A 132524-nucleotide genomic window follows, 5' to 3' on the forward strand; every position below is an offset into this window, starting at 1 on the left:
TTGCAATATTGAGGTGATTTTCTGTAATGTCATAAAAATTGCCAAATGTAGGAAAGATTTGTGGCTTGGTACTTTGGAGTAGAAAGACGTGCATACCCATATTAGATTCGTCAGAATGTGTACTTTCCAAAAACATATGGTTTTCTGGGGTGAACATATATTTTTGTACTTTTGCCCCTTGAAAAATGCTGTAAATGTGCTGATTTTGCAGTATTTGGAATTCCAGAACTGATAACTCATATGGGGCGTCTTCGTTCTGGGGCCCCTATACGCCACATACTTAGGTGCACCTATGCATATTGGGCATCAAACTGTTCAGCGGACCCTGGGCTTTCATATTTGGGGTGTTTATCCTTGTATATAATGATATGTGGGAGATACAATGCTGTAGATTGGACACTTTGAGGTAATTTTTAAAAAACACACATTTTTATAAAAACTGCTAATTTTAGGAAAGAATTGCAACTTGGTAGTTTGGAGTACAAATATATATTTCGAACTCGTTAGAATCTGTTCTTTCCAATAAGGGGTAGTTTTTAGGGTAAACCTTCTGTTAGTGGAATGTTTGGCCTTGAAATCAGATGTATGCAGTTTTGTGGAGCGGTGCTTTGGAAATTTGGTAGTTTACTGCTTCGGAGTTTTTGATCTATAGAAGTAAGAAATCTCCATAAAACTATATATATTTAGTATTGGCTCGTTCAGGAGACACAGAACTTTCCAAATCTGCCATGTTCTTATGCATAAAATAAATTATGCTTCTGATATATGAGTTTGTATCATGTGAAACTGGTTTTTTTTTTGGTTTTTTTTGTTTTTTATACACTTAGAAGCCCATATCTTTTTACAGGACTGGAATGACAATTTATTCGAGCATATTTTGTTTTCGTGGGTAAACTGAAAGACCCCCCAAGGAAAGTCCCCTAAAGTGGAAGAGCAAAAAATGTTTAAAAACGGTCTGGCAATAGAAGTTCCAACTTGGCCAAATTGGCTGGCAGTGAAAATTGGTTGCTCTAATAGTTTGACCGATATATGCTAAGCCACGCGGGCATTTTAACAGATATATCACATATTTAGTTTCGCAAGTGGCATAGTCTCTCAGTTTTATTTGTGTCCGTTTTGTTGGATGACAAACAGTGTTTCCTTTAACCCTTTAAGTGCCACCCCACGGAGAATCTACGTTATGCAGGAATGGCACTTGAAATGCCACAGAACGTAGGTTCTACGTTCTGCAGCATTTCAGGGTTAGGGAACGGAGGAGCGGCTTTTCAAGCCGCTTGCTCCATTGCTTTTTGTTCCCCAGCCCCGAGCCAACGAGCAGGGGCTGGGAACAAGTGGCCTCTGAGTCGCGATCGCCCAGAGGCCCCAAATGCAGCAGCAGGCACGTGCAAACTGCGTGCCCTGCTGCTTCCACTTCCTGGGCCAAAGCTCCGCCCCCCTCACAACAGATCTTCATGGGAGACACAGCATTTTCTTCCTTTAGCCCTGCTGAACGATCTGGACCCTGCAACCCCAGATTAATGCCCATCCACACACACAAACACACACTTATTTTCCCATTACACACTTACATTCACACTTACACACAATCACATACATTTTTGAGGGATGAGGAGGGTCACAAACATTCACAGCACCCCCACACGCTTGCAGACGCACACAACATGCAATTGGTCAGTTGTTCACACACATACACATTTACACTATGTTGTGTCTTCTTTTTTTTATCGCATCGTCTGCACAGAATGTTTCAAAAACGTCTGGCATTTCGCGTAACAAAATTTTAATTAGTTAATTATGGATGAACAACAAATACAGTTTAAGCACGCAAAGCTGCCGTTCTTAGGCTGACCCAGGAACATTTTATCTTTTTTCATTACCTGACTATCAGAGGGGCACAGGATATCCCTAAGTGTACGGCCTCTAGTATAGCAAAATAGAGAGCGGTTATTAAACAAGTGTCCATATTTTGAATCTTGTTGTAAAAATGGCCAATAAACTCCCAACACACTGCCATTTAGTGTATAACTTGCATTTATATTATTTTTGCCAAAGTGCATAACCTTGCATTTATCAACATTGAACCTCATTTTCCAGTTTGCTGCCCAGTTCCCAACTTAGACAAATCACTCTGCAAAGTGGCAGCATCCTCCATGGAACCTATAGTTCTGCACAATTTAGTATCATCTTCAAAAATAGAAATAGTACTTTCAATGCCCACCTCCAGGTCATTAATAAACTAGTTGAAAAGCAAGGGGCCTAGTACAGAGCCCTGCGGTACTCCACTAACAACACTGGTCCAATTAGAAAATGACCCATTTACCACCACTCTTTGTAGTCGATCTTTTAGCCAGTTCTCTATCCAGGTACAAATACTATGTTCCAGGCCAACATTCCTTAATTTAACCAGTAACCTTTTGTGTGGCACTGTATCAAATGCTTTAGCAAAGTCTAAGTAAATCACATCCACTGCCATCCCAGAATCGAGTTCTCTACTTACCTTCTCATAAAAAGAAATTAAGTTAGTCTGGCAAGATCTATTACGCATAAAACCATGCTGGCACAAACTCATAGTATTATGATTTGCTATGAAGTCCAGTATCTTATCCTTTATTAACCCTTCAAAAAGCTTTCCTACCACTGACGTCAGACTAACTGGCCTATAGTTGCTTGTTATGAATGCTGATGTTTACAACCATGAAGTTTATAGATGTAGCTGAAATTTCACTTGTAAATTTAATCGTATGATGTTTTTGGTTGGCCATCTCAATCATATTTTGAAATTCCATTTCATTTCCACCCCATATCACTAGGATATCATCCACATATTTCCAATAATTTACTATATGGGTACTGTGTACTCCTTCCATAAATAGGGATTTCTCTATAGCATGTACGAAGATATTTGCAAATGAGGGAGCAACCGCCGCCCCCATTGAGGTCCCTTGGCGTTGCCAAAAATATTCCCCCTCAAATCTGAAATAGTTTTTTTTGCAAAACCAATGTCAAACAATCAATTAGAAAGTATATGAGGTGATGTGATAGGTCAGTTTCTAGTAGTGCTTCCTCTATATATTTAATCCCCTCCTCTTGCGGTATAGAGGTATACAAGCTCTGTATGTCTATACTGCATAACAGGGCTTTATTTCATGGTAGGACTACATCCTGTAATTTGCATAATAGATCTGTCGTATCCTTAAGGCAAGTGGGAATTTAAGAGACAATAGGTTGAAGATACTTGTCTACAAATTTGGAAAGAGGTTCCAGTACAGATCCCAAAGCTGATATTATAGGGCGCACAGCTGGATCCATTAGAGCTTTATGTATCTTGGGTAACAAGTATAGGACAGGAGTGCGAGGATGTTCTGCACATAAATAGTCCTTTTCTTGTTTGGAAATTACCCCATTTAAAAATGCTTCTTGTATTATTGCATCTGCATGTCTTTTTATAACAAATACTGGATCAGATGGAATTCTCTCATAATGCTCAATAATATTTAGCTGTCTGTTGGCCTCCTCCACATATTTACATTTGTCCATCATCACTATGGCTCCGCCTTTATCGACAGGTTTTATTATAATTTTATGATTATTCTGGAGTGCCGATAGTGCTGGTTTTTCCTTGATCGTAAGATTATACTTGTTTTTTGTTGTTTGTTTATTATATGGTTTATCCCATATTTGTGAAACCTCTTTAAGTATTACATTTTCGAATGTTGCAATATGGGTCTGTTCTACTATCGGTATAAATTTACTGTTTTTACTCTTACCCTCATCATAAATCGGTGCATCCAGAAAGTGAATTTTTAATTTAAGTTTTCTTATAAATTTCAGAAATTCAATTTCCCAATTCACCAGTTGGTTCTCATAATATGGCACATATCCTAGTCCCTTATTTAATACTGATGTCTCGCATGCTGTAAGCATGTTGAAAGAAATATTAATGCATAAATTATTAACCTCCGCCTCGGTTCCTCTGCGGGTATTCCTCTCGTGGGATTGGGGACCTTGGATTTTTTGTCTGATTGTTTGCGCCGTCTCCTGTGAGCCCCGTTCCTGAAAAGGGTCTGGTGGAGATGAGGAGCTTAATTCATCGCTACTTGCAGACATCATTCCTCTTTGTGTTCTGTAGGAAGGAAACCGTGGCTGCTGGCGTTGTCTCCATTGGGGAGCTGGTAGCTTGTTCCGGGCCCTTTTTCAAGTGTGTTAAAACAGTGTATCACATACAAATTTATAGCACCACACTAAAAACTCCATCCACCAGATTCCAAGTGAGGTCATTAACCCTTTAGTCCACATTAATGACAATTCATTTAAGTTCTTATAGAGTTTAGTTCTTCTGTGATAACCAATGTAGATAGTCCAAAAGTGAATATGAAATGCAAATTTGTAACCAAACTTGGGTGATCACTAGATAAAAACAATATACAAAGGATTACAAAAGTTAAAAGCAACAATGTATCTCTATTTAATAACAAACAGGAACTGCTATGTTATGAGCCTACCTGATAATAATACTGGTGCTCCAGTATAACTTTAATGCCCTTGGTTTAATTAATCAAATTCATTTTAATTGTTTTTATCTAGTCATCCACTATCCACGCTGGGAACTTTAAAGTATTCACAATCGGAAATTTAAAGTATCCACACTGGAACTTTAAAGTATCCACGCTGGGAACTTTAAACTATCCAAACTGGGAACTTTAAAATATCCAAACTGGGAACTTTAAAGTATCCACACTGGGAACTTTAAAGTATACAAACTGGGAACTTTAAAGTATCCACACTGGGAATGGTGAAATATTCACACTGGGAACGTTACAGTATCCGCACTGGGAACGTTACAGTATGCGCACTGGGAACTTTAAAGTATACAAACTGGGAACTTTAAAGTATCCACACTGGGAACGGTAAAATATCCATTGGTTTAATTAATCAAATTAATTTTAATTGTTTTTATCTAGTCATCCACTATCCACGTATCCACGCTGGGAACTTTAAAGTATTCATAATGAGAAATTTAAAGTATCCGCACTGGGAACCTTAAAGTATCCACACTGCGTCAAAACCCAGAAGTGCCGATGCATATGTGACACTAGGTGCCGGTACATGCAGGGAGAAGATTCGGCGGGCGTCCCCGCTGCACCACCAGTGGACCACCAGGGTTTCTGCCTGGTACTGTAAGAGTAACACACGATACTCACAGAAGACAAGGCAAAACAAAATCACAAATATGTAAATCAGCAGTATTATATCTGCCTATTTATATTTAATCTAACATTGAATATTTCATCATACAATAAGTATGACACAGCCTCACTGATAAACCCTATAAATTAGCTTTTAAATGTAAATTCATTAGGTGATTTATTCTGATCCACAAACACAGGAACCTTAAATCATCGAACATATTAATCCACTCACACCTTTTACCCAATCCAACCCTCAACTGTTTTACGCCATCCAATTGGAAATGACTTTTAAAAAATGAGTAAAGGTGTAACATGAGCCTATACTGAGATCCCCAACCCACATATCCTACCTGTTACTGTTCTTTTAGGGTAACCTGCAGGCACCCATGTGTACTTGACCCAACGCAGGACCCTACCACAGCTGAATGGACCAGAGTACCATCTACAAAGTCACATTTACTTCTCAGGAGCAAAATCATTTGCATTTTAGGTTGTTAACGAACTGAAACATGGTGTGTCTGATGAACTTTAGTACAGGTATAGAATCAGTTATCTGAAAACTCATACTTGGGTTATACTTGAGCCAATATAAATTATAATTAATCCTTACACGAAGCAAAGCCAGCCTTTTGGGTTTTGTTTAAATGGGTTTCTAGTAGACTCAAGGTATGAAGATCCAAATTATGAAAAGATCCATTATCTGGCAACCCCCAGGTCCTGAGCATTCTGGATAGCAGGTCCCATACCTGTATAAGACCACTTGTGGTGTTGTTCTGTCAAGAGTAGAGTCTAGTAAGGTTGAGCATCTCCAAAAACCAAAGCTTTGGCATATAAATCATCAACAAGTAGCTATTTCTTACCACCTACGCATCTTTCATTGCATTAAACCAAAGTGTTACCTGCCTAATATATTCTGTAAGGGTACATACATGTGGTGGCTGCTGTCCAGGCTGAACAGACCATGTCTGACATTCAATATTTTGGAGATGCCATCATATGAAATCCTTATGGGAGTTGGCTTCAGCTTCCAGTTATACAGTTATAATTCCAGTTATACATGTACAGAATTAGTTAAGCATCCATTATATTTTGTGTATAACAAATGGACTTATATACTTCTAACGTGTATAATGGCCATATTTATGGCATCAAAATGCTGAATGAGGTAGAGTAGATGTAAGACAAATTCTCAATTTTCAAGAAAAAAAAAAGTAAAAAAGTTCCATTACAAGGGTCATTAAATGGTAAATCTAGTTCACGGACTTCCCGCCACAGTCCTGGGTCAGTGCACAGTCACAGTTCCAAGGTATATATAGACTAGGTGGGCAAAAGGGAGGGGTTGTGGTCTAAAGTAAGTATGCATCACTGGTGAAACGCTATTGGGGGTAGAGAAAAAATGTTGCTGAACTCATACACCATTGTTTTCTAATAACCAAAGCATTACCGGTACTAAGAAAAATGGCAACGATCTATGCCATACTATGTCAACACATCACATTTATCAAGGGGAGATCCAGTGACATCCAGTTTTTTTTTTAATTGTTTCCACTTTTATGGAAAAAAATCGAATTTTGAATTGTGAGTACATTTAGTAATTTTAAATTGTAAGTGCTACATTTAGTAGGAAAGATAACACCAAGCATGTGAAATTTAAGAAGGCTGCAAATCATTAAATGGAGGCCCATGATACCTTGGGGTTAGGTGTTGCTGACTGCCAGGGTGGGGGTCTCTTTAGTTGTTTTTTTTTAACACCATCCCCTTGGATCAAGGCAGGTATGAGAGGGGAGGAGATTAGCAGCAGGACAGAGCACCAGAGGGTAGGGGCTATGCCCAGGCTAGCAGGTTATGAAGACACAGTTAGGCTCCACTTTAGATGATCCCATCTAAAAAAAACAAATGCTCTGTAAGGCCACACATTTATTTTTATTGCTATTTTTTAGGACTCCTGTTTCTATTCCAGTCTCTTATACAAATCAATGCATGGTGTTAGGATCATTTAGACAAACTAGAGAGAGGCTGAATAAACCGCTAAAAAACTGAAAAACCAGAATCAAAATTGATATGATCAGTTGCAAGTTGTCTCAGAATATCACTCTCTACGTCATAGTAAAAGTTAATTTAAAGGCGAGCGACCGACCCCTTTCATTTAAACTTACCTGTTTTTCCCGTTCTCTTCATCAAAACGTATCGAGGTACAGACATGGATGTTCTTTCCTACGGCAAGCCCATCAACACCATATCCTTATTCATGATCTTAATACATCTCACTATTGAAATAAAAACATGGGTAAGCGTACCTTTATTATACAAAAGGATGTAGAACGGATGGAGTATGAATGGAGTCTGCATAGATTGTATGTAAAAATGCATGAACGTTGTTGAACAGGCTTCCGTAAAGAAAAACGGCTTCTGTAAAGAACAATGTGAACAATGCTCTGAAGCTTAGTCCAAAATTTAAAAGCCTTTATGGGAACATTCAACTGCAACATTAATTCTTGGCGGGTAACATACTACTATTTTTATCAAATAAATAGGACCATGCCAGTCTCACCCCAAGGTAATATTGAAAGCCAGAATTCCATAAAAGATTGCTACTATGCTCTGCCTTTCTTCAGTGAAGACTTGAGATCAGCTGTAACAAATCCTCACCCTCGTGGTCTATTGGTGGTGTGGCGGAGACGCCCGCCGCGCCGTCCTGCTCCCTCCATACCGGCTTCCTAGTGCGCGCTGGCGTGATTACGTCAGCGCGTAATGGCGCGAAATTCAAGTATTTAAAGGGACATTTTTTTCTTTTGTCATTGTCCGTGATAGGTTTTGTTCCTGGTTCCTTGTTCTGTGTGCTGAAAAGCTTTTAGTCTGTTTGATTTCTGTGTTTGACCCTGCCTGGCTGTTTGACTACTCTGATCTCTGGAACCTGACCCTTGCCTGAAACCGACCTCGATTCTGCTTAATCCTCCTGATTGACATTCTGGTTTGACCTCTGCCTGCTATTTGACTCCGATTCTGACTCATCCCATCTGATTGATTACCCGGTTTTGACCCTTGCCTGCCGATTCTAGCTATCTGCCTGCCTCGATCCGGCCAGTCTGACCACGAATCGGTCTTATCCTGTTGTACCGCGACCTTCAGCCTAACTGACTTTAACAACTGTCGTGCCCCTTTGCTTGCCAGAACTCCTCGCCTTGCTCCTCTCGAAAAGTCCAGGTGGCATCCGAGCACCCTGAGGGCTCTTCCCGAAGCCAAAGGAGGTCACACTACTGGTGAAGCCGAGACCAGGGAGCTTGGCACTAGTTCTGGTTTAGGGTGCCGACCGTGACATCAGCACTATGCCATTATATCCACTACTGAATATTAGGCTGCCTCTACCTACAGAGAGGATGGCCCCAAACTGTGCTACCAGCAGGAGCTGCGTCTCCTTCCATGAGAGAAGTACAGCAGTCCATAGGGAATCCAAGCAGGCTGTCACCTAGCACAAGTAGTAATAGCGTCTGTATCAATCTACCCACCGTGAAGTCACAGGAGAGAACCTTCTTTCTCCTTCTTCTAAATTTACCTGTGCAGTACTCTGACAAGGTCCTTACCACTGCTGTGACATATAAAATTAAAAATACATATGATATATCCACTGGTTTGATCCCGAGGAAGGCAAAAAAAAACTAGCATCAAATCAGTGTCAAGGAAAAATTCCTTCCTTGGAGTTTTGTTTATCATTGGCTGAGCTTTCAAAGTAGCAACTTCCTTTTAATACATAACATGCCTTATGGAAATGGTAGTATTTCAGCAGTGACATAAAGTTTATTGGATTAACAGAAAATATGCATCATAACAAAATTAGACAGGTGCATACATTGGGGCACCCAACAGAGATATTACATCAATACTTAATTGAGCCTCCTTTGCAAATGTAACAGCCTATAAACGCCTCCTATAGCCTTTGATGAGTGTCTGGATTCAGGATGGCAGTATTTTTGACCATTTGTCCATACAAAACACTTAAAGGGATACTGTCATGGGAAAAAACATTTTTTTCAAAATGAATCAGTTAATAGTGCTGCTCCAGCAGAATTCTGCACTGAAATCCATTTCTCAAAAGAGCAAACAGATTTTTTAATATTCATTTTTGAAATCTGACATGGGGCTAGACATATTGTCAATTTCCCAGCTGCCCCAAGTCATGTGACTTGTGCTCTGATAAACTTCAATCACTCTTTACTGCAGTAATGCAAGTTGGAGTGATATCACCCCCCTCCATTTTCCCCCCAGCAGCCAAACAAAAGAACAATGGTAAAGGTAACCAGATTACAGCTCCCTAACACAAGATAACAGCTGCCTGGTCAGTGGCGTAACTATAATACGGGGGGGGCCCGGGGGACAGAGGGGCCCGGACCAAGGGGTCTGCTGAACTGAAATTCCTTGCACACTGTGTGCGGCGACCGCCACAAGTAATTTAACGGCAGAGCGGCGGGGCGGATCGGAGGCTTTCCGAAGGGACAGGAGATGTGCGAGCGCTGAAGGAGGTCAGCGGATGCGTGTATGCGCATGCAGGTACGTGCGTGCGTGCAGCTAAGCCGGGGCCCCTGAATATTTTTTTGCAGGGGGGCCCGGTTAGCTGTAGTTACGCCGCTGTGCCTGGTAGATCTAAGAACAACACTCAATAGTAAAAACCCATGTCCCACTGAGACACATTCAGTTACATTGAGAAGGAAAAACAGCAGCCTGCCAGAAAGCATTTCTCTCCTAATGTGCAGCCACAAGTCACATGACCAGGGGCAGCTGGGAAATTGACAATATGTCTAGCCCCATGTCAGATTTCAAAATTGAATATAAAAAAATCTGTTTGCTCTTTTGAGAAATGAATTTCAGTGCAGAATTCTGCTGGAGCAGCACTATTAACTGATTCATTTTGAAAAACATTTTTTTTCCCATGACAGTATCCCTTTAACTTAAACACTTAAGTCTCACTTGACCACATCAATTTAAAGAGATTAAAGCAGCTTTAATGGTCTACTAAAAGTTTGGATTCAGATTATTTACATTTAATACAACACCCAAACTAATACTGCTAATGCTTAGGAAAGTTACACAGTACTGAATATGAAAGAAGCAGACCAATACAACATGGTTTATAGAGCTGTATTTATCTTAGCTATTCCAGTCGTTTCCCCAAGCAATTCCCTGTTACAGTAGGTGCAATTCATTTAAAATAACCATTACAAATTAGAAGCATTTGAAACAAACCCTATTTAACACAACGGTATTCACTTGCCTTTCCCTGCAAAGTATTACACAATCTATTTTGTTTGGAGAAATGCAAATGTGGAACTAAGGGTTGCTTGTATTTTCCCAAGGTGTTCTGGTGCCCCCTACTGCCCAGCATCCACTGTTTTTTATGTAACCATCAGGTTTGAGACTTCTAGTAACGTTTCCCAGGAAATGGCATTTAAATATCAACAGAATCATTATGTGCGGCTGTAGCGCATTTGATAATAAGTGTCATTTTGTTAAAATTCACAAGACTGTGTTTGCATGTTGGGTGCATTTAACACTGTTCTTTACAATAACTTGTATGTAAAATAATTTGGAAAACATTTATGACAAAACTATTAAATATTTCAATCTAATGATGGAGATGCATATTACATATTGCAAAATGTGAACAGGAGGGGACAAATTGCGGCCCGTTTTCAAATTTACACCGGCCCTCAGCCTCCATGATGAAATTAATAATAATGTTCCCCCCCACAGCACAGTGCAATCAGGAATCGGGTAGCAGTAATATTTGGGCACATTAGTGAAATGATCTGCCACTTGGTCTGTACTGCTGCCTGTGTGCTGATGGTGTTAGCAATAGACACGTACCGGCACATAGTGACGCACCACTTCACATACTTATTTAGGGCTAAAGTTGTCAATAGACGTACTAAAGTGCCAGTATAGTAAACTAAAAAAGTATTTGACAGTGGTGCGACATTACGTGCCAATAGTGTCAGCACACAGGCAGCAGTATAGACTAAGTGGCAGATCATTTCACTAATGTGCCCAAATATTGCTGCTACGGCTCCGCGATTCTTTTTTTAAATGAGTTTAATGATGTTAATGGTTCAAAGAATGTCAGGCTGAATGGTCGGCCCCCACACATTTTCACCTCACCAAATGTGGCCCTCATTGCAAAAAGTTTGGACACCCCTGGTTTAGAGCAAAGTTTTGGAGGGTTTACATGCCAGTTGCTATACAAAATATCAGATTCTTATAGTTCTCCATACCTGTATCTATCAATAGAAACACAATCCATTTACTTTACTGGGTATTGGTAACAGTGGGGATAATAGTCTCTGGGAAGGGACTGTGAGATAGCAGGTATAGTAGAGACAGATGGTGCCTATAGTAGCAGTGGGGATAATAGTCTCTGTGAAGAGACTGTGGGATAACAGGTATAGTAAGGAGAGATGGTGTCTATAGTAGCAGTGGGGATAATAGTCTCTGGGAAGGGAGTGTGACTGTGAGATAACAGGTATAGTAGGGAGATATGGTGCCTATAGTAGCAGTGGGAAAATAGTCTCTGGGAAAGGACTGTGGCTGTGGGATAGCAGGTATAGTAAGGACAAATGGCGTCTATAGTAGCAGTGGGGATAAAAGTCTCTGGGAAGGGACTGTGGGATAGCAGGTATAGTAGAGAGAGATGGTGCCTATAGTAGCAGTGGGGATAATAGTCTCTGGGAAGAAACTGTGACTGTGGCATAGCAGGTATAGTAAGGAGAGATGTTGTCTATAGTAGCAATGGAGATAATAGTTTCTGGGAAGGGACTGGCTGTGGGATATATAGTAAGAAAGAGATGCCACCTATAGTAGCAGTGGGAAAATAGTCTCTGAGAAGGGACAGTGGCTGTGGCATAGCAGGTATAGTAGGGAGAGATGGTGCCCATAGTAACAGTGGGATAATAGCCTCTGGGAAGGGAGTGTGACTGTGGAATAGCAGCAGGCTGGGACTGGCAATCTGTGGGTTCTGGCAAATGCCAGAGGGGCTGCTGTATGGTTCCATAGAAAGTTACCATATGGCAGGCTGGTAGGGGGCTGTTTGGGCTGGTAAGGGGCTGTTTGGGCCTCTGTGTACTTGGAATGGCAGGGTCTATTTTGACTCCCAGTCCAGGCCTGGATAGCAGGTATAGTAGGGAGAGATGGTAGAAAGGATTAGAAGTCAGCACTCACCCTTAGGGTATAATGGCCGGTGTGCAAGTCTTTGGTGGCCACTTCCACCTGTTCCGTAGATATAATCAGCAAGCAGACAGCACCACACGTTCGTAGTATCTTAAAAGGCCTTTATTGTAAAAGGGCTTATTCTTTGGAAAGAAATACAATAGCGACGTTTCAGGCTCACAATTGCCTTTCCTCAAGCTACTGAACTTGTTTTAGTGAACACATTTTATATCCTTTATAACAGTGCCATCTAATGGCCAATTAGTATACAAAAACACAGCTACATTTCCTTAAAATGACAATAATGGTATACAATGTTGCAACATCAGTATATGACATTGTATCAAACAAGTCCATCCTGTTAAATCACCAGGACCAATCCAAATATCTGAAACAGAAGGTATATATAAGAACAACTCTTTAAAAAAAGAATAATGAACTATACATTTGAAACAAAAATCATCGAAAGATTTTATGCAGTTCATCCTCCCTATTAAGACCAGATGGTGTAAGTGTACCTAACGTCCGTATCCACATGGCTTCCCTTTTGAGCAATTCTTTTAATCTGTCCCCCGGTCTATGCAATATTGGGACCCCATCAACCACTTGAAATTTTAGTTGCTGGACTCCATGTCCTTTCTCAATAAAATGACAGACCACAGCCTGTTCTATCTTTTTAGTTTTGATAGCGGACTTATGTTCGCGTATGCGGTCTTTAATCATGCGGGACGTCTGTCTCACATATTGCAAGCCACACAGGCACTTTATTACATGCACTACAAATGTGGAAGAACAGGTAAAGTGTCCCTTGATTTTTATGGGAATACCTTTATGTGAGGGATAAATCACCTCACCGCGCTGGCAATTAGAACAACAGTTGCACACTAAGCAAGGGAAAGTCCCATTTTTAATTGGTCTTAATAACCGCTGTGTATCCTTATTACCCCCTATATCTGATCTAACTAAACTGGAGCCCATTGTGTTATTCTTTTTAAATGCCATCATGGGCGGTGCCTTAAATTCCTGTACATGTGGAATGCCATCACTAAGGAGCCCCCAGTGTTAATTGACAATTTTAGAAATATGCGAACTTAAAGAATTGTATTTAGACACAAATTTTAGTCGACCCCCCTCTTTTTTTTGGTTTACTCAAATTCTTTTGGTCCTTTCCTGGGTCCTCCACTTGGGAACGCTGTTCCTTTAATAGCTCTAGCCGATAACCTCTCTCCTGAAATTTAGTAGTCCTCTCATCCATTCTTTTATTTAGAGTGCACTGGTCAGATACAATACGTTTTACTCTCGCAAATATAGATTTTGGTAACTATCTCTTAATATGTGGCGGATGAAATGATTTATAATGAAACATGGTATTTTTGTCAGTTGGCTTAATGTACAGATCTGACAAGAGCACTCCATCTTTCAAAATTACTGAAGTATCCAAAAAGGAAATACAGTCTGTTTGCACATTCAATGTAAACTTAATATGGGGTGATGTGGAGTTAATCTCCTCAAAGAATTTATCAAGGGTCCAACGGGGCCCTGTCCATATTGCAAAAATATCGTCAAGGAAGCGAACCCAATGCCAGCAAAAGCTTCTGAACAATTCGTTAGTGTATAGAGACATGGTGCCTATAGAAGTCGTGGAATAATAGTCTCTGGGAAGGGACAGTGACTGTGGGATAGCAGGTATAGTAGGGAGAGATGGTGCCTATAGTAGCAGTGGGAATAATAGTCTCTGTGGGATAGGGGACTGTGGTATAGCCTGTATAGTAGAGAGAGATGTTGCCTATAGTAGCAGTGGGTCAATAGCCTTTAGGAAGAGACTGCTAGACTGTGGGTTAACACTGTACAAGCACCATTTTACTGTGTAATCCCTAAACCAACCCCCTGGGTCAAGCCACCACTAAACAGCCCTGTACATTACTTTCCCACATTAGGGAAACAGAAAAGAGAAACCAAAAGAAAACTTTAAACAAAAATATTCCATGAGCCATTCCTTGTATAAAATCAAATACAATGCATACCTTAAACCACAATAAAAATCCAACAAAATTTTCAAGATTTTCAAGGTTTTCTTGCACAATAACCTGATATAGCAGCAATTCAAGATCACTGCAGCAGATTATCACACCCCCCTAGTTTTATCACATCACTTAAATGTATTCCAAAGCCATGAACAGACAAAGGTATACACAGTCCCGTTTATGGAGAACAGAAAATATCCTTTTTGGCAGGTTTTTAGGGGATAGGTCAGGCACGTTCCAAAACATTCAGCTTCTAATAAGCAAACCCTAGTTACTCCAGCACAACCATTTTTTGACATTTCCCCTAGTACAGCCATCCAGGCTTACTGCTCCAACAATCTCTTTAGTGGCAGCAATTCTGCCCCAAATATGGAGGCATACATAAAATAAGTGGCTGTCCCCAGCATTCCATGGACCTTAAAGCTCTTATACTCTTTTCAGCATTGTCTCTAACTTTGTTCCTTTATGCGAGCAAAGAAGAGGGCTACTCAATCAGAAAAAGTGCATATGGTAAAGGCAAAAATGTTTGGAATACAGCTCACAAATAAGCAGTGCCCCTTAGCAAATTGCACTTGGTTGGGTATTCAAAACTAGGGGGATATGATAACCCTAGCCACAAAGGGATACATGAACAACATTTTTCTATTTAATGAATAATTTTAGAATGACGGGCAATTTGCACCCATCATTCAACTATAAGCTGCACTGGTGGTGCAGTCTTTCTATTTCGCCAGCTAGATCCTTTAACGGAGCCACACAGGTGCACTTCTATGCAGTTGGGGATCTCACCCTATGTATTCAACCAAAGTATCAACGTTTCAGGGGTAAAATGCTCCCTTTGTCAGGACTCTACTTATAGTGGTTGAATAAATGGGGTGAGCTCGCCTACTGCATAGAAGTGCAGCTCCATTAAATTTTAGTTAAATTAACCCCCCCTCCCCGCATCTGGTTTGCTTTTTAGAACCAGTTCAGAAGCAGTCTAAAGGTGGCCATACAAGGGCCGATAAAAGCTGCCGACAGAACGAGTCAGCAGCTTATTGGCCCGTGTATGGGGCCCTGTTCGTTGATGCGGTCCCGCGATCCGACCACCCGTTAGCCATCGTTAGGCTAAGGTGGGCATATCATTTGGCGACATTGCCAAACGAGCGGATCTCTCCATGTATGGCCACCTTTATGGTACCAGTTATAGACGGGTAAAGTCACATTGGCATCCCTTGAATTCCAACTCTGCAGTCTTACCCTGGCCCAAAGCTGCAACACAGGGGAAGCTAAATATAACTTTACAGACTTGTTGTATGCTGCAACCTATAGAGTACAGGTATGGTTATCCAGAAAGTTCTTTCATCTAATTCACATTTGTTAACATTTCATTTTTCTCTGTAATAAAGTTCCAACTAACATACAATTAATAATTATTGGAAGCAAAACAATGCTATAAAGCTTAACATTCTTTTTTAGTAGACGTAAGGTATGGAAATTACAGATATGAAAAGAACCATTATCCACAAAACTCCAGATCCCAAACATTCTGAATAACATACCTGTACTTTAAGTGCACACAAATATACTGATCAGTATGTTATATGCAAATTAATTAGGTCCCAGTTAGGCAGTTCATACTAATGATGCTTAATTGTGAGTTTGACAAAATGTAAAAAAAAAAAATAAACACCTGACCTTGGGCGGCTTCAATTTCTGAAGTTTCCTCGTGAGCCAACTTCGGAAATCAAAGCACCTTGAGTGCATTGCCGCAGGCGATTTTTCATTTTAGCAGGCGGAAGGCAGTTCGGGAGATTGTCGCCCCGAAGAAGAGGAGATTTAGTCGTCAGGCGACTAAATCTCCCCGAATCTGCCCGTGTGCCCCTGCCCCAAACAGACCAAAGAACAGTGCCATTTCTGATTATAGCAGGCGGAAGGCAGTTCGGGAAAATTGTCGCCCCGAACAAGAGGTGATTAGTCGCCAGGCGACTGCCCGTGTGCCCCTGCCCTAAATGTAAAGTGTAGCGAGTCCACATTCCAAGGTTTTTGACCCCAACTGTGAGACAAACAAAGCCCTCTGTGATACAATACACATAGATGGCCCCAGGGCCCCTTGTGGAAACTGTGCACTGTCTGCAACCTATACTTCAACTAAACTGGGCATGTTCCCCAAATAGTATGCCATTGGCCCATCAGTATTAGCTGTAATTGGCACAATCACAATTTAGGGCTGGTTTGGTCACTGTAATGGCCCACCCAGAATATAATGTAATTGGCACCTCTGGATACTGCCTTTGTGGTTGCCAGAAAGAATCAAAGCCTGTTCTGCATTTACGACAGGGGCTGTTCCCTTTCTAGCTTACAAAGTTGGCTTCCGAGAATTACAAGTGGAAGATCAGACACTGCCCAGCTGTAAACAATTACAGGTGTACCCATGTTCCAGTGACCAGCAGTAACTGTGCCAACCCTGGCATTGCTTGCAGGCACAACCACTAAATGCTGGCTAGCTACCTTAGGAACCCTGGGGAACTTGTAATTGTAACAATGGATCAACAGTAATACTCATTCCCTAAAGGCATGGTGTGTGGGAGTCCTACCCCATGCCAACATCCTCTCACAGCTTTGTGTTGTTACTATACCCACCTTTTCATTAAACCTATAACCTAAGCCAGTGATCTCCAACCAGTAGCTCGCGAGCAACATGTTGCTCTCCAACCCCTTGGATGTTGCTGTCAGTGTCCTCAAAGCAGGTAGTTATTTATGAATTCCAGGCTTGGAAGCAAGTTTTATTTACATAAAAAAAGTTATTGTGCCAAGAAGAGCCTCCTGTAGACTGCTATTCCACATAGGGGCTACCAAATAACCAATTACAGCTCTTATTTGGCAACCCAAGGGACTTTTTCATGTTTGTGTTGCAACCCAACTCTTTTTACATTTGAATGTGGCTCACAGGTGAAAAAGGTTGGGGACTCCTGACCTAAGCCATCAGCAACTTATCCACCCACCTAAACCCCTTTCTTCATTCACACACACTACCTACTGTACCAGTTTCCCTTTTTTTTTATTGTGCAATAACCATTGCTATCTTAACATCGCTAGTTACCTCTTGTCACATGTCTCACTTCTTCTTCTCCCCCTATTCAGTCTCTCCAATATCAAATTCTAACTGAATGTTGAAAGTCCTGAATTCTCTATAGCAGGTTTCTTCAGGTTAAGCTATTTGTCACTGCAGTTCTCTTAATCCATCCTGCCTTCTGTATTGTTTTCCTGGCGCAGTAGCCAGTAAATATATAAAGACATCTGTGGCTAAAATAAGTCATCACAGGCAGCATTTTTGTCCTCTAGTGCTCATTTAGTAAGATGCAGAGCATAAAATCTGCAAAGCAGCCTATTGCAGTTTTATGATATAAAAATGCTTCTGGTAATGTTCCCCACAGGAACAATATCATGGCAGGGCTAGCATTAGACATTTTCTAAATGATATTACAATGGAACTGTAAATACAGTTAAATAGTTTCGGCTTTAATATTACACTTAATGTCAACAGCCATCACATTTGTTCGAGGGTATATAAATGAATGAACCTTTTTTAGTGGGAACAGATTTGATATGAAAAAATAATCTTGCTGCGGGCAAAACAAATGATTTTCAACACTTTCTATTTTCTTCAGATCTGTATAGTTTATTAGGTTTTCTTATGTTCCTGTAACAAATACTGCTGTTCATATAAATTGGCTCAAGCCTCACATTGCTTAAAATGTCTCCTTAATCACACGGATGATGTTCAGTTAGAGACCCATGTCTCCCAGTTCAAAATTCAATTAAGGACTCAGTAGTTTGCAACGGATGATCACCACCCCCATATGCACATCCATACAAAGGTAGCTTCATGGAAATTTAAGGATCAGTCCCTCTAATCTATAGTTCTTTGGAAAGTAATCCATTTGTGCTCAGGGGTAAAGAGCATGGAGAATGCAAGTGGATGTTGCAGAGGGAATTTGTGGAGATACATGGGAAAACAAGAGTCAAAATCAATGTAAAAATCACAATATTTGGCTATTTAGAGACGCCAGGTTCAAAAGCAAGAGCATGGAGGGTAAGCAAAAGCACACCCATCTGTTGTCTGCCTATTCCTTTGGACATATGGCAGAATGCAAGGCAAACTTTTAAAGGCTCTCATGTCCTGCACATCTGAATGATGCACAAGTGACTGGCACTGGTTGAAGGCAGATCACTGTTCATCAGGAGAATGCAGTTCTCTGCACTCTCATTTTAAGTGTTCATTTTACAGTGCAAAGCACAAAGTGTAAAAGACATGGCAGGTTGTGCCTGTTCTATAACACCCTGCACTGCATTGAATAAAGGACTCCTTCTGTGCCATACCACCAATATAACATCTCACCGGTCTATCATATTCCGGGGCAGAGGTGGTTGTTAAAAGTAAAAAAATATCTGGCATTATACACAAACAATGGAACATTTACTAAAGGGTGAAAATAGACACTAAGCACAGTTCGCCAAGGGGGAGTGGGTGGCTATACGACTTCATTTGTATGGGGTTTTTATTCAGGGGCATAGTTATTAAAGTTTGCAACTGAATGGCCCTAAAAATCCTTTGCAAGTAAGACATGTGCCTCTTTGATGCCTGGTATAAATGTTATATAAATAGACATGTATTCCTATGTGAACATATAGTGCCATTCTAGAATGTAAAGGTTCGACACATAAAGTAAAGTGGAGCATTACTCTGCATATGAGCTGTGGAAACCCACAGGCAAATAACTGCCAAATGCTTTGTTTTCTATGTAATCTGAAGCTCTCCATCTGTTCCGCAATCAGTTGGCAGGATTCTGTTTAACAAAACCATCGTCTTTTAATTAATAATGTATCGTTTTATGGTTCTGTTCATCGCTTATGACTCCACACATTCTTTTCCACTATTTATCAGAGTTCAACAGTACAATAACACTAGCCCAATAATTAAGCAGCAGATGTTAAACTGTATGGGTCTCATTCGACTTCTTTAAATATGGCACAGAGACTCAAACTACTATAGATGTGGCTTTTTACATTTGTTAAATCAAATCATGCAGGTCATACAAATGTGGTACCTGCCAAAAAAACATTAAGTGATAAAAGGAGCAACTGAAAAACGACCATTCGAAAAGATGCTAAGAATAGGTGATTTTATAATATACTAGAAGTTAACCTGAAGCCAGGTCACCTTTTTAAGGGAGAGTACCAATACATCTAATTTTATCTAGTCATTTCCAGAGAAGGAAGAGTAGAATATAATTTAGCACTTGAATGAAAAACAGGGGCCATTCCTGGATCTATACAGGACTATGGAATAAAAACCCATCTCAAAATAGGATTTTTGTGGCCAAATTAGTGTCCGCAGGTATTTGCAGGTGCAGATGGACAAACTTTTATAGTCCCCCCAAAAAAAATATATATATATATAGTTTTTAATTTGACTGGTACTTGACTATAAGCCAATCAGAATTTTATTGTTAACATTTTTTTAAAAGCTCCACAAATACAAGTTTCAAGTAATACCTAAAGCCATCACGTTCTGCCTATTCAATGCTGGTTTAGTTACAGCCCTTTTGGTATAATTGATACTTTATTTTGTAGACAGACAATCCATATGCGGTATTTTTAACCCTTTGCTGACCAACACCAAGAATTACCAAGGCATCCATAAGCCTAAATAGATCCTGCCTATCTTCGCCTGGATCTATTACCTGTTAGGAGAACACGTAAAAAGGCCAAATAACAGTGTCGATAGATTTGCCTTTTGATTCAGATATCAGTTTCCCATAAACAGATGGTAATTCATTTAGTGTGGCAATCACAGTAATGCATCTGAAAATTGTAATTTTGTGCGTTAACCCCAATACATAATATATCAAGATCACAAGCGATCTACATAGTGTCAGGACTGCCAGACGTACCCGACCCAGAAGTATCAGACGGCGCTGTTTACATTCCCGGCGGTCACAGTGAAGATCCAAGATGGCGGCACCCATGCTGAACACATGGCTGCAGCGTCGCTGTATGATGATGTCATCTCTGGTGCCGGGATCTCATCATAAAAGGGCGCCCAAAACACTGTGACGGCGCCCAAGAATAGGATTTGCTGCCATTAATCCTGGGTTCCTGTTTGTGTTTCTTGTATCCTGATTCCTGCTCCTGCCTTGGTTTTGACCCCCTGCCTGGACTCTTGTTATTTGATCCTGATCTGCCTGCCATTGAACTCTTGCCTGGACTTTGACCTTGATTCTGCTTAACCCTTTGGATATAGGGATGTCGCGGACTGTTCGCCCGCGAACTAATTCGCGCGAACATCGACCGTTCGCGTCCGCCGAATGTTCGCGAACGTCACGCGACGTTCGCCAATTTGGGTTCGCCTTAGCTGGTGCTTATTTTTGCCCTCTCACCCCAGAGCAGCAGATACATGGCAGCCAATCAGGAAGCTCTCCCTCCTGGACCACCCCCACACCCCCTGGACCACTCCCCTTCCATATACAAACTGAAGCCCTGCAGCGTTTTTTCATTCTGCCTGTGTGTGCTTGGAAGAGCTAGTGTAGGGAGAGAGCTGTTTAGTGATTTGAGGGACAGTTGATAGTAACTTTGCTGGCTAGTAATCTACTTGATACTGCTCTGTATTGTAGGGACAGAACTCTGCAGGGATTTGAGGGACATTTTAGGTTAGGTAGCTTTGCTGGCTAGTAATCTACCTTCTACTGCAGTGCTCTGTATGTAGCTGCTGTGGGCAGCTGTCCTGCTGCTGATCTCTCATCTGCTGACTGCTGCCTGTAACCCAATAGTCCTTGTAAGGACTGCTTTTATTTTCTTTTTTGTTTTTTTTACTTTGCTACTGTAAGAGCCCAGTGCTATTAGTCTAGCTGTGTTGGGGAGTGGGACTGGTGTGCTGCTCCTCCTAGTAGTTCACCACTACCAGCACCAACCAGAGTTAAAATTGTTACAAAGTATCTTATTTGCACCTGTTAGCTGTTCTGAGCTCTCTGCCAAAAGCTAATTAAGTTAGAAACTGTTTTTTTTCTGGCTGTTCAGTTCAGAGAAAAGAGGGACTTTCCAGTACAAAAGAGGGACAGGGGGTTGAGTGGTCAAAAGAGGGACAGTTGGGAGGTATGCAAGTGCCACCTAGCTGTGTGAGCTTTTTCACATTCTGTCTAAATAACAATAATAATTCCGTGTCCGTAAACATCACCTGAGTGATGTTTTTACAGCAGCAATAATATATTCCATACCCACTACTGTATACGTTGCCCTTGCAGGCATTGTTTGCCCAGTCTTTAACCAAGTGCCACCTAGCTGTATGAGCTTTTTCACATTCCGTGTCCAGAAACATAACCTGAGTGACGTAGTGTGATTTCTGCCCTTTACAGCACAAAACGCAGCGCTGTGTCAACAATGTATTTTTCAGATACATTTTTGCCCTTGATCCCCCTCTGGCATGCCACTGTCCAGGTCGTTGCACCCTTTAAACAACTTTAAAATCATTTTTCTGGCCAGAAATGTCTTTTCTAGCTTTTAAAATTCGCCTTCCCATTGAAGTCTATGGGGTTCGCGTCGTTCGCGAACCGTTCGCATTTTTGACGCAAGTTTGCGAATATGTTCGCGAACATTTTTTCCGCCGTTCGCTACATCCCTATTTGGATACCGCGACCTTGCTCCCTGAAGAGGGCTTCCTCCTTGATCCAGACTACCTCCCTGGAGGGAGCTCCCGGCTCCCTGACACATAGTAATACATAGCAATATGTACTGCTATATTGTATGTGGTGCAGAGTACATTAGTGCTTATTACTTTCCCCGTGCTTAATAAACTGTCAGTTTTAAGTTAAATTTGAAAGGATTTACCTTCAGTACGCATAACGTTATGCCACCCTAGTTTTCCTCTGACTGCATTTCTTCTAATCTAAACTATATGGGTTGAAATTTTTTTTTAAAAAAATGTATTTGGTGGGGCAGAAAATAGAAACAAAAGATTGGAGGCATAAAGGAGAAGCATTGGATATGTAGTAAAATGGTAAATACAACGTCATGTTATACCACTTTCTAAGTTTTGGTCTTCAGTAGAAATTTCAGGCTTATTTACCTAGGGTCCATGTTTCATTGCATTTCTTCCCTAAATTGATAGAAAATAAAAGGAATGCTTCATGTTCTTAATAAAAAGGTAAACTGAGATTGCCTACCTTTCTGCATAGAGTCGGTCAGTAAAATGGTCTTTTCTCCCGGTGTAAGAAAAATAAATGCCAATGTGTAAAAACAAAACAATATCTTTATTTCTGAGTTAAACAATATCCTAGTCCTCTCTAGCAAAAATACATTCTTTGTACCTCAACAAGTTCAATTCACTTAATAGAGTTGCACATTTGTACATTTCCATCACAATCGTTTACTAATTTGTAATGCAGCTTCATGACCTGTTTGCACAGCTGTAGGAAAACTTAAGGAACTGCACAACACCCTAATATATGCAGATGGGAGCTTACCCCTTTTATGGTGACAACCTATGTATCAACGTTTGAGGGACACAACCCTCCCTTGTGCCCACTGCCATCCTAGTCACCATCCCCGAATGTGCAGAATGTCAGGCACTGTACCCCTCACAACCCCAGCTCTGCTGCTGGATTTAAGCTGTAAGTCTCCTGCAGCAGCTGGGGGGAAGGGAATATATACTCGAGTATAAGCCGAGTTTTTCAGCATCCAAAATGTGCTGAAAAAGTCTACCTCGGCTTGTACTCGAGTCAGCGGGCAGTAGCTGAGATTGCAGTCACTTTTAATCATTCCTATACCAACAGTTCACTTGGGGAGAGACTGCAATATCCTACAATGCCCTCTGTTGGTTATATGAAAGAATAACACTGCGCCCTCTGTTGGTTATATGAAAGAATAACAGTGACTGCAAAATCACACAGTGCCATCTGTTGGTTATATGAAAGATTAACAGTGACTGCAATATCACACAGCGCCCTCTGTTGGTTATATGAAAGAACAGTGCGCCCTCTGTTGGTTATATGAAAGAATAACAGTGACTGCAATATCACACAGCACCCTCTGTTGGTTATATGAAAGATTAACAGTGACTGCAATATCACACAATGCCCTCTGTTAGTTATATGAAAGAATAACAGTGACTGCAATATCACACAGCGCCCTCTGTTGGTTATATTAAAGAATAACAGTGACTGCAATATCACACAGCGCCCTCTGTTGGTTATATTAAAGAATAACAGTGACTGCAATATTACACAGCGCCCTATGTTGGTTATACAAAAGATTAACAGTGATGGCAATATCACACAGCACCCTCTGCACATGGTAGTGGGACAGTGGGACAATGCACACAGTAATCCGTTTGGCAATTCTCTGTCACCATCAACTTTGCAAAGTCCGGTTGATCACTGGGGGGTTGCTTTGGCAGAATGTGCGCTGCTGGGAGACAGGGCTGTAGTTGTGTCTAGACTTATACTTGAGTCAATACGTTTTCCCAGTTTTCGTAGGTAAAATTAGGTACCTTGGCTTATACTCGGGTCGGCTTATACTCGAGTATATACGTTATATTATATTTTCATGTGTTAGAAAATCATGTAAAACAATGGTTTTTCCTCCCTCTAGTACAGCTATGGGACCTGTTATCCAGACAATGGATCTTATCCATAATTTGGATCCTTATATTTTAAGTCTAATAGGAAATCATTTAAAACAAATATATTTTCCTCCCAATAAGGATTAATTATCTTAGTTTGGATCATGTACAAGGTACTGTAACATTTTTGTACTCCCATACTAAAGCCCATAACAATGCCACACCACCATACATCACCTCTTTAACTACCAAGTACACCCCCAATTTAACTTTCAATTCAACTGAGCTCCTTCTCTACTCCTTACTTCCAAATACATAACGTTTTTTTTTAAACTGTTTTATTGAGTTCAATTATACATAGAGCGGGTCATCCGTGTCACACGGTACCCTGTTATCAATGGTTACATGTAATCACATAACCGGTAATGAACATTATATAAAAAAGGGAGGGGTAAAGAAGATGGGAAGACAGAGAAAGAGGAAAGAGAAAAAAAATAAATAAATAAAAGGGAGGGGAGGAGAATGAGAGAGAGGAGGTAAGGGAGGAAAAGTATTCTGTTGGCATATAATGTAAAAAAAAAAAAAAAAAAAAACATTAGTCATAAGGCGGTGGGGTATCAATATTAATACATTTAAGTTGAAGTCTGGATGTAGGAGTTACTGGTTGTCAACTGGGACAGTTCCTTTATTATGCGTGCAGGGCCTGGAAAAGTTGAGAGTCATTCTCATGAGCTAGCCATGGGAGCCATATTTTGTCATAGGCCGCCATATCATTTTTTAAGGCATAAGTGAGCTTTTCATTGGTGGCAATGCAGATTATTTTTGCCTTAAGAGATCCCAGATGTATTCCTGTTTTTTCCAATTGGCTGCTATAATGAGCTTTGCCGCCATCAAAATATGTTGACTTAATCTGTGGGCCCAGTTGGTATAGTTGTGTGGCTTTTTTCCCAATAATTGTACCATAGGATCTTTTGGGAATTTAGTGTGGAAAACTCTGGACAGAAGGTTGAGTACTGCATTCCAAAATTGTGATACAGCCTTGCAGGTCCACCATATATGCAGCAGCTTTCCTGGGTCTGAGCAGCCTCGAAAGCATTGTGGACTGCACGTAGGATATAATTTGTTCAGTCTTGTGGGGACTAGGTAAGTCCTATGGAGTAATTTAATAGATGTCTCTCTTATGGTCACACAAGTGCTCCCTTTGTGCTCTGTAAGGCGGCAGTGGGCCCATTGTTGGGTTGAAAGTGTGGTATTTAAGTCATTTTCCCATTTCAGCATATATCCCAATTTTGGGGAATGTGGCGGAGTTTGGTATAACATTTTGTAAAGTGTGCTGAGTATGCCTGGTTGTAGTGGGTTTTGTCTACAGATGGTCTCCAAGGCCGTGGACTTTAAGCTGTTGTCTTTGGCAAGTCTTACTTGTTGGTGCGCAAAGTGGGCCAACTGTGTTGACCGAAAGATCTCTAGTATGGGGGGGTCGTAGAGGTCCCGTAGTTGTTGGGGTGTTAAAGGCTAACCATGTCTAGTCAATGATCGCAGACTTAACTCCCAAATATTGTAAGCATTCTGGTTGTATCCTGAAACCAAAATTTAGTTCCAGTAACTTAACAGTATGTTTCAGCATGTTACAGGGCAGCATCTCAGACTTATCCGGTTTTATATTTAAACCAGAAACTCTAGCAAATTTTGTTAAAGAATTCAACAAGTTGGGTAGGGATTTTAGGGGGTTTATCACATGTACAAATATATCATCTGCAAACATTGAAATCTTATTCTCTCGGTCTTTAATTTTCAGGCCTTGAATAGCCATCTGGCTTCTGATGTCCCTTGCTAGTGGTTCCATTGCTAGGGCAAACAATGCTGGAGAAAGTGGGCACCCCTGCCTCGTACCTCTTCGGATATTGATAGGTCTTTGTATGTAAGTAGTTGGGAGGTTCAGGTGTGCTTTTGGGTTATGGTAGTATGTCTTAAGAGTATTCAAAAAGTTTGGGCCTATTCCTATTGTTTCTAATAGTGTAAAGAGGTATTGCAAGTTTAAGGTAATGAACGCCTTTTCAATATCGAACGCTAATAGGCTAATAGGTTTTATATTTATTTGCATGAGTTATAATGTTAAGGATCTTCCGTATATTATCAGGGGCCTGACGGGAGGGAATAAAGCATATCGGATCTTTATGGATCATGGAACTTAAAATTTTGTTTAATCTGTGTGCTAGTATGGTTGCTAATATTTTTATATCCAAATTTAAGAGTGATATTGGCTTATAGTTTTTTGGGGATAAATGGTCCTTATTTGGTTTCGGTATCACTGTTACTTTGGCTTCATTCATTTCTGGGGGTAAAGGTTGGCCAATTGTGATGTGTTTAAAAGTTTATGTAAATGAGGGATTAATTGGGTTTTAAATTTTTTATAATAAAGGGAAGAGAATCCATCAGGGCCTGGGGCTTTATTTGATTTTAGATGTTTAACTGTGTTTTCAATTTCTTGGTATGTGATATCTTCCTCCAGTACAGATTTCATCTCTTGTGTTAAAGGTGCTGGGGCATGTTTCTCAATATACATTTGTAAAGCTTTACTGTCTAATTGGTGTGGGGAGTCATATAACCGTTGATAATAAGACTGAAAGATTGAGGCAATAGCATCTGGATCAGAGGTGATGCGACCGTCTGGGTGCTTAATTTTATGGATGGAGTTTCGTTTGTTATGGGCTTTTAATAGATTCGCCAGCATTCTATCGGGTTTGTTAGCATATAGATAAAATTTGTGATTGGTCTTGCGAATGGACTGTTCGGCGGAATAGATTTGGCATGCTTTTATTTTTTGCTTAGTTTCCTCTTTAAGCCGTCTAATTTTGGGGTGGGGTGGGCTCTATTAGATTTTTCGAGGGTATCTAAGTCCTTTTCAAGGAGGGTCAATGTTTGTAAGCGTTCATGCTTTCTCTTAGCTGCATACTGGATCAGACATCCCCTAACATACGCCTTATGTGCTACCCATACCCAAGTTGGAGATGACTCAGGTGTCGAGTTCTCTTTCATAAAGTGCTTTAATTCTTGTGTTATATGATTGATGCAGTCAGAATCGGCTAATAAACTCTTGTTTAGTCTCCAGTTTGGTCGTATAGAAGAGGAGGTCTGCAAATCCAGTATTGTCATCATAAGGTCATGATCTGACCAAGTACAGTGAAGTATCTTGGAGTGCATTATCTTAGAGGCATCTTGATTGTTAATTAAAATATAGTCTATCCTGGCGTAACTATGGTGTACATGCGAAAAGTGTGTATATCCTCTTTTGTTATCATTAGCCTCTCTCCACGAGTCTGTCATGCCATGTGTGTGCAGGAGACTCTCAACCTGTTTTGTAATTTTTTTGTGTTTTGCTGTAGCGATCTGTGAGGTCCTATCTAAGGTATAGTTAAAAGATAAATTAAAGTCTCCTGCCCACACAAGTCTCGCTTTTGGGAGGTTTGCTAGCTTATTCAAAATGTTTTCAAAGAAGGGAAGTGGTAAATCATTAGGAGCATAAGTGGAGACAATAGTATAAGGTATGCCGTACAGTGTTCCCAAGAGTATGATTTATTGAGCTTGATTGTCAAGGATGGTTTTCGTGATGTTAAATGGAAACTTGTTATGCAGAAATATGGCTACTCTATGTTTACTCATTGTGGAGGAGAGAAAGAATCTAGAAAAAATGTTGTGGTAGTATTTAGGGAAGGAGGTCGAAGTAAAGTGCATTTCCTGTAAACATAATAAATGTGGTGATAGCCTATCATAAGTCTGAAATGCTGCCCGTCATTTCATTGGGGAGTTGAGACCCTGTGCGTTATGCGATATAATTTTAATTGACATTAGTAGACTTAAGAGTTATTGCAATATTGCTATTGATAACTTTGAAAATTTGTCTATCAATGTTATAATTGTATAACGTCTTGAGGGTCCCAAGTCTCCATCTCAACCCACACCATTCCCAACATTGTATATGCATTAATACAAAGTATATGATCCCCACAGCCTGGGTAAAACATAAGTACAGAATCATAGTAAGGCATAAAAGCAAAGTAAAAAATACTGAAAAGAGTATAGACATGAATATTAACTTGAAGAAATAAACTTAGTGTGTAAACACTTCAGGTGAGCGCTGTGACTTCTCTAGTCACCTCCTGATTTCGGAGGGGGAGTAGAAGAGAGGCGCTCTGTGTGGGGGGGGCAATATCCCGCATCCCCAGCAATAGATGGTGTTGAGGGGGAACATAGTCCAAAAAAGTTATTACTGTTGAAGTGGACATTAAGCATTTTAAGCCAGGGTCGGTGGGTAGATTTTGCTTACCCCCACCCTTGTACGGTAACTTTCCTAGCATCCTGTATCCTTCTTTCCTAGCATCCTAACTGAACATTTTAGGGTCTGCATTAGGCCTGGAGCAGGTGATCCGTCTTTCCCTGGGTGGGGAGTGCGATGGCTGACGTTTCTGCTGCTTGGAAGAGGGCACGACTGACCATTCCGTGTCCGCTCGAGGTGATCCTAAGGGTGGTTGATTATCCCTGTTGGAGGTGTTTGCTTCCTCTTCCAGTATTGCCAGTCCTGCCTCTGATGTATAAATTGTGTGGGTATGGCCCTTCCAGGCAAATTGTAGTGAGAACGGAAAGCCCCATTTATATTTCACCTTATGCTGCAAAAGCAATGTCGTTACAGGCTTCATTTGCCGTCTCTTCTGTAGAGTGATCGGGGCAATGTCTGCAAAAAGCTGCATATTGTGGGGTAGTGTGTCACCGCTTAATTCCCTGGCCGCTTGTAAAGCTAGGTCTCTCATCTCCACATGATGCAGTTTTAATACTATGTCTCTTGGAATATTTGGATTGCGTGGGCGGCCCAAGGCCCTGTGTATACGCTCAATATGGAGTTGTTCTTCTGAAAGGTCGGGGAGTAGTTGTTGTAGAACTCCTGCCATTAATTGCGTTATATGAGATCTGTTCCAGTTTGTCAACGCTGTCGCCTCGATGGTTAATTTGACGGGCAAAGTCTGTGACTGCTGTCCCAGTTCGGTTTTGAACAAAGTTTGAACTGCTTGCAAAGCAGCTTGGGTCTCCAGCGTAAGCGTTGGTGCCTCCGTCTCTGTCTCTTGATCTGCGATTACTGATAAAGATGGCGGCCGTGTCGTTTTTGTGGCGCGCTTGTGAAACATGGGCGGCGTGTTCAGCTGTGGTTTCTTTTTCGTGGCCAGTGGACCCATAGTCAGAATCTGTCGATTCGTTGTGTAATCCGGTATGTCCAAGCTGGATAGTAGGAACTATGTTCCTCGCTAATGTTAGCTATTTAGTGTGAAGCAGGAGCGGAGCACTCACAAACACATCCTGTCTGTTTAGCTGCGCGCATGCGACCCCATATACATAACTTTTAACACGTTGTACCCATTATCTGAAACACTAAGGCTGGTCTCCATTAGACACTCTTAGAACCTCCAGGCTTTCAAACAACCCCTTAAAACTCTTTCATCCGAGCCTATAACCTAAACCTGTGATCAACAACAATTGGCTCGTGAGCAACATGTTGCAAATGTTGGGGATCCCCATCCTAAGTAACTTGACTATCCCACCTATCCCCTTTTACTCTTTCCTCCCACACAGCAATGAGTGGTTTTGCATCACTATGCAATTGCCATTACCATTAATATCCTAACCAACAAGAACGCTGCACCCACACTGGTTACCATCACCATATACCTCATTTCATCTCAAGATTGAAGCTCTGGCAAGCAGGACCATCCCCCTGTTGTCTGCCAACAATATGCAATTGTGACTGCATCTAGTCTGGTGAAATGTTTGTCTGTATATGCAAACTTTTAGCAGTATACTCACAGACGGCACCAGCCACAGGATATTTTGGTTTAAAACGCCTTTATTGGAACATGGGCTCTGACCCAGATATTTAAGGCATTTTAAACCAAAGAATCCTGGGGCTGGAGCTGTCTGTGAGTATACTGGTTCAAGAGAACAGTGTGAGGTGGACATTGTATGACTTAATTGAAGCTAAAGCTAAATTCATGGAGCGTGCTGACTAAACTACCTGCTATGCAAACTTTTAACATAGTAACATACATAGTAAGTTAGGTTGAAAAAAAGACATGTCCATCAAGTTCAACCTTTTTACTTTTTTTAACCTGCCTATCTGCCAGTTGATTTAGAGGAAGGCAAAAAAAAAAAAACATATGAAGCCTCTCCAATTTGCCTCAGATATGGAAAAAAATTCCTTCCTGACTCCAAAATGGCAATCGGACTAGTCCTTCAATCAACTTGTACTATGAGCTATCTCCCATAACCCTGTATTCCTTCACTTGCTAAAAAAAAGCCATCCAACCCCTTCTTAAAGCTATCTAATGTATCAGCCTGTACAACTGATTCAGGGAGAGAATTCCACATCTTCACAGCTCTCACTGTAAAACAACCCCTTCCGAATATTTAGGCGGAACCTCTTTTCTTCTAATCGGAATGGGTGACCTTGTGTCAGCTGGAAAGACCTACTGGTAAATAAAGCATTAGTGAGATTATTATATGATCCCCTTATATATTTATACATAGTTATCATATCACCCCTTAAATGCCTCTTATCCAGCGTGAACATCCCCAATTTGGCCAGTCTTTCCTCATAGCTAAGATTTTCCTTACCTTTTACCAGCTTAGTTGCCCTTCTCTGTACCCTCTCTAATACAATATGTCCTGTTTGACTGATGGGGACCAAAACTGTACGGCATATTCTAGATGGGGCCTTACAAGTGCTCTATAAAGTGGAAGAATCACCGCTTCCTGCCATGACCCAATGCCCCTTTTAATACAGCTCAAGACCTTATTTGCCCTTGATGCTGCTGACTGGCATTGCTTGCTACAGCCAAGTTTATCATCTACAAGTACTCCAAGGTCCTTTTCCATAATGGATTTGCCTAATGCAGTCCCATTAAGGGTATAATATATATATGACACATCCTGGATGGAATAAATTGGGCTGGATAGTTTTGTGTCATCTGCAAACACTGATACATTACTTACAATACCCTCCCCTAAGTCATTAATGAACAAGTTAAATAAAAGTGGACCCAATACCGAGCCTTGAGGGACCCCACTAAGAACCTTACTCCAAGCAGAGAATGTACCATTAACAACCACCCTCTGTACCTGATCCTGTAGCCAGTTTCCTATCTATGTGCAAACAGCTTAGTTTAGAAAGCAGTCGTTTGTGGGGCACGGTATCAAACGCTTTGGCAAAATCCAAATAGATCACATCTACTGCCCCCCCACTGTCCAGCATCTTACTTACCGCATAAAAAGCAATCAAACTTGTCTGACATTACATATCCTTCACATAGCCATGCTGATTGCTGCTCATAATGCCATTCATTAGGACAAAATTTTGAATGTGATCCCTTAACAAGCCTTCAAATAATTTGCCCACCACAGTTGTCAAACTTACTGGCCTATAATTGCCAGGCTAAAATCGTAATCCCTTTTTAAATATTGGAATGACATCAGCTTTTCTCCAATCCATAGTTACCATACCAGATGAAAGCGAATCTGAGAATATCAGAAATAGGGGCAGGTCTAAAACTGAACTAAGCTCTCTTAGAACCCAGGGGGTGTATGCCATCAGGCCCTGGAGCCTTGTTTACATACATTTTTATTAAAGCTTTATGGATCATATCCTGAGTCAGCCACTGACTAGATTGAGCTGAGCCATCAGTGCAGCTATGACGTTAATGTATTTGTATCCCTTCAGTCATATAAACATAAACCAAAGATCTCAAAGAAATCCAAACAAGCACTATCCAGTTTCCTTTTTGTCAGCATTCCAGCTGTAAGGATTTTGAACACACAGTCCAAGGATTTGTTTTGAGCCTTAGATGTTAGTGGAAGGTCAGTTTCCCGGCTGGCTGGCTGGAAAGGACACTTTGAGGGCCATTGTGTGCTGGAAAAGTCACCAGTGGAGGAAACTGTTTAAAGCAGCATGTATTCCATGAATACATTGAATGTTAGGTCACTAAACCTGCAGGATTAATTATACCTATGGGAGGATATTGTAATGAATATCTGATCAACAGCTAACTGTTTATGGATTGGCATTGATCTCTTCTGTTGCAGTTAATCCAAATTCAGAAAATACTGATTTAGGATCCTAATGGGAGAGCAAAGGCCACCGACTTCCACTACTTCAGTAATCCTAAAACTGCGACATTTACTGTATACACTGGGGACAATTTATGTATAAATGCAGTAACCCAAAGCAACCCAAGACGTTTTTGATAGTATACTGTGAAAACAATTTGTTAAAAACATTTTGCTAATTAAAAGCAAATTTAATTCTAAGCAACATTCCACCCTTTACTGTATAAATAGCTTAATATTTTCCCTATATTCCTTAATGACATACATTTGTAGCCTTACGCAGCATCTGTTTTTAGATGGATGGGGGTTGGTGACCCCAATTTAACAGCTAGAAAAAGTCAGCAGAAAAGGGCAAATAATTCAAAAACTGAGAAAAAAATTTGAGACCAATTAAAAAATTGCTCAGAATTAGCCATTTCATAACATACTAAAATCTATATTAAAAGTAAACCACCCATTTAAAATAAAAAAATATAGCATTAAGATGCCTTATGTATGAGATATGATCCCCTTATACAGAACTTTTCATCTGTTTCCAATCCCCTTTACATTTTCTGCCTTTGTGTTTTCAGCATATTGCCAGTGTAACTGATTTCTGGTAAGTAGCAACTGGAGGACAATCTCTGCTGAAACAGAAGGGCAAGTAAACTTTATAGGAGGAAAGGATTCACAGCACCATCTGAGTGGCTTTTACAATGAACACTAGGTTAGGACATAAAATAATCAGTGCAGTTATATTGGTTTCACAAAGGACAGCAGAATTTTTTTTTACACTTTATCCTTTCTTAAAAGAAAACTTTTAAGATAGTGGCAGTGTTTTTTTATGCTACAGCACAATAGATTCCCCAAAATAGAGATAGAGCTTTCACCTGCACCCAGTCAGTCTATGAAGTTTGCACTCTCTACTGTTGCAACAATGAAATCACCTAAATATTCTAGACTGTAACCTCTGCGTGACAGAATACACAGGGGAGCAAAGCTGCCCAAACAATTCATTTTGAATGTGTATTTTTGGGGGCCACCACAATGGCTACTGCAATATGTGTATTTTTGGGGGCCACCACAATGGCTACTGCAATATCTCTATGGATAAAATACTATCTATAGACTAACATGAACTGGCATCTAGAAAACAAACAAAATAAAAAACTATACAGTCTTGGCTATATCATTCAGTTACATTTGAACAATGAATGTCTCAAACCTGTATTTTTTTCAGCAAGAATAGAATGTTTTAGGGCTTGGCTGGTGGGCCTTTAAGGATCTGGTTCTCCTATTTCAGTTACTCATTCAAATCAGAGCATGGTTGCTATGGTAATTTGGACCCTAGATACCAGGAATTTCATACTGGAGAACTGCTGCTAACAGCTAAACACCCCTAAAACCACTGATAAAAAATAATAACCAATTACAAATAATCTCATGATATGACTATCTCATATGAAACGGTAATTGGAAGGTATATTACAGCTGTAGTATACCACTGCTTACATTAAAACTTGTCTGTGGTGTTTATACAAATGGCCTGTAGGTTACATAGTTACATAGTTAAATTGGGTTGAAAAAAGACAAAAGTCCATCAAGTTCAACCCCGCCAAATGAAAACCCAGCATCCATTCACACACCCCTCCCTACTTTCACATAAATTATATAAAATATAATATAGGTGTCACTGTGCACAAGAGTTATACTGTGTACTTTGTACTAGACTGTTTTAAAGTATTAGAGCTGAAGTGTAATGGCTGCATGAACCTGCTAATAAAGCACTGTTATACTCTACTCATCCTCGGCTACCAAAACATAAATTGGCAACGAGATGTCTCTTCTACCTCTGCAGCAGCCTGCAGCTTTTCTCACAAACCTTGGTGAGCCTACCATACCTTTTTACTGCTTGGATCCATATGTTTGAAAATTACAATATTGCTGCTGACCAAGGGGAGATTTCTGCTGCTAGAAAGCTGCTTTACTTATTCACTGCCTGGGAGCAGAGGGACAGTGTATATTCTATACATTACCATTACCTGATGATACTTATGAAACTGCTCTTACTGCTATAAAGAACTTTTTTGTGCCAAGAGTAAAAGTGCTGAAAGATATAAATTCCACCAACGTTGACAACGTAATGGCAAATCCACAGAACAATTTGTAGCAGCTTTGAGAGAGCTGGTTCTTACCTGTGATTTTGGGAATCTAACAAATGAAATGCTAAGAGACCAAATAGTGGAAAAAACAAACTCACCTCGCATTAGAGAGAGACTGCTCCTAGAGCAGGATTTAACCCTTGCAAAGGCTATTACAGTTGCTAGCCAAATTGAAACAGCAGTGGCAAAGTCTAAAACTCTCAGTCAGGGAACTGCTGGGAATGTACAGATTGTGAATCCAATACTGTAGCCTAATAATGCACAGTCACAGGCAAAATACATTGCTAAGGAAAGGGATTCACCTACACTGCAACACCGTGCAGCAAATACAAATAGAAAATACTGCTTTCGCTGTGGTTCAACACAACACACTGCAAGTCATGTTATATGTCCTGTCAAAGCTAAACGGTGCCACAACTGCACAAAAGTAGGACATTTTGCTTAGATCTGCCGTAGTTCTGCTAAAGATGTTCATGAAGTCACTACTACAAATGTCACAGTATTAAGTGTTTATAAAGCTGGTACATTTATTTCAGACAAGTTTATATGCACTGTCAGTGTCAGTACTGCTTCTACTGACAAAGGACACTCCATTAACCTGATGCTTGATACAGGTTCAGCTGTTTCTATACTACCAAATGATATTTTCTTGAAATACTGTGCAAAAGATAAACTTTTTGCACCTGTCCTGTCAGTTACTTAAAGGATCCAATCCCTGTGCTTGGTTTCCTGCCAGTGACTGTACAATTTCAATCAAATATTGCAAAATGTGACTTTTACATTGTGAATAAGGGTACTGCTATACTTGGAAGGGATCTCTTTGCTGCATTAAGCCTACAATTAGTTGATAGTCTCAATACTACAGCACCAGTGCCTGCCACACAGCCAGTGTCTAAAATTTCACCACAAAGCAACACTTCACTGGGTTGTGCAAAGAACTTTGTACCCAGTTAAGTTAAGTTGAGACCAGATGTAAAACCAGTACGCCAGAAATTGAGGCCATTGCCCTAAGACTGTCTCACGGGAACTAAAGAAACTGGTAGAGCAAGGTGTGATTGAAAAATCAGAATCCTCCGAATGGGTTTCACCAATTGTTGTAACAATGAAGAAAACTGGAGGTATTCGATTGTGTGTTCATCTCCGTGAACCTAATAAAGCAGTTGTTATGGATAATCATCCCTTGCTACACATAGAGGAAATATTTTCAGAACTCCGAGGAGCAAAATTCTTTTCTACCCTGGATCTTCAGAGTGCTTATCATCAAGTATTAATGCACGAGAAAAGCAGAGACCTCACTGCATTTATCACCCATCATGGTTTGTTTCGGTTCAATCGTGTACTTTATGGACTGGCTTCAGCACTGAGTTGTTTTCAAAGACTGATGTCTTCTATAATCCATGACATACCTGAAAATGAACCTTTCCAAATGTCACTTCAGACAAACTCAGCTGTCATTTCTGGGTCATATAATTTCACAAGATGGATTACTGCCTGACCCTGACCATGTCAACGCTGTTACAGAAGCACCTACTCCATCTAATTTCCAGACCTTATGAGCTTTCTTAGGTCTTACTTCATGGTAGTCTAAGTTTATTCCCAACTATGCTTCAGTTGTGGAGCCACTTAGAGCACTACTACATCGAACTTTAAGTCTGGTGTGGTCAGAGTCTGCTCAACATAACTTTGAAATAGTGAAACAGCTAATTGTGAACAGTCCAGCACTAGCTTTATTTGATCCTGCACTACCCACTATGGTTACTACAGATGCTTCAGACTATGGCGTTGGTGCAGTTCTCACACAGATCCATGCTGATCATACAGAGAAAATCTTCACATCCAGAACACTTACAGAGGCAGAGCATAAGTATTCAACTGTTGAAAAAGAAGCTCTAGCATGTGTTTGGGCAACAGAAAAATGGAGAACCTACCTATGGGGTAGAGAATTTACCTTATGCAGCGATCATAGCCCTTTAACTAACTGCTTACAACAAAGGGACTAGGAAGAGCTGGCATGCATATAGCTAGATGGTAAGCAAGGCTACGGAATTTCAACTACAAAATGCAATACAAACCAGGTTTGAAAAATGTTACTGCTAGTTGTTTGTCACGTTTACTTTTACCTGCAGCTTCTGATACACCGGATGACAACATACATAGTAACATAGTAACATAGTAAGTTAGGTTGAAAAAAGACACACGTCCATCAAGTTCAACCTTTTTACTTTTTTTAACTTGCCTATCTGCCAGTTGCAGAGGAAGGCAAAAAACGCAATCTGAAGCCTCTCCAATTTGCCTCAGAGGGGGAAAAAATTCTTTCTGACTCCAAAATGGCAATCGGACTAGTCCCTGGATCAACTTGTACTATGAGCTATCTTCCATAACCCTGTATTCACTCACTTGCGTAAAAGCCATCCAACCCCTTCTTAAAGCTATCTAATGCATCAGCCTGTACAACTGGTTCAGGGAGAGAATTCCACATCTTCACAGCTCTCACTGTAAAAAACCCCTTCCGAATATTTAGGAGGAATCTCTTTTCTTCTAATCGGAATGGGTGACCTTGTGTCAGCTGGAAAGACCTACTGGTAAATAAATCATTAGAGAGATTATTACATGATCCCCTTATATTTTTATACATATTTATCATATCACCCCTTAAGCGCCTCTTCTCCAGCATGAACATCCACAATTTAGCCAGTCTTTCTTCATAGCTAAGATTTTCCATACCTTTTACCAGCTTAGTTGCCCTTTTCTGCACCCTCTCTAATACAATAATGTCCTGTTTGAGTGATGGGGACTAACTCTGTATGGCATATTCTAAACGGGGCCTTACCAGTGCTCTATAAAGTGGAAAAATGACCGCTTCCTCCCGTGAATCTATGCCCCTTTTAATACAGCTCAAGACCTTATTTGCCCTTGATGCTGCTGACTGGCATTGCTTGCTACAGCCAAGTTTATCATCTACAAGGACTCCAATGTCCTTTTCTATAATGGATTTGCCTAGTGCAGTCCCATTAAGGGTATAAGTAGCTTGGATATTTTTACATCCCAGGTGCATGACTTTACATTTATCAACATTGAATCTCACTTAGATGCCCAGATTGCCAGTTTGTCAAGATCCTGTTGCAAGGATTCCACATCCTGGATGGGATGTATTGAGCTGGATAGTTTTGTGTCATCTGCAAACACTGATACATGACTTACAATACCCTCCCCTAAGTCATTAATGAACAAGTTAAATAAAAGTGGACCCAATACCGAGCCCTGAGGGAACCCACTAAGAACCTTACTCCATGCAGAGAATGTCCCATTAACAACCACCCTCTGTACCTGATCCTGTAGCCAGTTTCCTATCAAATGTGCAAACAGCTTCATTAAGCCCAACAGACCTTAGTTTAGAAAGCAGTCGTTTGTGGGGCACGGTATCAAACGCTTTGGCAAAATCCAAATAGATCACATCTACTGCCCTCCCACTGTCCAGCATCTTACTTACCTTATCATTAAAAAGCAATCAAATTTGTCTGACATGACCTATCCTTCATAAAGCCACGCTGATTGCTACTCATAATGCCATTCACCAGGACAACATTTTGAATGTGATCCCTTAACAAGCATTCAAATAATTTGCCCACCACCGATAGAAGTTGTAGCATTGATTGATTTACTATCATCTACAGTTACAGCTGCTGATTTTAAGCAAGCTTGCCTCACATGTACAACTCAAGTAAAACTACGGGACATCTTACAAAGCAAATGGCCAAATGCTGAGAAGAAACTCAGACCTGATCTTCAACCTTACTACAGGATTAGACATAAACTGTCCTTAGTAGATGGCTATGTTGTCCGTGGAGCTCGCCGCTTACTAATACCAGAGACCTTGCGAGAAACGTTCATACAACTTGCCCATGAGAGTCAACAGGGAATCGTACGTACAAAACAAAGACTACGAGAACTATACTGGTGGGCAGCAATGGATGTCGATGTGGTAATTGCCATTCATTCTTGTGTTACTTGTCAGAATCATGACAAAACAGCTATCACACATACACCACCACTTCAGCCAGTACCATTTCCTGATTCAGCATGGGAAAACTTGCTATTGATATTGTGGGTCCTTTTACAGATGCTCCTATGAACTGTAGATTTGCTATAACCTTGATGGACTATTACAGTAAATGGCCTGAAATTGCATTTGTTTCTCATATAACATCAGCTACAGCAATAACATTTCTGTCTACAGTCTTCAGCAGAGAAGGTAATCCAAAGGTTAATATCAGACAACAGACCACAGTTTGTCTCATCTGAGTTTGAATTCTTTCTGAGAGAGAGAAATGATGTTGCATCGGAAATTTTCAGTGTATTACCCACAAGCAAATGGAGAAATCGAGCGATTCAACAGAAGTCTGAAAGAAGCACTACAGACAGCAAATCATACTGGGAAATCTTGGAAAATATTTACAACAGAGTTCCTACATAACTACAATCCCAATCATCTCCATCTGAATTATTATGTGGCAGACAGATGAGCACTAATTTACATGTCGCAGACATCAAACTTCCGCAAAATACTGTGCCTACAAAATCGTCTACTGCTGACATTGTCAAACGTCAACAAGCCAAATGCAAGGCTTCTACGGACAGCTTATACAAAGCTTATACAAAGGGCCTGTAGGTGTCACTGTGCACAAGAGTTATACTGTGTACATAGTACTTTCTAGACTGTTTTAAAGTATTACAGTTGAAGTGTAACTAATAAAGCACTGTTATACTCTACTCATCCTCGGCTACCAAAACATAACAGTTTCTAGTATGGCTCATCACCTCCACATAATACTTTCTGTTCTATTGTTCTTCAGTTCACCACATAAGGGACAACATACCCTATTCAAATTAGGAAAACCTGCCACTTGAAAATATCTGTCACTACCATAATTATATATATCCAACACATAAAACGATGCTACGGGGATATGGAATATATGAATATATATATATATATATATATATATATATATATATATATATATATATATATATATCCTTGCATACATTACAATACAAACCTGTCATTGCTGTCCCAGGAGAACTTTTAAGACCATATCCACATTAATGGTGGTAGCAATGGTTGGTGCCACTGCAGATATAAGAAACATTTAAGTCATGTTAAAACATACCCTTAAATCCATATGCCTCCCCCTGTGGATGATACATAATTAAAAACCTTAGGAGCCCCTAACAATTGCCATATGCTAACAAACCCCCAGAACAAACCCTACAAGGTTCCCCCAGAACAAACCCTACAAGGTTCATGGACCCTATAAGGTTCCCCCAGAACAAACCCTACAAGGTTCATGGACCATAGGGCAGGCAGAGTATGACACACACACAGGGAATATAGAACAGGCAGAGTATGACACACACAGGGAGCATAGGACAGCCAGAGTATGACACACACAGGGAGCATAGGACAGACAGAGTATGACACACATACACACACAGGGAGCATAGGACAGTCAGAATATGACACACTCACACAGGGAGCAAAGGACAGACAGAGTATGACAAACACACACAGGGAGCATAGGGCAGTCCGAGTATGGCACACACAGGGAGCATAGGACAGCCAGAGTATGACACACACACACGGAGCATAGAAAAGACAGAGTATGACACACACACAGGGAGCATAGGGCAGGCAGATTTGGATACACAGAGAGCATAGGGCAAGCAGAATACAGCAGGAGACAGGGAAACCTATCAAGACCACTCAAAGATGAAAAGTGCCCCTTCATATGAGGTGTGAAAAGGTGAACAATGTGGGCACTTTTAGTCTGGTTCTGAGGTGTGAACAGTACAGGGCTTTCGGGATATGAATAGAGAGGTCATAGTCAAACAACACAGGGTTGTGTGAAAAACATGGGGGGGATTACATGTATGAACAGCATGGGAGGATTACATGTGTGAACAATAAAGTGGGGATTACATGTGTGAACAACACAGGGGGAATAGCATTTACCAACCTATTTCCAGACCAAGAAAAATATTAAAATGTCAAAACCAGAATTTACTGAAAACTAGGCTTGAGGGGTGACATGCACTACAATACATTTTTTTGTCCTTAATGATATGTTTGGGGAAATGATAGAGCTCTACATGAGATAATTGAAAAGTACAGTAAATATTTAGAAATATAATTTAAATTGAGTATTTAAATATTTATCTTAAATATTTATATAACATACACACATATTAACATTCTTTTGGATCGTCGCTAGGGATGGGCCTCGTTTCGCCAAAAAAATGACGCCCATAGACTTGTATGGCGGCGTGCGTCAAAAAAAACAGTAAATCTTGATTAATAATTTTTATATCATATATGGTAACTAAGCAATTTTACCTTCTTGTGGGGAATCTTTCATGAGATTTTACGCAAATGTCAAAAATCTGTACTGGTTTTTACTAAAATGTATGCCTTCAAATAAAGACTACCTCTAAATTATTTTTATTTTAGAATGGCAAGAATAAGTATTTTACATATTAATTAATAACAATAAATAAATTACTATTGCAGTAATTATCTGGAAAAACAATATTATGAAAGTGCCATATTAAAGCATTGACACTGGCACACAGTTCTATTTAAACAAACAATTCTTATCTTTTATGGATTTTCTTTTTTTAATCTGTGAAGGTAGCCTAATATGAATGGCACGTAACCTTTGTGCAGTTATCAGAGCAGACCAAGCCACTTCCTGTCTGAACAGCATTTGGTAAACAAAAAGGGATTTTTTTCACAGTTCTGCAGTAATATATACAATTTAGATCACTTAAAGCAATATTGGTAGACAGTTTGTGCTTCGTTACACCACCTTCATTCATACAATAGAATGCATTACTCATTGTTGCATTACTAGGCTTACAGTATAAGATGATATATACCAACAAAGACAAGGTTAGCTAAAGCAGAACATTTAAAAGCAAACATTAGCTGCATAGACAATTACTTTAAAATCTAACATAAAACATGGCTAAAAACATTTTACTTCTAAAAAAATTACCTGTCATAAGTAATTGTTTAATTATTTACAGAAGATAAAGAATATTTTCACTGCCTGAAACAAAGTGATGTCCCTATCTCTTCAATTTAATAGTTATCATTCTAGATGTGTTTTAATCTAGAAGCCTTAAAATTGGGGCACCTGACTTACACCTGAGCTTTTTTACAGCATCGAATGACATGCTTTTCATTGAGATTAGGTTTGTATGGTAGCGTGTGACTGTAGTTTATGTACAAACTTGCATTGCTTGATGGCCATTATCAGCGGAGGTGTATTGCGAATAAAAGGTCTGTGGCTGCATGGACCTATTTAGCAAATGAACCAATCACAGGTTCATCCATTGGTATTAGCAGGCTATGAAGCCAAGGAATTTGCCATTACCATGAATGGTGACATAAAAGTGATATACCAATTTTATAAAACAAATGAAATTCACCATTATAGTGTGGCATGACAAAATGTATGCAAAATAAAATTATTGTTATTTATGGATCTATTAAAGCTGCCTATAAACACTGGGGATGCGTAACTGTGCTAGGAAAAAATCACAAAACATGTATTTCGTTGCAAGAGCAACTCTATCAAAATGATGGTTATGGAAAAATTGCCCTTGTTTCATTTAATGTATTTTCTAGGCAGTGTGGGAATGTACAAAAAAATGGGAGTTACAGGCCTGTGTAAGAAGGCATTGCTACTACCTCTGTTGCCTGAAGCAGGAAACACCTCCTACAGAGTAGTTTAAGAATAGTTGCCTTAAAGGAACAGTAACAACAAAAAAATTAAAGTGGTTTAAAGTAATGAAAATATCATGTACTGTTGCTCCTGTTATGGCACAGGTTAAATAGTGGATAACAGCAAATGCAATTGTGTTCTACAGAGCTTATTTGCTATCTGCTGTGTAACCTGAGCCTTTTCTCCTTTGAAAGGCAGCTTATTTATACAAACAATAGTAGTGTTTCTGAAGCAAACACAGCAGTTTTACCAGTGCAGGACAACGCTGTATTATATTTTTATTTTTTTAATAAATATTTTTTTGTTGTTCTGGTAATCTGAATTATTAACAGTAAAGTTGACCCAAAATACTAAAGCTTTTGTTAGAGAACTTAACTGATATATCTGCCATGGTCTTGTACTAGTAAATCCATTTTCTATAGAACTGTAGATTAATTAAACAATCAAAAATAAAAGGAAATGGAAGTTTATTACTTCAATAAAGATAAATAATGTCTCAGGATGAAAAATGGTGATACTGAATTATTAATATGCCTGGATCCTGTATTGAAAATAGTAAAAAAAAATGCTTTTTCATTCTGCTAGTCTTCAACCCATTTTTTACACCTCCTGACACCAGCTTACATTGCCTAGTTGGTTGAATTACTTATAAAGTGTCACCATTTTTCAAATTGTGATTTGATACAGCAGGCTGTAAGACAAACAGTAACAAACTTAAAATATCAATTCTCTGTCTCTATTGGAAGAATTTAAAGGCAACAATGATTTGGCAACTTGTGTGTAACACATAACTTATGTACTGTATGTATGTTCAGAAGGTGCTACAGATGGACATTTGGGCCACATGGCTTACACATGCTATAGATTGTAATGGAGCTCACACTCCATTTACTGGATGAGAGCAAGTATTAGAAATTACTACCCTGTGTCTGTATAGGAAGAAGTTGGGAACACTTTATCAGGACAACATTGTTGAGAGTGCAGTGGCTGGAATTTTTGTTTTAGAAAGGAACAAAAACAGAAGAAACAATAGAAGAACAATGAGGAAAAAAAGGACAGACCAAAGAGAAGGGAGCATGGAAAGAAAATAAAAAAATGGAAGAGCCAAATAGGAATCTGTAGGGTGAAAATTTTGAGCATCTCTATACTGTATTGCAGTTCACTGCCCAAGGTTTAACAACTTGTTGCTGAAGTTCTAATTCATTTTTGATAATAGTAATATCAATGGATCCTTCATCATTATCAATGTGACCCTGGGATCCATAAACAGTATGTCACCACAATTCATAATAGCTTTCCATCCTGGCCTAGGGCTTTGGTTTGTAGATATAATTATATACAGTATTCTTGTACAGAAACTTTTGCCTTAGTTCTGAAAAAATCAAGACATCAGCATTTTACAGAGATGTCTGCTACATAAAGAATTCAAGGTGCTTGTCCTAAAGTACTAATCCAAAAGAACATCTGGTACTTGTCATTTATACGGGATGTGGTACTTCTCAGCTTTTGCTCAAAAGGTAACACAGGATACTCACAGAAGAACAAAATCACAGATTTGTAAATTAGCTGTATTATATCTGCCTATTTATATTTAATCTACCATTGAATATTTCATCCCTGTTTTCAAATCATATACATTTTAAACTTAAAGTTTTAAATTAAATTAAAAGTACTTCACAGCCCACATATCCTACCTGCTACATTTCTTTTAGGGTAACCTGCAGGCACCCATGTGTACCCGACCCAATGCAGGACTCTACCAGAGGCTGAATGGACCAAAGTCACATGTACTTCTCAGGGGCAAAATGATTCACATTTTAGGTTAACTAACTGAAACACGGTGCATCTGATAAACTTTAATACAGGTATGGGATGCGTTATCCAGAAAACCATTATCCAGAAAGCTCCAAATGACGGAAAGGCTACCATAGACTTCATTTTATCTAAATAATCCAAATTTTTGAAAATTATTTTCTTTGTAATAATAAAATAGTACCTTATACTTGAGCCAATCTACGATATAATGAATACCTACTGGAAGCAAAACCAGCCTGTTTGGTTTTGTTTACATGATTTACATGATTTTCTAGTAGACCTAGTCCCCTAGGTTAGGTGTTGCCAGTTGGAAGGGGTAGGGTCACTTTAATTGGTTGGTATTTAACCTCATCCGCTTGGATCAAGGCAGGTATGAGATTAGCATCAGTGAAAGCACCAGAGGGTAGGGGCTATGCCCAGGCTAGCAGGTTGTGATGGTACGCTTAGGCTTGTGTGGAAACCTGTGGTATGGACCACCATGGGGCGTACTGAGAAGAGAGAAAACAGGAAGAGCAGGGAAAAGGGCTCTGGGCTTCTCCTTGGTGGATGCTCCTAAAATTTAACATGTGATGTCAACTGGGCCACATTTGGTGAAGGGGACTTAATATGCTAAGAACCCTCTAGTCTCTCTTATTTTTCCACAAGTTTTGGTGTTCATTCTGGTTACTTAATTAGTAGGATTCATTGGTTAGATGGAAATATTTGTGTTGCAGTGACAACAAATTGTGGCATAGAACATTTAAAGCAGGGCCGGGCGCCATGCTCCCCCCCCCCTCCGTGTGCATCACATGCATTGCAAATAAGGGAATAGCGACAGAGGGGAAGACATGGGAAGGAAGGGAAGAGTGGCAGAGAGGAGAGTGACAGAGGGGAGGTAAGGGGAGGGAGAGAAGAGTGACAGAGGATCGTGAAGGGGGGAGTGGCAAAGGGGAGCTTCTAGGTGTGGGCAGAAGACCCATTAACAGGTAACTACCCAACTCCTCCCTATCATTGTGCCCTAGGAAGGTGCGTCTTCTGCCTACCCCTATTTCTGGCCCTGTATTTAAAGTTCAAATCTAATCTGATTTATGTGGCCCTATCTGCTTTAGCCTAAAAGATGATGGTTTAAAATGCGTAAGTAGAAGACTGGGTGGCTACTCAGCATGTCCCTTTGACATTATTGTTGACTTCTCAAGTATGCTGTCCCATAGGGAACTCTGTGTTTATCAAGCAACTGACCACTACATATAACAAAACTAACCTTAACCACATTTACGGGCAGATTTATCAAGGGTCGAAGTGAATTCGAGGGAATTTTCGAAGTAAAAAAATTCTACATTTTAAGTAATTTTTTGGATACTTCGACTTCGAATTTACTTTGATTCAAAATAAAAATCGTTCCAATATTCGACCATTCGATAATCTAAGTACTGGCTCTTTAAAAATACTTCGACTTCAATACTTCCCCAAATTAAACCTGCCGAAGTCCTATGTTAGCCTATAGTGACCTTCTACAACCATTTTCTAAGTCTTCACAAAACGAACTAAAATCGTTTGTTCGTACGCTAAAATCGTTGAATTGTTCCATTCCAACTATTTAATCGTTCGTTAATCAAATTCGGTGAAAAATACTTCGACTTCGATATTCGAAGTTGAAGTATTTCAATTCAATGGTCCAATTTCTAAGTATGTTTTACTTCGAAATTCGACCCTTGATAAATCTGCCCCTTACATTTCATCAAATTAAATTTCAAGATGCTAGTAATGAGCTCTCTGGATGCTGGTTTTGCTGCAAGGCGGTTGCTTTCTACCCACTTCAAAGGACAAACACACAAAAAAGCTATTTTTATCCAAGTTGATTGTAAAGCCCAAACTTCAGCATTATTTTGTTTCCAATATGTCTTTAAAAAGCAGAGTTGTCAGAAATTACAGAAAACATCCCACCCCACAGCACCATACCTCCTGACCAACAAGAGACTAAGCAATGGAAAATTTTGCACATCACAAACACAGCATACCAACCACAGCGTAGACAGTCCGCCATTGAACTGTTTATAGCACAGGAAACAAGTAAAGCTTGTTCATCTTCACTTTCTGTTTTACCATTATATACCAGGACAAGCTAAGCATAGAAAACAAAGTAGTGCAACATAAATATATATATCTATAGTTTTCTTACCTCAAACAGTATCATTGCAAAAGCCATGTCCTATCACAAACTTATTCTGGTTTATAGAGTAAAGTATGAGCAATACTAGTTCATTTGTTATATAAAAAGCTATAAAAAAAAGTGACAAATCTGTGTGGGGAAAAATATAGGAACTAAGTCTTGGATTCTTATTTCTCAAGGGGAAGTCAGGAGTTTCAATCAATGGGATGGAAATTGGTTGTGAATGTGGGAGGCCCTGCCTTATTTAAAGAATAGAAACCAGGCTCCTCTTCTTCTACTATCCAAGTTTGATCCTAACAACACAGATTTGTGTGTCATTGTTCTAACAAAGGAGATTTCTGAGGACCTCCAAAATCCAGTTATTGATGTTCACCAGACTGGAAAATGTTATAAAACGAAAGAGTTTAGACTCCACCAGTCCACTACCAAGCAGGGTTGCCTTGGGCGCCTGAATGACTTGGCCAGGCACTGGGCATGGGATTGGTTATCTGGAAACCCATTATCCAGAACGCACCAAATTACAGAAATCCCATCTCCCACAGACTTCATTATAATCAAACAATCCAAATTTTCTCTGTAATAATAAAACAAATACTTGTCCTTGAGCCAAACTATTATTATTATTATTATTATTATTATTAACAACATGTATTTATATAGCGCCAACATATTTCGTAGCGCTGTGTTTATACAAATAAATCACATGAATTACATACAGAGAATATATGGAGTTGCATACATCACAATCAATACCAGTACAAAAGGTGAGGAAGGCCCTGTGCAGAAAGAGCTTACAATCTAAAGGGAAGGGAATAATACACAAGGTGTGGGAGTGGGCAAGATCAGAATTAAGTGGGTGAGAAATGTGGAACTATATGTGGTGTTGCATTTGGTAGTTAAGAGTGAGGGTAGGCTTCTCTAAATAAGTGCGTTTTAAGAGATTGCTTGAAAGCAGAAATGTTGGGAGAAAGTCCGTGGGTGAGAATTCCAGAGGGGTGCAGCCCTTGCAAAGTCTTGAATGCAATCATGTGAGGAAGTAATGAGAGAAGAGTTGAGTAGCAGGTCAGTAGAGGAGTGTAGTAAGTGGTTTGGTGAGTATATAGAGATGAGTTCAGAGATGTAGGGTGGGGCAGAGTTATGAAGTGCTTTGAATATCAGGGTCAATAATTTGAATTTAATTCTGAAGAGTAGTGAAAGCCAGTGCAGGGATTGACAGAATGGCATAGCAGAGGAGGAGCGGTTGCTGAGGTGTATAAGCCTTGCAGCAGTGTTCATTATGGACTGGAAAGGTGACAGTCTCTGGTGGGGAAGGCCAATTAAAAGAGAGTTACAGTAGTCTAGACGTGATATGACAAGAGAGTGAATAAGAATTTTGTCAGCATCTTGGGTGATAAATGATCGTATTTTGGATATGTTCCAGGGCAGAATCTAGGATAACCCCAATGGAGTGATTGTGGAATTGTTAGCTATGATGGATACTTCCAGGATGTTACTGGTGTAAGTTGGAGGAAAGTGAACCAAGATATAATTAGTCTTTATAAATCAGATTATTGGGTTTATTTAATGGTTGCATGATTTTCTAGTAGACTTAAAGTATGAAGAAATTTTGGAAAGATCCGTTATCCAGAAAACACCAGGGGGTATATTTATCAAAGAGTGAAGTTAATAGTGAAGTTTCGCCACTAGAGTGAAATGCCGCCACTCCCCATTCATTTCTATGGAAATTTTTAAAGGCATATTCATCAATGGGTGAACTTTCACTTTCACCCATTGATAAATACGCCTTTCAAAATCCCATAGAAATTAATTGAGAGCTGCGGAATTTCACTCTAGTGGCAAACTTCACTCTTTGATAAATTTACCCCCAGGTCTCGAGCATTCTGAAAAACAGGTCCCATACCTGTATACATGTGTGACATTGGTGACAAAGCTCCCCCACCCACACAAGCTAAAAAGAAAACATTGGTGGTCAGGGCCCCCCAATAAAATGAGAGGAAAAAAGGTGGTCAGGGCCTCCGATAAAAAGAAAAAAAAATTTGGTGAACAGCCCCCCCATTTAAAAAAACAATGGTGGCCCTCTCCCTCCAAGTTAAAACAAACATTGGTGGCCGGACCCCCAAGTAAAAAAAAAATGGTGGTCAGGGTTCCCCATTAAAATTTAAAAAAAACATTGGTGGTCAGGGCTTTCAAAGAAAAAAAAGATCATTGGTGTTCATTGGAAACTTTTAAAATTTGGCAGTTACAGGTTCCAGAAGGCAACCTTGGCTCTCCAGCTGTTAAGGAACTACAAGTCCCACAATGCCTTTAGACTCCTTCAAAAGGCTCCTTCATTGCATTGTGGGACTTGTAGTTCCTTAACAGCTGGAGAGCCAAGGTTGCAGATCCCTTACTTTGAAGAACTGCAGAGGAGTTGCAGCCACTTCAGAAATCTAGTGGTGTTTGTCAGCAGCCTCATTACATCTACACTGAGCACACGTATGTTAAACTGATCTGGACCTGGCTTCCTCTGCACATGCTCAGTTTCTGCAAACAGTTATTTGATTTTACACCAACCCCATTTCGCTACTACTAGACTTGTTCTCATCGTGTAAGGGCTAAGGCACACAGACTGTAAGCTCCGCTGCTCTCAATCTGCGTTTTTTTTGCAGACCATCTCTGTACCCCATCTCTATTGATTTTTATAAGATCACTGCTAAGAGCAGTGTCGAGGTCAGCTGGAAAAACGTGAAAGGAGATGTTTCCAGGCTGACCTTCGCTGTGTGTGACTGTACGCAAGCATTAATTCAAATGATTGACGCTATGACATGAAGCCTACTCTCCTTGTGCCCTTGTCCTAAAGATAATAAAATCGGCACGGGGCACTGCCTTTTAAGGATTTCTAGTCATATAAAATCAGGCACCACGATATTATCCAGCGGGTAACTCGATTTTACTGGGCCCCACAGTCATTTCAATTTATGGTCCCAAAGCATTGGTTAGTTGACCTATTCTGCCAAGATATATTAAAATTGTTAACTGCTTACGGCCTTCCCCCTACAATGCTGGGCACCCGAGCAACTACAGGGTATTCTTAGGGTAGATACACCTGTGAAATAAGCTTTGTATACCCTTAGCTTTCTCATCTGTGTCAGCCCCTGGAAGAAATGAATCTTGTTATATTTTGTATGCAATTACAGCATTCTGTTTAGCAAACACCTTTGAGACCTCAAAAGCAGAAAACAAGATCAGAAATAAAATGTAATCTAGGTTGGTGCCATTCTGCTGGAACATCTGTATTTCCTGTGAGAACAGTTTCTGCTTATTTGCACCACTATCCTATTGTATCAAATGCATCACAATTTGGACTGGGGTAACTAGGGCCCATCGAAAGAACCCCACCTGAAGGGCCAACACTCATACTCTCCCACAACCCCCATGCCACACATACTGTCCATCACAAAGACCCCCCACCTCCACAACACTGCATGCCCTGTCCAACCCTCTGCCCTTCAAAACATTTTTGAGAAATTTGAGTGTATAATTTTTTTACACCCTCCCCTGGTTTGTGTGGCGGTGGACAGAGGGTGCAACAGGAACCTGGACAGCACTGGTCTGATTGGGACGGAACCCCCCAAAAAATGTATATATATATATATATATATATATATATATATATATTTAGAACAGGAAAAAAGCTTGCACTCACAGGTCTTAGCGGTGAAAATATAGGTGATTATTAAAAAAAATCGACTACTACACGAGTTGTGCTGGCTTCCAGACTCATTCTACATATATGTAGCGCACCCGTAGGTGTAGCTTTTGCTGTGTATTAAGGCTGTGTATGACCAGGCTAAAACCCGTTGTAGTGTGCCCTGAACCCCCAGTGTACCCATGCAACTCCCTGCAACTCCCGGTACCTGATGTAGATCAATGCGGTAGGATATTCAGCCAGACAGTTTTTTTGCAGTAAACGATAACTTGTTTATTAACAGATAACAATGGCAAGGTCGTAGTTCACAAGCACTTTGATGTTCACAGTAACCATAGAGTAGCTTCAAACAGTAGTATTCCCTCCAGGGGGGGGGCAAGGTGCAACAGACGGCTAATATTCAATATATATCAAAGTTACAGCAACAATAGACTTGGGGAATAGTTACCACTCTCACTGGGCACTATCCCTCTGGTGAAGCACTAAGGCATGGGTTTCTCAGCCTGAGGTCTTGTATCTTGGCACCAAACTTGATCCTCACCTCACCCACTGTATTCAGCCTGGGGTCTTGGGTCTTGGTATCCTATCTGGTCCTCAACTCACCCACTGTAGTCCTTGCACTAGTGGTTCAAATACCACGGGGTCTTAACCCCACTATTTCTCCTCGTTGGAGCCACATCTGCTCACTAGCTATCCTGTGCTGACTTTCACTCCTAGAACGACTATTACTGTATTACTATCACTATCTTACACTTAACTAACTTTCCCGGCAGACCTGGACCTGTAGTACCTCACACTGAGGCAAAGTCCCAGGACAGACCCAGACCGCATGGTGCTAAACCCTTTTATATTGACAAACAGTGCCATCTAGTGGACAAACTCCATGAACTAATGTGGACCCAGCAAGGGACATAGCTGCCTGAGTTAACTAAAGGGCCCTTAGGTGTCCTTTTACCAAGGGGAAATGCCTGAAATAAATACACCCAAATCTCAGGGTCTCTACATATATATTTATATATAAAACCCCCATCTTCAAACTATAGTATCTATCCAGCTGAAGTTAGCTCCTGATTGATAAAACACGTTGCTCAGTTTATAATGTGCACTGAAATGAATAAACGCAAAGGAAACACTACAAAATGCTTACCAGCTCAAAATATAAAATAAACTCGATGTAATTACTACTCTCATTAATGCATTTGACTTTAGTATGTCAACAGATCTTTATTTGTTGTATTCCTACAAGAAAATGGCAAAATTTATTATTAATCTATAATCTGTTAACTGGTGTGATAAATTAGTATTCTCTGATATTGATTAAACTGAAGTCAGCCACTAAGAATGTGTAAAATTAATGTAAGCCATAGATCACTGGTTACATCATTAGGATTTAAATCATGTCAAATCGGCTTCTTGCACGAGAATTTCTGCGGTTTCTGCGGTTTGATGTCTATATAATGGGAATGAGAACAAGCAACAAAATGACTTACCACAAGAGAAATCGGAATTCTTAGTGCAAGTTACCTACCACAATCTTGCTCTGTTGGATCATATCCATTCTCTGATGGTGCCACTCATGACATCTCTGCTGAATACCCACACTATCATTAAAGTTAAATAAAGTATGAGTAACTGTGCATTAACTGTAAGACAAAATAATAAAACTATTTGCAGGGTCGGACTGGGCCCCTGGTCCTTGTAGGCCCCGCTGACCCACACCTGCTCACTGCCCTGGGCACAGCACCCTTACCTCCACCCTGCGGTCTGCTTTTTCAAAAAAACGCGGCGTGAACCACGCCGAAATGCTGTGTAAATCTGCATGTGTTTCCAGGGCCTTAGAGATTGATTTGGCCTAGCTTTTACCATGCTGCTTAGTTTTTGGGCATTGATATAAGCGAAAAGATATTATAGATAAACACACAGCTTACAAAGTTTGTGCCTCAATGAAATAAACTGTAATGGCTGCACATCTGTGCAATGCTCAACAAGTCATTGAGCCATGGCAACACTAGCCCCACACTGCTTCACTGTATACATATATATATACAGTATACAGTATATGCGTATTGTTAGGCTTCCCATTAAGGGGCTATGCCAATCAGACATCAGACAAGCGCACACACAGGGACACATATATGAAAGGAACACCAGCCGCATGTATCTATAGTAGGTCTTAAATATTACAAGTACTAAGAATTGTATTCCACCAATAGCTAAAGGTATATCGTTTGGCCACAATTCATATACAATAGACTGTCACCATCTTGTTTTGCTATACATATTATTGCTATATGATACAGCAGCTGCTCTGTGAGTTTACACATGTGGAATAAATCTATTGCCTTGTTACCAAATTTGTTCCTGACAGTTGTGTACAATGCACAGGGCAATGCAGAAGGTTGTTCGTATTCCCTGGATATATAGCAGGTCCTATAGATTTGTCTTTGCACCTTATCATAAGCAGCCCAGATGCCAGTCGGTCAGCTCAGCGAATACCTCCAAGGGTTGCCCCACAAAGAAGCAGCGATGTGTAACATGTGGCATGGTGGACTGGCACAGTGCTGCTACATTTTGGATGAACTTCCGAGCATACTTGGATATTGAAGCTTTCTATGCTTTTACCCCCATCATAGTTTCAGAGTAGGCCAGCACAGTCAAATGTTATTTATATTTTGAGCTGTTTCTAGGGCCTCGTAAGGCATTCTTCAAAATAAACTTTCTTATCAAAGCTTTATTAAGCCGAAATTTCACTTTCTCCAAATTATCCGTAAGCACAGCCATTTATAATGGAGAGTTAATGTGAAATCTATTATATAAACAACCATTATCAGAATCAACCTTAAAATTAATCATAACTGCAGTGCAATCAATTACACCTTGCTACAACAAAGCCTCCCAGGGCTTCGGAAAGTTTATTTAAAGCAACTTAAACAGAGAAGGGATTTTCTTCCTCTCCAACAGGATTGCTAAAGCCATAAACTAGATAAAATAGCAGGGCTACTCCAGCAAGGTCAGAATTTATCTTCCCATTAATTAAACCATCGTTCTTTTTGTGTCAGCTAATGCAGTGGAGCTTGTCATATTTTGATAAGGCCCAAGGCAACATAGTTACAGATTTCCTGAAACTGTGATAAATGGGGGAAAATATTAAATATATTTTGACTCAAACCAAATGCTGCGCTTATTAGCAGGAACATATGTGTTGGGATTGTTTCATGGCTTCTCTCTGCACAGGCTGTTAAAATATTTTATTTAATATTTAATTTTGCCCGTAGCAGAATGTTCTATCATTCTTTTGTGGTCAAACGTGTATTTTATTACTTTTCATTAAAATATGACCAATTGCTTCAGAAAAATGTTTCCTAATTTTGCAACCTGGAGATCTCTTTCTATACTCTGTATAGTAGAAACAGAGTGGAGGATCCCACATATAGAATTATGCATTATATAAATAAGACTATAAGGGTAATTTACGACTAGGCCCAGATCTGTGTCAAGGTCACAAAGACACGGACCTAGGGTGCCAAGATTTTAGGGGTGGCATGCCATCCAGCCACATTAGAATTTTTTTTAAGAGCAATGGGAATGCACAGCTCTTTAACTCTCCTGCGAGTGTAATCCCTAGTGCTCCAGTGGGAACTAGCAAGTGAGCAAAGTGCAAATTTCATGTGCAATTGGATTTTTCCCTAGAATTTCACCATGGTTGCGCCTGACATAATTGCAGCCAATATTTTTTAAGTCTGATTGGCATAATTGCTGGTGTTTGGCATGCGAAATGCCTTCCGCTGGATCAACTAGCAGTTAGGCAAGTTATATATATAGGCTTAAAAGATTGAACTTGATGGACGTGCGTCTTTTTTAAACCTAACTTACAATGTTACTATGTGCTCTATTCTTTGGACACAAGTGTGCGTCTTACATTAACGCAGCAAACTGAGGGAGCTCTGGAGCTACCACCTGTTCAATGGTTTCCCTGGGTCAATAGACAAAACTGTCCACAATTCTGAACAGGAGCACAACTTCGCTTCTTTACTGGTTACTATGTCTGATGATGGGGCTTGCCCGAAACATTACATTCTTAATAAACACGCAGGGGGAATCCCTACTTGGATTTGCCCTGTTGTCTTGGTAAGTTTTTTGCCTTATGTGTACAGGATTGGTGTACTGAGGACTGAGCAGAAGGAATAAGGAAAGGTTAGGATGTGCTGGTGAGTATTGTTAAATACCTGGTCTGGTGGTAGCTCCAGGGTTCCCCTGCGTTAATAGACACAACTCTGCACAATTCCGAACAGAAGCACAGGTGCACTAGTGGTCAGTAAATTAGGGGAGTGCCTAAAAAGTAAAGAAAAAACGGAAAAGTAAGATGGGGCACACATGATCATGTATTCAACAACCATTATGCTAACAGGTCTAATCATTTGATTTACCCTTTCAACTAAATAAAAGCATCCAATGGACCATACCATTTTATTTTTTATATGTTCCTGTATGTTCCCATTATGATACACAACTTGCATACCCTCTGGGTAGTAAGATGGCAAATTAGGCTCTGGTGCAACACTGCATTAAATCTTAAGATGATTTTTTGTATAGAAGTGTGCCTCAAATACTAAATCCTGGTACAAATTATTATGTCCCCTCCTTGTGACCCCAGACAAGTCACTTTATCTGAAATATCTGGCCATATTTAATGCATTTATGATGTCTGGCTTGATGGTTAAAATGCACTTTGGTTCCCTTTCCCTACTATAAAATAGTGATGGCTTTTAACCCCATGGCTTTGCATTGACTGCAGAATACAGCTCCTTGACGTTTTTATAACAAAGCCATTTCTCTATAACAATTCCAGTAAATTGACTATGTTATCGCCGTAATATATTTTTACAAGAGCATTTTTATTGTTCTATTTGTAAAGATTGGTATTTCATGTACAGCATTATAATTTAAATTATATATATTCATGTATATCATGGAAAAATCAATGTGATTTTAGTATTCTGAAGATGTTGGAAATCCCAGAATAGCTTATTTTTTTGTGTTTGAAAAATGCCAAGGTTAAAATACTGCACATATATACAGCAGAAGAAATGGCATGACAACAGTGAATACTCCTGCTGTAGCATTCTCCATGCTCTCATTATAGTAGAATATATTTCTGAAACCCAAACCATCTTGTTGGAGTAAAAATATGACAGTAATATGAAAATGAAAGAAAGGTATAAGACTTAATTTGCTTAGAAATTGTGTTCAGGATAATTATCTCCCTTCAATGTGAAATATATAAAACAAAGATAATTAATGGAATCCACTGACACATTTAGCAATTAATTCACCTTGTTAAAGTATACGGTGAAAATGACTATATGTATGCCATCAGAAAATAATCCTTTTTGGGATCTAAGTAAAATGAGGTAGTGTTATATGTAGCAATTAGTTCTGTTCAGGGCCAGAACTAGGGGTAGGCAGAAGAGACACCTGCCTAGGTTGCAAAGATGTGGGGGCTCTGGGCAGGTACCTGTTCAAAAGTCTTCTGCCTACCCCTAGTCTGGGTGGTTTGCTCCCCTGCTGCTATCACCTCTTTCCTCTCTCCTCCACTCTATCACTCTCCCCTACCTCCGTTACTCCCCCTACCTCCCTCCCCTGCCCTTCCCCTTCATTACTCTCCCCTCCCCTAATTCTTGGGGGTGGGGGTAGCGACCGGGTGCCTAGGGCGCCATGTCTGCTTGGCCCTGGGCCTGGTTCTGTTCAGAAGGAGTTTTGGTGTATGGCCTAATTTTATGGACGGAAAAAAATAAAAAAACTATTCTGTGAACTAAATGTACCATTTTTGTAAAGCTTGTAATTCATAGGAATTAATAAACACCAAGGAGGTCAATTCTAATAAAGTACATGAGTGTTTTGTGGACAAGTGCTAACCTGAATTTTAAATGCACAGTAGGAACCTGAGACTTATTTGTGTGTGGGATTAGAAGAAGATCCTGGCATACTTACTACAGGAACATGAGACTGAAAGTATTACAAGGAGTGATTCACCTTTAAGTTAACTTTTAGTATGTTATAGAATGGCTAATTCTAAGCAACTTTCATCAGTTGTCATTATTTTATCATTATTTTATTTAGTTTTTAAATTATTTGCCTTCTTTCCAGATTTCAAATGGGGGTCACATCTACAAAACTAATGCTCTATAAAGCTACACATTTTCTGTTATAACTACTTTTTATTACTCATTTTTCTATTCAGGCCATCCCCTACTCATATTCCAGTCTTGTATTCAAATCAATATATGATTGCTAAAGTAATGTGGACCCAAGCAACTGGATTGCTATATAAAAAGTTAAATAACTCAAAACCCATAAATAATAAAAAATTAAACCTGTTGCAAATTGTCTCATAATATCACTTTCTACATAATACTACAAGTTATTGCAAAGGTGAACAACCCCTTTCAAGAGCAGCTTTAGCTTCATGGTGTGTAGTAGGTGTAGGGGGCCCAAAGGCTCAGCCAGGAGTAGCGGACTTAGGAGGAAGCACAGTCTAACAGTTCGAGGTACAGATAAGGATTAAACAGAAGAGTAGTCGAGTTCAGGCAATATGGTCGGTTCAGGCAGTAAAGGTTCAGTATACGGTAACAGGCAAGGGTCAAAACACAGGATCAAAAATTAGAATCACTAGTAGTGCACCCAGGAACTCACAAGGAAGAACCTATTGTAGGGCAAAGTCAGAAGTGCTCCAGCGTCTTTTATAGGCCTCCTTTGGCGGCAAAAACGGACGCAGTGATGTCATGACGCTGGCGTCCTCACTCTGGCGTCCAATCTGACGCTGATGTTTCAACGCTGACATCCAATCCGACGCCGGCGACTAGTCTGATGCTGGCGTGATGTCACAGAGCTGCGCCCAGGAGGAACCGCATGGAAGACACCGCCATCTTGGGACGCCAGGTAAGTCTTCCTTACAGTACCCCCTCCTTATGGGGGGCCTCAGGACGACCACAACTTGGCTTGGAAGGAAACTGTGGCATTTCCGAACAAGTGCAGGGGCATGAACATCAGAACATCTCACCCAGGAACATTCCTCAGGACTGAAACCCTTCCACTCGATCAAGTACTGCAATGTGCCCTTGGAGACACAAGAATCGAAAACTATTTTAACTTCGAACTCCTAGAAACCATCCACAATAACAGAAAGAAGAAGACTCAGAGGAAGATGCTGGTTTAAGAAGGGGCACATGGAAGACATTGGGGATCCACATCTCTGCAGGTAATTGAAGGCAAACAGCAACAGGATTGATGACCTCGACAACAGAAAGGACCGATGAATTTGGGACCAAGCTTGGGGGTAGGAATCTTGAGGCGAATATTTCTTGTGGAAAGCCAAACTCTGTCTCCAAGAGTATATTGAGGAGTAGGAAACCGTCTTCTGTCGGCAAAATGTTTTTGAGACAAAGAACTCTTCTCCAGGTTGGCCTTGGTTGCATGCCAGATAGCAGACATATGAGCGACTTGATCATTGGCTGCTAGGTCATTGGAGAGAAGAAGATCTTGAGGAAAGGCCATAGGATGTTGACCAAACACACAGAAAAAAGGAGACTTTTCAGAAGAGGCATGCAAGGCGTTATTGTGCGCAAACTCAGCCCACAGAAGAAGATCTGCCCAGTCATCGTGGCATAAAGATACATGACAGCGCAGGAACTGTTCAAGTGCTTGGTTGATTCGTTCTGCTGCACCATTGGACTGTGGATGATATGCAGAAGAAAATTGAAGAGAGATGTGAAGTGCTTTGCACAAGGATCTCCAAAACTTGGAAACAAACTGAGAGCCTCTGTCAGACACTATCTCTGCTGGAAATCCATGAAGACGGAAAATGTGCTGAATGAAAAGTCTTGAGAGTTCTGGAGCAGAGGGCAACTTGTGAAGGGGAACGAAATGAGCCATCTTGCTTAAACCTATCCACCACCACCAAATAACTGTATGACCCAGGGAAACAGGGAGGTCAACAATAAAGTCCATGGCCAGATGGGTCCAGGGTCGAGAGGGAATGGGCAAGAGAAGAAGAAGAAAATGTCCCGACTTGGAAGCCGCACAGTTAGCACAGGAAGAGACAAAGTCTTTAACATCCTTCCAAAGAGAAGGCCACCAAACAAGGCGGGATAGCAGGTCTGTCGTCTTCCGAATCCCAGGATGGCAAGCCTGCTTGGAACTATGAGATTGTTTAAAGATAGACTGACGAGTTCAGGAGGAACAAATGCTACCCCTAGGGGAGTATCTGACGGTGCTGAAGACTGTGCAGAGAGCAGTTGGGAAGCCACAGAAAAAGTCAGAGCAGCCACAATTTTGGTAGAAGGCACAATAGGTTCAGCGGCCCCACAACTGGTTTCTTCTGGAAGAAAACTCCTAGACAAAGCATCGGCCTTCTTATTTCTGGAACCAGGACGAAAAGTCAAGACAAAGTTGAACCTGTAAAGGAGAGTGCCCACCGAGCTTGTCTCGGTTTTAAAGTTTCAGGGTCTGAATATATTCCAAGTTCTTATGATCAGTAAAGATGGTCACCTGGACAGAAGAACCCTGCAACAAATGCCTCCATTCTTCTAAGGCCAGTTTTGCAGCCAAAATTTCACAATTCCCCACATCGTAGTTCTGTTCAGGGGGAGAGAATTTTTTGGAGAAAAAGGCACAGGGGTGTAATTTTCCATCACTTGAGGACCTCTGAGACAGGACTGCTCCAGTCCCCACATCCAAGCCATCTACTTCAATTAAAAAAACGTCAGAAGAGGGTCAGGATGTCTTAGAATTAGAGCCGAGGAAAAAGAGTCTTTTAGATTTTGAAAGGCTTCCAGTGCCTGTGGAGGCCAGTAGTTTGGTCTTCCGCCCTTACAAATGAGAGAAACTTGGAAGAAAAACGTTTGATAAACTGCCGGTAATAGTTGGCAAAGCCGATGAAACATTGAATGGATTTTGTACTGGTCGGAAGATGCAAATCTTGTATGGCAGATGTCTTGGCTTGGTCCATCTCGAAGCCTCTTTGGGAGATGATAGAACCTAAGAAAGGTATTTTAGAGGTTTCAAAAGAACATTTCTCTAATTTACGGGAGAGGACCTCACGTACTTGAATCCAAAGTTCTTCCAAGGATTTGGAGAAAATAAGGATATCATCCAAATAGACAACAACACAAGAAGTACTCTGAAGTTATTGTTTACTAACGCCTGGAAAACTGCGTGCGCGTTGCAGAGCCCGAATGGCATGACAAGGTTTTCGTAATGTACATCACAAGTGTTAAAAGCAGTTTTCCACTCATCGCCCTCACGAATGCGGATCAAATTATAGGCTCCACGCAGATCTAACTTTGTGAAGTGACTAGCTCCCTTGAGTTGATCGAATAACTCAGAGATGAGAGGAAGAGGGTAACGGTTTTTGGAGGTAATCTTGTAATCAATACAGGGACGTAGACTACCGTCTTTTTTCTGGACGAAGAAGAACCATGCTCCCGCTGGAGACGAAGAGGGATTGATGAAACCTCTTTGAAGATTCTCCAGGATGTTGGTGGGAAGTATCCACCTTGACAGCCAAAGCGATAAGATCTTCCCAACGCGTAGGCAGCTCACGGGAGACCAAGTCATCCTTCAGGCGTATAGAGAGCCCGTTGTAAAAAGCGGCGTGGTAGGCCTCGTTGTTCCAACCTGTCTCTGGGACCAACGTGCGGAACTCTATGGTGTATTCTAGCACAATATGAGTCCCCTGACGAATCTGCAACAACCGCGAGGAGGGGGGCGCTGCCCGGCCGGGGGCGTCAAACACTGTTCGCAGATCCTGGATAAAGGCTTTAGAATTGTCAATCAACGGATCCTCCTTCTCCCACAGAGGGGATGCCCATTCTAGGGCTTTTCCAGTCAGGCGGGTGATGATGTATCCCTTGGGATGCCAGGTAAGTCTTCCTTACAGTAGGTTGGTAAAGATGTGATCCACTGGCAAATGGATTGAAGTGTAAACCCTGGGTACATTATGGCATTCGTGAGATCATAAATGATATTCTCAGAGAATCTGCAAATAATTTTAATTATTTGTGGTTTTGAAGTTATTTAGCTTTTTATTCAGCAGCTCTCCAGTTTGCAATTTCAGCAATCGTGTTGCTAGGGTTCAAAGTACCCCAGCAACCATGCATTGATTTAAATAAGAGCCTGGACTGAATAAAAAGAAGAGTAATAAAAAGTTGTAATAACAACATTTGTAGCCTTACAGAATTACATTTTATTGTGCACTTCCTGATGACGGCTTGAGTTGTGAGCCAAAATTTTGTTTGCACTAAATAAAATCTTAGTTGCACTAAGAATTATATATATATCTAGATAGATAGATAGATAGATAGATAGATAGATAGATAGATAGATAGATAGATAGATAGATAGATAGATACTTGTATACTTGTTACTGGGATCCACATTCCTAAGGGTATCTGTTCTTGCAAGTCCGTGGGTGCTGCTCCTGGGAATTTATTCATTGAAACACATGTGGTAGCGCACTCCTGGGATTTCTTTAAAAAATTAATTATTTTATTGTTTCATCATCATCGTACAGAATCAACATTTCGGCTCACATCCCAAGCCTTTGTCAAGATATACAATATATATATATATTACAATATATATATATATATATATATATATATATATATATATATATATATATATATATATATATATATATATATATATATATATATATATATATATATATATATATAACCTTAGGGCTAAGGCAGGCTTCTCCCCTCAGCACCATTATCTATCCAGCAGCCTCCGTTGGGGGTAGGCTACAGTACAATCACAACCCTGCACCCCTAGATAGACCATTGCATTTTCATGTATTGTCTTAAGCCAACTATATGTCTATAAGAGTGAAAAAAAAGAATTCCACAAAAAACAAAAAAACAAAATGAAACTGTTTTGACTTTATCTCAAATGAAATCATTAGCCTAATTAACCCAGTCTTTTACCCACAACACAGGCTGAAGACAGAGTGCAGCGTGTTAATAAAGTCTGTCAGCACAAAGCATTTAATTTACTTTAGCACTCTAATGGGAAGAATAATAGAATAAAGTCAGAGAGCAAATCACAAGACTACGCCTGTTCCAATATTCTGACAGTTTGTTTCATGATTGCCTCTACAAGTAAATACTCACTTAGGGAATCATTTATCAAAGTCACTCTATAGAAAATAAGTACGTAAAATAGAATTAAAATCAATCTTTTCTTTTTATTGGAAGAGAACTCATGCACTTTTTGATCTGCTTATTTTAATTAATTAAAGAAAATTAATGAAATGCTTTTAACTAGCCAATAATTACTATCCCAACTGGATTGCAGCATGGGCAATACTAATCTTGGCCTGTCAAATTAGTGATGTGCATCTGTTGTAGAACTACCCCCTATTTATTTAATAATGCAATACATACATTTTGTATCCCAGATTTCACTTCTAGAGTAAAGGTGGAAAACTCATAGAAGAACCTATAAAGTGAATTCTGAACCTTGTTGGAGTGTCTTTGCTTTACTTTTGATAAAAGGGTGATATGGATGCCTGAAGGTGCCTCCACAGAGACTCAGCTCCTTGCTTTAGTGAAGGCAAAGCAGAGAGTGGAGAATAAAAAAAGCACATTTTATACTTTCTTACAGCAAGTTAGTAAGGACACACTGTGATAAGCATTGGGGCAAATGCCCTAACTAGTGATGTGCGGGTTGGCCTGATGCCCGTGGTTCGGATGGGTTCGGGCTGACCGCGCACCTCTGGTTGCGGGTGGCGGACAGGTCCGGGTTGAGCTCTTCTTCCTGCTCTCCCTGCCTGCCACCTTTCACTGCCAGGGGGCGGGTTAGGGTCTGGCACCTCACTAGCCCCAACCTATTTACATAGTTAAACTGGGTTGAAAAAAGACAAAGTTCAACCCCTCCAAATGAAAACCCAGCATCCATACACACACCCCTCCCTACTTTTAATTAAATTCTATATACCCATACCTATACTAACTATAGAGCTTAGTATCACAATAGCCTTTGATATTATGTCTGTCCAAAAAATCATCCAAGCCATTCTTAAAGGCATTAACTGAATCAGCCATCCCAACATCACCCGGCAGTGCATTCCACAACCTCACTGTCCTGATTGTGAAGAACCACCTACGTTGCTAAGTTGCAAAGTGATATTTTTAGAATGAGTAAGGGAAAATATACTCTATAACCAAAAGTAGCCATACACTGTCTAAAATTATGTTCTCAGTTGGAACACTCACTGCCTTGTTCCAAACTGTCCATATGCAATGCCAATAATAGAAACACATTCTCTTGACTGATTAATCAAACTTTGACATCTGACAGGTTGATAGGAGAAATAAGGGTCAGAGGCTGCTCATGGTTTGAATTGGGGCCCCTGGTTCCACTGAAAACAACCTGAATCATACAGTTGATATTCTTGATAATTCCATGTTTGCAACTTTTTGGCAACAGTTTGGGGAAGGCTCATTTCTGTTTCAGCACAATAATGTCACCCCGTATGAATCAAGGTCTGCACAGAATGGGATTGTTGATATAAGAGTAAAAGAACTTGACTGGCCTGCACAAAGCCATGACCTCAAGTCCAAATGAACACCTCTGGGATGAATTGGCATGCCAACTATGAGCCAGGCCTTATCACTGATGGGATTGGGTTGTGGCTGAATGGAAAAAAATCCAGGAACTATTGCTCCAACATGAAGTGGAAGACTTCCCAGAAGAATAGAAACTGCAAAAAGAAAGATGGTGGAGCCAACTCTTGAGAAGTTTGGGGCATTAAGTGGCTTATGGATTCATAAGAACAAATACATTTTGTTTCCTCTGGGGAGCCTGGCTGTCACAGAGGAGTCATCAGCACTCACCTTGGTTACTAGATTCCACTATTTAGGACACCTCTGCATAAGTAACTGAGAATTTAGACCACATCCTTGCAAGGTTTAAAAATGCAATTCCACACTGCATTAAATAACAGTTAACTCTGTGGGGTACAGTTAACTTATTTAAAATGCTATATCTGCCTAGATTTTTATACCCATTATGGAACTCACCACTCTATATCACTAACCTTTTCTTTAAGAAAATAAATAGTGAGATAATTTTCTTCATATGGGCCAAAAAAGCTGCAAGAATATCATGGATTACACTAACTGCCCCTAAGGACAAAGGAGGGCTTGTCCTCCCCCACTTGCAACACTACTACTTTGCCTCCTAACTATCCTATATACATAACTGGTTTAATCCAGAAGACAGCAACTCCCTAACAAACCTGCATGCTACAATTCTGGGGCCATTCGTAATTCGCCCTATAGGCGGATGTGTGACCTCCCCCCATTCCCAGGAGTGATCATTACCCCCATTAAAGTATGGGCAAGACTACAATCCAAAGTATGTACCCCTCTACCTAAAATATCTGGCAAGGCTCCACTCTGGAGGAACTCTAACCTGCCTCACATGAGAATGCTGACAGATTTTCAATATTGGCCACAAATGGGTATTAGACATCTAGGGGATCTATTGGTGGGAGGTAATTTCGTCTGCCTAGACCAATTAAAAATGAAATTGAATCGACAAGACATACAACTATTTAGATACTTCCAGCTGAGACATGTCTTTCATGCACAGTTCAGGTCATTTCAATTTACACCCATACATCTGGCATGGGAAGCCAGACTGTGGACTCTAGACCCCACCAAAATACTATCTCAACTTTACAATATAATTAAATCTTACCAACCCTCCCCATTCAACAAAGCCAAACAAAAATGGATGACACTCATTCCTTCACTAGAGGAAGACCAGTAGGAAGAGGCTACGGATAACTTGTACCCATACCTAATATCACTTAGGGACCGAATGGTTCAATTCAAAATGATCCACCAAATTTACATTACCCCCCTAAGGCTTGAAGCTATGGGTAGATCAGAGGGAGCCAAATGCATAAAATGCAGCAGGGGAGAAGCTGGATTCCTCCACTTGATATGGAGTTGTCCTAGAGTGGCAGCATATAGGTCAAAAGTAATCCAATACTCTAATATATTTCTATTCTTTCCTGGAATTACCGTATATACCCGAGTATAAGCCGAGTTTTTCAGCATCCAAAATGTGCTGAAAAAGTGTACCTCAGCTTATACTCAGGTCAGCGGTACCCGACCTGAGTAGCTGAGATTGCAGTGACTTTTAATCATTCCTATACCAACAGTACACTTGGGGAGAGACTGCAATATCCCACAATGCCCTCTGTTGGTTATATGAAAGAATAACAGTGCGCCCTCTGTTGGTTATATGAAAGAATAACAGTGACTGCAATATCACACAGCGCCATCTGTTGGTTATATGAAAGAATAACAGTGACTGCAATATCACACAGCGCCATCTGTTGGTTGTATGAAAGAATAACAGTGCACCCTCTGTTGGTTATATAAAAGATTAACAGTGACTGCAATATCACACAGCGCCCTCTGTTGGTTATATTAAAGAATAACAGTGACTGCAATATCACACAGCACCCTCTGTTGGTTATATGAAAGAATAACAGTGCGCCCTCTGTTGGTTATATGAAAGAATAACAGTGACTGCAATATCACACGGCACCTTCTGTTGGTTATATGAAAGAATAACAGTGACTGCAATATCACACAGTGTCATCTGTTGGTTATATGGAAGAATAACAGTGACTGCAATATCACACAGTGCCCTCTGTTGGTTATATGAAAGATTAACAGTGACTGCAATATCACACAGCGCCCTCTGTTGGTTATATGAAAGAATAACAGTGACTGCAATATCACACAGCACCCTCTGTTGGTTATACGAAAGATTAACAGTGATGGCAATATCAAACAGCACCCTCTGCACATGGTAGTGGGACAATGCACACAGTAATCCGTTTGGCAATTCTCTGTCACCATCAACTTTCCAAAGAAGTCCGGTTGATCGCTGGGGGGGTCGCTCTGGCAGAATGTGCGCTGCTGGGAGACAGGGCTGTAGTTGTGTCTAGGCTTATACTAGAGTCAATAAGTTTTCCCAGTTTTCATAGGTAAAATTAGGTACCTCGGCTTATACTCGGGTCGGCTTATACTCGAGTATATACGGTAAGTCCCTTCGAGACTTGTTTATTGGGTATTATAGATGAGGCAGTACCCTTACAAAAATCCAGAACATTGCTATGATCTATTTTGTTCTATGCAAAGAAGCTAGTAATAATGAATGGATGAACCCCAACCCCCGAACACTTCAACAATGGATTGACCTAATAAATGGCACATTGCCTGTATAATGCTAGGGGAACACCTCGGAAATTTGAGAAAATATGGGAACCTTGGTTAGATGTCAACCCCCAAGCAGGATTGTATAGGACTGTATATGCCAATAACTGGTGAATATGTTACATGCTCCTTTACGTATTGAAACTGTCACTAAACGACAAAGTAATTGAAAACAGTAGTCATGTAAGTGTCAAGCCTGCTGGTTGATTTATTTGTGGGTTTTTTTTTTCTGTGTTGTTTTGAAAATGCAAAATAAAAATCTTTAATAAAAATTGATGGTGGAGCCCGTGGCCACAACACTAGTGTGTGATGTCATCGCAATTTGCATGAAATTCGAAGATTTATGACAAAGACCCGGATTCAATGCCTGAATATAGGTTCTGCTTCAGAGAGTTCCTGGATGTGCTATAACTGCTATTTCACTGATTTCTGGTTTAAGACCCTTCTACTTTGATTCCTGGCTAAGCTGTTTGCTGCCTGCCTCTGACTTCTCAGCATAGAAATTGACCTTGAATTGCTTAACTCATTGTGTACCGTGAACTGGACTATTTCTGTCAGTCTGCTCTCTAGCTTCCTTCTTGGTCCCAACTCAAAACTACTAGAGCCACAATTATTATTAACATGTATTTATATAGTGCCAACATATTGCGTAGCACTGTAAAGTAAATGTGATTATACAACTAAATCACATGAATTATATACATAGAACATATGAAGTTACATACATCACAATCAATACCGGTACAAAAGGTGAGGAAGGCCCTATGTAAAAGAGCATACACTCTAAAGGGAAGGGAATAATACACAAGGTGTGGGAGTGGGCAAGATCGAATTGTGGTACTGTATGTGGGTGAGAAATGTGGTACTGTATGTGGTGTTGCGTTTGGTAGTTAAGCAGAGTGAGGGTAGGCTTCTCGAAAGAAGTGTGTTTTAAGAGATTTCTTGAAAGCAGAGAGGTTGGGAGAAAATCGGACAAACCGTGGGACAGAGTTCCAGAGGAGGGGTGCAGCCCTTGCAAAGTCAGCAGAGAGTGAATAAGAATTTTGGCAGCATCTTGGGTGATAAATGATCGTATTTTGGATATGTTCCTTAGGTGGAAGTGACATGATTTAATAAGTGACTGGATATGAGGAGTGAATGACAGGACAGAATCTAGGATAACCCCAAGGCACCGGGCCTGGGGAGAGGGGGTGATAGTGGAATTGTTAGCTATGATGGATACTTCCGGGATGTTACTGGTGTTAGCTGGAGGAAAGAGAACCATTTCAGTTTTAGAGAGGTTTAATTTACGGTAGCATTGCGACATCCAGGTAGAGATAGCTGACAGCTAGGAGGAGACGCGAGTTAGGAGTTCTGGGTTGAGATCAGGAGATGAGAGATCGATCTGAGTATCGTCAGCATAGAGGTGGTAGTGGAAACCATACGAGTTGATTAATTTGCCGAGGGAGGAAGTAATGAGGGAGAATAGTAATGGTCCCAGGACAGAGCCTTGAGGAACCCCAACAGAAAGAGGTAGGGGAGAAGATGCTACTCAGTTGTAGGAGACACTGAAGGAACGATTGGTGATGTAAGAAGAGAACCAGGACAGGGCTGTGTCACGAAGGCCAAGCGAATGGAGGGACTGGAGGAGGAGAGGGTGGTCTACAGTGTCAAATGCAGCTGAGAGATCAAGCAGTATTAGTAGTGAGAAATGATTGTTGGCTTTAGCGGTTAAAAGGTCATTAGTTAGTTGAGTCAGGGCATGTCCTGACACCAACTACATATCAATATCCTTTAGGATTGAGATGAAATGGTTAGGATACTGTTATATAGTCTATTAATATCTTCTAATACCTGGTAAGAGTAACAACCATGCATACTGATTCTGGAGCCCAGTGGCATAACTAGGTGTTACTGGGCCCCATAGCAAATTAATTGTAGTGCCCCCACTATATCCAAAAGTTATGCTGTTATACCAAAAGATGTTGAATAGATTGCTCTAATTGGCTAGTCTAGCGTTATAATCCAAGGACCCTGTTGACACTTATCTTGTCCGTCATTTCCTGTTAGTTGTAAGTTTATGGCACATTCATAAGCACAGACATATTTAAGTACCCATTAAATGATATTTAGCTGGCACTTGCACCTACCTTCACTCCCACAAAGAAAAGTGCTGCACCATTGTACTTGATGTGCTTGCATTTGAATCCCATACAGGTGAATCCTGTACTTAAAGGGGTGGTTCACCTTTAATGTAACTTTTAGTATGTTATAGAATGGCCAATTCTAAGCAAATTTTCAATTGGTTTTCATAATTTATTTTGTATAGTTTTATAGTTATTTGCCTTTTTCTACTGTCTCTGTGCAGCTTTCAAATGGGCTTCGCTGACCCCTTCTATAAAGCAAATGCTCTGTAAGGCTACACATGTATTGTTATTGCTACTTTTTATTACTCATCTTTCTCTTCAGGCCTCTCCTATTCATATTCCAGTCTCTTATTCAAAATCAATGCATGGTTGCTAGGGCCCTAGCTACCAGATTACTTAAAATGCAAATTTAGGAGCTGCTGAATAAAAAGCTAAATAACTCATAAACCTTAAATAATAAAAAATAAAAACCAATTGCAAATTGTCTCAGAATAACACTCTCTACATCATATTAAAAGTTATCTCAAAGGTGAACCACCCCTTTAAGACCAACATTGAACAAATTGGAGGCACAATTACTTTGAATACAGGTATGGGACCTGTTATACAGAATGCTTGGGACCTGAGGTTTTCCGGATAACAGATCTTTCCGTAATTTTGATCTTTGTACCTTAAGTCTACTAGGAAACCATGTAAACATTAAATAAACCCAAAAGGCTGGGTTTGCTTCCAATAAGGATGAATCATATCTTAGTTTGGATCAAGTACAAGCTACTGTTTTATTTTTGGATTATGATGATAGAATGGAGTCTATGGGAGACTATGGGTCTTTTAGTAATTCAGAGCTTTCTGGATAACAGATCCCATACCTGTAATAGGAAATAAGTACCTTGTGGATGCAAAACATGACAATCTGATTCTATTTTTTTTTCATTATAGAAAATGAGGCTTCTGGTGCTGGGCAATGTGGGATCTTTGTTATCCATTAGACTGCATCATGTGAACAGTTTTTTTGGGGGGGATCAGGTAGGGTAGAAAGTCACTGTGGCATAATCCTACATATGTAAACTGGTAAGATGTTATAGTATTTCTGATTCCATCTAGATACCTTCTGCAATACAATTACTTATTATAGAGGATTTTTGTTTTTGCACAGAATGATTTACTTCCCTGGCCAATTCCATTCCCCGTTTTTTGCTTTAAGCCATACACATGCAGGAATCATTCTGAAGAGCAGAAAAAAATTCAAGCTCGGTATTCATTTTACCTTTATGATAGTGTAGTCTATTTTATGTCATGTTTTTATTGTAAATTGTAGCCAAGAGGAAATCTGAAAATCAAAATTTCTTCATTAAAAAAAAAACAGCTCTGCCCACGGAGGATATAACGTTATATTATAATCATCAAGTCCCTTCAAAGTTTCAGGAACTTTTTGAGACAAGGAAAGTTTGCCTATGAATATTTATGTTCCAGCTTTTGAAAGTAATTAACATCAAGTTAGTAAGTAATACAGGCATGGGACCTGTTATCCGGAATGCTCACGATCTGGGGTTTTCCAGATAAGGGGTATTTCTGTAATTTGGATCTCTGTACCTTGAGTCTGCTAAAAAAAAAATCATTAAAACATTAATCCAATAGGATTGTTTTTCCTCCACTAAGGATTGTATTGTTTTGGTATTACAGATACAGGGAAATTGTTTTTTTTTTTTTAAAAAAAAAAATAGAAATCATTTGATTAAAATGGGAGTCTATTGGAAATGGCCATCCTGTAATTCAGAGATTTCTGGATAATGGGTTTCCAGATAACAGATCACGTATCTGTAGTTAGAACCCCAGCTGCTGCAGAACCACTATTCCCAACATGAATGTGTGTAGATAATCGGTGATGTACTACATAACAGTTAAAGTGTCAAAGGCTGCAACTTACCCTTAATATAGATTAAAGTATCCAAATCATCCGTGGATTTGTGGTTCTTTTCCCAAGAAGTCTCAAGAAGATTGGCATTTATTATAACACTCCATTATTATCTTATCATTGTGTGATACAAGCCATGTGTTCTGATATCTCTTTATAGTCTTTCCTGTGACCTGTGTTTAAAAAGGAAAAGGTAAGAAAAAGGATAATATATAGTGAAGTATATAGAGAAAGTACCCCCTTTTGTAAAATATAAGGATATTATTAGTCACTGAGGAGTTTCATGACCATATAAAAACACGAGGCCGAAGTCTGAGTCTTTTTATACAGGTTATGGAACTCCGAGGTAACTTCTAATATCCTCATATTTTGCAACGGGGGTTCTTTATTAATTATAATATACAAGTTTTAGTGAGTCATGTGATGTCAAAATTGACATCACTACTCACCGTTTATAACTGATGACATCACTACTCACCGTTTATAACTGATGACATCAGTACTCGCCGTTAATAAGGATATCATTTACATGATATTCATGGCTTTTGTGTATTATAACCCAATAACATAACTCTCTCTCTTATTACAAAATCAGTGATTTAGTCTTCCTATGACAAGCAACTCTGTGCAATGGAATACAGTCTGAGCAGCAGAATACAGTATTGTATACTCAACAGAATACAGTACATGCAATAAAATACATTACAGGTATGGGATCTGTTATCCAGAATGTTCAGGACCCAGGTTTTCTGGATAAGGGGTCTTTTTCGCAATTTTGATCTTAATACCTTAAGTCTACTAAAAACTCTCTCTCTCTCTCTCTCTCTCTTATTACAAAATCAGTGATTTGTCTTCCTATGACAAGCAACTCTGTGCAATGGAATACAGTCTGAGCAGCAGAATACAGTATTGTATATTCAACAGAATACAGTACATGCAACAAAATACATTACAGGTATGGGATCTGTTATCCAGAATGTTCAGGACCCAGGTTTTCTGGATAAGGGGACTTTATTGCAATTTGGATCTCAATACCTTAAGTCTACTTAAAATACCTTAAACATTAATTAAACCCAATAAGATTGTTTTGCTTCCAATAAGAATTCATTATATCTCAGCTTGGATCAAATACACGGTACTGTTTTATTATTACAGTGAAAATCTGATTAATTTCATTAAAATTAAGTTTATGTGTCTATGAAAGATGACCTTCCCATAATACAGAGTTTTCTCCATAACAGGTATCTGGATAATGGATGCCATACTTGTATATGCTTCTATGTTATGCCACCTGCAGCATTTGAATTATGCTACCTGCTTGCTTTGCTACAGCTACATACTGTATTTTTGATGTGATTTTGATGTGGAAGTTCCAGTGGGCCTGGACCACCCCAGTCCAACACTGGTGGGTTATTGTAAGATTCCTGTTAGTTTTAGAACACAAAAGCAGCTATTAGGATTTTTTTGGAAACTTAAGAGTGGTTCATGGGGGGCAGCTCTGGTTTATTCCATAACTGCAGTCACCTGCTGTCATCTTTTCTAGATAGATAGATAGATAGATAGATAGATAGATAGATAGATAGATAGATAGATAGATAGATAGATAGATAGATAAAGGAATTGTGGTATAACTTTTTATCAACTGATATACACATAAGCATATTACACAATGTCATACTGCATTGTCATTGGTATTTATGTATATTCTGAATTAGAACTTTTATATTAGCTTAAATTTCCAGTGGAACGAATTGCTTGATTGGTTACTATGGGTAACAACTCCTGTGCAAAATCATTTCTGGTCTGTGCGTTTTTCTCCTTTAACCCTGTGTGGGTCACTAGGTACATTTCTATTGTTGAATGCCTGCATGCATTAAACCTATGGAGCTAAAAAAGTAAGCACATGCCTCAGGCTAGTAAACTAGAAATAAAGTGAGATACATTCTCCTTACCAGGCATAGCAAGTCCTTAGGGTTAACTGCATAATGAATAATTAATAAAGGCTTAGACAAATGACTAGGAAATAAAAATCATATTTATAGTCCTCTAACATAAACTGAACCAATTTGTAGACCTGAAATTGGTACCCGCAATGCTGTTGAATGAGCAACTTAAACAAGTGCGATTGTACGGAGGCAGTGAATTCAGCTAAATGGGGCCGCAGACAGTTAACTTGATGTGTTGGGTACTTTGCCTGCAGTAAGTGAATAATTAAATCCCAACTTTATGCACAGCTCTGATCAATTTCATTTATACTATATTATGCTAACTAATATACCTGAAGGGATACATGACCAAATACTGAATACTAATCATTATACAACTTTGGATGTTATATATAAAATATGTTGATGTGTAAAATATAAAGACATGTTTAAAAATATAAGGTTTCTACATGAATTATTGGGTCACTGCCTCATTGCAGCCCTGTTTCATAATTCAAACGTATTAAAGGATAAGTGAACCTTAAAAACAAGTGAATGTAAAATTGATGAGGGTGCTATTCTAAGCACTTTTGCAATGTACATTTAATATTTATTTTAAATTCCAAGATATTAAAGGATACATGTACTGTTAACATGAATTTATTTTGTTACAATTGCGCCACTTGCTGGCCATTTTCTGACCAGTGTGACCACTAAGTAGTCAAGAAAGTTGTCAGGAGAAAGAAATAAGGTTGATCTGATGTTCTTCTGATAAGGAAAAATTTGAAAAAGGTTTCTAATTGTGAATCCTCATTGAATGCAAAATCTTACAGTACACATGATATGGCAATCCAAATTATGGAAAGATCTATTATCCGCAAACCCAGGTCCCAAACGTTCTGGATAACAGGTCCTTTACCTGTACAATTTAACGTAATACAAGCGTACCTGCATTTTTAACAAAGGCAACATGGGTTGTTTTCTAATGGACTCCCATTCTACCTGCCGTGAGACTACAATAATGTAAACCGCAAACATAAACATTCCAGTTTAGTTTTATCAGTAGAGATAATTGCTCAGCTTAATGACAGCTTGTTATTGGAAACCTTATTCGAATATGTTAGTTAAATGTTCTCCTATTTTCCTTTATGTACCATGCATTATAAATAAAAAATGATGAATGCTCCACAATCACATTGTCTTGCTGGAGGCTCTAAATTCCAAATCAAACCAACACACAGGATAAAAAAACAAATATATTTTATGCCTCCTAGAAATTTTTATTAAATGTTTTTGATACAAATGATAAAGATGAATTTTAGAATAAGATCTTTTCATGCCACAATACATGAAAGTAGGTCAATTTCAATGCAAAGGAGAAAATAAAATTACGTCTGAATAAAGCACAGAGACAGGCTTTATTACTATTTTTCATAAATTTACAATAAGCATAATCAGGCCCAGACTGGCTGTCTGTATATTCTGGCAAATGCCAAAGGGGTTGCTGTAAGATGCCATAGACAGTCCCATGTTTTTGGGTTTATGGGTTTATTCAGATCAGGGGTACCCAACATTTTTTACCCATGAACCACATTCAATGTAAATAGAGTTAAGGAGCAACACAAAAATAAAGTCACTGGGAATGCCAAATGAGAGTATTGGTTGGCTATTTGGTAGCCCGTATGTGTACTGGCAGCATATAGGAGGCTCTATTTGGCAGTACACCTGTTTTTTTTTCTAACTTCGATTTTTATTGGATAAAATCAAGTTTACATTAGTTGCATAATAAAACATTGCATGTTATGGGTAAACAGAGTGTCCCTTTCACAGTGTACAACGATGTCATTATCAGTGTATTTTGTTGTACACCTGGTTTTTATGCAACCAAAACTTAGCTCCAAGCCTGGAATTCAAAAATAAGCAAATGCTTTGATGCCACTGGGGGCAACATCCGAAGGGGTTGGTGAATAAAATGTTGTTTGCAAACCACTGGTTGGGATGAATGGGTTACACCATAGTAGCTATTTTGACAAGTATAGTTGCCATCTATAAACTATAATATAATAGAAAGGACAATGCCAAAAATTAAGGAATGTTTTAGTTATGTGAGTGGACATTGACTTTAAAACGCCATTTTGCTAATGATGCATCTGAGCCAATTGAATTGAATGTTAGCTCTTTGGATTTGATGGGGGAACAAGATTTAGATAATGACAATGCTTTGGCCCCCTCCGGCATGGCTGAAGGAGGGGAATGCACATTCACCCCTTTATACGAATTTCAGGATTTATGTGGGTTAAATGATTTACGAGATCTCCAGAATGAGAATATAAATGAGATGGGAATAGGAATAGTGCACTCGGGGATGAAAGGAAGTCGGATTTTTATCCAATTAATTCTAAGAGCCCACAGATAACAATGTTTCATAAATTGGTACAAGCTGACATTGAAAGGTGAGGAGATAGAAGGAGCAACAGTAGATGTGGGAATTTGACTAATGGTGAATATAAAGCTCTTCTGGACCTGAGTAAGGATAAAAGTGTTGTCATCAAACAGGCAGACAAAAGGGGTTCGGTGGTGGTGTTGGACGCTGGGTCCTACGCGAATGAGGTTATGCGCAAACTGAATGATCGAACCACCTACACCCCCTTAGATAGGAATCCCACCACCATTTTCCAACATGACTTGGAAAACTTACTATCGGATGGTTTTGTTAGAGGAATTGTATCCCTCAATGAGTGGGAATGCATTAAACGAGTAGCTCCTGTTATACCAATATTTCATGTACTGCCTAAAGTGCATAAATCCATCACGGATGTAAAAGGAAGACCTATTGTGGCAGGGATAGGTTCCATGGGTGAAGGACTGTCCAGTTATGTGGATAAACTCCTACGCCCCCTGGTTGAACAGCTGCCCACCTATTTAAGGGATACGACGATGTGTATTACCAAAATCCAGGACACAAGGTGGAAATCGACCTATAGGTGGTTCATTATGGATGTGGTGGCACTTTATTCATCTATTAGTCATGAACGGGGTTTGGAGGCAATCCGGTATTGGTTGGACACGGAACACATCTTTGGGGAAGAACAGTCGGCCCATTGATTTTCTATTGAGATCTAACTATTTTCTGTTTGATGGGCGATTCTATTTACAAAAATGTGGAGCCGTAATGGGGGCATCCTTCGCTCACACTTATGCCAACCTATTCATGGGTTGGTTTGAGCGGCTACACATTTTTGATGGTAGCAATCCATACAGGACTAGTTTAGTGAGGTTTTTTCGCTACATCGACGATTGTATAGGTATTTGGGATGGTGATGAGGTATCCTTAGGGAGGTTTGTCACCCACTGTAACAGTAAGGTCGAGGGCTTGACTTTCACCATTTATACCGATGTTACGCAGATTCCTTTCCTTGATGTTTTATTCAAGGCGAATGAGGGATGTATTTGTATGGATCTATACTGAAAACCCATCACCCGTAATACCCTATTACATTCGGAGAGTGCACACCCCAAGAGTTGTTTGAGGGGCATCCCTGTGGGGCAGTTCATGCATCTTAGACGCATTTGCTTGTCCTGGGATGCATTTCATTAACAGGCGATGCTCCTATGGGAACGCTTTGTGGAACTCGGCTACCCCTTGGAGGTTGTTAAATCAGCCTATGACAAAGCAGTGGGAATGGATAGATCCCAACTATGATTGGGGAGGAACCAACACATTAGTGAAGGGATAAGGGACTCCCCTATATGGTTTTGTACTACATATGGCAAGGCACGAGGCATATGGCACGAGTCCTTGACAATAATCCTTCTTTTGTATTTAGGAAAAACTGAAATATTGCATCATGGGTTTCAAGGAGTTTATATAATTCTAAACCTATGGAAGATCGGAGTTCTTGGCTTATAGCCAAAGGCAACTATAGATGTGGAAGGTCAAGGTGTAAGACATGTAGTTTGCTCAAAGTATCCAAAGACTTTAAGGCCACCTAAACAGGGAAAAGTTATGAGATAAAAAAAAATTATAATTGCATTTCAACTGGGATTGTGACATGTGCCTGCAGTGCACAACATGTGGGAAAAACGATCAGGAAAGTGGGAACGCGTATTTTGGAACATGTTTCGTCCCTTAATAGGAAAGAGTATAAATCCGCTATAGCTTATCATATAATGGAGAAACACGATGGGGATATGAGGATACAGTTCCAAATTATTGATGAACCAAAATTTGACATACGTAAGGGTGATAGAGATCGGAAACTTTTGATGAGAGAAGCTTTTTATGGGGGTATGAATAAAGAATGGGAAGTGTCGTGTTTTTTCTGAGCTACATTGGTTCTCTATATTTTTTCAGAATTTTGTTTTGCTATTATATACATATATTTTTTGTATATATTTTTTGTAAGGTCTTGTTGTTGACTGATTTTTTATATGTGTGCATTAATGTTATAGTTATGCACTAGGGTTTTTCCTGATGTGATTTATCTAGGATAAATTCTGAGAGTCTCCTGGGATAGTATTTATAATACCTATATTAAAGTATATATTTATATACAATTTTTTATATACTTCATCCTTAGTTGTTAATTTTGGAATTAATTCTTAATGTGTGTTCCCCTTTTAATCATTCTTATTGTGATGTAATTACCCTTCACGGGTTAATAATGTTTTTAGGGGTGGGGTTAACACTGTGGGTGATTTAAGGATGTTGGGGGATGGTGGCCAGTAGCTCCTGAGGAAGTGGCGTGAAGCCATGAAACGCGTTGAGTGCATGGCCCCTATTGTGTTTTGGGCACGCTGTACTACGATTTTAATATGCTGAATAAACTTCAACTGTTTTAACGTACCTTCTTGGCTTCCACTGGTGCTCCGTCCTCTACGAATTCTGTTTTAGTAATGTGAGTACCCATCGTAATATACCTACTGCTGCTGATTAAGTACAAAAAAGTACATTTGAGATGGTCTCTGAGATACAAGCAATTGTCCTGATCTCTTGATGATTTATAATGATATGGTATATGCATTTTAGACTCACTGAAATGAGGTTAACCTTAGTGTGTTTAATCAGTATCTGTTAGAGATTTGTAATCAGGGCAGATTCTCTGAGAACCAAACAGTATTGTTCAAGAAAGTTATTTACTTATGCAAGAGAATAATGAAATACTGTACGTGATGTTACAGGAACCAAAATAGGCAAACTGTTGTAATCCTATTTCTGAAGCCGTCTCTACTGCTGCTCTGAATTCTACCAAATAGAGTCTCCGAAATGGTCTCTCTGAAAGGTTATTTTCTCCTAAAATTGAATCTCGCTCATAAGATTTCATATAATGTACTATAAATTAATACTTTCTCATTGATTAAAATCTGGCCCTTAGCGTGATGTTAGTTCTTCTGCCACCTGTACTGTAACTGACAGCAATTCTTCACAAACTGTTTACCCACATGGCAGATATTGTATTAAAGGAGTGGTTCACTTTTAAGTTAACTTTTAATGTGTTACCGAATGGCCAGTTCTAAGCAACTTTTCAATTGGTCTTAAGTATTTCTTTTGTATAGACTTTTACTGTAATTATTTGCCTTCGTCTTCTGACTCTTTCCATCTTTCAAATGGGAGTCACTGACCCCATGTAAAGCAAAGTCTCTATTATATTTCTAGTTAACAAAAAGGTGACAACCCCTTTAATATAAATATGTAACCCACAATCATCCACTCCATCTGTAATGTTTCTAAAATGTCAAGACGAAAAAGAAGAAAAATATTTCTATCTGCAGAAACAGCGAATGGTGCAGATTCAGGAATCTGAGTTCACTGCAGCCATCTTCCGGGTCTTTGTGTCTTCTTCCGGCTCTAAGGCAATTTCCATCCATTTCGGCGCATTTGCAGTTGTTGCAAACTGGTAAATAGCTCCACCTGCGCATGCACTGCTCCACCGGTCTCATTCTCAGATGACTGAAGACCCGGAAGATGGCTGCCGTGAACTCCGATCCCTGAATCTGCACCGTGGGGTAAGTAAAAAGTTAGGGGCATTTGCCTGGGGTAGCAGCTAGGCTGGGGGATGCGGTCTATGTGGGGTGGGGGGTAGCATTTTTTTTAAATAAGGGGTTTGTTTTTCCACTTCCTGGTCAGGTGGTGGTGGTAGCTCAAGGGTTCTCATGTGTCAATAGGCACAGCAGTGCTAAATTTGTAACAGAAGGCAGGAAGGACCATGCAACACCAAGCACAGCTGGGTGCAAACATTTTGATGCGAGTGGGGAAAACTTTGGGAGTGCAACTGCACGTATGTCTTTAAATGACCCCTATAGTCTTTGAATAGTGCTTATATTCTTTATTACTGTCAGTGGCATTTAAAGCAAGGTCCTTTTGTGGTGCCGTAATAGCAAAAAATTGAGAAAATGTAACAGACTCTTTTCTTGCAATAAATGCTCTAATGGAAGATTATGAGAAAAGGGAAAACTACCAATAGTTGTCATAACCAATAGTCATGAGTGAATCAGAGTTTAAAAAAGTCTCTAACATGTCCAATATGATTGGTATTAAGGGCCTAGTAAAGTCCACATATTTACAGATATCAAAAGTTGTTCCGATTACCAACAGTTAATTATCACTGGATTCTTCAACGCAACAACAATATATGTATATAGAATAAAAGTTCATGCTGTGTTCTTAGCAGGACATGGCCAATGTGACAGCCTTGGTTATTCATCCAGGTATTGTATCTACAGCTTCATGGACACAATGTCTAAATATATAACAGCTTTTCATGTTGAACAACTGCAGTCATAAATTTCATCTGTGTCCTTAGAAAAAAAAAACAGCTTTCAAAAAGCTTTTCAAACTACTCTGGAAATGGAATTTACAAGTGCATACTGTTGTGAACAAACAAACAGGGGATGGGGCAAAATTTTTATCGCAATCATAATAATCTTGACAACAATCCATAAAATGGCTAAAAAAGCACCGTACAGAGAGACGTCACGTGATGCGAACGTGAGCAGACGTGCAGGCACATCGCTCCGTCCCGGACCGAGGAAATAGCACCCAAAGCTTCCTCAGACTGCTCTTACAGACTGCCTCAGAGTACTAGGAAACCGGAGAAGTATGCCCGGATCTGGTAAAAAAAAAAGAAAGCCTTGCAGAAACCGCTAACGGATTTCTTTGACTCGCAAGGTGCGGCGGTGAGTGCACCCAAGATGGCATAGGCAAGCCCAACTTCACCTGCGCAATCGGAGGATGGTCCGGCGGATAGTCCGGTAAGCACTTATTCGGGCACAGTTCAAGACTCCCCACACATTAGCGACATAACTCTCCTCCACAAATTTAAGACGTTATTGCATACTGAACTAGAGGAAATGTCTGCCAACATAACTGCGCAGCTTACGCGAGAGATGTGGGAGTTGGGACATGGTACAGATCAGGTTGAACAGAAGCTAGACGAAGTTATTATTCAAGTTAATGAACACGATATCTCTATAGCCCGACTATCCGCCCAGCATGAGGAAATACTAGAGAGGCTGGAAGATTTTGAGAATAGGTCCCGCAGAAACAATATTCGCATTAGGGGGCTTAGTGAAAATATCAAAGACTTGCATAATGAAATCCCTACATTACTGGCCACATTGGTTCATGAAGTGCCTAAGGCTCGATTAGAGCTGGATACAGTGCATAGAGCAGTGGGTCCCAGGAGAGAAAATGGGACATTATTCTCAGATTCCATTATTACACTACTAAGGAAGCTGTAATGGTGGCAGTAAGAGATGTTGCTGAACTGAGCTATAACTCACACCGGTATCAAATTTTCTCTGATTTGGCGAGTGTAACAATACAATGGCGGACAGCCTTGCGCCCTATTACACAACTTCTTCGGCAGCAAAAAAATCTTATACCGCAGGGTGTTTTCCGTTACAGCAATAAACAGCATGTAATGAAATCATCAGAGGAAGGACAGGCCCTACTTCAGGCGTTACAGATTACTGAGGACAGAAGCACTTCTAATAGCCCGAGACTACAGGCTACCACGACGAGTACATCGCCAAGAAGCCCATTGACCACCTTGTGGGAAAAGACACCGCCGAGGACGACCCGAAAACAGAGCATGGAAGAGGATATAACCATAAAGGCATACTACACAAGATACACGGGAGCTTTAAGAAAATTTAATTATTCTTCACGAGACAACCCCTTGGACGGGAGGACGTCTCTCCTTCGCAGCTTACACCACACCATCGGTGATGCCGCCACTAGGGAAGATTTTCCACAAGATGGCGGGATGCAATTTCGTGGCCTATACATCATGGCCAAGTCTTGGATCTACATGGATTCCAGTTTGGATTTGTTTGCTAGTACAGTTAAATATTTTTTTCTCTTTCACTATGGCTCTTTAGCCTTTCTACTTTTTACTTCTCTTGTTTTTAATTTTTTTTGACTTGACCACTGTTCTGAATGATTTTAATTTGGCCAGGGACAACATTTCCTACCACAATTGGAAACTGCATAAGATTTTTGAGAGTGACTCCTCCTATTTAAGATGGCTACATTTCTTACTCATAACGTAAAGGGTCTTAATAGCCCTCACGAAAGCTCAACGGCATTTCGTTATTATATATCCATGGGAATACAGGTACTGTTTCTCCAGGAAATACATATCTCCAAAGCATCGCAACCTGCGTATTTTCATACTCAATTTCCACATGTTTTTCTAGCTAATGCAGAAAAAAAGCAGAAAGGAGTCGGAATTTTTATAAACAAAAATTTGCCTTTTAAGTTATTGAAATGTGTACCAGACCCACATGGTCATTGTGTATTCATTGTATGTACCATAGGGGAGGCGCTCTATACCTTGGCATCGGTATAGAGTCCCAATAGCAAACAGGGTAAATTTTATAATAGGTTCTTCACATCACTGTCTAAACACCACCAGGGGCAAATTATAATTGGAGGTGATCTAAATGCAACATTAAATGTTAGACGAGATAGATTTGATCCTCTAAATCCCAACAAAAAATATGTTGAACCTATATCTAAATTTATATAACTAAACTAAAGTCTATGGGACTGGTTGATGCTTGGAGGGAACGCAACCCCTTTAAAAATGTCTATACTTTCTACTCTAGCCCTAAGGGAACATATTCTAGAATAGATTATGTGTTGTTCAGTGTCTCTTTGACCACAAATGTTGTTTCCGCAAAAATTCCTGTATGTTCTTGGTCAGATCATAACCCTGTGAGGGTAACATTACAAAACTTACAATTCCCCAAACAAGCTCCTATATGGAGACTGAATGAGGCCATTCTTACGAACCCACAAGTACGCACACAACTTGAAGGGGGGGGAGTTAACTTCTTATTTTCAGATCAATGACACCCCAGACCTTAGGCAATCAGTAATTTGGGAAGCAAATAAAATTTATATTCGGCGTATTCTTATTAAAATATGTTCCAGAAAGAAAAAAGAAAAAAAAAAACAAGTTCACAAATTGACACACCAACTGGAACAGGTGGAGCAAATGTTTAAAACAAACCCTAGTAAGAGAGGTTGCCGCCATATCAGACAACTCAAAGCGGAATTAAATCTATACCTTATGGAGGATACAGAGAAACAACTTGGATGGATGAAGCAAAGATTTTACACAAAAGACAATAAAATTTACACTATGTTAGTGAATAAACTACGGAATATAAATAAAGTACCCCCTACACATAGCATACTAACTAAAACAGGGGCCATTACAGCCAATCCCCAGAAGATAGCAGAGACATTCCAGAAATTTTATTCCCAATTATATAAGCATCACACGAACTTTGATAAACATAAAGCGGACTTACATTTCCAAGATATAGGGCTCCCTACATTAACTCTTGAGCAGAAGGCTTTTATGGATCAGGCTATTACCACTGAGGAAGTACAATGGGCTATTAAATCATTGAAAGCATAAAAGGCCCCAGGACCTGATGGGTTCACAGCCCCATACTACAAGGCCTTCACTAAAGAATTGACTCCCCATATTGTGAATTTATTTAATTCAATAGGTGCAGGGGAAAGGTTTGTCACAGCATTTATATCAGCTATTCCCAAACCTAATAAGGACAGCAATCTAGTTGAGAACCACAGACCGATCACTTTATTGAATCATGACATGAAGTTAATTGGGAAAATATTAGCAAAGCGAATTAACACATTTTTGTCTACTCTCCTTGACAGTGATCAGGCTGCCTATTGATAACATCCGCAGGGCGGTTGATCTGATTTTATGGCCCAGGGAGAGGGGCACCCCTGCAGTGCTCCTCTCACTGGATATAGAGAAAGCCTTTGACTCACTGTCCTGGGACTTTCTTAAATATGTCCTGCATAGATATGGGTTTCCGGAGACCTTTCTCTCACACATTCAAGCTTTATATGATTAACCCCACGGCACAGGTAAAACATCATGGATTTCTTACTTCTCCCATTATAATTGAAAGAGGCACAAGACAGGGGACCCACTGTCACCAATTGTATTTGTAATGGCAATGGAATATTTGGCAGCATTAATAAGACAAAAATCAGGATGTCAGTGGAATAACTGTGGGGAATCAAGAATATTATTGCTGTTTTTATGCTGATGATTTGTTACTAACTTTGCCGAAGCCTATGATTTCTTTGCAAACTTATTTAATGTTCTAGATAAGTTTTACTGGATTTCAGGTCTGAAGATAAATGTGTCAAAATCTGAGGCCTTACCACTTAATATTGCCCCCAGTATGATAAAACTGTTGAAACTTAATTTCGCTTTTGAATGGACAAATACATTTATAACGTATCTAGGGATTCGCTTAACAGATTCTTATAGTACGCTATGTGAAATTAATTATAAAACCTTCGTTAAACATCTGATAGATGATTTGAAGTCTTGGCAAAATTTTCCAGTTTCGTGGTTTGGTAAATGTTTGGTTTTGGTTAACATAAAAATGAGTATATTGCCTCGAATTCTTTATTTGTTTCGTACCCTTCCTTTACCCCCCCCCCCCAGTAGACTGGTTATCTCGGTTACAAAATGCATGTTTTAGGTTCATTTGGAGCAATAAAAGGCCACGAATAGCTCGGAGCCTCCTATGTAGGCATAGAACTATGGGGGGACTGAGTGTCCCAAACCTTTGAGAATACTATGTAGCAGCCCAAGTGGCTCAAATGTTAAACTGGTTTGTTCCATCTCAGCCTCCCAAATGGGTCATACTAGCACAAACTATTAGTCAATGTGAATTTTTGGGAGATTTTCTTTGGACGCATAAGCTCTCTCATAGATCTGAGACTTTTCCAACAATAAAACATACCCTTTCTATATGGCATAGGATCAAAGATAACCCTAATTGGATATCCAAGCAACAACCAGTAGCACCTTTATTCAATAATCCGAATTTCTTGCCAGGACTGGTGGAGTAATAATAACCTCACACATATATACATTATATACTACATGGGAACATAATAAGCTGGTCAATCTTAAAAGATAGATATAACATCCCAGAACGAGAAATGTATAGATACAATCAAATACGACATTTTTTAATTTCAGTTAAGAAGAAATTTTCCTTTAGCTCTAATACTTTTTTCGAATCATTATGTGTACATCGACCGCTCATGAAAGGATCTCTTAATTATATTTATTATCAGAGTACTAACACACAACCTATAGCTTTTTTAAAATACGTGCAAAGGTGGAATATGGAACTTACATTAAAATTGCAATACCAATACTGGCAAGAAATTTTTTTAAGTGCCAAGCGTGCTTCCACCAATATTTAAGCACAAGAAACAGTATACAAAGACATTAGTAGTTGGTATTTAGTTCCAAATCGTATAGCCAAGTGGAATCCCCAAACAAGCCCTAATTGTTTCAGAGGCTGTTCAGTGACTGGAACAATGGCACATATATTTTGGTACTGTAACAGAGCACAATGCCTATGGATTCGGGTATATGATCTAATATATACAGTATTGCAGGTAAATACAGTATACCCAAACGGCCAGAGGAGGCTCTCCTACACAAAAAAATTGATGCCATCTCTAAGGCGCAACATACTTTAATTACACATATTTTTACGGCTACAAAACAGGTAATAGCAAAATCCTGGTTGACTCCGAAATTGGTCTTCTCTGATGTGAAAACCAGGATAGACAGAGTGTTTACTATGGAAAAGTTGACAAGTATAGCGTTAGATAAACAGGAACAATTCACAAAGGTTTGGGACCCCTGGATTACATACCGCTATCCAAGCGAATTTGACTAGTCAGCATTAGGGTATTGAGGAGCGGTCAACATTGTTGCTGATCTCATTGGGAAAAGGCAGAGGAGTGCTGGTTCCTGACTTATAAAGCTATAGATTAATAAGGCATTGGCAATTTATTTTAATTTTATTTTGTTTTATTTCTTACTATTCTGTCCCTTTCTCTTTTTTCATATCTTTCCCCTCTAATATACAATTTCCAGGTTTTTTTCTTTTGTTGAATTTTATGTATAAAAGGAAAATGTGCAATGACTATCTTCTACAAAATGTTGGCATGAAATATGCTTTGTTGTAATAACATCTGACGTGTTATACTATTACGTTCAGATTTAACCAATGCATTGTTGGACAAAGAGATGCCCTGACTATTGTATGTATATGAAAGATAATGGCAATAATAATATTGATATGTTGTAATGCACAATGTCTTCAATAAAAAAATATTGAAACAAAAAAAAAAGCACCGTACTCCACATCTCACATTACATAATATATATTGTAAAATAAAAACTTGCAGAGATATTTAAAACATTTGTCCTATTTCTGTCATGTAGAATGTCCATAATACAATACTGAAATGTCATTATTTTATGGCTGGGACACAGCTAGCTATATTAGGCCACATTTTCAACATCAACCAAGGACACGCAGTTAAAATTCCTTGTGATGCGGTTGATCTTTTGGGTGCACCAAGACATAATGTGAGGACTTACCCTGGTGGTCTTGTGGGGGTGCGCTACTTCCCGGGTTTCGAGCTGCTCAGCTATTTCCAGATCTATTCGGAAAGTGCCGAATGTGACATCATCGGTGGTGTGACATTCAAATATCTAAAGGGCTCTAAAGGGCTCTCCGTGTAGTTTTCATTGCGCTACTTAAAGGTCTATTTATTTGTTCCTTGTGAGATTTTTTGTTTTTTTATTAGTCCTGTCTGCTGCCTGTCTTTGACCCAGGGTAAGACTGGGGGTGGCGGGGCCCACTGGGACTGCTGTCCAAGGCCCTCCCTCTCCCCTACTGTGATGCACAGAAAATTTTATTTTTTTTAAACCTGAATATCTGTAGAGGGGGGTCTGGCCCGGCGCGGGTCCATGAGGTTTGGGGCCCACCAGGTTTTTTTCCCAGTGCCCCGCCATGCAAGTCCAACCCTGCTTTGACTCCTGCCTGTGTTTTGACCATTCTCCGGATCTTGAAATTCTCTGGTATCTCTGTGACCCGATGCTTCTGACTCGTTTTGTACTGCGCTGCCCATTTGATAAACTGACCCGGCTTGTGACTCCAATTACGCTACCGTCTTCTGTTATTGTTCTGCTCAGCTAATCTGGTGTATTGACCTGACCTATGACCCCAACTACGTTCCTTGTTTTCCTAGTCACTTTAACGTTCGGTTCCCTTGCTTGCCTAGAACCCCCATCGTGAGTCCTCTCATAGTAAGACCTGGCGGTACCCGAGAAGCGGAGGGCTCCTTCAGAAAGCCAAAGGTGGTTGCTAAAGGAGGAAGAGTGAGCCGTGACTGGGACCTAGGGGTTTGTTCTAGGTTCGGGATACCAATCATAACACATAAGCTTGAGTTAAATAAGGCAATAAAGGAACAGGTGGTGAAACCCATTTATCAAACTCAAATCTCAAATTTTCATGTGCAACATAATCTGAGATGTAGTTAAATGTGCATGGAGCTACATTAATAAGCCCTTTATTGCTTGCTCTCTAGAAAGCCACAGGCATGGGACCTGATGTCCAGAATGTCTGGGGTTTTCTGGATATGAGATGTTTCCATAACTTGGATCTCCATGATACTGAATAAAATAATAAAAACATTAAATGAACCCAATAGGATTGTTTTGAAACCAATGAGGATTCATTCTATCTTACTTGGGATAAGGGACAAGGTACCATTTTATCTATATCTTAGTTGGGACCATGTACATGGAACAATTTTATTTTTACTGGAGAAAAGACTCTAATTTCTTTTTTTTTTTTTTTTCTTTTTTTTTAATTGATTATTTGATTAAACTATGAGATGGCCCATATATGCCCAGGACAGGTACAAGGCCACTGTCTAAAATGTCCAATTTCTACAGATGTTGGGAGTGTGTAAATATATGACATATAAAAGATCAACTTACTAGAGAACTGAATAAAAGTAAGAAACATACAGGCCAGTGTGGTATTGGGTTTATATATACTGCATCTGGAAGCTAACAGGGGCAGCTAAACTCCTTGTCTATTATCCACACTTTAACACAATATGTACACAAATGAAACATGCTGAAGTTACGGAGGACACACAGGCAGGTTTGATTCCCCATACAAAGAGGCAGGTGCTAAATTTTCAATAGAATTCTTGTTTTTTTTCTTATGTAATTGTGTAATCAGCAGTACAAATTAGCTCTGCCTTTATACTGCATGGAGAAACTGAGCTTTGCACATCTTTTCTGTTATTCAGCAACTAAACTTTTTGCTGTTTGCAGATTGTGGCCGGGAGTATTGATGTGAGTAACAGCGATTTGATTTGAAAATCAATAGAGGGCAGATTGCCTGCTTTGTCCAAATTAGCAGATGCAGGACTTGATTGGAAGCAAAGAAATCTTGCTGAAACCCAGAGCTTTTCTTTATAGACTTGACTTTTACTTGATACAGATTAACTTATTCCCATCAAGAGGGCTTCTTATTCCCTTCTATTTCTGTATCACTGCAACAAAAGGAACAAATGATAACGCATGTGTTACAGGCTCGGCAAGATAAAAATAGCCAGCACGTAACTGTACTTAATTGCTCTGAGAGTAAATCACAGAAATCAACTGCAAGTCATTTTTTTAATCACCCATTATTAGGAAAAGCAGATCCGGCAAGCTAAAGGAGTTACTCGAAGTTATGGAAAGGCTATTGTATATTTCAGACTTCTCTAGTCTTTTATAATAAAGCCTGCTTGTACACACCGAGATGTTAAAGGAGAAGTAAAGCTCAGAATAAACTGGCCTTAGGCACAGCAAGGTAACAATATGACAAAAAATCTTTGCTGCAGATAGTTTGGGTTCTCAAATTTTCATCGGCTAAAGCAACTATAGAAGAAGTATAGTGGTCAAGGCCCCCCGGACTGCATGCTCAGTCCACAAAAGTTCAGCCATACAGTGGTGTGAAAAACTATTTGCCCCCTTCCTGATTTCTTATTCTTTTGCATGTTTGTCACACAAAATGTTTCTGATCATCAAACACATTTAACTATTAGTCAAAGATAACACAAGTAAACACAAAATGCAGTTTTTAAATGAGGGTTTTTATTATTTAGGGAGAAAATAAATCCAAACCTGTGTGAAAAAGTAATTGCCCCCTGAACCTAAAAACTGGTTGGGCCACCCTTAGCAGCAATAACTGCAATCAAGCGTTTGCGATAACTTGCAACGAGTCTTTTACAGCGCTCTGGAGGAATTTTGGCCCACTCATCTTTGCAGAATTGTTGTAATTCAGCTTTATTTGAGGGTTTTCTAGCATGAACCGCCTTTTTAAGGTCATGCCACAACATCTCAATAGGATTCAGGTCAGGACTTTGACTAGGCCACTCCAAAGTCTTCATTTTGTTTTTCTTCAGCCATTCAGAGGTGGATTTGCTGGTGTGTTTTGGGTCATTGTCCTGCTGCAGCACCCAAGATCGCTTCAGCTTGAGTTGACGAACAGATGGCCGGACATTCTCCTTCCGGATTTTTTGGTAGACAGTAGAATTCATGGTTCCATCTATCACAGCAAGTCTTCCAGGTCCTGAAGCAGCAAAACAACCCCAGACCATCACACTACCACCACCATATTTTACTGTTGGTATGATGTTCTTTTTCTGAAATGCTGTGTTACTTTTACGCCAGATGTAACGGGACGCGCACCTTCCAAAAAGTTCAACTTTTGTCTCGTCGGTCCACAAGGTATTTTCCCAAAAGTCTTGGCAATCATTGAGATGTTTTTTAGCAAAATTGAGACGAGCCTTAATGTTCTTTTTGCTTAAAAGTGGTTTGCGCCTTGGAAATCTGCCATGCAGGCCGTTTTTGCCCAGTCTCTTTCTTATGGTGGAGTCGTGAACACTGACCTTAATTGAGGCAAGTGAGGCCTGCAGTTCTTTAGATGTTGTCCTGGGGTCTTTTGTGGCCTCTCGGATGAGTTGTCTCTGCGCTCTTGGGGTAATTTTGGTCGGCCGGCCACTCCTGGGAAGGTTCACCACTGTTCCATGTTTTTGCCATTTGTGGATAATGGCTCTCACTGTGGTTCGCTGGAGTCCCAAATCTTTAGAAACGGCTTTATAACCTTTGAAATTGAACTCAGGTGTGATAAACCACAGTTAAGTTATTTTTTAACAAGGGGGGCAATCACTTTTTCACACAGGCCCATGTAGATTTGGAGTTTTTTTTCTCCCTTAATAACGTAAACCTTCATTTAAAAACTGCATTTTGTGTTCAATTATGTTATCTTTGACTAATAGTTAACGGTTTTTGATGAGCAGAAACATTTAAGTGTGACAAACATGCAAAAGAATAAGAAATCAGGAAGGGGGCAAATAGTTTTTCACACCACTGTATGTTCCCCTTGATTTTTTTTAATTTTAAAATGGAACGGAAGACACGCCGGTCACATGTACAGTACATGTATCAGTGACCCATGGAGCATTGGTTTTCAAATGTGTCTCACTGATGGGAAACAAGAGTGCTTTTTACAAGGCGACGTATTCAATGAGCCACTCCCAAAAAAATAGGGTAAATATGTAAATAGACATTCCTAGCTATTACTTGTGGAAAGTGACAATGGATAAAAGAAAAATGAAGGTCACAGTTGTAAAGATGGGCAACAACTCAGTGTAGAAGTAAAGTAGTATTACAATTATTTAGCGACAAACCTTGCAGCTCAGTTTAGAACACTGGGCTAAATAGACAGGCTATGTTTTGTAAATATAACTTTCCCTCTCTTTTAATAAGTTCAATATAAAATAAGTACATAATCTATTGGAGAAACACATTAAAGGTGCTTATGTTCTATATGGTTTAACTTCCAGGAATTTAAGGGAAAAAACAATGTTTTCCTTTTCCCCCTAGTTTTCACTAATACAGAAGCTTAAGATTTAAAACATTTTAAAAAAATGTAATGAGTGTGAAAACCTGGAAACATTGTGAAATGCATTAACATAAAACTTTCAGAACTCAAGCAGGCATGGAAAACTTTTGCCTAATGCAAAACCGAGACAAGCAGTTGTAGCTGTCAGGCAGCCCAGTTTGCTGGCGCTTTCACGTATGTGCTCGCAGCGGTGGCGGGGAGGGGGTTGCAGACGGGCGATTGGATCACGCGGCCTAGGGGCACCCATGCCTAGGGCTGCAGCTAGGTTTACTACCTTTCATGGGTGAACTGTCTGCACAGGGGCAAAGCGGGTGCTGTAAGGGGAGAAGAGATGATATTTAAAAGGAGAACTAAACCCTAATATATTGCACCAGCCTAAAGTTTCAGCTTCTCAATAGCAGCAATGATCCAGCAGTTCAAACTTGTCACAGGGGGTCACCATCTTGGAAAGTGTCTGTGACACTCACATGCTCAGTGGGCTCTGAGCAGCTGTTGAGAAGCTAAGCTTAGGGGTTGTCGCAAATTATTAAGCAGAAAATGAGGTTGGCCTGTAATATAAGCTACAGGGCTGATTTTTAAATTCTGATACTAATTGCACTGGTTGCTTTGCTGCTCTGTATTAATTACTAATCGGCCTTATATTGTGACATTTATATTCTTTGTGTGCTGTATATCGAGAGTGGGTCCCTTATCTTGGTGACAGCAGCACAGAGCATGTGCAGTGAATCATTAGAAAAGAAGATGGGGAGCTACTGGGGCAACTTTGGATGCACAGATCTTCCCTGCTAAAGGGCTGGCATTGGGGCGGGTTTATTACACAATTCCTGTGATTATAGCCTGTGATTAGCCGAACAACATGTCAATAAGGGTAGAGTCTTGTCCAGTTTTCAGGCTTCCAGCAGCAGTATGCAAACTGTACTGCACATGCACTTATTGGAAAGGAATGGGGGGCAGTCCTGTCTAGTCGGATACCTAAGGCGGAACCAGATCTTATGAGGAATGTATCCATCTTAAGCAAATAAACTAACCTACATACTGTAAATACCCAACATGTGATAACCTTTATCAAGCACATTCAATTATTTTTCCAAATATTGAAGATTGCATTGGAGTACAGGATAATGACGAGTATTGCTATAGTCCCGTTTATTCACCTAAGACTTCCTCATGTCAATCAAACAAACCTTGACGCAAAACTATATTTCATAAAATACACAATTTTACACACTATTACCCATCATTATTCACCTAGGACTAACTCATGTCAACCAAACAAACCTTAACACAAAACAATATTTCATAAAATACACAATGTTAAACAACATTCCCCATCATTTTTCTGGGTAAGTCATTCAGACAACCCATTTCAAGAGAGAAAACCATTCACAATGAATCCTTTATTTCTGTCTAGGCCGAGAGCAAAAGAGGTTTCAGAATAAGGGGGTTCACCATTCTCTACAAAAGAGTTAAAAGTGCAATACTTTCTTTTCTGACATAACTAATATCTGAAAGGAAAAAAAAAAGTATTAATGCGTACATGTAGCAACAATAAAAGCTGAACCTTGTCTACATCAGATAAGGGGTTTTTCCTATTGTCCCTTGTTTCACGCGATTTCTTTTGCAGAGGAGACTGAGCTGCATTTAAATCAACCTGGAGGATTCTGTTGAGTTCCTTCTGCTAACAAAAGATCTAGCGGCAAACAAAAGCCCCATCCGCTGAGAACAATGTATGGCAGAAAAATGGCAGAGTTTAACTAAAATCAAAATCTAAACTTATTATCTGTATTGGCTGTATTTTGAGTGTATCTAGATAATGTGCAGAATACAATTTTCTCTTCCAAGGAGACAGATAAGGAATGGTTTCTACACTTGATGTGGCATCAGGACACATACCTAAAAATCTTAATTCTGCTTTTGGCCTTTTTATGTCTTTTTATAATATGGAAGATCTGCATTAATGATACGTGTTGCAAAGCTGCCTGTATGGATAAGCAACCCTTACCGACTCTGTGGGACTGCCTTTTCAATGTGGTCTTCCTATCTGCAGTCTCTATCTGACTCACTCATTTGTTCACTGCCCTTATGTATAACAATGCACAACATGCCAGCTGTCTACAAGAGAAATACTATAGGTATAGGATCTGTTATCCAGAAACCTGTCTGGCAAGCTCCGAATTATGGAAAAAGACTCCCGTATACTCAATTTTATCTAAATAATCAAACAATTTTAAAATAATCGCCTTTTTCTCTGTAATAATAAAACAGTACCTTGTACTTGATCCCAACTGAGATATAATTAATCCTTACTGTAAACAAAACCAGCCTATTGGGTTTATTTAATGTTTACATGATTTTTTTCTAGTAGACTTAAAGGAACAGTGACACCAAAAAAAAATGAAAGTGTTTTAAAGTAATGAAAATATCATGTAGTGTTGCCCTGCACTGGTAAAATGTATCTGTTTGCAGAAAAACCATCTGCTGTGTAGCAATAGCGGAAATGGAAATAAGGCTGAATTATATTTACATGTTAAATAGTGGATAACAGGTAACACCATCATTTTCTACAATGGTGTGAGCTTTTTCCCCTTTGAATGGCTGCCCCCATAGCTACACAGCAGCTTATTTATATAAACAATTGTAGTGTCTCTGAAGCAAACATAGCAGTTGTACCAGTGCAGGGCAACACTACATTATATATGTATTACTTTAAAACACTTAATATTTTTGATGTTACTTTTCTTTAAGGTTTGAAGATTCAAATCACAGAAAGATCCATTGTCGCTAGCATTTTGGATAACAGGTCAATACCTGCATAATGAAAATTAGTCACCAAGACTAATGCACAGCACAAACAACACACTTCGGTACCTGATATGGGAACCTCCAAAGTGACCATGCCCCTCTGTCTGTATTAAAGAACTAAAGCTTTACCAAAGAAGTGGGTTAAGATGCTGTACATTATTTTATGGGCTTCTATACCAGCCCAAGGCAACCACAGCCTTTTAGCAGTAAAGATCTGTCCCTCCAAAGATGCCCCTTTAGCTCACCATCTTCCTTTCTACTGATTCACTGCACATGCTCTGAACTGAAGAAGCTGCTCAGATGAGTAGTGAAACGTCTTCAAGGATTACTCAGCAAGTCCAGTTTCTCTAGAATTACTTATACTAGATATACCATGACCTGGATAAATGAGAATCTTCATAGTCATAAAGATATATAATATATATATATATATATATATATATATATATATATATATATATATATATATAATTACTTGGTAAGGGCAGCACTCCGCCTTTGCAGCATCCCTCGGGTGCACGGTAATGTATAGTATAAGCAAAAAGAAGACCAGCAACACCGAGATCTCTTGTGATATAGTCAAATCTGTATTGTGAAATCACATGCAAGCCGACGTGACGTTTCGGTCCACACAGGGACCTTTATCAAGGCAACCATGTTTAACCCCAAATGCATTTAAATACCCATAAAACCAAGGTCAAAGAACAGGAAGTGACATCAGCGTCATAAAAAAGCCTCATAAGAGGTATGTGTCAAGTGTTAAAATTTCAATAAAAGTGACCAAGAATCCCACAGTATAAATTGTGTAATAAAAATTTGGTTGTCTTGATAAAGGTCCCTGTGTGGACCGAAACGTCACGTCGGCTTGCATGTGATTTCACAATACAGATTTGACTATATCACAAGAGATCTCGGTGTTGCTGGTCTTCTTTTTGCTCATATATATATATAATAGAAGAGAAATTGCGGCACTCACAGGGTTTGTAGTGAAAAAACAAATATGTTTTATTAGCCTCAACATTTCGATCCCCCACAGGGATCTTTGTCAGAAGCAGAGAACAAACATGTTTGTTTGTTCTCTATATAACAATATAAGGCTGATTAGTTGTATATTAAAGGAGTACTAAAGAGTACTATTGGTACATAGCTGCTCAGAAAGCAGCTCAATTAGCAACAGAATTTAATAATCAGCCCTGTAGCATCAGATTTTATGACAGACAAACCTCATTTACAAATCGCTTGTGACAAAAATAAGGTAAGTGAATGCATTGTCGCATGGTGTCGCAGCGGATCAACGCTGCAACACCATGCGACAATGCATTCACTTACCTTATATTTGTTGCATGTGACTTGTCGCAGGCGTTTTGTCGCAGCACGTCGGATCTCGCTGAAAAGGTCCATGTAGTCCCACCCTTAGAGAGATGCTGAACTTTTAGGCTGGTTCAGTATAAAAATATGGAATCTATATCCATATTCATTTTTAGGGTTTAGTACTCCTTTAATAGACATCAATCACTTTGTTCTTATTAAAAGGTAACATCCAATTTGGATGCCTGGCTAATGGGCCGCAAACATATATTCGTTCTACTGGCTACTTAAATCAAATGAGAAAGGGAATGAAAGACCCAATACCTTGTGGGAGCCCCACAATAACACAGGACGGTACATTAGCAATGGGGAAAAACATAGACAAAGCTGGATATCCACTTCAGATCAAGGGCAGAGGGACCTCTGCTGTAATAATGATGAGATATAAGTGTGGACAGAATTAGAGCTTGTTAAGCCTTTGGTGTTTTCCAGGTACTCGGCCTCTGCCTATAAAATACACCAAGACTTGTTCAATGCCAGTATATTGCACCAGTGTAGAAATGACAAAAGTCTGTGTCGTGCTGAAAATGGGACAATGAATTTGAAGGGACCCCTGTTAGCATTCATTATTATTAGTCACACATTCAAACCTATGCAAAGCTGTGTCCTCTTTGCTTCTCACAAGTCACACGGATATGTATTTAGGGTTCCTCTGTGCTTGAAATAAGAATCATGTATGTTATTCCGTGTGCTTCATTCATGACAACAGATTACATGTTCTGCCGACCAGAGCCGCTTTATATATTCCTTTGCAATGCGGCCTCACTTACTTTGTAGACCCACATTGAATTGAAATCCTTCATAGAATATATTTTAAGGCTTGTGTCTTTGCGGAGCCATGACACCATGACGAAGAACTACAATACTAATAATATAAGGCGAAGTGGAATTATTTTACATACAGTGCAGAAGTACGGAATAGTAATTTTAGAAGTACCTTGCTGTAATGTTTAATCAGCCATGCGGCTGCCTATAAGATTTATCTGCTGCAAAACTCATCAATTCATAAATCCATGGAAGAGGACAGGGGACTTAATAGAAGAATGAAGTCCTACACTTAGATACAGTATCAGCTGCGGTCGGTACAGAGCTATGGCATCCTGCCTATCCATAATCACTTCAATTGCCTATCTCCATCCTTGCAGATGTAAAAGGCCATTATCAAGGCTCTAACACATTCGCTGGATCTCTGCTGCCATCCAGTGGCCGTACAATTTCTTTGCTCACAGCAGGCTAATCTGCTACTGCATTGCTTCCCATACATCAAAAAGTTACACATGCCAGTTTATTGAAAAATGAAATCTGAAACATTTTTCTTTCGCCGTCAGAAAAAGAAAAAAAAAAGTCCAGTTGATGGCAGCTACCGAATAAATGACAGATGCTGCCAAATATTTCCTACAGCATTTTCCCTTGTTGGGAGAGACTGTTTAATGTCCCAGTGTTAAAAGCTCTGGAAATATATTGCTTTGCCAGTTTTACGCTTGCTTCTTTTTTTTATTTTATGTTTAAACTACCAGCAGGATATCCATTATTTCTGTACTAAACATGCAATATAATGTATGTTAGTTACTAAATTATTTTTATACTTAACAGGGAATTATTACCACCGGTATCGGACCTTTTCTCCAGAATGCTCGGGACCTGGGGTCATCCGGATAACAGATCTTTCCATAATTTAGATCTTCATACCTTAAGTCTACTTGAAAATCATTTAAACATTTAATAAACCCAATAGGCTGGTTTTGTTTCCAATAAGGAATCATTATACCTTAGTTTGGATAAAGTACAAGGTACTGTTTTATTATTACTGAGAAAAAGGAAATCATTTTTAAAACATTTGGATAAAATGGAGTCTATGGGAGACGACCATCCTGTAATTCGGAGCTTTCTGCATAACGGATCCTATACTAGTATTAATACTAGTAACTAAACTAGCATTACTAGTTTAATTCTCACTCCTGAGACAAGATACAGGTATGGGATCTGTTATCTGGAAACTACAAAGCTACAAATTACAGACGGGCCATTCCCCTAGACTCCATTTTATTCAAATAATTTACATTTTTTTTAAATTATTTCCTTTTTATATGTAATAATAAAACAGTTCCTTGTAGTTGATCCCAACTAAGAAGTAATTCGTCCTTATTGGATGCAAAATCAGCCTATTGGGTTTATTCAATTTTCACTCAATTTCCTAGCAGACTTAAGGTATGAAGATCTAAATTACAGAAAGATCCGCTATCTGGAAAACCCCAGCTCCCGAGCATTCTGCATAACATGTCTTATACCTGTACCTTGTATTTGTTCCCCCCTACAGTTGGAGGTAAAACAAATTCTATTGGGTTTAATTAATTTAGTAGATTTAAGGTATTGAGATCCATATTACAGAAAGACTGGAAAAATCCATGCCCTGTGCATTCTGGATAACAGGTCCCAAACCTGTACAAGATTCTGTACTGATTTGAGCCTGCCAACCAATTGCTCTCAGCAATAAATTGATCTACCACATTTGCACAGCCAGAATCATTTGGGAGAATTGTTGCTTATAGGAAAGGGGTTTAATATATTTATAAATATATTACAAACAACCCTATGTACACAAAATGGCTTCCCCCCCCCCCCAATAATTCCACAGAAGTTAAATATGTTTCATGCAAACAATGAAAATTAACCAAAATGGTTTCCCTGCGTCCCAAATTCTATTCTGCAAAACGTACCATTATTCCAGTGTTTTTATACATCTCCAATTGCAGCACTGCAGTTAAATCAGAAATCACCATGGTTACAGTTGAGTGTGAAACTGCTGATCAAAACCACAAGTCTCTGGGTAAAAAAAAAAAAAAAAAGAATAGAGATTCAAAGAGAGAGGTTTTTGCACAGAAGATTTCTCTTGCAAACTGTTAGCTGACATTTAGCTTCATGCAATTGACTGGACAAACACGGCTATTATAAGCACGATCAGAGCGAAGAACTATCAAGGATTACAGTCAGAGACTTAAAATCCATAGCACAGAAAAAAAACAAAATTATTACTTTAAAAGGAAGGGAATTATTTAAAAGCACTGAAGAGCAAACACGGGCCCACCATAATGTGTATGTGCAGAAATAACTGGAGCCTGCTGCACTGGCCTGCAATCAATTGTAAATAAGTCTGTTGTTCCTATGTTTCCTGCCTCACTTCATTCTTTAATAAGAGCCAAGCAAGCTTGATGGATTTCATTGAGCTTCAACGAGCTTTCCAGTGTCGGACTGGCCCACAGGGATACCAGGAAAAGTCCCAATGGGCCCAGGTGTCAGTGGGCCCTCCTGCTTCAAAACATTTGGCATATTTCATGGCCATTACCTATTTCTATGAGAATAAAGAGACTAAATAGATTTAATAATAGTTTATAGCATGTAAAGAAAAGTGACTAGCAGAATAGAGGTTGCGTGAGGAGAGGAATTATAATAGTACTGAGAGTGGCCCCTGGTCTAAGGTCTTTTGGTGGGCCCCTGGTCTGAGATTTTTGGGTGGGCCCCATGGTGCCCGTGAAATCCGCTGGACAGAATCTGCACAGAGGGGTAAGTAAAGACTTACCCGGCGTAACCCTTAGGGCTGGGGGGAGGAGGGAATATATGGAAGGCAGATGGCTAAGGCCTGCCAATAGTGAGAATACAGCAATAATATTTGGGACTAGTGTGAGATAAGGTTTGGGCAGAAAAAAATGAGTAGCTTTTAGAGTTGTCCTGAAAGAAGCAATTGATAGGAGTCAGAAGAAGGAAACGTCAGCACCTTGAGTGACAGCTCCAAGCACCCATGGAAGTATCGGCCGTGCCTCAGCAAGGGTTAGGAAATGGTATAGGAACTGCAGGAATCACTGGCTCCAAAGTAAAAGACACATACAATGCATAGTAGAAGGACACTGCATAGCAAGAAGGTGGGCAGCTTTATTTTTCATTTTTCTGTAGCAGAGTTTAAGGGTGAGCATGTGTCTGTATAGAACTTTACAGACACTCTCAAATATATGAAATATAGGAAATATTGCTGGCTAAGTATAAAAAACAAAAAAGCAAAGCGATTATAAGGAAGCAACACAACAATGCAAACCTATCACAAATAACCGAATTGCCACTGCATGATAATTTGGTTTGTGAAACAATAGGGGAGCAAACAGCTGGGGCTGTAAACATAAAGCCATCAAACATGGTCTGTAAGGAGTTATTTTCCCAAGATATTGTGGCTATAAGCATATTGTTTTATGTACCTACTTGTAATGCAATTTTGCATATACTATACTCTGTAACCCCCGTGTATCCAGCACAGTCTCATGGTGCTGTTTTTCCCATCTCTACTGTTCCCTACTCATGGAACAGAGAAATATGTATACACTTTATTTGTATATAAAATATAACAAGCCTGAATTAATTAAACAGTTAGTTAACAACAAGTGATTTGACACCATCTCAGAGTGAGGAGCAAGATGGGCGCAACAACAGAACTGACTTCATGAGGTACAGAACCATCACAGCTTAGATAGCTTGGTCCTTAAACTGTGGAAGTAAGCACAATATAACATTATTTCATGATTCAAAGAGCAAGTAAAATACATCTTGGCAGAACAAAATGTGCCGGAACCTGTTTGATGTGCTGTAAAAGAAATGCAGGAAAATTCTTGTGCCATTGTCACAGATGCCAATAATAAGGGCAAATGAAAGTTATTTTTGCTTGTATTTCAGTCCAACTTGTGCAGTTACAGAAAGATTACATTAAATGTTTATAAAGAATCTGACAGGCCTACTGAATCAGCTAATGTATATGTTAAATAGTTTCCAACTAGATATAAATGTCACAAATCCTCAATAAAAAATTTGTAAGGCACCCAATCTTAGTAGGACAAGCTACAACCGCCATGTTTTACATAATACAGCAGCCATGCAATGAAAACCCTAAGCTTTGAAGGTTTTTCAATTTATTTTTATGCAGAACAAAAAATGTAAGAGCATTTAAAGCTTGTTTTGGTGTTGCTCACCAGGGCTTAGGGTTCTCCTTCATGTTCCAACCTGTTGGCGGAGTGTTTTTGAAGCTGTAGAATGACTGCGTTTTGACTAGCAAATGTATTTTCTGCAGTATAAAGAAGAAGAAGAAGGAGATAATGTGGAATTTTAGTAAGCGCTAACAGGACACTATAAGGGGGTTATTTATTAAAATCAAATTTCTCTGAAAAATCTAATTTTTAGAGGGAAAAAAAGTACACTTTTTTGAGATTTATTGTACCCCGATGCTGCAAAAAGCCAGAATCCAAAAATCGGCCATCTCAGAACTGCTGAGGTCCTGTATAAGTCAATGAAAGAGGCACCTATCTCAATTTTAAGTTTTCGTTGTCTGCTCTGGGTTTAGCCTGAAAATCAGAAGCGATCCTGGCCCCTCCGCCGCCCCTCCCCTCCCCTTACCTTTTTGCGCCTGAGGGGGTCCACGAGGGCGGCAGAGAGGGCCAGTACGCTAGCGCAGAGAGCCTAACTGTGCTCTCTGCTCTAGAAGAGCCAAATTTCTGGTCTGAAAACAGGAAATTCTGCTCTTAAATTACCAGAAGCGGCATTTTCGCCGCGCCCGGTACCTAATGGGGCGATGCCGCCTGAGGCCTCATTGGCGAAGCCTGCTGAAATTCCAACTTTTTCGTTTTTTTTCAGCCAAAAACTCAAAAGATTCTAGCAATTTGGAAGAAAAGCCCCAAAATTTCCAGCAATTCAGGAAAAATCCTGACAAATTCTTCTCAAGTTTTTCCACAATCCGAAATAGAGTTTTTTTTTATTAATATATAAGCTAAAATCCGGCATGGCAGTTTGGTCATGTATTTTTTTTTAATAAAATATGAGATAAATTCAGATTTTAGTAAATAAGCCCCTAAGTATTATAACTATCACTCTACTACTCACTACTAATACTGCTTGATCTCTCAGCCGCATTTGACACTGTAGATCACCCTCTCCTCCTCCAGTCCCTCCAGTCGCTTGGCCTTCGTGACACAGCCCTGTCCTGGTTCTCTTCTTACATCACCAATCGTTCCTTCAGTGTCTCCTACAATGGAGTATCATCTTCTCCCCTACCTCTTTCTGTTGGAGTTCCTCAAGGCTCTGTCCTGGGACCATTACTATTCTCCCTCTATACTTCCTCCCTTGGCAAATTAATAAATTCGTATGGTTTCCACTACCACCTCTATGCTGACGATACTCAGATCTATCTCTCATCTCCTGATCTCAACCCAGAACTCCTAACTCGCGTCTCCTCCTGCCTGTCCGCTATCTCTACCTGGATGTCGCAACGCTACCTTAAATTAAACCTCTCTAAAACTGAAATGGTTCTCTTTCCTCCAAATAACACCAGTAGCATCCCCGAAGTATCCATCATAGTTAACAATTCCACTATCACCCCCTCTCCCCAGGTCCGGTGCCTTGGGGTTATCCTAGATTCTGCCCTGTCATTCACTCCTCATATCCAGTCACTTATTAAATCATGTCACTTCCACCTAAGGAACATATCCAAAATACGATCATTTATCACCCAAGACGCTGCCAAAATTCTTATTCACTCTCTCATCATATCGCGTCTAGACTACTGTAACTCTCTTTTAATCGGCCTCCCCCTCCAGAGACTGTCACCTCTCCAGTCCATAATGAACACTGCTGCGAGGCCCATACACCTCAGCAACTGCTCCTCCTCTGCCTCGCCATTCTGTCAATCCCTGCACTGGCTTCCGTTACCTTTCGGAATCAAATTCAAATTAATGACACTGACTTTCAAAGCACTTCATAACTCTGCCCAACCCTACATCTCTGAACTCATCTCTATATACTCACCCACTCGCTTACTACGCTCCTCTACTGACCTGCTACTCAACTCTTCTCTCACGCTCACATTCAAGACTTTGCAAGGGCTGCACCCCTCCTCTGGAACGCTCTCCCACGGTCTGTCCGACTTTCTCCCAACCTTTCTGCTTTCAAAAAATCTCACACACTTCTTCTTTCGAGAAGCCTACCCTCACTCTGCTTAACTACCAAACACAACACCACATACAATAACACATTTCTCACCCACTTAATTCGATCTTGCCCACTCCCACACATTGTGTATTACTCCCTTCCCTTTAGACTGTATGCCTATGCATAGGGCCTTCCTCACCTTTTTGTACCTGTATTGATTGTGATGTTTGTTACTCCATATATTCTATGTATATAATTCATGTGATGTAGTTGTATAATCACATTTACTTTACAGTGCTACGCAATATGTTGGCGCTATATAAATACATGTTAATAATAATAATAATACCAGGGTGCAACAGTTCCACTCCTTTATGTCAAATATATTTAAACATTGGATTCCCAAACTTCGCTACAGCTGTTTAAATTATCTTAGATTTCAAAAGACGGGAAACAGGACAGAATTGATGACTCATTTTGGTTTCATAAGAAACAGGGGAAATTCTGTCAAAATGATTTTGGGAGCCTGGAATATTTGAACAAGCTGTTTGGTTCTGAGACATCACCTTACACATAACTTGCATGTTTACATCTTCATCATTAGAGAAGTGTGAACTTGAGAAGTTGGTGAACATGCAGCCTGTACAGAAGTGACGTAATTAGAGAGACAACAAAACTGCTATCTTCTGAAAACTGGCTTAATAATAAATTACCGACAGATAATAGTGCAAGAGTTTGTGTTTTTATTGTAATGAATAATCTGTGGACTGAAAAAAGGAACAGGCAAAATACAGGAATAAAAGTAAGCTTGCATTCTCTTTAATCTACTTGTAAGGGTAGGAAGGGGTTAACACTGTCACCATGGAAACCCAACTTGATCCAATGATTGAAGTCCACACTCTTGATGATAAAACAAACTTGAACTGTTTATTTGGTACACTTTCTTTCATCAGATGACTCTTCCACACATCAGGGCATACAGATATACAATCCACGGCAATGATACACTTCTCCTTTGCTGGCTAAGCCGACACTCCAAATACACAAAGGTTTTTCCCCGAAACCTTCCGAAGGACATCCCTTTCCAGGGTTACTCACCACCTCCCTGCTTCAGCCGGGCTGACACCACGCCAGTGCACCACTGACCTTTCAGGGTAGGACTTTTCTTGTGACACCTTCCGGTCCTACCAGTCCGGCATACGACCTATGCCCCTCTGGCCTACTCCGGATAGGACTTTTCTTTTCCCCCTCCTTCAGGATGTCCTTTTTCCTACAACTTCCACTTGCACCCTCACTGGCTTAGCCTTGGCACATATGCCACTACCTCCTCGTTGGGGTCTTAACTACCCATGCTAAATAGTCCCGACTATCTGAAATACCTAGTATTTCACACTTGTGCCCTCTCTCTATCTTAATCCAAATGCATGTGAACAACCCTTTGGGTGTGTCTCCCCTTTAAATACCTTCTTCAATTAAACACTACCCTAACACTTACTGTTCATGTGCTATTCTCAATACTGTACATGTGCTTTCCCTCTGTTATCCAGCATGGAACCTTTACCATTCATTTACATGACAACACTGCCATCTTGTGGTACATTTTACACATTACAGTCTTCCAACACATTTAACACTTTCAATCACTTTAACATTACTTTAACATTACTTTAACATTTTTACAGCACTCACATTCACTTTACACATTCAATACATTTTCTCATGCACACAATCCAATCACCTTCTTACATACTTTACTAATGCTCTAACAAATACCAAGTTAATGAAAGTAGACCAACCATTATGTTAAATACAATTTTTTTTCCAGAAAGCAGCAGCTCGTGAATTATTGGTTACTATACTTTCACACTCATATGCTAATGGGCCAATTTATCATCCTGTGTAAAACATTGGAGACAAGCATCACTTGTGATGTTGCCCACAGAAGCCAATCACATATTTGATTTTGTTTTCTAACCTGTAGGTGACTGTTGAAAGCTAATTGCTGATTGGTTGCTATGGGCAACATAACTAGTGATGTTTTTCTCCAATGTTTTACACAGCATGATAAATAGGACCCTGTAGAGTTCAGAGCTTAAATAAAAACTCACCAACATTATATTTATTCCTATGTGATTTTTAGAAGTGTATTTAGCAATTGGTGAAAGTTAGAACTTGCCGTTTGATAAATACAGTTCTAGAAATCCAATAGGAATGAATAAAATGTGGGTGAGTTTTTATTTAAGCTCTAATGGGCAGATTTACCAAAATGTGAGTTTAGAGTTGCAAAAAACAGGGTCTGGGAAATATAAGTCTAGTTGGTTTAATTATTTTGGGGAACACTTTATCTGAGGTCAGCCATGTAGCCTATCTGCATAGAAAGGCAGAGTCAATCTTGAGTTAAACCAATGAGTGGAAAGTAGAATCACTGTACCATCCAAGCAGGCAGTGTTTTGAATGAATGATGAGCAGTAGAATCACTAAAGGAAAGATAGAGGAAGGGGATTCCCTGTTGGAGTCAGGAAGAATTGTAAATAAAAGCATTACGTGAATTTCCAACCCATGCTAATTCAGAATATATAATTCAGAGTATATGGTGAATAAAATACCTGTAAAACATAATGGTATTACAAGTCACCGATGAGTACCATGATCATAAATAAGGACGAGGCCAAAAGTCATATATAAAGGTCATGTAGCTCTGAGGTGACTTCTAATATTCTCAACATGATATAAACAGCCCTGTTTATATAGTAAATAAAGTACCCCCTCTTGTAAAATATAAGGCTATTATAAATTACTGAGGAGTTACACGACTATATAAAAACACAAGGCAGAAGTCATGGAACTCGGAAGCGACTTATATATTTTGCAACAGGGGTACTTTATTTATTATAATACACAAGTTTCAGTGAGTCATATGACAGAAATTACATTACTAGTTACGATTATAACCGGTGACATCACTAAGCACCGTTTTTAAGGATATGCATGGCTCTTTTGTATTATAAGGATATAATATAATCTTGTGGATTATAAGGGTTATTTGTCATTAGAATCTCCCAAAAGCTTGGAAGAAATTATTTGACTGGTGGCAGGATGACAGTGAAGAGTGGGTATTCAGCTCAGGATGACAGATAGGGAAAAGGTCAGGTACGTAGTAAGTACGTAGTAAGTATCTTCCATAATCCTGTATTCCCTCACTTGCTAAAAAGCCATCCAACCCCTTCTTAAAGCTATCTAATGATTCAAGAAGAGAATTCCACATCTTCACAGCATCTTCACGGAACCTCCTTTTTCCTAATCGGAATGGGTGCCCTCTTGCCAGATGGAAGGACTTAGTGGTAGATAAAGCATTAGTAAAGCTATAAACTATTTTATTTTGAAGTGATTAATGGGAAATACCAAAGAAAGAGTCTAGGGAAGCCTTAACATAACTGCCATTGTGTCTTTACCAACCACCAGTACTAGTCAGGGACTAAATATCTACAAGACGCAGGGTAGCCAATGTAGATAAATAGGATAAATAAAGTGCAGGCTTTACATTAAATGCCCCAGAACACATGGAAGGATGAATACAATGCTGGCTTTACGTTTAATGCACAGAACACACAGCAGATAAATACACTGCTGGCTTTAATTTTGAAGGGTTGTTTCTCCCAAAATTAAATTTTAGTATAATGAAGTATAAAGTTCTGAGACAATTTGCAATTGGTTTTCATTTTTTATTATTTGTAAAAGATAATAGTTAATATGAAAAGGACAGGCCCTGAATAGAAAGATGAGTAATAAAAGTAGCAATGACAATACATTTTTTTTCATTAGCAACTCTTTTTAAATAGAGTCAGTGACCCCCCATTTAAAAACTTGAAAGAGTCAGAAGTAGGCAAATAATTCAAAAAACTTGTTAGAAAGTAAAAATAAAGACCATTTGAAAAGTTGCTCTTCTATAACATACTAAAAGTTAACCTAAAGGTCAACAACCACTTTAATCATCTAGAGCAGTGCTGTCCAACTTCTATGGTACAGAGGGCCGGAATTTTTCTAATCTACGTGGTGGAGGGCCGATAATGGAAGCCAGTGTTAGCCACTCCTGTTTTAGACCACACCCATGTTAAACCACACCCATGTTACCGCAAGACCATGTCCATATTAATAGCACACCAAAAAACCAAATGGTTGGTGCTCACTGCAGGGATCAGGGCTGGAATTAGGGGTAGGCAGAGTAGGCGCCTGTCTAGGGCGCCATTATTGAGGGGCGCACTTTTAAGGGGATTTTTTTAGTTTTTTAATTTTTTTGTTTTTTTCAAGCGTTTATTTAATAATTTGTTTCAGTAATCATGGTCACCCAGTTGGGTGGAATCCATCTCCTTTTCCCTCTTGCTGGCAAGTAATAGCTCCTTCTGTGCGGTGCAGCGCGACGTGCGTACACGCGTCAATGACATCACTGATGTGTTGGGTGACAGAGAAAGGCGGCCTGCTTGGTGTGGCTCTCGCTGCTCTCAGCCTTGCACAGTTGCACTGAACTGAAGACTTTCTTTCTATTACTGTAAAGTGTGAAGCTTCCTGCTGGCACAGCCAGGTACAGATTTGGGGCCCATATGTTTGCTGTTGCTGCTGGGGTGGGCGCTGGCACAGATACATAAATACTTGGGGGCAATATGATGTGATCAGATTTATTTTTGGCTGCTGCTGGCACAGGTAAAGATTGGGTGCAATATGATGGCTGCTGGAGGGCTGTATGATGAATGGCTGCTGAGCTTGCTGGTACAGGTACGTGTGGGGTGTATTATGGATGGCTGCTGGGCTTACTGGTACAGGTATAGGGAGCAGTAATATAAATGAAAAAATGTTGTACATTTTCTTGCTCTCTTTATGTAAAAACCATCATGGTAAGGAGGGAAATGGTAATGCAGGACAGGGGGCCCTGATTGAAGCTCTTGCCTAGGGTGCCAAACTACATTGTGCCTGCCCTGGCAAAGATGTCACTCATATGTGAAAAAGTTAAGTCATATAAGATATACCCATAAATCCATATGCCTCCTCGTCCCCTGTGTATAATACAGTACCCCAGCATACGATTAAACACCTTAGGCGCCCCTAACAATAATTTTCAAATGCTAACAAACCCCCAGAACAAATACCAAAGTATGACACACACAGGAGCATAGGGAAGGCAGAACAGAGCAGGAGACAGGAATCAGGAGCAGTCTAATATGTACTACATACAGTGACACAGTGCTGGTGCCCCATTATCATTTCGTATAAGGTGTGAACAGGTGAACAATGTGGGCAGTTTCAGTCTGGGTCTCAGGTGTGAACAGTACAGGCTTTAGGATATAAACAATAGAGGTGTCACAAGTGTGAACAATGCAGGGGGATCACAGGTGTGAACAATACAGGGGATTACAGTGTGAATTTGAGGTTTAAACAATGCAGGGGCCAGTCAATATCTGTAGTGATACCTTTTAGAGTTTACATATGTTAAACAGACACTGCAGGCAGACTTTGATGTGGAGGGCCAGTTGGAAAGCCCTGATCTAGAGCACGACAGGAATACTAAATATCATAGGTGCTGGCAATTATCAAGTTTACTAAACTACAATTCACTGCATCCTACACAAATATATATCCATTGACAGCACTCCAATTTCATTAAAACCGCCTTTAATATTTGCAGTTATTTGCATAGCAGAACAGCAACACGATGCAACGTTTCGAGTGGCACTCCACTCTTTGTCAAGCATAAAAACCACACGAGCACATGACCTTAAATAGCCTGAAGTACCGTGCCCCCTAGTGTTATAACATATTATTACAAAGTATAACAATGTGTCATTACAAACGTACATTTCAGATACAAATATATCAACAAAGTTTCAAAGCAGTTTCCTTTTGATTGTTTGAGTTAGTTATCCACAAAGTATAGCCATAAAGGGAATTCAAGATAATAACCCGCTCCCGGGCAGAAACAACAACATGTTTGAATGATACCTGTAAAACATACACTTTTTTTTTTTTTAAAAAAACGTATTATTTCAATAAAAACTACTCAAATCAAATTCTTGATGCAGACCACAAGGATGCATAGCTCCTCCACGTCTCTTTCTTGGTACTGAATGAAGAATTTGAAAGCGCAACTGACTGATGGTGTGGCCATTTTCATTAAAATGTTTTGCAACTGGCTGATTTCATTTATTTCTGATAGCTGACTTATGTTCATTAAGTCTATCCCTTATACAACGTATAGTTTTTCCCACATATGTTTTGCCACATGGGTATTTTATACTATAGACTACATATGTGGATGCACACGTATAAAAGCCTCTAATTGGGATGCGGGAGCCCTTTAGTGGATGGTGTATCCATTCACCTTTTAGTACATTGCTGCAATGGTTACATCCGCAGCATGGAAAGGTTCCATTTTTGGTTTGTTTATAGCATACAGAGGGACCCAGATCTGCCTTGACCAGTTTTGCCCCAATTGTTTCTGCTCTCGTATATGACATGACCAGTGGAGATTTGAATATACCCTTATTTGGGAAATTATTTGTTAATAAACTCCAGTCTTTTTTTTTTTTTTTATAATTTTGGAGATTTCACCACTCAATAAGTTAAACTGATTAACAAAAGGGATTCTCTTTGTTTTCTGATGTTTATTTCTATCCCTAATTTGTCCAGGTTGCCCATCCTCATTATAACCTAAAAGATGTGAGTGCCCTCTTGCAAAATGGAAGGACTTAGTAGTAGATAAAGCATTAGTAAAGCTGTAAAATATTTTATTTTATTCTATATGGGAAATACCATAGCAAGAGTCTAGGGAAGCCTTAACATAACTGCCATTGTGTCTCTACCAATCACCAGTACTAGTCAGCAACTAAATATCTACAGGACACAGGGTAGCCAATGCAGATAAATAGGATAAATACAGTGCATGTTTTACATTAAATGCCCCAGAACACGTGGAATGATGAATACAATGCTGGCTTTATGTTTAATGCCCCAGAACACACAGCACATAAATACACTGCTGGCTTTAAATTTGAAGGGGTTGTTTCTCCTGAAATTAACTTTAAGTAAGTGCAAACTAGAGAGTGGAGTTCTGAGACAATTTGCAATTGGTTTTCATTTTTTATTATTCGTAGTAATGGGCGAATTTATTCGCCAGGTGCAAATTCAGCGAAGCGAAATGCCCCGATTTCGCCCATTACTAATTAATTGTAGTTTTGAGTTATTTAGCATTTTATTCAGCAGATCTCCAGGTTGCAATGTCAACAATCTGGTTGCTTGAGTCCAAATTTCTCTAATAGCCATGCATTGGTTTGAATAAGAGACTTTAATATGAAAAGGAGAGGCCCTGAATAGAAATATGAGTAATAAAAAAGTAGCAATAACAATATTTCTTTTTCATTACGGGGGATCTGTTTTTAGATGGAGTCAGTGACCCCCCCCCCATTTAAAAACTGGAATGAGTCAGAAGAAGGCAAACAATTCAAAAACTATAAGAAAAGAAAAATGAAAGCCAATTGAAAAGTTGCTCAGAATTAGCATATAACATACTAAAAGTTAACCTAAAAGTCAACAACCAATTGAATCATCTAGAGCATATGACAGGAAAACTAAATACCAAAGGTAAACTAAAGCTTACTAAACTATTATTCATTGCATCATCACAGCCCCAACCCACTTATCTCTCTGTACTCCCAACTACCAAACATCAAAGCTTGTCTGAACATAGTGATTTTTATAAAAAAAAATCAAAATTCAGAAAAATCACTTCAAAGGTTTTATTTTACTGCTCAGCATATCCCACACTATATTAGGTACCAAGAAAAAGCACCTGAAATATTATTGCCAGGGGTCCACTGAACAGTTTGATACCCATTATGCATAGGTTTACCAAAGTATCTGGCATTTAGAGACACCAATATGAAGTTAGCACATCCAAATTGTTCAGGATTTTACTTCAGCTACTGAAAAATCAACACATTGACTGCATTTTTGTGGGGTAAAAACACAGAAATATATGTTTACCCCCCAAACCCATAACCCATTTTTGGAAAGTACACATTCTACTGAATCTAAAATAGGTACCCGTGCCTTTCTACTCCAAACTAAAGTCGCAAGGCTTTCCCAAAATTGACGGTTTTGGTGAAATATCTGAAAATTGCCTCAATGCTTCAACTTTCCAGCATCATATCGCCCATGTATCATTACATACCAAGAAAAAGCTCCCTAAATATGATTGCCAGGCGTTCTCCAAACAGTTTGGTGGCCATTGTTCATAGGTTTACCAAAGTATATTGCATTTAGAGGCCCCAAAATGAAGTTAGCGCATACAAATAGTCCTGTGGGTAACTTCAGCTAATAAAAAATCAACACATTGACTGCATTTTTGTGGGGCAAAAACACAGAAATATATGTTTACCCCCAAAAACTATATATTTTTGGAAAGTACACATTCAATTGAATCTAAAATGGGTACCCAATCCTTTCAGCTCCAAACTACTAAGTCGCAAGGCATTCCCAAATTTGTTGTTTTTGGTGAAATATCTGAAAATTTCCCCAATGCTTCAACTTTCCAGCATCATATCGCCCATGTATCATTACGTACCAAGAAAAAGCACCCTAAATATGATTGCCAGGGGTCCTTCAAACAGTTTGGTGCCCACTGTGCATAGGTTTACCACTGTGTTTGAAGTTAGCGCTTACAAATAGTCCTGTGGGTAACTTCAGCTTATGAAAACACATTGACTGCATTTTTGTGGGGTAAAAACACAGAAATATATGTTTACCCCCCAAAACCATATATTTTTGGACAGTACACATTCTACAGAATCTAAAATGGGTGCCCATGCCTTTAGCTCCAAACTACTGAGTCGCAAGGTTTTTCAAAATTTGGCGGTTTTGGTGAAATACCTGAAAATTGCTTCAAAGCTTCAACTTTCCAGCATCGTATTCAGTGTTGGACTAGGACACCAGGGGCCCACCCAAAAATCTCAGACCAGGGGCCCACCAAAAGACCTTAGACCAGGGGCCACTCTCAGTACTTTATAATTCCTCTCCTCACGCAACCTCTATTCTGCTAGTCACTTTTCTTTACATGCTATAAACTATTATTAAATCTATTTAGTCTCTTTATTCTCATAGAAATAGGTAATGGCCATGAAATATGCCAAATGTTTTGAAGCAGGAGGGCCCACTGACACCTGGGCCCACCGGGACTTTTCCTGATATCCCTGTGGGCCAGTCCAACACTGAACGTATTGTCCATGTATCATTACCAGCATAAAGCATCCTAAATATAAACACAGGGGTCTACTAAACAGTTTGATGCCCAATATGCATAGATATACCACACTATGTGGCACATAGAGACCCCTAAATGACAATAATGTATATCAATTTTCACTGCTGACGTGCTGGCTGCTGCAATATAAGCACCTGGTTAGTGTATTATGTGACATAAGACCCCCTAACAGTACAGAGACCCTAGAAAACCATATATTTTCAGAAAGTACACATTCTGACGAATCCAATATGGGTAAATATGTGTTTCTACTGCAAACTGCCAAACTACAAAGCAATGCTGAACATAACGGTTTTTATCAAATTTCTGAAAATCGTCACAAAGCTTGAATTTTACCCCATTATATGCCCCACATTTCGTAACGTATCAGCATAAAACATCCTAAATATGAGCGCCAGGAGTCTACTGATCACTTTGATGCCCAAAGTGCATAGATATACCAAACTATGTGGCGCACAGAGAACCCCAAATGGATATATAGTAGATAAAATGTACAAGGCAAAACAAAATAAGGCAGTAAAGAGTGAGATGCAAAAAAATACAATAAAACCACAAAAATCAATGTTTTTTTTCCAGACTAGTGAAATCGGCCGTCAGAATCACAGTTTGAATATTTTAGCTGGGCCAAATAGGTTATACGGTTAGAAACAAGTGAACACGACATATGCAGAGCTGAAAATGCAATAAAATTGATATAAATGCACCAAAATGCCCAAAATTGCAATATGATCACCGAAATAACATATAAAAGGTATTGCACAGTACGGTTAGCGAATACGCTATTCGCAATGGCAATAAAACATTTTTTTCAGCCAAAACAGAGACGATGCGATAAGAAAAAAAAAAGCCACAATGCCATGTATGTGCGTGTGCACAATTGGTAAATTACATGTTATGTGCGCGTGTGAGTGCAGTGAGTGTAAGAGACCCCCCAATCCCCAAAAATGTATGTGTAAGTGTGAATCTAAGTGTGTATTACTGTAATAAGTGTGTGTTGGTGTGTTTGTGTGTGTAATTGTTGCACTAACCTGAAAAAGTCACTGGAGATTGTTGCAGACGATCTGGAGGGGCTCCAGGAAGAGATCTGCGATGTCATCTGTGTCCCTGTGCTGTGGGGCGGCGCAGTGCAGGCTGCAGCAGCAGGACACGTAAGTAACACGTGCCTGCTACTGCTTTGGGCCCCTGGGCGATCACGCCCCAGGGGCCACTCGATCTCCTAGGGGCAGGGGATCAAAGAGGAACGAAGCGAGCGGCTCTAACAGCCACTCCGAACCAGAACCCGGAAGTGCTGCAGAATGTAGAATCTAGGTTCTGTGGCTTTTCAAGTTACTTTTCCACAGAACCTAGATTCTACGTTCTGTGGAACTTAAAGGGTTAAAGCTGGGCTGAGCAAGACAAAGATACATAAATAAGCCCGATTTAGCAGTTAAAAAAGAGCACTGCAAACTTGGGGGGAAAAGGGTGTGCCTGTGAAATATTTTAACATTTCTACACCAGAATAAAGAGCACCTAGTGCGCCCGCACCCCAGCTTTTATTCCCCTCATGAACAGATCAACTCTGTCTGTGACGCAGAGTCCTGCTAACTATGATAGTCTATATCTGGCAGACTATATCGTATTTATAGAAATAATTTCAGATCACAATGGTCAGCGCTAGAGGCTACAGAGAGAGGGAATACAAATACGCAATATGTTGGATTTTATTGTGAAAAATAAAGATAGATAGTTCTCAGTGTTCCAGCACACAGAGAGTTAACTGTGCAGAAATAAAAGTGCATATATATATATATATATATATATATATATATATATATATATATATATATATATATATATATTTGAATTAATTAATCTCAAATGTTCCAACACACAAATGGTTAGAAGAAAGTGTGTCTTTTAAACCACCATAGCAGTCAGTATAATACTCCCAACAGAAACTGCATGCAAGGGAAACCGGGTGGAGTTTCCGAATTTTTGGTTGTGCAGCATAAATGCCTACTTACAGACCCCTAGCAACGGGAAAGCCTATCAGGCCAATCCTAAACAGCAGGTGCCAAAACTCCTTTTATATAAAAAACAGTTAAACAGCAGGGGCAGAGCCCAAGTGTAATTTGTTTTATTATTGTAAAAAGTATTGCACTTACATATAAAAGACCCTTGAGCAAATTAGAAAGTCACATACTCCTTGATGCAGTGGAAAGGCCCCTCTGAGGAAGTTTGGATAACGAAATGCATCAGGTGTGACATCCATTCACCAGCAGGTGGAACATAAGGTGGAATAGATGTGAATAGAGATGCCATCTACTCCTTTACTCTAAAAGCAAAGGAATGTTCCACTGCACCCTGAACTAAACCACACCACTAAGTGACTTTCTTTTTTCTTTTATATGTAAGTGCAATACTTTGCTTTACTTTTTACGATAATAAAACAAATTGCACTATGGGTGCTGCCCCTGCTATTTAATTGTTTTTATAGAAGAGGAGTTTCGGCACCTGCTGGTTGGGATTGATGCTTTCCCATTGCTGTGGGTCTGTAAGTAGGCAATTATGCTGCACAACCAAATATTAGGAGACTCCCCCTGGATTCCCTTCCATGGGAGTATTATACTGACTGTTCTGGTGGTATTATTATTATTATGGGAGTATTATACCGACTGCTCTGGTGGTATTATTATTATTATGGGAGTATTATACTGACTGTTCTGGTGGTATTATTATTATTATGGGAGTATTATACTAACTGCTCTGGTGATATTATTATTATTATTATGGGAGTATTATACTGACTGCGCTGGTGGCATTATTATTATTATGGGAGTAGTATACTGATTGCTCTGGTTGTATTATTATTATGTGAGTATTATACTGATTGTTCTGGCGGTATTATTATTATTATTATTATTATGGGATTATTATACTGATTGTTCTGGTGGTAGTATTATTATTAATATGAGAGCATTATACTCTGCTATGGTGGTATTATTATGGGAGTATAATAAGAACTGCTCTGGTGGTTTAAAATATACTTTCTTCTAACCATTTCTGTGTTGTAACATTTGTGATTCATATATACAGTATATGCACTTTATTTCTGTACAGTTAAAAGACTGTGTGCTGGAACACTGAGATCTAGCTAGCTTTTCATGCAATCCAACATATTATGTATCCCTCTTCTTGTCCTTGGATGTCAATCAGGGATAAAGTTGCTCCTAATAGATAACAGCTGAGAGGCACACTGAGGATAAAGCATTGGCAGGTAAATGTTTTCCCAAACCACAGAAAAACACAGGACTCTAATAGAGGGGAGAGAGACCATTTTTGGAGTAAAAGTGGTGGTAAACTTGGGTAAAATACTTTCTCCATAGTCACAAACAAAAATCAGCCGCCATGTTTCATATTTGTCAAATGACATTTTAAAAATGGATTAAAGCTCGGTATAACCCTTCCCCATGTGTCAGATCAATTCTAAAATAACTTGCTCTGCCTTTGGTTCAGCCAATATTCATTTCACACCTCTTGTAGATGCCCCGTTGGGGAAGAATTATCATATTAATGGGGATTAGCATTTTATAGTCAGGAAACAAGTTTCTGTCTAACCCTATAGGTGTAAAAGCCTCATTAACAAAACAAGTAAAACACTGATTAAACAAAACAAGTGTATTTTATACAATTTGATATGTAAAATGTTTTTAACTCACACTTGCACTTTTTTACTAGTTTTAGCTTAATGAATGAGGCAATATTAGCAATTTGAGTGAATATATTTTCTAAAGGAAAAGTTCAGCCTCCCAACCATTTTTTTTAGTTTTAGCAGCAAGTAGACCATCGGCCTAAGATAATAAAACATATTGCTGATACAAATCCCTATACAGGTATAGGATCCGTTATCCAGAAAGCTCAGAATTAAGGAAAGACCATCTCCCATAGATGCCCTTATAATCAAATAATCCAAATCTTTAAAAATGATTTCCTTTTTCTCTGTAATAATAAAACAGTAGCTTGTACTTGGCACAAACTAAGATATAATGAATCCTTATTGGAAGCAAAACCAGCCTCTTGGGTTTATTTAATGTTTATATGATTTTCTAGTTGACTTAAGGTATGAAGATCCAAATTACGTAAAGATCCCTTATCCGGAAAGCCCCAGGTCCCGACCATTCTGGATAACAGGTCCCATACCTGTATTATGCAAAATATAATTTATTGTATTTAGACCGTTATATCTTGTTACAGAAGTGGCATTACACAAACATGTAGGCAGATTTAGAAAGCCCAGGTTATCCTGAAATAAAGAATGTATAGTTGTCCTGGGTAATATAAACCCCCTCCCCCAATAATTCCAATTTGTTGGCTGACTGACAGGTGTAGTAAGAGCTAAAGACAAAATTCAGGAAAAAATTACTTTAAAATGTTGCGCAAAAGACAAAATCTGAAAAGCGTCGGTTTAAAGGTCAAATTTACCAAAGTGGAGATAGAGGTTCATGAATTTATTTTGGCTCAATATCACCAATTTTGTGAATTCCCTCTAAATGGTTTCTCATCTTACCACAGACTCTGACATTTGTAGTATATTTTAATTAATATAATCACAGCTACAGCAAGACACAGTTCTGTACTGACTGAGACCACTTATCTCCACTCCCACTGCTCTTCTCCCGCCCCTCCCACCGCTCTTCTCCCGCCCCTCCCACCGCTCTTCTCCCGCCCCTCCCACCCCTCCCACTGCTCTTCTCCCGCCCCTCCCGCTGCTCTTCTCCCGCCCCTCCCGCTGCTCTTCTCCCGCCCTCCCGCTCCTCCCACTGCTCTTCTCCCGCCCCTCCCACTCACAGCCTTTCTGCCACGAAATAACACCGCGCCCAATCCCTGGCCCCGCCCCTTCCAACACTGCACTGACTCGGAGATCTCAATGCTGGTTGGCCTGTAGAGGGAGCAGCGACACAGAAACAGGAAGGTGATATGGCTGAGCTGTACGTGAAGCCGGGTAAGCTGTGCTGGAACTGGGGTGGAAGCTGTTTTATTAACAGAGCGAGGAAACACAGGACTTGGCCAGGGGAATGTAGGGTTATTCCGCAATAGAGTAGTAAGGGGTGAGCGCCTGGGAATCTTCGCATGCGATTTATGAACTACAATTCCCAGCATTGCTTGGTGCTGTGACGTATTATCTGGGGGACGTTAGTGGTTCCTACTGCAAGAAGTTAAAGGGCACACACATTACACGTAGGTGTCTGTTCTGTAGCATAGCAGGCTAGTTGTTATTGCACAGACAATATGTATTTAAATGTTATAAGTGTGCCTTAATGTTTTATTAGTTAGCTCAAAATCCCGGTGTTGCTGGTCTTTTGATATACTAACTATATATATATATATATATATATATATATATATATATTATTGCACAATTCATCAAATATAATCGGAGCTTGGTGATGTCATTTCTGTCACATGACTCACTGAAATATATATATATATATAAAGTCAAAAGATGGACAGCACTCACTTGTTAATGCTTAAATTCTGTATTAAAAGATAAAAAACTTTACATCACCATATATGTGCACATATCATTCGGCGACGTTTCGAGCCATGTTGGCCCTTTCTCAAGCCATGTGTATCAATGGTATAAAGGCATAATCCGTAATCAAAATGGAATTTAAAGTCCAGAGAAGGAAGTGACATGCAATGTATTTTTCACACATAGTGCGGGGCTTCCACCCCATAACCTGAATGGAATCAAAGATACATAGTACATATTTAGTATAGTAACAGCAATTATTACTCACACATACTTTGCAAAAATGTAGCAAATTAATTATAAAAATAAATACAAATCATAATCTTTATTAAGGCCGTGAGGGTGAAGTGTGTGTAGTTTATTGATCCACCACACCTCCCGCTGTTTCAATCTTAGCTCCCGATCCCCCCCTCTTTTCAGTGGGGGTACAGTTTCTAGCACCATATATCGTAGCTGGTCACTGGTGTGTCCATGCTCACGAAAATGCCTAGAAAGTGGCAATGCTAGATTACCTGATTTGATTGTTGATTTATGTTGGGAAATCCGTGACTTCACTTTCTGCACAGTTTCCCCAACATATAATTTGTTGCATGGGCACACAATCACGTAAACCACATACTGTGACAAACAAGTGTGGTAGCCCCTAATTTGGATTGTCTCCCCAGTATCAGGATGTATAAAGTTCTTTCCTCGGATTACATGTTTGCATTGTACACAATTTAAACACTGGTACATACCCGTATTTCTGATACCCAAAAAAGTATTAGTACCAACATCTTCTTTAGATGTCTTGTTCCTAGATAACACTGAACCAATTGTTTTGCCCCTTTTATACGAGGTCATGGGAGGTAAGGCGAACTCCCTTATTGTGGGATATGCTCTACGTAGTATGTACCAGTGTTTACGCAAAATCACATTAACCCTATTGCTCATTGGTCCATATTCACTAATAAAAGTGGTCCTTGGTTCCCTAGTTCTCCTTGTTCTTTTGTTTTTAATTATTTTCTCCGCTCTTTCGAGAACCTGTGAAGGGTAACCTCTCTGTCTGAATTTATCTCTCATCTGTCCAACTTGTACCTCTCTCACTGTGGGATTACTCACTACTCTCTGCACCCGCAACATTTGGCTGATCGGTATAGATTGTTTAGTATGCATCGGATGATTACTCCCAAAGTGTAATATTTGGTTTCGATCAGTGGGCTTTGAATATAGCCTAGTCTGCAGGCCATGGTCTCTATAAATCAGAACATCCAAAAAAGAAATTTCATTAATACTAAACACATGTGAAAATTTGATGGACGGATGGAACCCATTCAGACGTTCGTGGAACCGCGATAGGGAGTCAACGTCACCCCGCCACACTACGAATATATCGTCGATATATCTCCACCAGGCCACTGCGTGTGTCTGATAGAGATCATCGCGATACACAAACAGTTCTTCAAGCCAAACCATGAAGGTATTGGCGTATGACGGGGGCGACATTAGATCCCATCGCGGTTCCACGTAACTGTAAATAGAAATTTTCTTGAAAAATAAAATAATTCATTCTCAATATGATTTCCAAGGCCTCAAGAAAAAATTCAATTTGTTCGTCTGGATACTGTACACTAGCACGTAATAGCCATTCACATTGCATGTCACTTCCTTCTCTGGACTTTAAATTCCATTTTGATTACGGATTATGCCTTTATACCATTGATACACATGGCTTGAGAAAGGGCCAACATGGCTCGAAACGTCGCCGAATGATATGTGCACATATATGGTGATGTAAAGTTTTTTATCTTTTAATACAGAATTTAAGCATTAACAAGTGAGTGCTGTCCATCTTTTGACTTTACATACTATGGGAAGCTAACCGGAGCATCCCCAAGGACGAGCACCACATCTACATTTTTCTAAGCTTGAGTGCTGTTACTAACCTCCTTGTATATATATATATATATATATATATATATATATATATATATATATATATATATATATATATATATATATATATATATATATATATATATATATATATATATATATATATATATATATATATATATATATATAATACACAAAAGCCATGAATATCTTGTAAATTATATCCTTATAAACGGTGAGTTCTGATGTCATCAGTTATAAACGGTGAGTAGTGATGTCATTTCTGTCACATGACTCACTAAAATTTGTGTATTATAATTAATAAAGTACCCCAGCAAAATATGAGGATATTAGAAGTTACCTCGGAGTTCCATGACCTGTATAAAAACACTCGGCCTTTTGGCCTCGTGTTTTTATATGGTCATGGAACTCCTCGGTAACTTATAATATCCTTATATTTTACAAGAGGGGGTACTTTATTCACTATATATATATATATATATATATATATATATATATATATATATATATATATATATATATATATATATATATATATATATATATATATATATATATATATATATATATATATATATATAGACCCAAGGTGCTACCTATTGTAACATTTTACAAAAATCCAAAATAAAGGTGCACATGGGGAACCTTTAAAAAGTAATTAAAAATCTATAATTTTAGTTAATACATTAAAAACAGGTGGTCAACGTTTCAGTCTGTTCCTAAGACCTTTTTCAAGACCACTTGTTTTTAATGTATTAAATAAAATTATAGATTTTTAATTACTTTTAAAAGGTTCCTGGTTTGCACTTTTATTTTGGATTTATGAGGATATTTATGAGGATATTATATTCACTCAAATTTTCACTCAAATTTGAGTGAAAATATATTCACTCAAATTGCTAATATTCGGCCTCGTGTTTTTAAATGGTCATGAAACTCCTCGGTAACTTATAATATCCTTATATTTTACAAGAGGGGGTACTTTATTCACTATATATATATATATATATATATATATATATATATATATATATATATATATATATATATATAGCAATACCGCAAACGAAATTCCAGCATTTCCATCACATCATAGTGATCTTCAAGGAACAGTGTGGACTGGCCCGGCAGGACACCGGGCAAGACCCCCTTTCCCAAACAGTTGCTTCGCCTCAAAGAAGGTAGCGAGGGGGGCCCTGAACAGCAGTCCCGGTGGGCCCCGACCCCCCAGTTCTGGGGAAATACAGTAAGAAAAAAAAGTGGGCATTAGATCAGGAGAAGAAGTTTGATGAGTACTGAGTGGGATGGAGTAGAGAACGATGACAGTGGTGGAAATACATAAGATTATATGAATATGCTGGAGTTCTATAATAGAATCATGGTGATATTTGCCCAGGACATTGAAAACAAGCGCTGCATGATATATGTTCTAACTTCTCACTAACCAGTCCCTTGAATGCTTTTTGGCTCTGCCCGTTCTTTTGCCAGTTAGAATTAAATGATTGTTACTAAATAATTGTTATTAGAAAACTGATGGAGCCCCCCCTCCCCAAATCTCATTTGAAAAATGAGTGATTTGTACACATTCAATACACAGCGAGTGCACATGACTAACGGAGACCTTTGTGATCAGAATTATTTTCCTTTCCCCTGTTTACAGGCAACCGAGAGAGAGGATGGAACGACCCACCACAGTTTTCATACGGGCTGCAAACTCAGTCTGGAGCTGGCAAACGCACTCTGCTTAATAAGAGGGTACCTGCCCAGTTACAAGGCCCTCTGCCAGGTAAGCTACATTGTGAACTGTACAGGCTTAATATTCTGCTGACGCCTGCACATGCAAGGACCGAAGGCTGCGATCATCCTTCAGACAAAACTAATGTTTCTACCTGAATTTTTGAATGAAGTATCTCCCAGAAAATGACAGCTACAGCAGCAGGCAGGGCTTGAAGAATATAGATGCACTATATATACTACTACAAATGACTAATCATCGTGTTGGCCGCTTAAACAAACAACTGATATCTTTCTTTTTTTCCTTTGTTTTAGCTCCCATTTCACAGTCCCTGCCATCTTCAATGCCACCAAATATGCCTCCAGCCTGTCCTCCACGCACAACTGGAGCTCCTCCCTTAGGAATGGGTGTTCCACCTCCCTTAGGAATGGGTGTTCCTCCTCCATTAGGAATGGGTGTTCCACCTCCCTTAGGAATGGGTGTTCCACCTCCCTTAGGAATGGGTGTTCCACCTCCCTTAGGAATGGGTGTTCCACCTCCCTTAGGAATGGGTGTTCCACCTCCCTTAGGAATGGGTGTTCCACCTCCCGTAGGAATGGGTGTTCTACCTCACGTAGGAATGGGTGTTCCACCTCACGTAGGAATGGGTGTTCCACCTCACGTAGGAATGGGTGTTCCACCTCCCGTAGGAATGGGTGTTTCACCTTCCGTAGGAATGGGTGTTTCACCTTCCGTAGGAATGGGTGTTTCACCTTCCGTAGGAATGGGTGTTTCACCTTCCGTAGGAATGGGTGTTTCACCTTCCGTAGGAATGGGTGTTCTACCTCCCGTAGGAATGGGTGTTCTACCTCCCGTAGGAATGGGTGTTCTACCTCCCGTAGGAATGGGTGTTCTACCTCCCGTAGGAATGGGTGTTCTACCTCCCGTAGGAATGGGTGTTCTACCTCCCGTAGGAATGGGTGTTCTACCTCCCGTAGGAATGGGTGTTCCACCTCCCTTAGGAATGGGTGTTCCACCTCCTAGCTCTGACGTAATAAGGAAGACTAACAAAGAACCAGAACCAGAGTGTGATGTTGACATAAAGGATGTTTTGTCGCCTCTCCACCAAACCTTGGAAGTCTGCAGAGATTCAGTCACGGTAACTGCTGTCTATGTCACACTACAGCCAAATCAGTCAGCCACCATGTCTATAGAAAGGGTCTTTTATCTTTACTACTGCTTTTAGAGATTATTATTATTATTACCTCTTGGATGTTGTCTAGTGAGACAAGAGGGCTAGGTGGCCTTTGAGGAGAACCTCCTCAAAAGTACTTCTGCAGGAGATAGTTATACAATTTATTTATATAGCGTCACATAGATGTCTTCTCTCAAAAATCTCTGAGCAGTCCTGTATTACCTAAGCGGTTACAGTGGCCATAGACATTAAAATAACGGTCTTTCCTGGAAAAGATTGTTTGTTCCAGTACACACATGTAGAGCTGAATCGTCCGATATACAGATAGAAACAATAGAGTTCTACCTGTATCTGACGATTCAGCACTAACAATGGCCGATGTTGGGGTGCCTTCCAAGGCGTCCTATCAAAACTTTCCAGCCGGCCCAATCGACAAGCCGACTGATATCCAAGTCTTCTGCCGATATTGGTCGGCTCATCTCCCACCATACACGCACCAAATAGTGTACAAAAATATCTGTGCGTCTATAGCAACCTTTTAAGCTGTTCATATGTGTCCAGATTTAATACGTAGATCAATTGATTTTGACCAAACTTTCCAACCATGGGCGTATATGATGGATAGAGGATTATTGGTCCTGACGGACCTGCATCTTAAGGACTTCTCTTCACATCCTGCTGTTCCGATCATTTGTATGATTGGCCCAAACATTGTAAGGCTACAGCCTTGCTTACACGTCCCATTAGCCTTCTATTTTGTTATTATTTGCCAGAACTGTGTGGTCTAGCTACCAATGGACTTTATCTTCCATCATGAAAGGCACGAATGGCAGTCTCCATAACTGTAGGTAATCCCTACATTTTCTGATACGCTATATAGAAAGGTATCCTAGAAATATACCAACATTTTTATTCCCCTGTACAGAGCAAAATTCAGCAGGAACCAATGAGTGTACTATGACTTCACTATAGGAAAAATAAAATTGAGAATTAGAAGAGTAGTGCTAAGGGCTAACACGTGTCTTGTATTTTGTTTCCTTCCAGAAACAAGTTTTCAATGAGATCAGTAGGCGGCTGACTATGCTTGAAGACATGTGGAGCAGTGGCAAACTCTCAGCATCTGTGCGTAAGAGAATGAGTGTACTTGTAAAAGGTAAATACAAGAGAACCTTAAAGAGCAGATGCTCACATAAAAAAAAACATTGAACAGTAGTGGATATTAAGTAAATCTGTTTCACAAATACACTGTGTTTAATAAATAAACAGAAAGAAATAACTAATACAGTCTATCTATTTGTGACTTCGCATCCCAGCCTGTTTTTGCTGCTGCAGCTAACACACTCATGCTGTGAGTTGCTGACAGATTTAACCAACTCTTACTGGCTGATTCTAGCAGTTATCAATGCACTAATAAAAAAAAAAACCAGCTTGTTTAAAATGGCGGTTCACATTTTAGTTAACTATTAATTATTATTCTAAGCAACCCTTCAAATGGTCTTCAGTATATATTTTTTATAGTCTTTTGAATTATTTTCTTCCAATTACATGGCAGCGCTGTGTTCATGGGGTAAACATAGTTCTAGAGTACAGGTTTGGTAACTGTTATCCACAATGATCAGGACCTGGGGTTTTCCAAATGAGAGGGGTCTTTCTGTTACTTCAATGTCCATAATTTAGGACTACCAAAAACCATTTAAACACGAATTAAACCTAATAGAGTTGTTTTTGCTCCCAGTAAGGGTTAAACATTATCTTCGTTTGGGTCAAGTACAAGGCACTATCCTCTTATTGCAGAGAAAAGGGAAATCATTTTTAAAAATTGTAATTATTCCCTTAAAATGGAGTCTATGGGAGAAGGCTTATAATTTCGGAGGTTTCTGGATAACGGGTTTCCAGATAATGGATCCCATAGCCGTAGGAAACTATACTTTCAAAGTCATGCATAAAATGTTTAAAAATGACAGCTTATATTTATCACTCCTATTAAACACTTTAAAATGGGAAGGAAATCTGATGACTCCTGTCCTCATTGTTGCTAAACAAATGCAGAAATCACAGTTTATCTTGTTTATTTTGTTTTTGCAACAAAAGATTAAAAAAATTTACCTTGCAAAAAAAAAAAAAAAAAATGACAGCCTGTATATTCTGTTATATTTTAGAACTTCAGAGACAGAACTGGGATTCTGCAGATGAAATCCACAGGTCCCTGATGGTGGATCATGTAAATGAAGTCAGCCAGTGGATGGTGGGAGTGAAACGCTTGATAGCTGAAGCAAGGAACTTACCAGAGGCAGCATCGCTTAGAACAAATCAAGCATCTGGGGACGGCTTGGACTCCACTCTTAAGCAGGACAATTAGAACATTTGCTTTCCAAAAGCAGTATTATACATAGAAGAACTTTCCTGCATGAACAACGGCGTCTTCCTTTTCCAGCATATTTTCAAGTTCTTTATACTTTTAATATATTCAAATGTTTGTTCTACTTGGATTTTATTAAAATTTTCAGTTTTACGTAATCTACAATGTTTCCATTAAGTTCCATCACATACTGTTAGTAGGCTGTGATGCTCTGTTTGTTTTTCAGGGTAATCGGGGCCTCCGTGCTGCCGGGAATGGCAACCATATGTTGCACAAATACAACTTCCAACATTCCTGTGACAACAGAACTGGTGAAACTCCTCCAACTTCAACATCTGAATTTCCAAGATTTTTGTCTCGCATTAGGGGTGATCACAATGCAGTTTATGAAGACATCAGACTTGTATGATACCTTCTTTATATCGCAACGAAGATCAACATCATTATCCAAAACTGGCGTTATTGATTATTTTAAAGGGGGTGTATTGTCTAAAATTAAAATCCTGCTTTGGGAACCGATATAAGCCTTTTTCTAATTGCAATCCATTATTTTTTATCAGCCAGTTTTCATTGCGCTTTAGTTTAAAGTTGAGCGCAATCTGTTCCCCCACATACCTGCACTTTCAGCTGTGAGCAAACGTTGCCATCTCTGCTGTTTGACCCGCCCATCTCTTCTGCTGTTCCCGCCCACCTACCAATGAAAAACGAGTAGGCGGTCTTGTTTGCAGACCGTCACTCCCACCGTTGCTTGACTACCTACTCGTTTTTCATTGGTAGGTGGGCGGGAACAGCAGAAGAGCGGGTCGAACAACAAAGACGGCCACGGCCGTGAAGGTTTTGCTCACAGCTGAAAGAGCAGGTATGTGGGGGAACGGATTGTGCTCAACTTTAAACTGAATGAAAACCGGCTGATAAAAAATAATGGATTGCAATTAGAAAAAGGCTTATATCCATTCCCCAAAGGCAAAGGGGGATTTTAATTTTAGACAATTCGTCCCCTTTAATCGTAACTTCTAAATCTGAATCTAGCCCCAGGCTTACTGCAGCACTTACTGATATACAGGTATGGGACCTGTTATCCTGAAACCTCGGGACCTGGCCTTTTCTGGATAACAGATCTTTCCGTAATTTGGATCTTCATACCTTAAGTCTACTAGAAAAACATTTAAACATTAAATAACCCCAATAGGCTGGTTTTGCTTCCAATAAGGTTTCAATGGGGCAGATTCACTAAAGGGTGAATTTTCGCCAGAGAGCGCTTTGGCACACTCCGTGCCACTAAGCCAGAAGCAAATTCGTTACACTTTGCTTATTCTCTTAAATGCAAAGTTGTGTTTCAGCAGCCAAACGCTGGCAAATTATCGCTATCGTGTAGTGTGAGCATTTCATAGTGAATTTCCATTAGCGTTCATTTCTGCCTAACGATACTTCGCTAGCATTCTTGTGCTTAAGTCAATTTGAATAGGACGGGTGCCTAAAAGTCATATGGTCGTCTTTATTAGTGATGGTGCAAAGCTTCAAGTGGCCACTTTTTCAAACACATGTCCAATGAGCCATAATAAAGACAGAGGAGATCCTCTAATGCCCTAGACATGAGCCCACCCTAAAACAAATGTGCCATTTTAGTTTAAAAAATTTGTTCACACATAAGTCTTTAATAGTTAAGACTTTTGAAGGCAAGTTGCCAGCGTTTTTTACAACTTTAATGCATTTCCGGCATACAGGATATGATGTCACTGACATAAGATTGAGGAAGATGTAGCTTTGTTTAATCAGTTCACCTGGTCTGAGGTGGCGAAGTAAACGCTGGTGAAAGAGGTAACGCTCAGTAAAATTCGCACTTAACTGAATTTGCAGAGTAACGATCGGTTGACAGAGCGAAAAGTCGTCTAGCAATAGAGTGTGAATGAATGCTAAAGACGGTCTCGTTCGCTAGCGAATTGTCCTCTACGCCTGTTCGTGAATTGGCGATGTCCCTGCCAATGGGATTTCTGGCAAATTGTTGCTAGCATTGGCCACTTCACCCTTTAGTTGATCTGCCCCATGATATCTTCGTTTGGATCATTTCTTATTACAGAGAAAAAGGAAATAATTTTTGGATTATTTGTATAAAATGGGGTCTATGGGAGACACCCATCCCGTTATTGGGGTTTCCACATAACAGATCCCATATGCCTATAGAGCTGTTTTCTCTTCTAAGTTCTGGGCTGCTCTTGTTCCATTTTAGGGCATCGGAGGGGCCCTAAAATGGGGCCCCTACCCCAGGAGCAAATCTCCCTTCTCCCCTCCCCCAGCAAATACCTTCTTTGTGCGCTGATGCTCGTTATTTCAGCTGCAGTAGAGCAAGGGGAGGCCAGGTAGGAATCGACTCTGCCAGCCAAGGGGAGCGGGTCTGGGCCTGAGGGGTCCCATCTGCACAGTCCAACCCTGGCTAGGGGGGAAATCTTGGTGCCAACAAATGACAAATATCAGGATTTCCACATTGAGCTGAACTCTGGGGGCCATATTAACCCAGAAAAGCAGTTTGGTGGAGCAAGAGCTTACTGTATAACAACCAGATACATCGGTAGTCAACAAAGATCAAGCAGCATGGCACCTGTGTTTTGCCATTACCCTAAAAGATTAATAGAAAGGTCATTATAAAAACTAGATCATATAATAATTGTATTTGCAAACATACTCACTGTCTGTTTATAACTGAAACTGAAATGCAATGGTGTCCAGTTGCAACATATCAACTATATAAAAATGTCCTAGAGCATATATAAAAAATATATAAATACAGCCTTAGAACACTATCAATTATCAGTCGTATATGAAAGTTTTCCAGCCATTTATCACTTGGGATACGTAGTTCATCACACTTGGAGAGTCAATTATTGGCTCCTGCTGGCCATAAGTCAATGTCATTTTGGTAAAATTGTGTTACGATCTCCAGAAAAAAAGCCAGAATTGTCATGGCCTAGCAGCCCAAGCTAAACAAAGACATACCATAAAACTAAGACAGCATATGTACAAGTATTTTATTGTATTGAGCACAAGCCTATAAGAATATGAGAAGATAGAACAGGTCTCAGCTGACATCCGATATTTCCTTAAGGCTGCTGCTTTCACCTTTACTCTTTCGATCATCAATGTATTCTTGATCTGGGTAAATGAGGAAACCCGTAAATAGACTATCTGTCCAGTACGGGTCATAAAAGAGTCCATTCTGTTCTGAGTAGAATATCTGCAGCCATACTTCATCTCCACGTTTCAATGGAAGGATCGTGGAGCCTGATGCAATGTCATGGTTTCCAGTGTTGGCGTCAAAAGTCTTTATCCTGTATTGTCCATTGTGCACCAGTCCGATGGCTAAGTGTTTGTTGGCCAAGGTGATATCATACGTGAAGAAATAAATTCCAGGTATTTTACAGACATATTTCCCACTGGAAACATTATAATGGCCACCTTCATTCATAAGGACTTTGTCGAATTTAATAGGCAATCTTTCCTTTGGGTAACTTTTTGTAACTGCAACAGAGAAAGCTGACTTGGCTTTCTTCGAGCCACACCTGCATGGTCCTGGCATGCCAGTATCTCCTTTCTTGCCCTTAAATCCTTGTGTTCCAGACTCCCCAGCCTTTCCTTGATCTCCCCGAATTCCATTTGGCCCTCTAGGGCCAGCTCTTCCAATGGCTCCTGGTTTTCCCTTTATTCCTGGTTTACCTGGATTCCCAGTTCTACCATGTGCAGCTGTGGAATAAAAGTATTGTATTGAGGTAAAACAAACTGCAAAAAACAAAATACACAGAAGGTATGGGACCTGTTATCCAGAATGCTCGGGACCTGGGCTTTTCCAGATAACAGATCATTCCATAATTTGGATCTCCATACCCTAACTCTACTAGAAAATAATTTAATCATTAACTAAACCGGACAGGCTTATTTTGTCTCCAATAAGGATTAATTATATCTTAGTTTGGATCAAATACAAGGTACTGTTTTATTGTTACAGAGAATGAGAAGATAAAATTAAGGGGCAGATTTATCAAAGTTCAAGGTAAATTTTCGATTGAAAGAGAGGTGCGTAGACACAAAACGCGTCAGACCTCAGACGCTTGTGTGCATGTCAAATGTTCAAATAAAATTTATATCTTTTTAACTTGGAATTTTGACTTCGGTGAGGTCCAGAGTGCGCTGCCGTACAGACTGACTATCAATTATACCGTGATCCCTTGGTGACGGACTCGGGGCAGCTGCACCTGGGTCAAAGCACTAATCTCGTAAGAAATCAATCTACTGTGTGAATAAGTTTGTTATAGCAGAGACTGCTTCCCCTCCTAAGCGTGGGGTTTGGGGCGGTATGTAATTGGTAAGACGTATATTAGGAAATTTTAAGTCCGATTTGCTTACTGGTACCAGTTATTTGAACTAGAATTGTGAAAAAACGCTCCCTGTTTTTTTGTATTTGCGTTGGATAAAGACTGGATACAATTTTCGATTGAAAAAAATTTGAATTTCGATTTTTTGTGTACTTCGACTAGAGAATAGTCCAAATTTGATTCGAAAAAAATGTAAAAAAATTGAATATCGAATTTTATCATGTACTGTCTCTTTAAAAATCCGACATTGACCCTTCGCCATCTAAAACCTGCCGAATTGCTGTTTTAGCCTACGGGGACCTCTTAGAACTTATTTGGAGTCAATTGGTGGACTTTGAAAAATCAACTTTTTTCAAATTTAATTGAAAGCCATATTCCTTCGATTCGTACGATTTGAATTTGGCCGAATATGGACCTATTTGATCAAAAATGGTCCTATTCGATCAAAAAAAAAAAACTATGACTTAATTTCGGTTGGTCTTTTTGAATTCGAATTTCAAAGTTTTTTCAATTCGAAATTCGACCCTTGACAAATATGACCCTAGGTCTATGGGACACTGCCTTTCTGTAATTCGAAGCTTTCTAAATAATGAGTTTCCGGTTAACGGATCCCATACCTCTGCACAATATCCTGAATATGTGGATACATTTCCGTACTTCTTAACACAGCCAACAGAAATATTTCTAATAAACAGTCAGCAATCTCAGGTTTACTGATGCACACTCCAATACAGATATAACTTTATCAACTCTTCCATTTTGGATGGACAGATCAGGGACAACTGTGACAACAGGTCATTCCTCCATATTTACCAGGTTGCATTACTACTGCAGGTCCATTTACATATCCCACATGGGCTTGGTGGGGATAAAGGTGTAAGGTGCCCAGAACCTGTTACATTTGCTCCCACTGTGACCCCAATAATTCTGCAATTTACTAATTTAAAGCCTGGTCTACCAAACAATTAATATAAAGAATCAAGCAGTCACTTAAAGATACTCATAAGCAGGCTGTATGAAAAATAGTGGTTTGTCCATTTTGTACTCAGACACAGGATAGTCATAGGTCAAGCAACTCTCCAGACCATCTTCTTTATTTGTATGGGCTTCCAGCAGACAATTAAATGTTAGTACAGGTATGGGACCCGTAATTTGGATCTCTAGTATATTAAAAATAAATGAAAAATGAATTAAACCCAATAGGATTGTTTTGCCTCCAATAAGGATTAATAAAATCTTAGTTTGAATCAAGTACAAGGTACTGTTTTACTACTGCAAAGAAAAAGGAAATTATTGTTAAAAATTTAAATTATTTGAATAAAATGGAGACTATGGGAGATGGCCTTCCCGTAACGTGGTTTCAGGTCCCATCCTTGTACAGTCAAAAGTCAAAGGGATCTGTCCCACCAAGAAGCAAACATTTCCTCCAGAAACATTCCATTCACATTAAAACATTTACATCAATTAAACTTCAGTTAAGTTAATTATTCGTATGCAGTTCATTGTTCTTATGCTTTCTAATGGAAAATGGATGTTCTGAAAGTAATTCTTGTTCCCAGGCCGTGCCACTCTGCTTTTAATTACTGCTTATTAATTCATTTCCAAAAGTAGGTCTTTATTGTTCATTGAGGTCACCCTTAGTTATAAAATAATAATACACATTATAAAATAAACCTACCCATAGAATGCGGGTATGGGATCAGCTACCTGGAAACACGTTATACAGAAGGCTCCATATTACAGAAATCCATCTCCCATAGACTCCCTTTAATTCATTAATTTAAATTTTTGATAATGATTTCCTTTTTATTTGTAATAATAAAACAGTAGCTTGTACTTGATCCCAACTAAGGGGGCAAATTCACTAACCTGCGGAAATTTGCCTAAGACGGCTTCACTCACATCGCCACACTTTGCCAGGCGTAGATTCGACCAGGACAACGCTAATTCACGAAAATCAGAAGTTGTGTCCAGGGTTCCAAAAGCTAGCGAAGTTGCGCTAGCGATAATATAATAAGCAGTTCGAAGTTACGCTAGCGATGCCTTATTAGCATACGGCGTGCAGTTAAAGTACAATAGAAGTATACTGTATGTAGCAGCAACTACATTACACTACACAGGGCCAGGGAACCTTAATAAAATAAAATAGACGTGTTATATTGCCCTATACATGTGCCCACTGTATCGTTTAGGTGTCATATGTAAGGAAATGTAGGGGGGAAGGAGGGTACCCCAAAAAAAATGTATGATCTTTTTCAGCCTATCACCCTGTAAAAAGTAAAAGACGCCAGCGTTTTTTGTGACTTAGAAAAATTTTCAACTATTTTTGAAAATACTCCTATGTACTCTATTGCACTTTGGCTGGTCTGAGCTGGTTGAAGTAAACTCTGGCTCAAGAGGTAACGTTCAGAAAAATCCGCATCTTAGTGAATTTGCATATTTATGTCCATTCACCAGAGCAAAAATTTGCCAGGGACCCTTAGTAAATCGGCGAAGTGGCAACATGACGTCAATTCGCACTGTGAATTTGCCCTATAATTTACCCTTATTGGAGGCAAAACCATCCTAAGGGTTTAATTCATTTTTAAATAAATTTTGTGTAGACTTAAGGAACAGAAAGATCCCTTATCAGGAAACCCCGGGTCTTGAGCCATCTGGATAACAGGTCCCATACCTGTACAACAATGGGCAAGCATAATAGTACAACCGTATTTACTTGCTTTACCTTCATCTCCTTTCTCTCCTTTGTCTCCATCTTTTCCGTCTTTCCCATCTTTTCCTGGAAACCCTATTCTTCCTATAGTTCCAGGAGATCCGGGATGCCCCGGGACCCCAGGTGGACCGGGTGGGCCTGGTAAACTGCAGAACAGCTGGGAATTTTCTGTCGGGAAGTGAGAGTCTCCTTTAGCAGGACTACTCAGCAGATTATCAGCGGAGCAAGATACAGTCCAAAGAAGGAGAATTAAGTTGATCATAATGGGATTCTCTATAAATAAACAGCAAAAATATATGTCAGTTCAAGTGGGACCTACAAACAAGAGCAATACGCTACATATGTCTTCAATTTATACATGGCTTACATGCCTGGCTGCATATATTTCTAATGTATAATAATGCATCCCAACTTTTGAAATGGCCAGATTTAGATTATTTGGATAAAATGGAGTCTACGTGAGATGGCCTTTCAGTAATTCTATGCTTTCTGGATACTGGGTTTCCACATAGTGGATCCCATACCTGTACAGAAAAAAAGGATAACATTATTAAAAATTTGGATTATTTGGGTAAATGGAGTCTATGGGAGATGGCCTTTCCATAATTTGGAGCTGTATGGATAACAGATCCCATATTTTATTCAATTATTCATTTTAGAACTGCATAAGTCACCTTTTGGGCCCGCAGAATCCATTAGAAGTCTACTAAATATTTTAATATAAAACTAAAAACCAGCTGCTTTATGTTAAAGGTATACAGGTATGGGACCTGTTATCCAGAATACTCAGGGCGTAGGGTTTGGATCTCCATACCTGGTCCACACTAAAGATAATGTAAACATTAAATAAACCCAATATCAAACTCTTAGGGGCACATTTACTAAGGGTCGAATATCAAGGGTTAATTAACCCTCGATATTCGACCATCGAAGTAAAATCCTTCGACCTCGAATATCGAAGTCGAAAGATTTACCGCAAATACTTTGATCGAATGAAAAATCGTTCGAAAAATGATTCGAAGGATTTTAATCCATCGATCGAAGGATTTTCCTTCAATCAAAAAAAGCACAGTAACCTTATGGGGAAGGTCCCCATAGGCTAACATTGATGCTCGGTAGGTTTAAAGTGCCGAAGTAGGTAGTCAAAGTCGAATAGTCGAACGATTTTTAGATCGAATCGTTCGATTCGAAGTCGTAGTCAAAGGTCGAAGTAGCCTATTCGATGGTCAAGTACCCAAACAAGACCTTCGAAATTCAATGTTTTTTTTACTTCGAATCCTTCACTCAAGCTTAGTAAATGTGCCCCTTAGTTTGGATCAAATACTAGGTACTGTTTTATTATTACAGAGAAAAAGGAAACAATTGTTAAAATTTTTTATTATTTAATTATAATGGAGTCTATGGGGGACGGTTATCCCATAAGTCAGAGCTTTCTGGATACCAGGTTTCTAGATAACGGATCCCATACCCATAAACTGGTATGTGAATCTGTGCATTAAAAATTACAATCCTCAATTGCTCAACACAGTAAAAAGAAATGATTGTTGACCCATGGAAATGTGGCTTGTTTTCCTGTTACAAGTATAAGATCTGTTATCTGGAAACCCATTATCCAGAAGTTCTGAAATACAGGCAAATAATTCACATTTGTAAAAATGACTTCATTTTTCTCTGTAATAATAAGAAAGTAATGTGTAGTTGATCCCAACTAAGATATAATTAATCCTTATTAAAGGGAAAACAATCCTTTTGGGTCTAATTGATGTTTAGATTATATTTTAGTAGACTTAAGGTATGGAGATCCAATTTACTGGAAACTCTGTGTGTCAAGCATTTTGGATAACAGATCCCATGCATTTAAGGTCTATAAGTCCTCATTGCTATACAGAAGCATGCCAGGGTTTTTTGTCCTCACATAAATTTGCTGTACATAAAGCAGTATATTTATCAAAGAGTGAAGTTAGAGGTCACCACAGTCCTCTAGAGTGAAATACAGACTCTCTCCATTCATTTCTATGGGATTTTTAAAAGAGTATTTATCAATGGTTCAAAGTGAAAATGTATCCTTTGATAAATATGCCTTTCAAAATCTGATAGAAATGAATGGAGAGTGGCAGGATTCCACTCTAGCGGACCGTGATGACCTCTAACTTCACTCTTTGATAAATATACCCCAAAGTATATGTTTAGTGGGATGAAAGAGTTCACACTCTTGTATATGAAACACAATATAACCATGAGGCATCTCACCAGTAAAAGTTTTTTCCCCCTTTAAAGTGTACATGCAGTGAGTGCATATTTATCTGATAACATGCTATCCATTGCTACTCTAAGTACAGTACTATCTTTCCTTACTATACCTGCTATCCCACAGCCATGGGCCCTTCCAAAAATATTATCCCACTACTACTATAGGTACCATCTCTCCCTACTATGCCTGCTATCCACGTCTGGACTGAGATTTAAAATAGACCCTGGCATTTCAGGTATATATATATATATATATATATATATATATATATATATATATATATATATATATATATATATATATATATATATATATATATATATATATATATATATATATATAGTGACTGTCTATGGCATCTTACAGCAGCCCCTCTGGCATTTGCCAGAACCCACAGATTGCCAGTCTGGGCCTGCTGCTTTCCCACAGTCACAGTCCCTTCCCAGAGACTATTATCCCACTGCTACTATAGGCACAATCTATCCCTACTATCCCACAGCCACAGTCCCTTCCCAGCGACTATTATCCCACTGTTACTATAGGCACCATCTCTCCCTTCCCAGAGACTATTATCCCACTGTTACTAAAGGCCCCCATTTCTCCCTACTATACCTGCTATCTCACAGCCACACTCCCTTCCAACAGACTATTATCCCCACTGCTACTATAGGCACCATCTCCCCCTACTATACCGGCTATCTCATGGACACAGTCCCTTCCCAGAGACTATTATCCCACTGTTACTATAGGCACCATATCTCCCTACTATACCTGCTATCTCACAGTCACACTCCCCTCCCAGAGACTATTATCTCACTGTTAATATAGGCACCATCTCTCCCTATTTTACCTGCTATCTCACAGCCACACTCCCTTCCAACGGACTATTATCCCCACTGCTACTATAGGCACCATCTCCCCCTACTATACCGGCTATCCCATGGACACAGTCCCTTCCCAGAGACTATTATCCCACTGTTACTATAGGCACCATATCTCCCTACTATACCTGCTATCCCACAGACACACTCCCTTCCCAGAGACTATTATCCCACTGTTACTATAGGCACCATATCTCCCTACTATCCCACAGACACAGTCCCTTCCCAGAGGCTATTATCCCACTGATACTATAGGCACAATCTATCCCTACTATACTTAAAATCTCACAGACACAGTCCCTTCCCAGAGACTATTATCCCACTGCTACTATAGACACAATCTCTCCCTACTATACCTGCTATCCCACAGTCACACTCCCTTCCCAGAGACTATTATCCCACTGCTACAATAGGCACCATTTCTTACTACTACTGGACAGTAGTGATGAACAAACTTTACAGACAATCTAATGACACTATTAGACATTATGAATTAATACTTATAAAAAGCACCTAACATGACAAATAAACGATTTGAACTTTTGTATTCCACAATAAGAATCTTCTACAGCAACATCTGGAATCGCTGATCTCATTTATTCTGCCCCTGAAGAATTCTTGCAGAAACTTCAGTCATAACTGAAAGCATATTTCCTTTGTGTTCCAGCAAGCAGATTGGAAGCAGAGGCACAGACGTGTCCTCTTTTTACTGTGTGCAGGCATATTTGAGAAAAGAAAAATGACGTTATTGAATAACAGAAGGGCTGTGGAATCATGGAGGCCCCTTTATTATGAACTACTAAAATTAACTCTATCCAAATATATCCTGTTACAGTAAATACCAGTCTGGGACTTTTTTTT

General features: G+C 39.5%; 2 protein-coding genes and 1 long non-coding RNA gene across 7 annotated transcripts in view; 1 reads left to right on the forward strand and 2 right to left on the reverse strand.

The window, feature by feature from the left end:
- Positions 1-50545: 50545 nt before the first annotated feature.
- LOC121401437 lies at positions 50546-109965 on the reverse strand. Of its 2 annotated transcripts, none has more exons than XR_005966241.1 (4): positions 109807-109965; positions 69086-69246; positions 53957-54062; positions 50546-51331 (listed from the first exon to the last, which is right to left on the reverse strand). It is a non-coding gene; the product is annotated as an uncharacterized LOC121401437 (long non-coding RNA). The 2 variants fall into 2 exon arrangements; XR_005966242.1 differs by lacking the exon at positions 109807-109965 and adding an exon at positions 95232-95772.
- Positions 109966-111023: 1058 nt separating this feature from the next.
- Positions 111024-121612, forward strand: LOC108710855 (formin-2-like). 4 transcript variants are annotated; one of them, XM_041586090.1, is made up of 6 exons: positions 113602-113759; positions 117847-117972; positions 118236-118328; positions 118377-119059; positions 120140-120248; positions 121255-121612. In XM_041586090.1, exons 1-6 carry the CDS (start codon positions 113735-113737, stop codon positions 121452-121454), a joined length of 1236 nt encoding a protein of 411 aa, XP_041442024.1. In that variant the 5' UTR covers positions 113602-113734; the 3' UTR covers positions 121455-121612. The 4 variants fall into 4 exon arrangements, with proteins under 4 accessions (XP_041442025.1, XP_041442024.1, XP_041442023.1 ...); XM_041586091.1 differs by lacking the exon at positions 113602-113759 and adding an exon at positions 111024-111167 and having other exon boundaries at positions 118236-119059; XM_041586089.1 differs by having other exon boundaries at positions 118236-119059.
- A 2851-nt stretch (positions 121613-124463) lies between these two features.
- c1qtnf2.L (C1q and TNF related 2 L homeolog) overlaps positions 124464-132524 on the reverse strand; it is a 12602-nt gene continuing 4541 nt past the window's right edge. Inside the window, exons 2-3 of the mRNA XM_018252040.2 lie at positions 128544-128804; positions 124464-125189 (exon numbers count right to left, since the gene is read on the reverse strand). Coding sequence (XP_018107529.1) covers positions 124528-125189; positions 128544-128793 — 912 coding nt within the window. The 5' untranslated portion in view covers positions 128794-128804 and the 3' untranslated portion in view covers positions 124464-124527. The remainder of the gene's footprint in view (positions 125190-128543; positions 128805-132524) is intronic.

Source organism: Xenopus laevis, chromosome 3L, assembly GCF_017654675.1.
Source record: "Xenopus laevis strain J_2021 chromosome 3L, Xenopus_laevis_v10.1, whole genome shotgun sequence".
Taxonomy (NCBI): Eukaryota; Metazoa; Chordata; class Amphibia; order Anura; family Pipidae; genus Xenopus; species Xenopus laevis.

What these genes read in the sequence shown, in the direction of transcription:
- LOC108710855 (XM_041586089.1), top strand. Translation starts at nt 113,735, where the DNA reads ATGGCTGAGCTGTACGTGAAGCCGG. An exon ending in TCTGCAGAGATTCAGTCACG is followed by an intron (nt 119,060 to 120,139) that starts GTAACTGCTGTC and finishes GTTTCCTTCCAG; the next exon opens with AAACAAGTTTTCAATGAGAT. An exon ending in AATGAGTGTACTTGTAAAAG is followed by an intron (nt 120,249 to 121,254) that starts GTAAATACAAGA and finishes GTTATATTTTAG; the next exon opens with AACTTCAGAGACAGAACTGG.